Here is a 144,179-nt window from a genome sequence, read left to right on the forward strand (position 1 = left end):
TTGCTGAACCTGTCAGCTAGGATGTTGGCAATGTCTGTGGGTTCGGTGTATTTTTTGTCATTTTGGACTAATTCTGAGCATATCTGGGAATTAAAACCCAGGTTCCTAACATAACTAAAGAAAGCCTTGTGATTATCCTTAGTGTCCTGTGCAATTTTTTTCTCGAAGCTGGCCTTAGACAATTTTATGTGTGCCCATAGTTTTTTGCTAATACTGATCAGTGATGCCTTCCCTTTTTGGGATTTTGCTCTATCATTTAGTAGCTTCCTCCTTCTATTGTATAGTTTGTTTATGGCTGGGGTCCACCAGACAGGACGTCTGCCTTTGGAGGATTGGGTCTTGGTTTTATTTGAGATCGCATGATCCATGCATTCCTGAAGGTGTTCATAGAATGCGTTTATAAAGGATTCTGTGGTCTGGGCCCTATTTTCCACATACCCAGGGGCTTTGAAGGATTCCACCTCAGTTTTGAGGAGTGTGAAATTTGCTTTAGAGAAGTTTTTCACTGTGGTTTTCTGGGCAGGGGGTGGGGTCGGGATGTGAATATCCAGTGAGATTAGTTTATGGTCTGATCTTACCAGTGAGGGATACACATCTGGTCTGGAGCATAGAGTCCCCATGTTGGTGATGATCAGGTCCAGTATGTTTTCCCCTCTTGTGGGAGTGGTAACAAGTTGTTCCATAGCATTTGAGTTTATAAATTCTAGGAACCTTTGGGCTAGGGTGTTGGAGCTAGAGTAATGCTCCCAGTCTATGTTTGGGTAGTTGAAGTCGCCCAATATAATGGTGTTTGGAGAGACCTTCATATTTTCCAGTGTTCTCAGGAAGGCCGAGTGGGGTTCCTGGGTTTGGGAGGGTGGTGTGTAGCAGGCTATAAACTGGAAGGCAGTTTTACCCACTGTTAGTTGCACATGGATAGTCTCTGATGCTTCATGCTTTGCCACCAACCTGGAGGTGTGGGTATCTTTGATGAATATCGATACTCCCCCTCCTTTTGTGGTTCGGTCCAAGTTTTGGGGCAGAAAAGCATGGTATGAGGTATAACCTGGTAGTGCTGGGGTGCTCTCGAGCCCTGAACCAGGTTTCTGTTACTGCACAGATATCGATGTTCTCCATGCTAAGGAGAGTTTCGAAAAGTGCATCTTGAGGTTTAGACTTCTGGCGTTGAGTAGCATTACTCTTAGTTTCTTATCCCTTGTGATACCTATGGAGGTGGGTTTGTCTTTTGAGCCTTGCCTAAAAAAGGCACTATGGGGGTAGCAAGAGCCTTTGCCAATATCCAGCCCAGGGTGACAGGTGCAAGCCGTCCCTAGCGAAGCATTGTGGCTTGTCGAGCATATCATCCCAAGCTGACAGGCATTGGATCCCCTTTGAATGACACCAGTACTTAAGCCAATTGTTGAAATTGATCATCTTGTCTTCATATTGTGGCATCATTCTTGGTGAGGGTAAGATGCAACTCAAGGTCAGGGTCATACCGGCCTGGGCTACATGCTCAGAGAGCTCCTTTATGTCTCTTTTCATGTAGTCCAGGGAGGTACGTCTCAGGTCATTCACACCAGCATGGACAATGACTGAGTCATATTTGTACTTGCCTTGGAGTGACCTGAGTGCTTGTGTTATGTGGCGGATCCTAGCGCCACAGGCTGCTCACCGTGACCCTCTCCTTGTTCAGCCTGGTGAGTGGGACGTCAGTGTGCCTGACGATAGAGTCACCTATTACAAGTGTATCAGGTGTGTTGTTTAGTCTTAAGGGCTGTGACTGTTCGCACACTGGCTTTGTGAGATATGTGTTGCACGTGTTTTGTTTTGGGGTAGCGGCTGCTTGGGTGTCTGCTTTGGAGGTCTCTGCTGCTTCAGCAGATCTTTATTTAGAGCCTCCAAGTATGTTTTTGTGTGATTATGTGTTTGGTTTGCTGTCGTGGTAGGTCTATGTGAGACTGGAATTGTAGTGAGTGTGGTTTCCTCCTCCTGACTGGTTATGCCAGTACTGAGTTGAGAGAGCTTAGCCTCCAGTTTGGCTATATGGTTGCATCTCTCACATGTGTTGGAATTTCTTGGGAGGAGGAGAGGGTTGTCTGTGTACATGAGGCAGTTATAACATTGCCTCAAGATTCCCAGATTCACCAGCTGGACTGGAGAGGAGATTGACAACTGACCTTTGGACATGCTAGAATAATATTGGGAATTCCTTAATAATTGAAAACCAGGGCCAGTGGGGAGTGAGGGTGTAGTGCTTTTAATTTTTAGTGCTGACTTATATAATTGCTTTAGTGAGCAAGTGCCAGGTAACTTAAGTGCAATGTGTTACAGGTAACTTAAATGCAAAAATGACAAACAGTAACTTTCTTTCAAGTGAAACCATATAGCAGGTGTATCATTCACAGGACTGCCATGTGTGTTTGCTTGTGTGACCATATATGCCACATATGGTGGGGAATATATCCCAATTGTTACACGCCCCTGTACACTGTTGTAGAGATCTGTACATACTGCAGTGTGGAAAGCATGATGTAGGCAGGTGTGGTGTGTGTATCACACACATCAGCTATCCATATGTGTATGACATTTGTGGTCTCCACAGTGTGTGTGTGTGTGTATGTAGGTATGTATGGCTGTCTGGTGCATGGAGTGAGGGTGTATGCTACCATACAGAACACACAGGATCCCTAACCCCTCATGGTGATGCAGTCCACTACCCTGTTGATGCCATTGGTCTCAGCTGCACTGGCTACCTGTACATGTTCTTTCTCTGTGTTGCGTCATGTGGGTTCACAGTACTGTGACGGTGATGACCACATAGGCAAGGGTCCTCACCTCAACACTATGGGGTGTGCGTTATAGTGTTGTTGACCCAGTGAGTGTGAGCATGTTCCTGTAATGTGACAGGGTATTACTGCTACACAGTGAGGCCTCATGCTATCAAGTGGCCTCTAACATTATCATTGGCCAGACTGCTGTGTACAACCCCTGCACCATGTCAACATACCTGTGATGTGACCTGGTATGGATGTCATGTCTCTAGCCACTGTAGCCTATTAAACTGCCCACATGCTTCTGGATCAGTATATGTGTGGACATCCAGGTTATGTTAGACTTTCCAACAGTCAGGCTGAGGCTACGTATAGCATGCTAATATTGCCATATGTGCATGTGAGTACTCCACAGTTACACATGGGAGACTGCAAACAGTGCTACCTGTAGGCACATGCAAGTAGACCATAAGGAGGAAACCAGGGCATCATTACCAACATGCTGTTACTGTTGTTACCGAGACACATACTATGAACATTTAACAATACATGCTAAACCTGTACTACATGGTATGTCTGGTGCGTGTCAACAGTACACAACTAATGTAATATACACGTCTCTCACTATTCACACACAACTAATGTAATATACACATCTCTCACTATTCTTACACAACTAATGTAATATACACTTCTGACTATTCTGTTCACCCTGTGCATCAGACCATTTGAGCATGTCCCTGCACCAATGGTGTAGATGACAGGGATGCGGCACAGTCTTCATCATATGCACAGGGTGATAATGTTTGCCAGGGGCATAGGCTGCACCAATGGATGACATCTTCTGTGTGGGTAAGGGCCAGTGATATGATTGGACATGTCTGTTCAGTATGCATGTGGGTGTTGTGGTGCCCTACAGATGTCTTTGCTGTGTGCGTGTATGTGTGAACGCAGTTCTGCCTTTTGTGAGGCCTACATGGGGTATTATTGACAGCTCCAGATTGTACAGACCAGGTTGTACAGCTCACTGTGTCTGGCCATGGCCATGTGACCTGTGCCTGCCAGGGGTTGCATGGGCACTACCAGGCGGAGGTACAGCTTGGCTACTACCCGATGACACATGTCCACTGGAACCATGTCCCCACTGGGAACGTCCAGGGCCATGTCCACATGGCCTGCTGTGTCCTGGTGTGGACAGCGCAGCACCAGCTGCACTGCTACTGCTACCAGCACTATGGGAGCGGGCATGTGAGGTGGCACGCTCACGTTGACCTGCAGTAGGTGGTGAAGCTGGCCTACATCCACGTGGCCTATGCCTCACTCCTACCAGATGTTCCTGCACAGAAAGCTCATGCTCGCGGATTGCCATGCCACGGTCAAGGATTCCGACCATGTCACCCAATCGCCTGTCCAGAACATCAGCAATCTGCTGTTGAGCATTTGCCAATGCCTGGATGTTGTCATTTAGGGTATGGATAGCAGCCCTCTGCAGCCTCTTCCCTTCTCTGTTCTGCCGTTCAGCACGTGCCTGTGCCGCCATTACAGTCTGGAACATGCATCTGGTGATACCAGCTGCTGCGGTCTATCCTGCAGGTGCATGTCTGCCAGAGGTCCTCCTACGAGCAGCACCGGCCACATGCCTGTGTGGCATATCTGCAGTCATTACACTGACACCATGGTGTGTAGACACACCTTCTGTAGCCACCACACGATTTGACAGATGGCATGCAGCATGCCTGTGATACGGCAGAGGGCATGCAGCTCAGACATTAATAGTGTTAGTAAGCATACCTCCCTGGGGTGCACACTACAGCAAGCAGGTGTCATATCAGTAGCCATGCAGTTCACACAATCATGGTAGTATGCATGCATCCCCGTGATACACCATGTGGACCAGAACAGGATAACAGTACACATGGCTGACGTGACCTTGACATGTAATCTGCTGACGTGTGCATTAACATGCATACATGTCTGACACAATGGTGACCTGACACATGTACAGCATCATAATGGGCATCACATTGCGGTGTTGTCTGTATGCCCTACAGATAGAATGCATGTTTAGCAAATGTGCATGAGCATGGAAGGGTAGTGTGAGCTGTCTACATTGCTATACAGTGTGAAGTACAGACACTGTGCCATTGCATGGCATCATGAGGCATCTATATTGCTGTACAATGCATATTATGTACACATTGCATAGCCATAACTGCATGCATACCCATGACATAACTGTGGATTGTGACCCAAGATGCTGAGGTGTATACACACCAAACCATGCTGTGTCAAGTGACAGGTCAGTGGAGGACCTACAGATGACACCCCTGCACAACAACTACAGGGTCTTAGCTGCCTGGCAACTATGTCTACACATAGTGGACATGTCAATTCACCATTTTCCACATGACAGTGATGTACCACACACACGAGGTGCACAGCTAACGGTGATGTCCTACAGCAGCAAGGGAAATGTACAGTATCTGTGGCCTGATGTGGTGTCAATGTCTGTGGAAGCTGTACAGGTGACTACTGTCATGCTATGACACAGTCGTGATGTTCAACAGATCTTATATGGTAGACGTCAGTGACACCTCCACTAGCTGTACACAGGCTTTTAGGATGTCCAGTGTACCACATCAACTGTATAATCAGTCAACTAAGGCTATAATTGGACCATGTGTGGACAATGTGCAACAGGGTGTGTACACATCACATCTACTGTGTGGCTACGTGTCTCTGGCCATCCCCCATGGCCATGTGTGCACATGTGTTGACCAAATGTGTGTGATGGCCATCTCACATGTCTGTGTTGTCCCATATGACATACACCCATAGATGTCAGATATGTCACCATCCACAGGGCTATGCAGACAACGGGTTGTATGTTTGGTATGTGGGGAATGGGTCATGGGATAGTGTGACAATATTGCAGCCAGAACACTACGTGTCTGGGACATGTCAGATGGCACATCACAATGTGTGCACCCAATGCAGGGGCATATAACACAATGGTGACACCTGTGGGCTGCCCATATCACAACTCACTGTGTGGTACTGTTTGCATACCACACATATTGTTCCAATGCATACTACATATGCCTCCATTGTAGAACACCTCCACTGTTGTATGCACAGCTGACCACACATGTAGCAATGACAACTACTGTGGTTTCAAGTCAGTATATCATTTTGTTTGTATATATTGCACATGGGTGGCCTGTGTGAATGATGGGTGATGTGACCTGTATATCGTGACTGGAATAAACATCAAGTGTGCAACTGTTAACTGGCCACATGGCAAATAGATCTATGCTTTAACATGCCTGATACTGATGACAGTCTCACCTGCAATGGACTCATGTCTGTGCGGCATGCCAGAGGTACCTGTATAGGGGTGACACAGCAGTATGAACATTATCCCTGACTGTCTGACAGCCACAGGGTGCACTGTGCATGTTAACACATTCGCCTGTATAATAGCATATAGTATGCACATGTGTGCATACACAGGGTAGCATACTGTAGTATGCAGCATGTGTGTCCACATACCTTGCATATGTTATTACTTTACATAATGTACAGTGACACATGCAACTAAATGGGATATAATAGCCATATGTGCAGTACTGACTTACCAGGCAAGTCCAGGCTCATTGGTTGGGAGACACCCACCTCCACGATGGCAGCTAGTGTGTGTGTGGATGCTGTTCTGAGGGTGTCCCCAGACTGGCCAGTAGCTCCTCAGTGTGTGTGAGTGGGGGCTGGGTTGGTGGCCCACCATCTGTTCCACCTTGTTCCCTGGTGATTGCAGTGGCACGCTGTTTTGCATGTCGTATCAAGTCCGTGCAGTGTCTGCGCACCTGCTGGTAGGTGCGGTTATGGCCACCCAAATCATTCACCCTCCTGCGTAGATCCTGCCACAGGTCATCCCGCTGCTGGGCATGCTGTGGCACATGGCTGAACAACACCTCGTAGTTCTCATGGAGGTACGGGATGAGGACATCATCCTCCTGGTGGCTGTACGCTGGAAGGCGTGTATGAGGCATTATCTGTAAGACATAATGATGGTGACAGGTCACAGTTTCAGAGATGTACAGAGATACTGCTGCACATACATTTCTATGACATCTAGTACATCTGCACAGTAATCTTTGCAAATCATCATGACACTGACACGACTGACGTGTTTGTGTCACACACATGTAACACCCGTTATGCATTGGATATCATCACCATATATGTGTGTCACCTCATTACAGTGTTCATGCTCCATGTGAATGCTGTCTTGATGTGGGCATGTCTATTTGCCTGCACTGGTGTTCTTACCTATCTGCACATGCCTGGATGTGTCCACGGTACTGCTGTTGACCTTGATGCTGTGTATATGTCACATATCAACACAGACACAGCCTTAATGGACTTGAGCAGTGACAATGCACACATACGCATGGACACCTGCACATGTATGTGTTTTGCCATATACATCTACACAGCAGTGTACAGCTGTTCAACATCCTGCCATGGATCGCCTGTGTTGCACATGTGATAGACATGGGACAATGGCTAGTCGGACGTCATTCGCAGGGATGGTTATCAACCATAGCATGTACGGGCAAGGTTTCCCATCTGTAACAGAAAGCCAGTATGCCACCGTGAGGTGCATCAGTGCCGCATTACTGATCCGGACAGTTGATATTACATCTACCATGCGGCCATCACACCATGTATGACTGGGATGACATGTGCAGCTTTGATGGACAGGGTTGCATGGTTTGGCAGGAGTATGTCACATGTATGGCACAGGGGTCTGTCCAGCATGTGGCAATCCTAGTATTAAGACGGTGGCTGTCCATGACGTATGTCTTACAGATCAGGATATGGACATGTAGCATGTCCATCATCATGGTGTAGCAAATGTCTTTATGCAAGGTAGACAGCATGCTGCGTAGTGGAGGTGAGGATTGTGAAGGCTGGTATCGCCCATCCACGCATGGCCATTACCCCTTAAAGGTGATATGTGATCCAATATTGGTCACCTCAGTGCTGTTTATGCCTGTCCAATGATCTCCATGCTCATGGATGGCACCTTGTCATGACATGGGTCCCTCGTATGACTACCCAAGGGGCCTGGAGACGTCACCAAGGCAGGGAGGTGTACTGCACAGCACCATCCCTTACACAGTGTCCATAATGTTGACCACAGCCTAGGTGGTAGTTAATGGGTACAGGGATGTTCACCTAACAGTGACAATGCTGATATCATCCATCAGAATGTGCACATATGTCACACACCTCACCCACACAGCCCATTCTGTATGTTGTTCACAACACTGACACAGCTATTCCTCATAGGTCATGGCCATTCTCATCCTTACATACACAGATGCCTAACATTTGTCTGTGTGGTATGGGCTACAATGAGGGTGGAGTACAACACATTAACCCTGTTCTACTGTAGCTGGCACTGGTGTGATATGCATATGTCACTCTGGCACCTTTTGTAGTTGTGAGTCTGTCAATGGGCCACTGGTAGAACACTCCTGTGACATGCAAAGGTATTTGTAATCAAACATCCGTACAGTCTTGTACATCTGTACTGCTAACATCTACAGTGATAATGGTTCATGGACATGCACACCATACTCAGCAGGGTTATAGTGCGGTGCCACCTATTATGACTGTCGTCACCACTTGTGGGTTGATATTATCCAACACCCTATCTGTATTGTATGGTCATGCTAGGCACTTGTTCAGAACTTGAGCATGTCATGAGCTACTGATTAATATAGCACCCATTCCACACCATTTCCCACAGGTACACTGGCTGTCCTAAAATTTCCAGCTTGCTTATGGTACAACAGCTGTTGTACACACGTAACGCACATATCCTGTGAGACATGGTTGTATATACAGGCATGTCCGACTGTCACGTACCAGTGCTATTGCCTGTCTATATGATGGATATGTCATACATGTGGCAATAGAGCAATTGTCTCATGTACACATTCAATGCTCACCTTCCAACATACGACACTACAGCCTGTGGGGGATGCACTTATGCAGCCCTGCTGGGGGTAATGCTGTCACCAACCCTGGCTGCACCTGACGATCATGTGGGGATGTGTCACATTCGTGACACACCCCACTCATCACATAGTCTCACATGATCTCCACCACAGGCCACACATACGAGGACAACTTGTGCAGTACCTCTCCATACTCTGTGTAGGCACCAGAGGCAGCCCCCATCACGGAACACAACATCACCAACTTATAGCCCACAGACTCATGTGTGCCCATCACATACAGCCAATAGGGTGTTATAACATACACAACACACCAGTCATAGGTGAGTCTGTAGGCGGTCACACTGCAGCTCCACACAGCAGGCTACACAAGGTGATAGTCGCTTACATCTTGCTGTCGGGTAACTGGTTCTGCAACATAACCTATGCACCCATGCCACACCTCACCAGGTATGATGTGATTGCCATTCTCCATGTTAGTGTGACTGCCCTGAGATGCCACTTCACAGACTACGTGTGCAGGGACATGCAATAGCTCACCAGTGTTGTAGCCCTGAAGGTGTGGGCCTAGCCCTGGGGAGCATTATGCATTCATCCGGACCCGATACCACTGTACAATGACTGACTGTGTCACTTCAACAGTTGCCTATGCTTCTGCTGTCATTCCACAGGCATCTGGTATCTGTCCGCTTTGACTGACCTGGTCAAACACAATGCTTTGGCACAGATGACCTGCACCTGTCAGCCCTGGGAATACAAATCACATGTAAGGCTCTTGCTGCTTCTATACTGCCTGTCTTGCACAGTTTCCAATAACAGTCACCGGCAGAACAGGAACTGGCAAGCAGGACATGGGGTCATGTGACACATTGCTTGCATCTTCCTCTGTGAAGCACGCAGGCAAGGCACACCTTATAATGCACCACTCCAATATCTCTGCAGTGACTGGGACCTGCCTCTAGGCTCTGCAGAGCACACCTGCAATGACAGGTTATAGACAGACCATACCTTTCAGGCACATACCTGGACCGGCACACCCACAGTTGAGGTGTTCCCATATCCCACTATGTTGTACACACATCCTGGCTAGTTACTTAGCACAATGCATCAGAGGTGCTCCACGTGCAACTAACTGTGTCCGGAACCACTATACACATTGTAACAAGCTACAGATTCAACAACATACCCCACGGTTACCAGACCTCATTTGTTGGTGTACTGGACAGTACGGCTTAAACAGCTACTACTGATGTGTGACTGACACTACCCCACACTTAACTGGGATAGCCACTCATGTACCGACACATCCATGAGTCATAACCTCCACTCGGCTGGATCAACCCATACACACCACCTCCAAGACCAACATTAACCTTGACATGAACACTACCAACATGTGACTGGTGTTCCACACCTGGGGATATCCCCTCATTGGTGGATTCCAAACATATGCTAATCAACCTTGTTAGCCACATCCCGGCACCACACCCTTCACGGCATGCACAGTACATGAGTACTACAACACCTACTACAGACGTCTTATGACAGCGGTTGTTAACGTCATGACACCCGTGCAGATGGACACTGCACTTACAAATGCTGAAACATACCCCAGTGCACTTCATTAGCACATACACGACTGCATGGATCATGCTATTCCACACAGAGCCATGATGGTACACACCAAATAACAGATGCCACTCTGGTGGTCACGTTCCATGGACATAATGTACAACAACAGGTGGAGGCTGTTGCACAGTGGTGTACAATCCCATGGGTGGGGTAGCTCACTGGTCAGCCTCGGTAGGGCCACGGGATCCCTCATCACATACTCCAAGACTAGCTACGTAAACATTACTGCGACACTTTCCGGGGTGTACCACAAGGCATTATGGTATTATGTCAGTAGTCGTTGGCAAGACCCACATCTGCTCTCACATACAACAGTCATGCAGGAACATTACAGACCCAGGTGATGTTGGCAACATGCTGGCGGATGGATTAAATGCTAACATTACACCCTCTTACTCACTACAGGGCCACAATCCATGCAGGAACATTGCGGTGTCCCTGCGGTCACACCTACACAGTACTAACCTGCACTCTACATGTCCTGGGACACTGGCCCCATGTCACCTTCCAAAGTCCCAGGCTGTGATGTCCACAAACCTCTGAAAGACATGTCTCCCCACTAGGCCACCATATTCAGTAATAGCCTTGTATCAGACATTGTGGCCCCTGAATGGCACACAGCAACATTTATCACACTTCACACAGGTGGCACCACAATGCACAAGTGGGACTATAGTCCTACACACCTGACTGGACTGTTCTGCATGGCTATGGGGCACATCATCAAGGATGTTATTCACAGAGACATTGTTGAGCTCCGGCCCTTTGATGCCACCCGGGTTGGACTTGTTAGGGCCAGAGCATGGCCCCTACACCTGATGGACTCCTTTCATACAGTTACCAGGGTAGTTGATGATGGTATGGGAGTCCACACATCCTACATTGTCCTCTCATTGCCTTTCAGCACCGTTCTCCATTCTGGTATTGACAACATACACATCCACCTGCACATCGTACCCTATGTCTCAGGATATTATGCAACGTGGCTCATGGACAGGACACACACAATGAGGGTAGCATACTATAGTACCTACTGCATTTCAGTTACATTTGCCATACCACAGTCCTCAGTCATTGGGCCCCTCATGTTCAGTATATGCTTCCCTGAGGTACAGGCTAGCACAGAGGGACTTTCCCTGCCTAGCTTTACAAACCCCTGCATACAAAGCACCATGATTGATCCACCAGCTGATACTGACTCCATCCATACGGGTGTCACTGTGACAGATACCTGATATGAATATCATGGCCTCAAGCTGCATGACACAAGGTGCATGAACATCACCTTTGCATTACACCATTCACCCACTGACTATCACATAGGTGGTAGTCCCCAACATACATGTCACATTGTACATGTTTGTAGTACACACGTATGTCGCACCCACTCCTGTGGTTACCGTATTGCCACTGTGGCGTGGATATCCTTCTACGTGGCCACACTTATCTGTACTGGGTGTGTAGCTGGTACATAGGCACCCATTGTACCTCTGAACTCAAGACTTCTACACACATTCAAGGGTACACCACCCCATTTAGGGTGTACCTTACACAACAGCTACAGCTTTACATACCACACCATTAACACGCCATGACATTTATTGAGCTCCGACAGTTAAAGTATGTGGCTGAACTACGGACACCACATCTGTACACATTTGCATACTACATACTCAGGGGTGACCTCTGCTGAACAGACAGGGCCCATGTCCACAACAATATTAATGGATATACTCCACATACACGACATAAGCAAAAGCCACTGTGAGCAACATGCTCATGGATATGTGCACACATGCAACAATGAGTTGGATGTGCTTGAGGGTTACATTCCCAAACCGGTCACTCACCATGCTTTGGAACATGAGTCCTATGTACATCATGCAGGGACACTCAGTAGCACTGTTCATGTGATACCTCCCTTGGTGGTTGGGAGACACATGTATGCCAGGGATCACTGCAGTGGCTGTACTGTGCAGAGGTGCAGGTAACACATGGCACTGATGTTCACAGGACACTACCCTAGAGAGGTGCCACTGGTGTGAACACTGTAGGTGTGCTTACACATAGACTTGCCAGACTGCATAGTACCCCACTATGAACCTGTGAAGCTATTACATGTTCTGTGTGCATGGTTACTTGGTAGCCCTTCCATTTAGATTAGCTATCATGCTATTGCAATGTCCCGTGCCTACAAGCCATATGTATCCTGTTATTGTACATGCCAATAGACGATACCTTTGGTATGCATGATATGCCTGATAAGCTGTGTAGAATATCTGACATATCTACCTACAATACTATACATTACACATATTTCACATAGTATCCCATAATGCACAGCATACTTGCACAGCGGGAGCACCTTAGACATGTCATTGTCGTTATATGCCCATACACATGCCTACTGTGACAGTATATCAACTTATACTATCCCCTGCTTTGGCACGTACTTGTTGGACATACCCTACCACTGACGGCGGGTTGTATGGAAATGTTCTGTTTAAAGCCCTCATGTAGCATCCCTTGTGGTGTCTGTGATGTGTACCTTGTGGCCCACTGCTGGACGCACAGTTTCTACATGCGTTAGTATGCTCAGCAAGACATCACTACATAAATACCTTTTCCCACTTTATGCATTGCGGATACTTTTAATTAATGTAAACCAGACTATACATACAGTAAATAATTAATAAAAAACATGCTATACATAAACTTACATACCGAGTGTTCTATATACCTTGTTATCGTTACAGACTTCCGTCTCTATCTCTCTCACACTGCTTAAACAGGTATTTTGTATGAGCATACGGTTTGAATGTCTAGCAAGTCATCCTTATATACGTCAATACCTGTAACATGTGGTTTCCTCCCGCCAATTTGGTGTTCCTGAGTGACTAATTACTTGCATATCAGCAGTGCAGCTACTCCATTCGCCAATTATGTGCCAACAGTGGGGTATAATTTAATTCTCCACTTGGGCGTTGCCCATTTGCCCTACCTTTGGGGAGACAGCCTGTATTGTGTTTTGTTATGTGTAATTGCAACTGCTATGCATAGAGACAATTATACTTTGGATTCTTGTCCACCATGGATTGTGTGTGACAGCTAGAGTATGTGGTTCAACATATGGGTGTTCCTGTCATCCCAACATCTGATAATGGACTATTGCAAACAAAACCTGTAACATCGCCGTTTGTTCCATTATATAATGGCTGCAATTTTGCATGGCGCCTTTAATTGTATCTCTCACAAGGTATGTTGACGGTTCTGCAGATGTAATTGACTAACTGGATGTTTGTGCTGTTATTGCAGTCTGTATTGCTATAGTTTCTAGTGTGGGGGATGTCAGTGGGTGTACGTAGCATATACAGGTTTGTGGGGCTTGCATTTCTACATATTCCATATATATGTGTGTGGGCTCCATCCCTAATTAAAGAGCTATCAGTTAGTAAACTTATGTTACGGGATTGTACATTGGGCCATTGTTAATTGGTTTCTATATAGTATGCAGGTGAGGTTGATACTTCCATACCTCCAGAATTGCAGCGATATGTAAAGGGATATGTCTAACTGACAGCTATCCCGTGTATTTCTGTCCCAGATATTTGCAGTCATTGCGGTTGTGTTGGTAACAGAACCTCTTTGCCATGGGTTGCCACCTTTTCATATGGCCATTGTTGGACACTTGCAGGACGCACAGCGGTGTTTACAGTCCAACTCATAGCCACGGTCAGTACACAGGTTAGCACATACTTTTATCCTCAATACATACCTATTGTGGGACTTTGGCTACTTATCATATTGCATGTAACATTTACGTTTCTTACATACAGGCATAACTATTTAATGCAACTATTACATTATATATGGGACATATTAATGTCCTACAATCCCGGACATTTGCCCTTTGTAATGTTTTATGTCAGGACACACCTGCCCAGGGAGGGGCTGTCCCTCCTAATGTGGGACAGGTGGTAACCGTATGCCTACGGCTAGCTATACCCACACCTACCATAATGATCTACCTCCGAGTTGGCACTAACAGACACATGATGCGGACACACACACACATTACAGTCACAAGGAGACGCACACGGCACTCTCAACACACACATACACAGACTACGGCGCTCACAAACACAGTTGAACACAGTACCTACGTGGACGGCAACACCAGCAGTGGTAACTAAATGTCCCTTCATATCATCATACTATTACTCGTGGTTGTACTGTTCCGGTACTGTGTTCTTTCGGTCTTTCAGCCTCGTGGTTACGCATGTCGGTATGTTACACATTCCATAGTTGGCGGTATCCTATTTATTTGTACCTCCGAGGCATTCTGAATGTCATTGACCTATTATATACGTTTGCAGATATCGCTGACTCCATATATATATCAACATATATCACTCTATCGCCCTTTCTATCTGTATTATATATATGTATATATGTGTACATATATATATATATATATATATATATATATATATATATATATATATATATATATATCTGATGGGGAAAGTGACAGGCAAGCTACACCTTTCATTGTGTATTTGTTGGTGTATACTGTTTCCTGGACTCCGCACGTTTGTGTCTGTACCTGTCACATTACACACCTGCCGTAGGTTAGGGTTACCAGCTGTCCCACTCTGCGAGGGACAGTCCCTCTTTGAGCAGTTGTGTCCTGCAAAATATTTGTGAACATGGCAAATGTCCTGGTATTTTAGAACATACTTATTTCCTATAGTTTATGTAATAGTTGCATAAAACAGTTATTCTGTATCTGAACCACCTATATGTTCTAGAAACAGAATAAGTAAGTAAACATTACAGGAATGAGCTTTTATCTAGGCAAATCAGTGAAGTTCTGCATTTCGTACTGGCCGGGTGTATGTGTCAGCCTGCAGACATCTGACGTATGTCCCACATTGGTCATTTGAAGAGGTGGCAACCCTACCATAGGTACATTTTGCCTAGCAATAGTGTTAGGTGATGCTATACATGATTGCGTGTTCTACACCTGGCAGTGGTCGTTTTACCCTTCAGAGCAAGTGCTATTAGTACAGGGGTGAATAATGCTGGCTTCACCTGTTCTGGACATCATTGATCATGATCTGCGCGATATTCGGTGTAGCTTATCCCTGTTTCGCGCATATCCATATAGTCATATTTAAACATCGCTTACCAGCAGTGGGCAATGCATATTCCCAGTAACGTGTGCTAAACATGATCTGCTGACCTGCATCTGACATGCATTACTCGTGCCTTCGGGATTACATTACATCCCTTGCAGGATGTGGGACCAGGAACATGCATGACGGTCACTGCATTTAACATATGGCCATCTGGGATTTGTACACGTGTTATGTCATTTTGTACGTGGAGTATACTATGGCTGTTACTCCATACTGCACTCACATGGGTAACTCAGTTAGTTTACATATTGATGAGTCCAGTTAATGGTATGTCCATGTGATGTTTACTGGATGTGCTCTGGCATTGTGTATGTATATCTCAGTGAGCCACACACGATACTGTGCTACACCTTCAAATGACCGTGGGTGGAGCATGCTGGGGTGACGAATACCTGTCATGGGTACACCCCATGCCTTGACACAGCATCCATGATTATATTATGTGGAGCCTCTCATTAACGCAGCAGGGACTCTATGCTGAGTGTGTGCAGAACAGTGCTTACACACATGTACTCCCACGATTGCCTCTGCTCCTCTATACAACAGTTGGTTACTCGATGTTGTGGCGACAGCGGACACTGTTTGCCCCATTTGGTGTATGGCCTCTGACAGTCGGCCGTGAACCTACCGTTGTACCTGGGAACCTATACACACAGCACCACCATATGGTGATAGGCACATGTACTGTTCAGGTGTTGACATTCCTTATTCCTATAGCTGTTGTGTGTACAATGTTTGAGGGCTGCCTATGTGGGATTCACACAGTGGGCCACCTATACATTACAATTTACAGGTGGTCGTGCTTATGTGCTATCCATTTTACTGTGTGTGCAGGTGGAGAGGTGTGTCAGTCCGTAGGGGCCTACACTGTCAGAGTATGTGCTATACATTCCCTCTTTGCCAAGGCGTAGGCATATTGGGCATGCCTCCATCTGCCTACTGGGGCTGGCACAGTGTGTTCATGGTCTGAATCCCTCTGTGCCTGTGATGGCCTTGGCAATTGTGGTGGGCTATGAGGGCCTTCACCATTTTGTCCCTGCTGCAGCTGTTTCCGCAGGATCATATTATGTAGCATGGCACATACTATGACAATGTGGGCACACGTGCCTGGAGAGTACTGCAAGGCTCCACCAGATGTGTCCAAGCACTGGAACCTTGCGTATCTTGCATAATGTGTGCTATTGCTGGTCTACTGTCGGTTTGCTTTGCTCTGCTATGACAGATCTCCTATCTTTGCAATCCAATGCCTCCCCTCCTTTCTTTGCATTCCAATGCCTCCCCAATCCTGTTTTGCAGGTTTCTGCGAGCAGACTTGACAGCTGCCGTCGATTGGCCGCCATGAGTTGATTGGTGTTGATTGCTCATTAGTACACCAATTACCCTACTTCGGCATTTCCTTCTTTTCTTCCCCTGACCTTCCTGTTTGTGCTATTGTTCGTGCTGCATGCATCCGCTTACTGGGTTTCGGGCACGTTTTCATCCCCGTACTCATGTGCTTTTGGGCACCATGTGTGCTCTCAACTAAACGATTCTATACCTTCCTCCCCACCCCTGTCCTGCAGCTTTGCTTAGCAACGGCCAGGCCAGTTTGCATTGCTCCAATGTGCTTGCTGCTATGGTGGCACACCCCTCTGCTGATGTCATGTATCTCCTCTGAGCCACTCCTCAGTATTATAGCACTGTGCTGTATGGTTCAACCTTCATCTGGTGGGACATTTGCGATTCAGTATTATCTGCCTCATTTGCATGGCATTGACTACTAATTCATAGTTACCGCGCCAAACACTGTTGCAGGCCCTTAGTAACCCTTGCACCTTGGTTGTGGTGTTCCATGCCTACCATTGTGTATTATGGTGTAAACCTGATTTGTATTACATTGCGATTTTATGACATTTTTATATATTTTCTTTATGTTCCAGTTTGCGCACACATGCCCTGCTGTTGTACTGTGCGTTACTGTGGACATGACATTAAATGTTGTTTTTTATGTGTTGTGCATCTTTTCTTATGCCATTGGCTGTGTATTTAGCCATTGGCATATGTTAACTTTGTAATACATGAGTCTGGTCCGCTTCCAAAGCTCCGATGTTCTGTTTGGGAAAATGTAAACCATGTTTTTTGGTTTACAATTCCGTGGGCTTACGCTACACCTGCACCACTTCATGAATCACTATCTGCCTTCATTTGCATGGTGCGACACTGCGCATGGGGTGATTAGCATACCTATGCCGAGGGCTGCGCAGTTCTGGCATATGCCGGTAGTGCACGTGGTATTAGATCGTACCTGAATCGCTCGACGGCCATATTTGGCATTATTCCGCCTACGCTACCGCCTGCGCCTGGCACAAGCTTCATGAATCCCGGGGTATGTCTATCTCATGGGAAGACACTAAAATTGGTCTTCTATGATCTGTGCTCTACCCCAGTTAACAAATTCAAACAAATAAACAGATCAATAAATAAATAAACTACTTTAAGTATACTGAGGAGAAGGCATAAACAGTACTCTCAATAAGAAATGACTACAATGCAAAATGTTAAACTGACATAGTAGAAGGTCTATAAGCCCTTGCATTTGGTAACTATGAATACAAGACCATATGTTAGCCCCTCCCCCAACATATTTACAGTTCAAATAGGATGTTCAGTGACAAAATGCACTTAAGACTGTTAACTATCTTTAGGATTTTCAGTGTAGTAAAATCCCGAATTTAGCATTACCACTTTGGCTACTTTAAACCACTGCATTTGATTATTTTAATGCATGTAAACATCCCCTTGTTCATATTTGACTACTGTGCTTATCGGACTATGAAGAGTATAATGTTGAATGCTGCATGCCAAAAATCTTTGAATGTACTAAAACAGTCCTCCTCTGCGATCCAGACATTAACCCTAATGCAAACCTACTAGTGCTATAAAATCTAAAGGAATCTTTTCTTTTCATTGTTTTCACTGCTGAAATGCCCACTGCAGTCTGCAGAAAAGTAGAAAAAAGGAGAATAATATAGTCAGCACTTTTGGGTGGCATGCATAATAAATGTGCAATCACGAATACCTGATTCCTATATTTTGTAATTAAAATTCAAGTTTGGGTAATATTGCAAATTGTTTCTCCATGATATGACAATCTCAGCTGGTGGGGGCAATGTGGCCTTGGTATATGAACAAGAGGCAAAGCCGCCATCCTGAAGATTGGTTTAAAGCAACATTTCTTGTTGTGAATGTTATTTTTATTTGAAATATCATAGCTGTTTGCGTCAATCAACTAATTGTCATTTTTTTTGTTATAACCCTTGTTTGGTTGGGTCTGGTTTTGTGAACCATCAATGAGGAAATCAGAGGATAGTGGGCCATTTTGGGAGGGTGTCTCTGTGTTTGTATTTTTGTACATTCCCCTGGCTTTCATCAGAACTGGCTGTAATTTGTGACATGCATATTTTTTGTGTCATGGAGGTACACAGCATTCAGATCAGGTGATAACTGAATTGGAGATTTTCTTTTTTGTATTCATGGGAAGAAGCCATACAGAAGAACAGGGATGGTAACAATTACGGCACTTTGATGGTTGCATCTGACACATTCATAAGTGCATTGCAAAGGAAGCATGGTTTAAAGGTGCATACTAGACACCTGCTGCCGTTAATTATATACTGAAGTTCACCATCCTCTTTATCATCATCACCACCACCATAATCATCATCTCCCTTTTTTCCATTTTTCCACGGGGTCAGGATATTATGAAAACTGTCACCATCTCTGTCTCTCTCTAGTCAGTGCCACTCTCCTACCTTCTTCAGCACTCATGCCTGACTTTCGCAGGTCTTCTCTCACACAATCCATCCACGTCTTTGCTGGATGCCCTCATTTCCTCTTGCCTTCTTCCTCTCTGTCCCAAATCTTCTTCCTCAAATTGTCTTCTGCTTTTTGCACATGTGCCTGAACCAGCATAAGCTGCGCTCTTTGACCTTTTCTGCAATTAGATCCACTTTGGCTTCTACTCTTATATTCCCATTTCTTCATCTGTCAAACAGTGTATATCCTACCACTCATCTCATCACTTCATCTTTATCACCTCTAGCTTATGATTTGTTTGGGATAAAAACATTTCTGGTGGAAGGGAAGTGCAATTTGAGATTTTAAAAGAGCTGCACTTTTTGTAAGATATATATTTTCAGAATGGCAGTTATTTGTTGTTTATTGAGTGTCAGCTGTAGGATACAGTACTATTTTTTATTTGCGCTATTAAATCAGATGTTGGTAAATAAAACATGAATTTTCTAAACCAACTGAGCAATTTTATAATGCAGAAAAGATAAGGTCAAAAAATACTTTTATAATTACTTAGGTAAAAGAGGCTCGGAAGAGCTCTAGTATGATATTTCAGGAATCTAAAGCATGACTACTTTCATTGAATTTTAATTACTCACATGAAAATGCTGTTACTGCATTCTTTAAAGTAAATGGAACTCCATCTCTTTAAATTATAAAAAACCCCAAGAAGAAGCATAGTTTTCTCTTAGAAAATGGTGCATGAACACAAGCAAATAGTAAAATTCTACCATTTTTCCTAGTGTATCTTTGAAGATGACAGTGTTAAACAAATTCATCAGACCTTTTCATACACACACACACACACACACACACACACAAACACACACACACACACACACACACACACACACACACACACACACACACACACACACACACACACAAATAAAATGTAGTTATGTTTCATATGCTGCTGCCTAGGGCTCAAGACAGTTATTAATGTGTAATTTAAAACACCTATGGTGTTTTTGAATGCAAATTTGACAAGACATAGTAATAACTCATATTTGCATAATCATATGCACTAGAATGTTTTTTTTGTCTGCTGCTTACTCTCAAAATGGTAGTGCAATAAAATTTTTAAGGTAGAGCTAGTATAAATGTAAAAAGTTGTAGCATTTTTTTAATATATTTTTGTAATAGTTCGCATTGAATTCATGCAATCTTGTAAACATCAATGAAACATGAATGAAGTGTAGCTAACCCCCAGGCTCTGAAAACAAAACCGTTCCCTTTAATTCATCTTCTCCTCCAAGTATCCCCTAGCGGCCCCATGATACCTGCCTTTGTTAAACAAGGGCTAATGGGTCTTTCTATTCACAGTCTTAAAACAGCATGTAGCCAAAACATCCTTTGTTTTATTTTTGATCCTTTTTTTTTTCTTTTTTTGCAGGTGTTCTCTAGTTCTGACATTGAACATCTTGCTTGTTTCCTAGTGGATAATGAATCACAATTAGAGGAAGTGAGATACACCAAATAAGCACCCAGTAGCATAAATCATAGGGGCTTAATTTTAAAGATAGGACAGCAGTAATGAATTCAGCATGTGTAGCTAACAGTGGTTATAGCTGCCACAAAATGTATGTGGCCCAGGAATACTGGTTGCACCACAGTGCTCACTTCCTTCTTCTGATAACTATACACTACCATTCTTAATAGTTATCCACTAACATAGCGAGGTACTGTTTCTTTTGTAGGATCACATGCCTGTTTCCCACACATTTGTATCTGTTGAATTATCTGACATCAATAAAAGGCAATTGCTTGTATTCCACAATCATTTGCATGATGATCCAGTATTGTTCATCCCATGAGCTCATAAGGCTGATTATAATTCAGAATGATTTTGGTATATTTGTCTTCACTGAATTCTTTTTATATTTTATTGTACAAAGGAAGATCTCCTGGGTTGCCAAGTTCTTAATAATTCCTAATTCACAGCATAAAATGTTAGTGTATAACCTTCCTCCATGAACTGCTGGGATTCTACAGCTTCTTCTAATCCTTACAGATGGGATTTTCAATATTTGTACTTGTATATAAATATATATATATATGTGTGTGTGTGTGTGTGTGTGTGTGTGTGTGTGTGTGTGTGTGTGTGTGTGTGTGTGTGTGTGTGTAAGGTGAATTGTTGCTACATAGAAGTGTAAGAATGCTTGACCCTGTTAATCCCTATTGAACAAAGTTTGAGTTGGAAAGTTTTATAACACAGTAAGTGCTGTATCTGTAACTCTGTGCTTTCACACCTTAATATTTAACAATTACATGGATCAAAGTGTAGTTTGAAGGATTGGTTTACTCTATGTTTACACATTGCAGTGGCTCAGATAGGAAATTGTGCTTCTAAATGTGCACATGTGCAGCAGCACTAAACATGCTGTACTTCCAGCAGAAGTATGTTATCAATGGAGGTAATTTGCATGTAACTGCTAACTGCATGCATCTGTGATCACTTGAAAGTTGCTAATCTCCAGCTGTATGTTGTGCTATGCATCATCATCATCATCATCAGTCCCTTTTCCCATTTTTTTTTCTGCATGAGGTCGGATATTGTGTTAACTGTCACCAATGCTCTTGATTCAGTGCCACACTTCTGCCTTCTTCAACACTCATGCCTGACTGTCACAGATCTTCTTTCACACAATCTATCCACCTCGTTGCTGGATGTCCTTGCTTCTTCTTACTTTCTTCCTGTCTGTCCCAAATCCTCCTCACAAGACTGTCTTCTGCTTTTCTGCACATGTGTCCAAACCACCGTAATCTGTTCTCTTTGATCTTTTCTGCAATTGGAGCTACTTTTGCTTCTGCTCTTATGTCCTCATTTCTTTGTCTGTCACACAGTGTGGATCTTACCACCCTTCTCAGGCACTTCATTTCTATCACCTCTAGCTTATTCAACTGTTCTACCTTTACTGCCCAGTTTTCTTTGCCATACAATGGTACTGGTCGCACCACTGTCTTGTATACCTTACATTTCAGCTTATTTGGCATTCGTTTGTCATAGACTACATCTGTCACTCTATGCCAGTTGGCTGCAGCCCCTCTGATTCTAGCTTTGACCTCTTCATTTAGACTTCCCTTCTCCTCATCCACCTCTCTCAGGTACTTGAAGCAGTTTAACTGTTCCACTATCTTCCCTTCTATCTCTGTTCTCAGCTCCTTCTGATTTCCTCAATTTGCTGCCATTACCATCATCTTATATGTGCTTAGTTTCATCCTATGTACCCTCCATTTTGCATTCCATTCTCCTATCCTTTACTAAAGTTCTAACTCAGAGTCTGCCTGTAATGCCACATCATCTGCATACAGTGACTTTGTTGATCTGCCCCCTCCGACCTGTTTGCTAATGTAGTCCATCACCAGTATGAACAGCAGTGGGCTCAGAGCTGAACCCTGTTGTACACTCAATCCCACTGGGAACCCCTCTGTGAGGATGAACATTGTCTTTACTTGAGTCATTGGGTCCTTGTACATAGCCTGCACTAATTCTAGTAGTATTTCCAGGACATCAAACCACCACAGTACTGCCCAGATCAGCTTTCATGGTACCTTGTCATAGGCTTTCTCCAAGTCTAGGAATGCCCAGTAGGACTCTCTTCTCATCTTTAGCTTATTCTCAAGTAGCTATCTCACTCCAAACATTGGGTTAATTGTGCTGCATCCTAATCTGAATCTGAACTATTCATCTCCCATCTTACATTCTACTACTCTGCGTATCCATTTATCAATCACCCTCTCCAGAACTTTTGTGCAATGTGATAGGAGTTTGATGCCTCTGTACTGCCCACATATATGGATGTCCCCTTTGTTCTTCTACACTGACATGAGTATGATTATTCTCCAGTCATCTGAGATACACCTTTCTCTCGCTATTAGTACCCTCAGGAGCCATTTTTCCCCTATCTCACCTAGCATGTTTATCATATCTGCTGTGACCTCATCTGAGCGTACTGCTTTCCCTGACTTAATTTTCCTTAGTGCTGTTCTTACATCTTCTAGGGTGGGCTCCTCTTCTTCTCTCATTGTAGGCTGTTTCTAGGAAGTACAGCTTCTGTGGAGTTTTCTTCATTCAGAAATTGCTCAAAATACTCCTTCCATCTGCCTTTGATGTCCTGTGGACTGGTGAGCAGGTTGTTGCTGGCATCCCTTATGAAGGGTATCTGACTATTGTTCTGTCTTTGCCTTGCAACCTGATATACTTGCACTGTCACTTACTGAGTCACTTTCCAGAAGCTGGTAGAGTTTCTCACATGCCCTGTTCATTGCTATTGCAACATCTTTCTTAGCTTCTTTGTTAGCCAACCAGTAGTACTTCCTAATAGCCTGGTCAGTCTTTGCTATCTCCCACTTCTTCCTGCATTCCTTCTTTCTTTTGATGATTTACTGAAGTTCTGCATTCCACCACCTTATGTACCTTATTTCTATACCTGGCTCGGCCACATATCTTTTCTGTAGTTCTAACACATGCTGTTTTTAAGCACTGCCATTCTTGTTCAACTCCACCTATTTCCTCCTCTTCTTGGGGTGCTAGAGCCCTGAGTAATTTCTTGAACTGTTGTACTTTCTCCCCAGTCAAGTTCCAGGTCTTCAGCCTGGTCTCTGTTACCCTTAGAGATTTTTCTGAATATGCTTGATTGTGGAAACTAGGGGTTTATGCTGTGGACTAACTGTTTCACTGGGGATGACTTTGCAATCATGGATTCTACCCCAATGACGTTTCCTTACTACGAGAAAGTCTACCTGAGTTCCATGTTGGCTACTCTTGTATGTGAGCTTGTGACTGTCACATTTTCAGAACCATATGTTGGCTACTATCAAGCCCTTTGCCATAAAGAAGTCTAGAATGGATTCTCCTTCTTTATTCCTGTTGCCTTAACCATGTGGACCCAGCAAGTCCTCATATCCTGGTTTGACTGTCCCAATATGTGCATTCAAGTCACCCATTATCAACACCAATTCATGTCATCCTGCTTTATCTAGTAGGTCCTGCAACTGCTGTCTGAATGCACTCTTTTCCTCACTATCATAACCCTGCTATGGGGCATAGGCTGAGATTATGAATACTGCCCTATCATTACACTGGAGTCTGATTGCCATGAGTCTGTCATTAATTCTGCTGATATCCCTCACTGCCTTCTGAAGCCTCTCTCACCACAATTCTTACTCCTTTTCTAGCCTGTCCCCCTCCTGAGTAGTAGAGTCTGGATCCCAAGCCAAGTGGCTTTGTTGCACTGCTCTTCCATCTCATCTCTTGGATACAGAGGATGTCCAGCCTCCCCCATATTGTCATCCACTTCCAAGCTGTGTCCTGTCAGTGAACCTACATTAAGCGTAACAGTTCTCAGTTCATGTTTGGCAGATTGGTGGGTTTTATGTCTAGCTTTTGCTCAACAGAGCTAATGCACAGGGGCACATATACCCCTCCCACCATTAGCAAGGGTCCCTGGCATAGGTCAGAGTAGGCTGGGTCCTCAACCCACTTATCACCGGTAACTACCCATGACCATTTTGGTGACATTAGTCAAAATGATCAAATCACCTGCAGCCATATTTTGCACTGTCAAGTGGCTAGCCCTGACACTGTGTGCAGTCTGTGATCCGTGTTTTCCTATCTTGAAGATACTGCGCACTACAGTAGATGACCAAAGTGGTTTGTCTGTACAACTCTTCCCCCTATAGGGCACCATGTAGAGTCTGCGCTGCTGCCCACAGCTCCATTCATTGGTGAGTTTGAGATGGAAACACTCAGCATGTTTTTCGGACATGGAAGAAACCCCACAGAGATACAGGGAAAACATGCAAACTCCAAACAGGCACTGCTTGGATGTCAGGATCAAACCTTGTACCTTGTGCATTGGAGGCAAAGACCTTAACCATATGCCAGTTGGTCTGTTGTGCTATGTGGCCTTACTGCTAAGTACAATAACTTGACATTTAACTTAGGTATTCAGCTTGGTAACTTTTTTGTTGCTGCTGTTTTAATATTTGATAATAGTTTTTCACTTAACAGACTTAGTCTGGATTGCATTTATGAGATCTTAATCAATCTGAGGTAGGTATCTGGTTAGGCTCAAGAAGTGATATCTGCCTCTGCTTCTACAATACAGCTTTTACTGTGGGGTCTTAATGATTCAGAACCTCTGTTTTGGACCATGGAGAGAACAAATGATGATCTTGTGGTTGAAGCAAATAATAACAGTCAGTCATTCTTCCTGAGGGTGTACTGTCTGAACCACCTGTTTGAGGATAATAATTATGATAATAACCTTTCTGTTAATGACTGGCCAGGGTACCCATTGTACTATGGGGATGCTGCATTCATGAACCATTCTGGTGTAGATCTATGGTAATTACTGCTTCTAGAGTGCTAACTAAGGTGATATATCTGTCTTGAGAATTGGTTGTGGTCATTCAGCCATCTTGGATGCTGGTTCCGATAATTTAGCAATCTTTGAGATAACCTGTTGCCATATAGTCATCTTGGGTAGTGACTTTCAGAGTCTTCTTTAGTAGTAGTATCCCTCCAACTCCCGAGTGCTATGCCCAGCCCTAGTTCTCCTCTCTCTAGCAACATGGCTTATCAGTTTGCTCTAACCCTATCTATCAGATTTCATTAGATCTTGTAAGACAGTATAGAAACTGCCTTATGCTTACTGCCTGTTCATTACTTCTATCAGTAGATACTGAAACCTGTGAGAAATGTAAACATTTCAGAAACACTGGGGTAAACCTTTAGCATATGCTTACTGATATGGTAAGCACCATACCTAAATAACACCACATTAATCATCACACACTATTAAGCCCATAATTTATATTTATGCTGTGAAGAAAAATTTTAAAAAGCCTCCCAGCACATGCACTAAAATATATCAGCCTTCAGTGCTGAAGGCAACAGCAACTCTTCTCCATTCACACATACAGCAACTCCACACCTATCACCTAGGGTTCTCCCTATAACCAGGCCTAGGTGACTCAATAGTTAGGCATACAGACTCAAAACTCACTAGACTGGAAAAGAACAGGGTGACTGTAAGCTGTTTGTCCAATGCCAGGATCCATGATTGCACAAAGGCCCTAAGATTCCTTAAACCAAACAAGTATGACTGTAACCTTGTGGTGGCCCATGTGGGATTGAATGACCTGAGGTGCTCCACCCAGATAGACAAGCAGAGAAATGTTATAGAATTTACTATGCATGTATTAGAGGCAGGAAAGACACTGCTCTTGAGTAGCATATTACCGTCATCAAAAATGATGCTTAGATATGATACTTGGCTTTAACATCTGGCTAAATAGCTGGTGTTATTTGAAGTGTATCTAGTATGTGTCAGCCTAGGATGAAGTCAGATAAGAATTCCAGTTTCACCAGGACAGGCTTACATCTGGCTAAAGCATTTACTAAGGCCGCAGTGACTTTTTAGGCAGAGTCTCCATACTGGTCATTTCTACATACAAACTCAAATCCAAATTATGACAACATTGTGATAGCACTATTCAATGCTAGGAGTCTCAATAGAAAGATGCCGGTATGACAGGCCCTCCTGCAACTCAAAAATATTCATATATGTGTAGTTAATGAGACATGGTTTCAACACAATGGCAACACTCCCACTATACTAAGGTTTCACACCAGCCATGCCTTTCATGCCCTTGCTAAGTTAGGGTCATAGGTAATTTGATATCATGTTGTTTCTGATGAATACAGACACTTCCCTACTAAATGAATCGTGATCAATAGCAATACTTCTGGAAATGAGAATCCAAAACAATCTCACATAAAAATACAAATAAAAATACAAATACCAATATGACATTTTTATCAATTCTTTCAGTACTATATGATGAGTATTAAGAATATAAACTAAAAAAGTATAAAAGCTTCTAATTGTAATTTAGATGCACATTTTATGAACACAATTTAAAGAAATGTGTTAATTTAGCCATGGGATCTTTGTTATATTCAAATGAAGTTGGCATATGGTTTCTCTATATTCGTGTCTGTTTTGCTATAAATCTCCCTGTCATTAAGTGTCACTTTTTCTAAAATGAAAACAACAATTTTCCAAAATCCATATGATGAGGAGTGTTTAAATAATACATTGTCCAAGTCTTTTCTTTTAATGTAATTTTTATGATTGCAAATCCTATTTTATAACTGTCTCTTTTCCAGTACAAAATGCATTATGTGAGACACAGATTCACTTTATAATCTCGAAATACTGAAATATGGAATTTCAGTATCTCAAGACTATAAAGCCAAAAAAATCAAAATATCGAAACCCCAAAAGTGCAAAATTCAAAACCACCACTTTTAAACACACCCTACACCATTCAAACAAACAAACACACATGCACCTTCCTCCCCACACTACAACAAACAAACAAAATAACACACATACAAACACCTACCCTACATATAAGCAGGGGGCAAGCCCCCCTGTATCCCCCACACCCCCACTACTTATATATACCAACTCTGAGGTTGCACTAAAAATGACAGACACATGAAACCCACCACTACACAGTCTACATTTCCCTCACACAAACACACATCACATACATACAAACACCACCATTCTCAGCACTTACACACTCACACTCTAACATACATACCTTAACCTACATCTACAACTTCCCAACATACTAACATACAATAAAATCCCTACCCAAAACTCTGAAAATATAAACACTTACCTGAATCTCCAGCTATCCAGTAACACAGCGCACCACCATAACTGCTGATTTGACATTTCCAGGTTTCGGTTATGTGGTCTTTCGCAGAACTGGGCTTTTGCTATTATAGTCTTGAGATACTGAAATTCGATATTTCAGTATTTCATGATTATAACATGAACCCGTGAGACACATATATGTAGTCAAAGTGATCAACACATGGTATATCTTTAAGACAGTTCTTTACTGCAATATGTGGATCATTATTAGATAAATGTATACTGCTAGCAATGTCTACATTTAAACATACCAATTTCTTTCAAACACATGCCCAAGAATTCGTTAATGCTCCTACAATAAGCCATATGACCCTTCTAGTGCAATATGTCCATTTGCTGTTTAGAAACACATTAGTCACAGTGAGGTAATACCTCATTATCAGCTAATTTGCATGTTTCCTGAACTGCAGTGCCTATGGAGATTTGTAGATCATGGGTAGTAATATGCTGCTCATGTAGACAGTGAAAATCCACCCTTCAGTTTTTCTCCCACACACACACATACACAGACACGAATACACACACACACACACACACACACACACACACACACACACAGACAAACCACAGTCCCTGTACCTATCCCTACCCTCCCATGGATCCTTCCATCCCTGTAATACTTTAGCACTATTACAGCACATATGTATTAGGCCTTGTGGTGTAGTGTATCCCCCCACCCCAGATCTGTTGTACAATATTGGTGCAATTATAGCATTTTAAAGAGTCATCCCTCTGGTCTAGTGCTCACCCCACCCCATCACTCTCATGAAGTCTGCTCCATTATGGCACTTCCTTTATCCCTGGTGTCCAGTGGTTCTTCCCAACCCCTGATACCTGCACTACCAGTGGTGTCATTACAGCACTTTAGAGTGTGGCTGGTTCTCCTCCTTCTCCTGTATAGTGTTCTGTGCCTTAGGGCACTTTATGGAGAATTTTCTAGTGTCTAGTGTATCCTGTCCACTCTCCCAGTTCCCATAGTGATTTTGGTGACATCACAGCACTTAAAGCATTCTGTGGTGTCCAGTGGTTTCCACCACCCCCAATCCCCTTTGTAACATTGGTGCCATCTTGCAAGTATAATAAGTTCTGGTGGTCTAGTGTATCCCTCACTCCACCTCCCCCCAGTCCCAGTAGTAACATTGGTAATCCCCATTCCGCAATCTGTTGTTAGTGTCATTATGACACTTTAAAAGTCAGCCCAAATGCCCAGTGGTCCCCCCATGACATTCATGTCTAGAGGTTGAACATGACCTTTTTCTCTGGTTTTGCTATTGCTACATGGTAGGGATGACTGTGCTGATATGCACAGCTGGGTGCTTTCTTAAATTGTTCAGCCACGTAGACGCCTTCCTGGAGATAATTTCAGTAAGAGAAAGAGAGAGAGAAAGAGAGCACATGGCCAATTAGTATATGCCTGTTCCTGGAATACCTCATTAATATTCGGCATGGCTGTAGGGCCAGCCCCTCACAGTGCTGCACACCTTCCTGTTGGAGGAACATGTAAGGGTGTTTTCTGAATAGTAAACCAGTAACATAGTGTGTACACCTCTGTGTGCACATCAAAGTATCTTCATGAATTCAGCCCATGGTCTACTTTTTATTAAACTATTTTTAGTTTCATATCCAGTTGATTAATCAACTATGGCCTAAATACTAACTCCCAGTTCATTTCTATAATTAATTTACTATTTGATCGAGCTAAAGAAAAATAAACAGTTTAAGCCCTAAACTTGACAGCATTATTAGTAGTAATTATATTAACCAGTGAAATTTTTTTATCTTAATACAGGTTTAAATTTTGTCTCTTTACCCTCCAGGATTTATTTACTTACATCTTTTAGTAACCCTGACTGATTGTCTCTATCCCTTGACCTTTTTTTCTATTCCACCATTAAATACAGTGTCAGCTAAAACCAATCTCAATAATCTAACCATTTGTCCCTTAATTAAACTCCTTTGATGGCATGGTGGATGACAACTGTTTTAGTGCAGGTATGCATTCAAAAACATAGGTCTTCTGTAAATTATCACTTGAAAATGTTTCTTAATTTCTGGATATCTGCATATTCTTAATCAAAGTAATGCCCAAATAGTCAGTAGTAACCACTGAAGTGTTGTAAGAAAAAATCCAGAAATCAGTGGATTATACTTCTTCTTTTGGCTTTTCCCGGTTAGGGGTTGCCACAGTGGAACTACGGTCTGCTAATGATTGGCAGTAGATTTTTTACAGGTGCTGAGGTGCCAGCTCAATGCCCAACTTTCAAGGAAGGCACGCCCATTCTACGCATGTCTTTCGAATGCCACTCGACCACGGGGAGGACATGCAGACTCCACACAGAAGGTGCTCCAGCCAAGAATCGAACCGGAGAACCTCTTGCTGTGAGGCAACAATGCTACCGCTGCACTACCGTGGCTTAAAGCAGTGGATTATACTAAAAACATGAAAAAAAGTTTAATTTTGTAAGTATATCCAACTGTAATATCAATATGAAAAAACGTAGAATCATTAGTATTTGCTGTCCAAAAGATTTTATATATCTGTTAGAAAAGTGGTAGAAAAATACATGTGATTCTACTCCTAAAAATTTTGTCTTAGAAAATGGATGATTTTCTTTAGCTACAAGTCTAAAATATACTTTAAACATAACTCCATAAAAAGTTCTAGGTATAATAATTAGAGGATATTAACCTCTTTGGGTGATTTAGTTAGTTTAGTTGCTACATTGCACAAGGTCCAGCATATTTTAATGTTGGATTACATAGATTTTTTTATTCCTCTGACTATTTTACTATTTTACTTGCAGTTCAGAGGATTATAGTATATGTCAGTATTCAGTCGTGTCAGGTGTTACATGTGGATAAAAATCACCAGGCTGTTTCATGGCAGAATATATATATATATATATATATATATATATATATATATATATATATATATATATATATATATATATATATATATACATATATGAACATATTTATGCAATTTCATGTAAGGTTACTTTGAATGCTTTACTTTGACGCAATATTGGATGTGAAAGTTATAAAAGTTATGTTTTCCTAGTGATTGACCACCAACCTTGAAAGGTATGTCAAAGGTGATAGAGATAATGATCTAGACTTTAAGGAATTATGGTGGTGTGTGTTTTTGAATGCTACCATGCATCAAGGGTTAAATGAATCTGCTAAGTTTAAATGTGTAATAAAAGATAATCTCTTAAGTCATTGATTATTTAAATATAAGTTTTAAAGATTATTGTTTTTAATTAAGTTGGCCATGTTTTTTTTGTCATATGATGAACAAATTGCATGAATTAATAGTAGTTCATCTTTTAGCCTTTACCATTCTGAAGAAGTCCTTGTCCAAGGAGGTGTATGTCAAAAGTGCTTAATGTTTTGAGTTGCTTTAATAAATCCATGTGCTGTATTTTAACAACCATTTTTGAGCTTTTTTTCCATTATTTTTGCATTCTGCCCATACTTTTGTCATTATTATTTTGGTACCTTTAAAGCAAAATAAACTGCAATAAAACAAGAGCAAAAATAAGTAACTATTTCTGCATGCAAACTGTACAAGAAATAGAAAATAGTCACACAGCAACTTTTGATTGGTTGGATATCAAACCATTCATTAGACATGAAGGCTGACCATTTTGAGAATGTATGGGTTGCATGTTTTTTTTTTTTTGTGAGGAAAAAAATGTTTTCTTTATGGTTTTAACTGATTGTGACCTTCTTTCTCCACTGGTGTGTTTTGTTGCTGAATATGAATTTCATGTGAAGAAAATCAGTATGTTTAAATAGTTCACTGTTCTGTTCCAGAAAAGATTGGACTGCTCTCTGTAGGTGAAAGTGGGACGTCTACTCCGAGATGGGGTATTTTAATTACCTTGGGATCTTGTTTACAACTGAGATCAGAGGAAATGGGCTGTATGACTTGTGTATATATGCAGTTGTGGCAGTACTGCTGGAACTGTAGTAGCGGGTCATGAACTTCGGTGCTGATTCAGAGGATGTGGTCACTGTCCACTGCAGAGTGAGAAGCTTGGCAATCCATGAAAATTTTAGAGTAGAACTACTGCTACTGCTACTTTTGGGATGAGTTAGTCACTTGAGCTGGCCGGGTCACCTAGCAGAAGCTCAATTAATATTTCTGTTCCACAGGGGGTTAGTTCCCTAGTTCATTTCTCTACTGGGATGAGTTCTGTAGAGAGTCTGTATGTCTTGCCCACATCCTCAAAGGTTTCACTGAGTGTTCTGTTTTTCTCCCATATTCTCAAACATGCTGTATAGAAATTGGTGAATGCCATAAATGTGCATAGGTGTATACCACATGTATTTACTGAGTGGTTTTGCCCCATTATGCGTTGGCACCCAATCAAGATTAATTTCACAGCCTTACACTCCTTGAGTGCTGAGAACAGTTCCAGATCTCTTGCAATACTGAAAGAGATTAGGAGATTATCAGAGAATACATGGGTGAATGAATCAGATATTTTTCAGTACAGCTAGATCCATAGGCTCGATTGTCAAGCTTAGAAACTACTGACCTTCAAGAAGTTTAACTCCTATAACTCCATTTAATATTTACTTATTGCTGCAACTACTGACACAAATTTGTTTTCAGATTAACTCCTTATGTTATTGTGTTGCCACCCTATTCACAATGGATGTATTTTATTTTCAGATGATTTTTAGTCCTCTGTTTTGTATTACCTTTCAGTCTATGCTGAAGTTGCAATCACTATACTTTAAATATGGTTTGCACTCAGAGAGTGTCTGCTATAATCTCTTTGTAAGCTTTTCTTTCACTAAATATGTTTTTGGAGCTTCTCTCTTCAGGCTTGCCCTGAAAAGCTAGACCTTCTGGTAACCAAATGCAAATAAGTAAGTTAGTAAATAAATAAGTAAATAAATAAATGTTAATATTTTCTGCTTCCCATTGATAGTTAAATAGATAAAGACAGACACATATTTTTGAAAGAAGTTAATAACTAACTTCTGAGTGGAGTGTAAGAGGAAGAATTTCCATAATTTTGGAAAATGCTGTTTAATGTGTCTGTCACTTTTTTCTGTTACTCTTCTTTACTTATAGTACTTTGCTTTTAGATCTGGTGTTCCTTCACTCACACTACATTCTTGCTATAGAAAACCAAATAAAACCTGATCTGGCAAACATTTACAACTTTTATGCTATTATTTTATTGAAGAATTATCAAAGAAGAATCAATTAGCCTTCTGGTAATTTGATTAACAAGCATATGAATTAGAAACTATGTTGTACATACTTACACTGTGGGAGATCAGAATACGACTGATGGGAACTAACTTCAGTGATCACAACTGACTACAACATGCCTGTATAATTTATTGCAATAGCACAGTTAGAAAATGGATTTATTTGCAGCCTACCTTCACACCTTCCAAATTTATACATACCAACTCCACAATCACATACATTGGACAAAAGAGAAATTCCCTAAAATGGTGTATTGTGGTCTTGAGCTGTCACTATTGTCACTCCAATAAGAGCAAGTGATTTCTTAGGACCTATGCAGAGAAGAACTACAAGGCAGACATTCTGCATGGTTTAGTACATGGTTTTAAGATTATACTTTTCTGTTTACTCTGCAATCTTTATATTTTTGTGAATAACTAAGCATCACTTGTTCCTTTTTAAATGAATTATTCGTATAAGCTGCATGAATAAAATACATTCTATGAAACCCCAAGGAGCAATGTAGCAATCCACTTCCCCACGTATCACATTACAGTATAAAGGGTGGACTGACAAGAATGCTTGTCTCACATTGTTGGTTAAGAGTACCTAGTAAACCATAGTTCTCAGAGAGCATAATCCTGGGAGGACAATCTTTAGTTTCACATTGACAAGTAAAATATATCATGACTCCTGAAAAAAAATGGGATGGTGGCATTTAGGAAACTGCATGTTTTTGGAGGGTTCCTATCACGTAGTCGAACTTTTACAAGTTTGAACCTCATATGGTCGAGACCATAAGTTCAAATTTGTAAAAGTTCGAGCGTTTCAATGGAAATCGCCATAAGTGGAGATTTCCATTTTGTTCAATGGGGTGCGATCTCAGAGTTGGTATATTTAAGTAGCGGAGGGTGTGGGAGGTGCAGGAGGACTTGCCCCCCTGCTTAAAGCAGTTTATTCTGTTTTCCGTTGTTTTTTTTTATCCATAGTCAAAGTTTTGTAACTTCAAACATAATGGTTTGAACATTACGTGTTCGAAGTTATGAGACTTCGATTATGTGATATAGACCTGTTTTTGGAACCAAGTGCTGGTAACAGATGGGTGGATAACAGCTCAAGGCCTGAAAGCTGGTTAGGTAGAAGTGAAACACTAAACATTCAAGTAGATTAATGTGATATTTGTGAATACATCAGTAAAGAAATTATTTTTTAATAAAAGCAAAAAGGAAAAGCATATTCAAAACTAAATAAAATAATTGATTTTCATTACTTTTGCAAGCCAGGTAGACTTTAATGTACTTGTGCATATAATGATAAATAGTACCAGTTAATATGGGAATTAAAGAAACAATGAAATTGTACCCACACTGAAAAAGCTGCAAATGGATTTAGGTAAAAAAATACATTGACTTTCACAGATCAAATCAATAAAAAGGAACTAACCAAACTAAAAGAGGTCTATTCGGAATTCAACTATTATAATCTTACTTAACACATATATTATTTCTTCCTTAGTAGAGTATCTGCACGTCAGTATGCACCTTAGAAGTATTACTCCACTGTTAACCTCTTCAAATCACTTTAAAAAAGCTACACCAGTCCAGTTTATGTAATTCAACTGCATGTCTGTGTTATAATTGCAACAGTAAATAACAATGTTCTGCGAAAATGCACAAATTTAATGAAATAGATAAAGATTTGTATAATGCTGTGGTAAATCATGCTTGTCAGCAGGCCTACCTGCAAATGATCAGAACTGATAAAGTTTGGTAGAAAACTACTTTGACTTTCCATGTAATCCTGTTAATCTGTAGAGGAACCAGAACTGTTCCCACTCTCCCCCACACAGACACTGGTTAAGCAATCTTAAGTTTTAAATCCAGCAAGCCAAATAATTTTATGAATTGTAGTTAGTGTGTAAAATACAATAATGGGGGAAAAGGCACACTATAAAATGAACAAGTCAAGGAAACTGACTGCAGAATAATAATCCACTATAAATCAACAGAGTTCAGTTAAGACAAGGAATGCAGTGTTTTGATCTCAGTATGCAGGCAGCAAATACGTAAGTATGCATATTAATTGATATTTTCTTCTGTTGAGTTAAAATCACATTTCTCTCATTTGGAATTATTGAATTGTTGCGAGTTTACTTTTATAAATAGTAATGCTCTGGATTTAAAACAGCTGAAAAAATATGTACGCTCTGTAGTAACATTTTAACCACCATGTGCAGGCTGGAACCAGCTTGGAAAGGAAAAAAAAGGATTAACATTTCATTCACAGTGGAGGAAGGGTGCTAGCAGAAATGTAATGCTTGGCAAAACATATTCAGTCAAGCGTGGTGAGCTCATAGCGAAATATCCAGAATATGTTATTACCGAAGCTGCAACCTGCATGAAATGAAACACCACGAAAAAAAGTAAAATTTCTTAACTTAAACAGCTGATGAAAGAAGTAAAAGGCAATGCTATTTGCTCTATTGAAAAGAGACAGACTGAAAAAATAGGGTGGGGTTATATTGTACCAGGATATGACTGTTAACACTAATTTATATAACAGATTATCTGGGCATTTATTTTATTTTTTATTTATTTATCCATTGTTGTTCGGTTAGTCCCACTTAGCTAGTAGTTCCTTTTCGGGGGAGACCTGAAATGATATTTAGACTACTAGGGGTAACTTGGCTTGGGCATCAAGGGCATCAGGGAACTTCCCTTACTCTTTTGATAGGTGCTGTGGGAACCTTTAAATCCACATGAGCTACCACCAACTCAAGCAGATGGGATCTAGCGTCAATGTCTCATCCAAAGGACAGATAACAAGCAAGTTCAAGTACTACACAGACAGGGTGCTGCAGTTCACAATTTCACATTAGCAGATGGAAAGAAAGACAGACAAATGCACTGACAAACAGACATAAAGTAAGTAAGTTAAATGGTCTCCAGTCAAAATCTACTCCTGGTGACACTCCATAGGGTTCATGTGTCATGTTACAGAAGCAAATTGCCAAGCCTTTCTTTCACACAGATACTACTGATGCCCAGTTGTGCCCCAACCAGGTTTCAAACCCAAATCTTCCACTTAGTAATTCTGCACCTTAACCTCTGTGCTATAAGGCTATGTTAAATAGGCATATAAAGACATTGGAATTGATAGATATATTAGCATCCACATAACACTATTAAATGGTTTTACAAGTAGGTTTCCTTTAAACAGGCTATCATATTCTAAAAGAAATGTTCAGTTAATGTGCATGTTCTCTTCTGTTAGACTGCAGCAATAACAAAAGGATCAAAATCACTATAATGTTATTGAAATATTCTCATATAAATCCTGTATGCAGCTATTAACATCTTTGCCTAAGAATGCACAAAGTGTGAAAACTTGTCCTGAAGTTCACTTTTATGTGCTACTAGACAAGTTCAATTTCATAGTAAAATCAAGAAGAGTTAAGAGAACAGACCTTAGAAGAGAAAATTAACTTACAGAAATGCTCGGTCTTGGAAGATCAAAAGCATAGGAATTGTGGAAGCCAGGATGTAACTACAAAGAATTTAAAGTCAGATGCTCACAGTATTGACAATCAGGAAGAAGTGCATAACAGAAGGCGGTGCACTAATGAATGCTAAGCAGAAAAGGACCTAAGGATACTCTTCTCAAGGGCTGAAAGTGTCTGGGAAGTGTTACAGAGTAGTAAAAATGGCAGTGAGATGCTGTGATGTGCAAACAAAGCCATCACCAGCAGACACAAGAAGGGGAAATTATTCACTAATTCTCCACTATGCTAATCCTTAACAAGGAACATTTTGTCTGCAGGACTCATCTATTCCAGAAAATGCAATAACAGGACATGGTCAGAGTGCTCTGTATATGCTACATCACTCAGAGGTATATATTTGTTGTAGAAAATGTGCAGTTAAACTGTTGATTGTGCTGTACAAGTAGCCTTTGCCAATCGCCTTTAAAAATGTGCCTTACTATGTGTCTTCTGATGGGTTATGTTGACACAATTTCTAAGGCAGTACCAGTAGGACTCTGTTGTGTATGAGTTTGTAAGATTATGACTACAATGGTAGAAGAGGAAATGGAAGCCTTGTACATTGGTGAGACCATGTCTAACACACTGCATCCAGGTCATGAGGCCTCGACTCTGGAAGACTTTAGTTGAAGCACAAAATGTCTAAGTGTGGATAGTTAAATTATTGTAGGGTATGCAACAAAATCTCTCTGACCAAATGCTCTGTGATTTTGGTGCATGCATTCATTCTATAGGAAAAAATAGAGATGTTTAAGGAATTTAATAAAGCAATACAATACAATACAGGTTTATTTTAACTGTGAAAGTAGCATTAATTCCTGAAAAAATGCATTCAGCATTTTTTTACTGTTAGGACCCTAACCAAACTGTCCACATATCTTTAAAGATTTCTTGATGACAAACTTACTGCAGATAGCCTGAAGTGGTTCAACCCCTTTTTAAACGCAACCTGGATAACTGGATGGGAAATAGAAAATACATCCATGGGATTCCACCCATGTCTCTACTGGACAGAGGCATTGGGTGCTGACTTGTCTATACATGGGCTAAACTCTTGGCTAGGCTTTTAAGGGCCTCAGGGCCAATAGCCTAGCAACTTCCTATGATCCTATGATCCTATGAACTGTCTTCCCTCATCAAGGACCCAGTAGGCAACACTGCTGCATTTGCAGAAAGTTTTGATTTTTACCTCAATTCCTGCATCAAGATATCAGTACTAGTCTGACACAAATGCAATGCCAGGTTTGGGAACATGTCCCGATGGCTGAACGCTGGTATAAACAAGCTATATTAACAAAAGAAAAAAAAGTAATCATCCTTAAGAATGAACTGAATCCCCCCCCCCCAAAAAAAAAATCATACTCAAGAGAATAAGCAAAGAACTTAGAAATAAAATAAAATCTACTAAGGCCAAGCACAATGCAAAGCATTACAATGAGTTGATACATAATGCTAATATCCACTCTGCTCCTGAGGACATATGTAACATGTACTAACAGATAAAATTGTCAGATATCCCCTCTCTATACCCTATTTTCCCCCAGCATGACTCCATCCGCTGGATTCTGCAAGCCTTGCACGGCGTGGAAGATGTGTAGGAGATCCAGCAGACAATATGTCTGCTGTACGATCCAGGAATAACCTGTAGGGGTGTGCATGAGCGCTAATGCACTAGTCCTGCACGGTCTCAGCTGTATGCAAATTACCCCATTTGCAGGAGAAATCCATGCAAATGAGGTGAATTTGCGATCCAGGAAGCTGAAAACCGGCCATTCAGGACTAGTGTAATCTGCAGAAATGTACTCCGCCAGTAAAGGAGTACATTTCTGCAAACTACAAAACAGAGCCATGACAGCTCCAAATAAAGGGAGGATATCATGTAGAAAGCATGCCAATGGCCAACTATAAGGCCATTGGCATGGAAGACACTTGAAAAAAAATCAACTTTTATTTTTTTTTAGCCAATCTCAGCTGTTTAAGTGGAGGGCAGCGGCGTGCAAACAGGATTGGGGGGGATAAGAAAATAAACCTACAATAAGCATTCTAACTAATATCACTATTCTGCCATTATATCCAATGCAGGCGGAAGACATCATGGCCAGTGAATAGTGGTTGCTAAGGGGGGAGGCTCAGTGTGGGACATGTAACTATGTATTAGCAGGCAATCCTATGCAAATGAGGGGAATGATAGTGAATCCCAAATTATCCCTGCATGCTAGTCAGCTCACAACAGTGTAAGAGCAGGAATAGCTTGGTGCAAACCTAGGAGTTAGCTGAGATCACAGGGGGTGTGTCAGGCATACTGTAAGTGGATTGGAGCCCTGTGGCTCAGGTTTGCACCTAGCTTAACACAGCTAGGCAAGGGGGTGTGTCTGAGGCTGCCTAGCACTCTATACATTGCCTAAGCAGGTGTGCGTGCTGTGCACTGGGTTTTAAAGAAAAAAAAAAGCAAAGCAGGAAATAGCAGCTCTGTGCACATTTGAGCACTGTGTTTGTGTGGCGCACCCCTGCACTTAAACAGGAAGGCAATGGGAAGGGAAAACAGCAGTAGGAAGGTAATCTAGGAGAACTAGCATAGCTGGCAGGTAAAATGTATCAGAATCAGCCAATTAGATAGGCAGCAGACCAGCCCAGCCCAGAACACTACTATAAACTATGCAGACACCTTCCCCTCTGGTTATTCCCATACTCTACACCACCGGTGTATACAAGTGGGGAACTTTTAGCAAACAAAACAACAAAATGATAGGGGCTGCAGCAGGCATCATACAACATGTGAAAGAAGCTGAGGGTGGTGAGGATGTGAATGCTGTCGACCAACCCACAGTGAGGAGATGGATAAGGGTGTACAGACCCAGGGTAACCTACCAGGGGCTACATGAGCTGGAGATAGCTGAGTGCTATAGGGTGGACAGGGAACTCCTACAGTAAATTGTTAAGCTGTACCAGCCATGCCTGACACACTGAACTAACAGAAAGGAACCCATCCCAGTGGATACCAAGGTATGTGTAGGCCTATGAATACTAGCCACAGGTACCTCCCAAAGCTCAACTGTGAATATCATGGGGATCTCACAGTCATCAGCATCCAGAGTATTCCACCAGTTCCTGGATGCCATGTCAGCACATGCCAGTGAGCACGTATATTTCCTCAACACCCGTGAGGTGTTGGCCAGCAATATGCATCTCTTCTACCAAATAGCAGAATACCCTGTGGTAGTGGGTGCTATTGACTGCACGCACATACACATCAAAGCACCACCCGGTGATCAGGGTAGGGTCTACAGCAACCGCAAGAGCTTCCCCTCCATCAACTGCCAGGTCATGTGCGATGCCCAGGGCATTATAATGAATGCATGTGCTGGCTGCCCTGGAAGCTATCATGATTCCCACATCTAGCATCTGATGCAGCTGTACCAGAGATTTGCCAATGGGGACATCCCTTACGGCCACCTAGTGGTGGATGCTGGTTATGCACTGGAGCCTTGGCTGATGACACCCATTAGAAATGCACACACACCCGAACAAGAATGCCATAATGAGGCACACACACAGACCAGACTTATAATAGAGCATGTGTTTGGGATGCTCACGTCATAGTTCTGGTGCCTGGACACATCCAGTGGAGCCTTGCAGTACTCACCAGCTATATGTACTCAAATTGTTATGGTATGTGCCATGCTACACAATATGATCCTGTGGAAACAGCTGCAGCAGGAACAGTACAGGGCAGGGCCACACAGCCCACATCCAGTGCCAAGTCCTGCACAGGTACAGAGTGATTTGGAGGAGGAACAACCTGAGCCTGTCCCAGTAGGCAAATGGAGGCATGCCCAGTATGCCCTGGCCTTGGCAAAGAGGCAACTCATAGCACATACACTGACACAGTAGGGACCCAGGGAATGACACCTCTCTCTGACTCACACATACAGTAAAAGGGATGCCAAACATGACACTACCTGTGCTCAGCCATGTATAGGGAGTGTACTATGTGCATCTGACATAGGCACCCCTCCAGCACCATCCTCAATACTGGCACACCCACAAGGTAAGTCAATCAACCCACCAATTGCTGAATGGAGTAGACTGTGGCATTACCTGTATCTAAGGTATGGATATGAGCATGAAAGGGAATTGGGTGGCTGAATTGTATGCCAGCTGATAGTAGACACCCACAGTGGCACCATGAGATCTGTAAAAGATACTGGAGTCACCATAGTAGCCAGTATTACACAGGGCGACAAAACCCACTACATGAAATGTGCTAGGCGACATGTGTGTCCATATGACTCACACTTGCCATTCCGAGAGGTTCACATACCCAACAACAGTCTCAGCCAGTGGGACAGGTGTAGACAAACACAAACAGAGGCTGTGATATGGCCTCTGAATGATACCTATGGGTACAGAAGTTCAGGCAGTGGGATGTTAGTTCTGAAGGGTAGGAAGTTAGACACTAATATGTAGCTCAATCAAAGCTAAGACTTGTAGTACACTGATATGCCTCTAGTCAGCATGATAGGTTAGAATAAAAAATTAAATGGAGTACCTGACATACCAGTACAGTCATAGCAAATGTGTACAAGTGCCAGGTGTGCCCCCCCCATCCTATGTACAAATGTAGAAACAGTCAGGTGTGCCTCCCCCAATCCTGTGTAGAAATGTAGAAACAGTCAGGTGTGCGTCCCCCCCAATACTGTGTAGACAAGTAGAAACAGTCAGGTGTGCCTCTTCCCCCAATCCAGCGTACAAATGTAGTAACAGTCAGGTGTGCCCCCCAATCCTGTGCAGAAATGTAGAAACAGTCAGGTTTATCCCCCCACAATCCTATGTAAAAATGTAGTAACAGTCAGGTGTGCCCCCCCACTCTTATGTAGACATGTAGAAACAGTCAGGTGTGCCCCTTCCAACAATCCAGCGTACAAATGTAGTAACAGTCAGGTGTGTTCTCTCCCAACCACTGTGTAGTAATGTAGAAACAGACAGGTGTGCCCCCTCCCCCAATCCTGCGTGGACATGTAGTAACAGTCAGGTGTGCCCCCCTCCCCAAATCCTGTGTAGGAATGTACACACAGTCAGGTGTGCTCCCCCCAACCCAACCTAGACATGTAGTAAAAATCAGGTGTGCCCCCCCAAACCTATTTAGAAATGTAGTAACATGTATATGTAGGTATAATACCAGTGGAGCACATATGCCCAGAGGTTGCCAAGGTAGCAGGATAGGTTGTAGCATTTGCACAATATGCAGGTCTGTGTGTGTTAGGTTGGTGTGTGTTTTATATTGGTGAGAGTGGTCAGCATGAATGCATGTTGAGGTAAAACCTGGTGGCCATTGCCCACTACTGCTGATGACAGGGACAAGCCCTCACAACTGCAGTGCCAAAGACATTTCCTACCAGTATAACACATGCTAGCAGTAGGCCATTGTAAATCTATGGTGGTAATATGTGTCACCATCTGAAACACTGACATGGCATGGTGGTTGGGCTAGATATACAAGCAGAACACAGGGGAAAGTACCTCAGACATACAGTATATATTGTGTCACTGTGAAATGGAGACACCCTTGGAATTGTACATACAGGTATGCATCACATTAACTGGTCCTGTAGTAGGGGATACCGGTGATGTCTGCCCGAACACTTGCAGATCACAAAGGAGGTAGGACTGATGTATTGGGAAACAGCTGATGTACCTGCACATGCCAGCATAACTGGAGTGCCCCATGCATATCTGTGTGTCAGATGCAAGTAGTGTCCATAGCACACATGCACCCAGCTAACGCAAACACCACCCACAGGTACCTCTCTGGTCATATCCCTGGTGTGGGGAATGGGTACAATATGACCCCACCTGTATATGGCAAAAGCAGAAGAATGCAGCATGCAGTGCAGGTGTCCCATGCAGGTTTGTCCCTAGCTGTAGGTATCACCCTGCCAGCATCCACACCACCTGATCAATACTGATAGAAGGTATTGGCATGAACACCTATCACACCTACCCTGTCACCCCAGGGGAATATACTGTATGGTGGTCTGAGACTGTAGGACTGACAGAATGCAATGGCCTGCCACATCTGGCCCGAAGCAACACCTAATGGCCCACAAGCCCCTGCCAAAGGCCTGTGTCTCACACGTACTGCCAATGCATGTTACATCATGGACACCCAAATAACAACATAACACACTCCACATAAGCCATATGCAAGGCCATGTGGACAAACCACAGTAACATATCCACCATGTCCCACTGCATGAACTGTGGACCAACACTAACACACACCTGTGATGGGCTGATACCCTTAGGGAAATTATAAGAGAATGTATGTATAATGTATGGAAGAGGTTAGAATAACAGGGGGGGGTGGAAGCATGGGCAGCATGAAATGTGCAGGGTCCAACACCAAGTTGTGTGCACACACCACCCCTGGCTGCAAACACATAAATGGGTGGCTACACACCTGCCTGTACACCATAATATGGGTAATGTCCTGACCCATGGCCCCTGCCTCTGGGTAACCTGTGCAAATCTGTACCACTGTAAGGCATTGCCACAGCAAGATAAAGCCATACTGTCATGTTGATGGATGTACAAGTATGAGATCCTCTGCCAGCACTGTACCAAGGTGCTGGACCAGATACACAGACCCAGCAGCAAGTGTCTGCAGCTCCCCCTCCAGAAAGGCATAACTTACCATGAATACGTAGGTGTTTGCCCACAATACCAGACACAGCTGCAGTCACCCTTGTCCCTCAAGACATCACTTTGAGCAAGAATGTCCACCTGACAGTACACAAAGACAGAAAACATCACAGTGTATAACAGTACACATGTCTGAATATCCCTGCTAACAGCAGTACCATGCAGCTGAAACAGCACAGACACAATCACCTACAGTACACACAATCCCCTGCACAGTTACTCCCCATATTACCAAATGATCAGTGGATACCAAGTAGAAACAGTTTGCTACCTGTAGGCATAAACACAAACGTCTGCACTGGAGTACAAACTACCTAGAATTGATCCACACATTCAGTACAGAAGGGCATACTGGGATGCTCACACACTTAGAGAAGTGAAGGCAATGTCAGACAACATGCTGAAAGGTCATACTGGGCATGCTCACACATTTAAACAAATGAAGCCCATGTCTGCAAACATCAGTGGACCATATATATCTGGCATTTGCAGATGTTAGTGCATGCACTTCTCAGTATGTACCAGGCATGCCTTGCACACACAGTGAATAGGAATGCAGACACATATCTAAGGACAACACACTATAATAAGCCAAAAGTAGATGTACATAGATGTGTGGAAGAGAGTGTCTGTGACAAGGAGCCATCCATTATGAGGCCTCTCCCACCCAGCACACAGCCAAATAACTATAACCACATAAGGTGTAAATGTCACTCATTGTAGACATTAGCCACCTGTATCCATCAACATTATAGACTATGTGGTGCAAGTGCTAGCTGTACAACATGACTGTACAAGGAAGTAGTCATCTAGCAGCTGTATACATGTATCTGTGGAATATAACCCTGTTTGTGCCCGCTTGTGGTGTGTCAACCTCTAGATGAATGGGTAATGGCCCATGCGCACACCCTGCCCTCCTCATAGTCCTACTATGACAAGCCTGCTGAGGTCATCCACTTTGAAATACACCTTTGGGAAAGGTGTAGCCCAGTAATCTCTGTGGCATGTCCCATAACTGTGTACTGCTGTAGTGTGATAAACTAGTTAGGTAGGAATTCTAATCCCAGACATGGCAAGTGTGTGCCTGTGTAGAAAGCAATGCTTTTTAGGCTAGTCACATTCACTACAATTCAAAAGCCATACTTTAGCAAGGCTGCTGATGTCATTCACTGTGAAATACATCTTTGGGAAAGGTGTAGCCCAGTAATCTCTGTGACGCATCCCATAACTGTGCACTGCTTTAGTGAGATAAACTAGTTAGGTAAGAGTTCTAATCCCAGACATGGCAACTGTGTGTGTGTCTCTGTCTTTGTAAAGAGCAGTGCTTTTTAGACTAGTCACACTCACTGCAATTCAAATGTCCTACTTTGGCAAGGCTGCTGATGTAATTCACTGTGAAATATATCTTTCAGAAAGGTGTTGCCCAGTAATCTCTGTGGTGCATCCCATAACTGCATACTGCTGTGGTGTGATAAACTAATTAGATAGGAGTTCAAATTCCAGACATAGCAACTGTGTGTGTGTGCATCTCTGTCTGTGTAGAGAGCAACTCTTTTTAGGCTAGTCACACTCATTCAGATGTCCTACTTTGGCAAGGCTGCTGATGTCATTCACTGTGAAATACACATTTTGGAAAGCTGTATTACAGAAATCTATGTGGTGTGTCCTATAACTGCATACTGGTGTAGTGTGATAAACTACCTAGGTAGGTAGGAGTTTTAATCCCAGACATGGCAAGTGTGTGTGCGTGTCTCTGTCTGTGTAGAGAGCAATGCTTTTAAGGCTAGTCACACTCACTATAATTCAAATGCCCTACTTTGGCAAGGCCACTAATGGCATTCACTGTGAAATACACCTTTGGGGAAAAAGTACTCCAGTAATCCCTGTGATGCGTCCTATAACACCTTCATGCTGTAGTGTGATATTGAACTTTAGTAGGGGTTCTATTCCCACACATGGCAGTTGTGGAGGTTTTCGTGTGTGTTTCTATGTCTGTGTAGGGAGCAATACATTCTAGGCTAGTCAAACTCACTACAATTCAAATGTCCAGCTTTGGCAATTCTTCTGATGTCATTCCACTGTGAAATACACCTTTGGGGAAAGAGTACTCCAGTAATCCCTGTGGCATGTCCTATAACAGCTTAATGCTGTAGTGTTATATAGAACTCTGGTCTTGGTTCTATTCCCACACATGGCAGTTGTGGATGTTTTTGTGTGTGTTTCTATGTCTGCATAGGGAGCAATGCATTCTAGGCTAGTCACACTCACTACAATTCAAATGCCCTACTTTGGCAATCCTGCTGATATCATTCAATGTAAAATACACCTTTGGGGAAGGAGTACTCAAGTAATCTTTGTTGTGCTTCCTATAACTGCGTAATGCTGTAGTATAATAAACTAGTTAGGTAGGAGTTCTAATCGCAGACATGACAAGTGTGTGTGTGTGTGTGTGTGTGTGTGTGTGTGTGTGTGTGTGTGTGTGTGTGTGTGTGTGCACGTGCTTGTCTGTATTTGTCATTTGTATCCTGTGTGGAGGTGGTGGTGAGTGTCTAACAACTGAACTCAACGTGGAGTGGGTTTTGCAAATTCCTTATATGGTGGCCCTAGTATATATCACAATGTCCACTGTACAGGGATAACAGATGTGAAATAGCTGAAAGGCTGGGGTGCAAATCCATACTCATACATGTGACATCAAGGCCAGATGAACAAAGCTAGCAACTCTTGTATTACCCAGAGAACACTCTCAACCCATGTCTCATACACACACAAACGCACTTGCCTAGGCAACAGTCGCTATGTTGGTAGTACCCTGCATATTTCCCACTGATAGTAACCATGGTGTGGTTTCAGTGGACCACAGAGGGCATGGCACCCTGTCCAACAGTCCAATAGGCACATACATGCTGACAGTACACCTTCCCTATTTTCCCCAGTGGACACCCCTGCAACACCTGTGGTGCCATCAAATGTGACCCACAAATGACATTCCACGCCTGAAAAACATGACCTTTATGGACAGATGCCACTGACACCAGGAAATACTGGTATCATGCTATCAATTTAGGTGCAGGGTCAACCTGCTGTCCATTAACAGTTCCCACCACATGAGGCCAGGACTGGTACATCTGATGATAATCTGTGTACACAACATGGGCCAGACACACCAGGTACAGTTCCACATGTCACTGTACATGCATGTTGGAAGTGTGCACATCCCAGACACCGTCCATTTTATGGACTAAGGAACACATACATGGCAAGCAATGCACAGCATTGGCCACATGCAATAGTTACCCAGGTGACTGGATAGTGAATACAATACCCACCTGTGTGGGCAAATCCAGACACTACACCCCTGAGCCACACTGAAGACCATTGTTATGTGGCCTGATGCCAAGGTATACCCATCACCTAGCCTTGTATAGCCATCTGGCACAGTCGACCACTACACACCCATGAAGCAATGCACCCATGCATGTCAGTACTGACACCCTGTGTCTGTGTGTGTGTGTTGTATGATGCCTATGACCACATTTACACTCACTACAACCCCATTGGCATACTGAGGCATGATGTCTGATGACAGACACCTCTGCATACCCTTTGCCCATATAATCTCCGTATGACCCATGTGGTGCATGTGATACCTGCACAGTACTGTGTTGTGGAAATCTCACTAGTCATGAGTTGTATTACTGGCTCTGCTAAGTGTGTAAATGTGTGTGCATCCCTGTGAAAGTGTGGCTGTGATGATGCTGACACCTGTTCAAGGGGACAGGCACGTGCATTACACCTACCATATAGCTACCATATCACTGTTGCAGAAGTCACTCACCATCACAGAGGGTTTCTCAATATGTAACCTATGTGGTGCATCCAATAACTGTGTAGATATGTGGTAGCACTACACAGTTGTCAGGGGTTTGATACCCTGTACTGGTATGTGTGTGACACAAACATTTTTAAGTTTTACTCTACCACCCCTCCCTGACTTATCTTTGCCTCTGTCTGCCTCTCTCACTCCCTCTCTGGTTGATGTGGAGACTTACACCTGCTTTGCTTAGGCAGCAGCATGTGTATTTTAAGTGATGCTCATGATCAGCTGATGGCCTCTGCATGAATTGCAGCCCTCCTCTAGCTGATTGCATGTTGAACAGCTGTGATAACATTCCCATAGCCAATTGCATGGAAACACATTCGGATATCTTGGAACATCATGCTGGTGTTGGGCCTTTTCATTCACTGTGAGCAGGAACTTGATCTGTTTTTTGGCAAACAGCATCACAGATGGATTGGGGATTTACCTCTAACAACATACACTGTGGAAACAGGCCAACACACAGGAGGGGGATATGTCTGACCTGACTACAGACTGTAAGTGCTGCTATAATGCATTTGGAGTAATGTTGGTTTAACAGGGTGTGTGTGGATATGGCTGTCCTACATGTTTTAATACCTGTCATGTTAGTGCTATGTTTATGAGGAAACCCCCATCTGTAGGATCATCTGCAGACTGGGCAGTGTGTGGTGCCTTTTGTTTCATGCGTTACCCACAGAACACCTATCTGTGAACTGCAGAAGGTAGTGTGAGGATTGCAGTCTGTAGATGGTGACAGCCATGAGAGTTACTGAATTCATATCCTTCATAGGACATATGTTACAACAAATCCTGTTACAATAGTAAATGAATGAGGTTATCACAGCAACATGTCAATACTGGCCCTGTGTTTGTGCCTCCAGCCACAACTCTGTCAACCTTTGTACATATATCATGCAGTAAGAGGTGCATATGTGCTGTACACAATATTTAGTGACATCATATCCGATAACAAGCCAGTGAGATATCAGAATGCTACACATGTTATGTATAGTAGGGGTTATATGTGATGACATAACCTGGACATTCTATGGTTGTGTGTACAGTACTGAGGTCTGTGTACTTATGGTGATTGTCAACAGTGTGTGTATTGTTAATATGTACCTTGGACTGTGTACAGACTGTGGTAGATGTCATTGTTCTTGGTCCTGTTCTGTCTGATGTTCCATGCTGCTCCACTGTATGTTACCCTATTGGCTTATATGTTTGTAGGGCCAAACACACACATGTCCCATACCACAGACACACATCGGACCACACTGTGTAGTGGCCCAGTATATGTAGGATTAGTGTGTGAGTGGCACATATGAGGATGGTGTTGAACAGATAGTCCATCTACTGTAATATTATGCTAGCTTACCATATGTGGCTGTGGCTGTGTTCACATTGGTTGTGGTTATGAACTTTCACACAGGTGTCTGTTACTCTGTGCTGTGACATGCCTGTAGAGCCTACTATATATGCAGGTACATGTGTATCACCCCATAGGAAATATAGGCCAGTGTTGAGCCAGTCTTTCTGTAGCCTGCACAGTGCTTTGTTACACTCCAAGCAGCTTAGTGTAGTTACCCAGTGAGATGTCATAGGTTCATAGGTTCATAGGTTAGTACTAAGCTAACTGCCCTTGCGAGCCATTTTTAAGCCTAGCCAATTATCCCTTGTGAGACTCAAACCTTGCACCTTGTGTTTGTAAGGCAAACACATTAACCATTAGGCCACCCTCCCAACCCATTAGGCCCTATATATCTTGCCAGATGTACTGCTGCTGGGCCACCATAACAGCCATGTACGTCAGACAAAGCAGTGGGATGTGTGCAGATGTATGTCAATAACTAGTGGGTAGTATGTGGCTATGGCACCTCTGTACCAGCAGTTATTATGTGTCAGGACAGACCGGGGTGTGTGAATGCATAACTTATGGGGGTAAATGTATACCAGTAGTTATGTGTTACACCCATCTACATGACTGTTAACATCCACATTGTCAGTCTTGGTCCACATGTCTTGCACTAAGGGGTTCTGTGTATACCTCTGGACTGTCCAGAGTATGTCAGACTATCCACATATATTGGCCATATCTCTGCTGTAGTCCACAGGAGAATTACTGTGCTAGCAGTGGTACTGTACTATGATGCCCTTAGGATGTCTGTCAGTAGCCAATGGCACACATGTTAAAAGCAGATGTGACATCCCACACACACCATGTCTGTGAAGACAATTCCTATTACAGTAGCAATAGTCTACAAATATACCTGCAATACATACCTGACATCCCCTTGCACTACGAAGTTGGGACTATAGGGGCTGAGGTAGCGCTTGACTCCATGTCCAGGACATATGGTGAACATATGTGTATATATATATATATTTATATATATATCTAAATAGATATATACACATAAACATATCAACATACATAGACGGATATGTATATGTACATAGATATACATATAAACACTCAGATATATACATATACAGAGCAATATATGTCTACACATATACAGATAGAGATACATATGCACATGTATGTATGGATATCTACATATATACTGACAGTAGTAGGTATATCAGAATAAATATGTATGCATATATAGTTATAGATATCTACATATATACCAACATAACTAGGCATATCTGTACACATAGGATGTGCATGCATATATAGCTATATATACATATATGTATATATACATATATGTATATCTATATCTACATATATCTATATCTACATATACATATATGTGTGTGTGTGTGTGTGTGTGTGTGTGTATATATATATATATATATATATATATATATATATATATATATATATATATGTATGTGTGTGTGTGTGTGTGTGTGTGTGTGTGTGTGCACATACAAAGAGATGTACACATGGTCATATATATGTTGCACTATACAGATGTGTATACAGACATATGTATGGGTATACATGTGTATGTACATGTAGACATATATAGACCTATTATATGTGTATAACCATATTCCTGTCATGTGTAAACCTCACAGTTGTATAAACCTCCCAGATGTCTCTCACCGTATGTATCTGCTATGTGTACATTATGATAAAATAACATATGTGATGCAACAATTCTATTATTAAAAAGGACTACACAATTTAGGAAGTAAAGGCAATTGTTCAATACTACTCAATATGTGTATTGACATCTATATTGGTAAAACAATAGCTGGCTTCACAGTGGCCATGGTGTATTGTGACTTTGGTGTACAGGGTCCTGAGTTCAATACCTGCAAGGGTTGTTCATTTTGTTGCTGGGCAGAGCAAGAGCTGTTGGATACAGAGTGGTTAAGGCAGTTTTGAGCAGCTTTAGCCCAGGTTACCAGGTCACACCACCCAGTCTGATAACATAGCAGTGTACTGACAGATGTAATATGTGTATGTAATGCCATGTACAATACATGTGCCTATGTGATGTCATTACAGTAGCAAGGAGTGTGCGTATCATGTGTGGGACACAGACATATATGAGGCCTGTACAGCACAGTTATCTGTGTGAATGTGTTACACACAGGGGTATTGGGCCAGGGTACGTGCTGTCACACTGGCATGTAGTGTATCATGGCAGTACTACTGCTGACAGTGCTTACCCAGGCAAGAGCAGAGTGCTAAATTTAGTACTGACAACAGGTACACCTGCAGGCATTGCTGGACACTGAGGCCTCCCTGTTGCATCCCTGGTGTATGAGCTGTGTAACAGTATATACCCCTTACTGGGTAATGATCTGACATGTGGAATGTAACTGTAGACTACTGTCTGTACAGCACATGTTAGTGAGGGTTTTTGACATGTAGGTATGGCATACATATTGTTGTCAAACATCCGTCAACACACTCATCCTACTGCATAGCTACTTGCCAAGCTGATGACTGTCAGTCCCTGTACAGATGTGCAGATGGCAGGTATCCAGCTGGGATATGTACAGGCAACCTAAGCTTGATTGACACTGACATGTCTGCCCAGCTGTCTAAGAATGGCACATATAGGAGATGTCAACCTTTACGCACCACATGCCATGGGTACCTCCACTACACTACCACAGTCAACAGAACATACTTGGGTAGAGGTCTCCATCACATATACTAACCATGTGTTGTAATGCATGTTGCATACATGTCAACTTGATCACCTCAGTGGCCATGTGCAGGAGGCACCTGGAGGATTGGCTGATGCATGTCATTCTCACTCTGAGGGTCACCACAGTAGTGCCTGTCAATAGATTGCCTGCTTCCACCTGGCAGGTGGCAGGATACCACTGTACACACAACCCCTACACCACCCATTTCTACTTGGACAATAGCTAGGTACACAGCTATGACCACCTGCAGTGATGCACCCCTGAGCTGACACATGTGTACATGTGCATGACTAAGTATAGCAGTGTCTGTGTGTTAGCACATCTGTACTTGGGAATTCCATGAGGGCCTTCACAACCAATGCAACACCCAATTCCATAGTCAGTTGTGGGTGCTGCTGTATGGGACATTACATGTACCCTGTTAAGCTCCTTCCCATACCAGCCACACGGACCTTGCAGTAACAGTACAACTGTGTTTTACAAATGGCTTGATAGGCATGTGATACCCATTGTGTTCTGGCATGTGTGTGTAGTTGTGCATGTCCATATATCTGTAGGGTACAGCATTCCAAGGCCACATACTCCTATTACAATACCCATTGCCACACAGTAGTACAGATAATGTTATTGCTGCCCATAGGTGAGGCATGACAATGCAACACCCTACTACATGTGTGGCATGTGCATTAGATGCATATCCCTGTAGTACCACTGTTGAGGTATACTATGGGTTGTATTGCAGTCATGGCCAATGTGTGATGGTGAGTATGGCAGAGTGTCATCATGGGTTTCAGGGAGTACAATATCCACTGGGGGATGTGAGAACTGTGTACACTGTCATTACACCAAGGTACATCCAGTATATGTCCCATGTACAACATTATGGTTACTCCTGTCACTATTAACCATACAAGTAACTGATACCACAATCCAGGCCAGTTATGCATGTGCTGTGTGCAGCCTACTTGTAACACATTGGACACATGATCAAGTTAGTTAGCAGCAATAGGCTCTGGTATCTCAGATGTGTGTCTGCCTGTTATGTGTCTGTTAATGTGTATATGAACGTATACCACACTACATACTGTCCATATACACCCATTACATCCCCATTAGCATACTGTACATGTCTGGGGGATGTTCTACATGTAACATGTAACCTGGGACACACATCATCCTAAATGCTGTGTGTGGTGTGCAATGTAAGCCACACACTTCAGTATCACTACATAGCTAGGTAGGGGTCTAGTCTCAGTGTTGCCAAGTAACAGTGTGTGTGTATTTGGATGAGTCTACATCAGGTTGCAGGGTATACACACCTCAGCAGGTCACCTGTCCATGTGGCACAGGCAATAACCATTTTAGTAACCTGTGACATGTGTTCAACTGTATCCCAGATATGTCACAGCCATGGTCACCATAGTGCCATACCCCGTTGTTTAATATGACTGCAGACCATCCTTGTGCTAACACATGGACACCTACAACACAAATGGATAACATTATAGAGACCACAACCAACCAGTGTTACTAACAGCTATAATGCATCATAGCTGGATGGCTACATTGCCTGCCATATATGCATTGATGATATGGATGAGAGGGATGTGGCATAGGTATCATCATATGCACAGAGTGTGATGTTGGTTTACCAGAGGCCAAGGGTGGACCATACATTTGACATCATGTGTGTGTTGGTGAGGGGTGTACTGTGGTGAGCTGGATATGGTGTTGTGGTGTGTGTAGGTATGGGTTTGGCCTAGGTGTGTCTGTATAGTGTGTGGGTATGCATGAACAGTTATGCCATGTGGCTTCCCTACACAGGTGTTTATGGACAGCTGCAGACCATACCTGGCAGGATGTGCAGTTCACTGCCACCGGCCACAGACACGTGGATTGTGCCTTCCAGGGGTCCCATGTGCATGTCCAGGTACAGCCCTCGATGTGTTACTCTCACCTGCTGATGACAAATGTCTGCTGGTACCAGACCCCTCCTGAGACTGGCCAAGACCACATGCATGTGGCCTGCTGTGGTGTGGTGTGGACAGCACCCCCTCCATACTGTCAGGGCTGGTACTGCCACTATGGGAGCCCATTGGTGTCCTAGCATGTCCACATTGACTGCCAGCTGTTGGTGTTGCTGGCCTACATCCATGCAGCCATTGCCGCACTCCCACCACACGTTCAAGCATGGACAGACCAAGGTCGATGAGGGTCATCATCTCACCTGACCATCTATCCAAGAACTCAGTTAATGCAGGGATGGTACCTGCCAGTTCACAGGCATTATCACTTGCAGATGTGAGAGCAGCCCTCTGCAGCCTCAGTGCAGTGGTGTAATGTTCTTTACGTGCCTGCTCCTCCATGACAGCCTGAAACATGCACCTGCTGGTACCAGCTATGTTGCCTCTGCCAGGAGCATGATGTCCAGTGAACCTACCATGAGCACCCTGGGACATTTACCTATGTGGTGCCCTGCCAGAAATCAGCTATGCCTACTGCAAACAGAAACATTAGGCATTGTTACCACACTTCCCTGTGCACAGCCACCAAATGCCAACTGTCCCTCTGCTATGGCTACTGGTGATGGGGTATGTATAGGCACTGAAAATGTGTGTGGGGGTGGGGTGGTTAAAAGGGGATGTCAAATGATAGTGCTGTTTTGGCCCCTGACAACCCCAACTGTGCCTCAACAGTAATATCATCATCTTCGGTGCCAGTATGGACACCAACATCAGATTGCATGCAGAGGGACCCTTGTCCACCTCACCACCTGTGAGGGAAAACAATAAATGCACTTTAAAACCAGTACAGCATTGCCTAGCAGTATACACACACACACACACACACACACACACACACACACACACACACACACACACACACACACACACACACACACACACACCACTGTAATACCTACCTCTCCATGACTTTACAGACAGTCCCACATATATTTCCATGTGTTCCCCAAACTGCATCACACTTGGTAACATACACACATTGATGCCACTCATTAACATATAATGCATAGACAAGTGAGCACAACACAAGACCTGTTACTACAGTACCTGCCTGACCTGTGTGTAGTGGTGTTAAATGGCCTCACTGCTGTCATTCAGTGTTCACCCTGCATATGTCCAGACATAATGAGCATGGCCTCTATATGTGTGGGCTACTATGTTCACTCCATAATATCATGCACTGGTGTGTTGTGTGTATGTATTGCTCAGTACATGCCAGATATGCTGCAAAATCAGCCTATCATGTGACAACTGTAATTTATGGATACACTCCCAGGTGTTGACTAGTACTTCCCCAATGCATCTGTAGTGCTGCATATGTGGGTTTTAGGTCACATCTCTGCTGAATGTGATATTAAGGTTATACCTGGTGTCTACCTTCCTCTCAATGCCTGTTCCATGCTACTGACCTTATTGTACTGTCAACTGTCCTGTTATTACATACATGACAAGTATTCCTGGTGTGTAATGTGGCAGTCCATGTCCATGTACTGTACAGTCCCAAAGGGAGGTACTGCTGTATGAACACCCCCACAATCACACATGTGCATACATGGCCACCCGCACAAACACACACACACACACACACACACACACACACACACACACACACACATGCACACACACATCCTACATACATCAACCTGCCTCCACTTCACCAGAGTGACCCTACAGACAAACTAACTAACCACCAGGATGCACACATACACACATACAGGTGAGGTTGCACAAAGATAGTACACACAGTCCTCCTATTACCCATCTATCAATATGCAGAACATATGCTACAAACAGCATGCAGTGCAACTGTAGTCAATCCATGCTAGTAACAGTATACATGTGTGTGATGCATGTTCTGTGTCACTAGGTGATGCCCTTTTCCCTGGATACCACTGCACCCATGTACACAGTATTGTTGTGCACCTGTTCTGTACCCTGCCATGTACTGTGCACCACACCTCACAGGTGTACAACCCATTGCGGAATGTGTAGTACTTTGTCAGTTATGTCAGCTTTAATGCTCACAGCTCCTGTGTTTTTTAGCAACACATACCTGGGATGATATGTGGACAGATGTCATTTGTGAATGTCTGATGTCTGATTTACAGCTCTGAACATCAGTGGACCATGTTACCATCAGAGCATACCATGGTTATGGGGGGTCTACACGCCCTTCTTGATATGACGCACCCATCCATGATCTGCATTGGGACCACATCACTGCAAAACTTAACAGTACATGAGCCCAATATGTAACATATGTCCTGTACTTTCACATGCAGTGTCTATGGAATGTGTTAGGTGTGCGATGCTGACAGCGATGCATACAGTCTGTGTGGGCATATGTGTGCTATGCCGGTTTGTCGCACCTCTTGTTGTGTGTACTACAGCAGTCACTACTCCTGGTGGGGGTATACCAGCGTGGGCCATCTGCAATTGCCAATGTATGCTCTGCCCTACACATGTCCCCCTAATCTGCATGATTGCAAGGTCTACTCATGTGCAGATCCCTTGGTGTTCACACACTGCCGTCAATATTGCCATGGGGATAGGGTTATATCTGCAACAGGTACTGAACCTGACTATGTGCAGATACAGCCATTCTTAGCATCCTTAGGATCCCTGCTGCAGTGCACTGGTGTGTCACCCTGACACCCCTCCCCTCCTTCGGCCTTTTTGCAGATGCATGACAAGTAAGCCCTACACATGTGTGTCAATTTGCAGTGTCCCATGCACTGAACACCACATGTTACAGCCTATTCCCATCTGATAATGTGGACTACTGTAATGCCTTATGCCATAATGTATCTTTGCAGCACTTGCCATTGTCTTACAGGTATATACACTGGTGTTGCACTGTAGGCCATGTCTCCCAAAATTATGTTACTCCCTGTGGACACATTCCACAATGACAGGATGTTAGTTATCATGCAGATGTCTGACATACCCTTCCAATACCCCATCATGGTCACCCCTGTGATACTGTGCATTTCACAGCAACAATACGTGCACATGTACAGCATGCATTCTGGGTAGGTGTGTTAGATGCGTGCATGAAATTTAACATCCCCATTACATGCCTTGTGTGTTGGCAAGCATCTACATAAACCATACTCACCAGCTACAGGCTGCTGTCTTGGTGGTATCCCGGAGGGACCTACATAAGAGGGTGAGAGATGCAATGTCAGTGGCCACACCTGTGGCAGTGCTACAGGATAGATGCAGTATTTCAATACATCAAAGGTACATTTCCACAATACTACCACATATGGACATCTGTTTATCACTACTATGCAGCAACACAATATATCTATGACATGTCAGATATGCATGATCTACCTGTATCAATGTGGATGTATACGCAACAGTGGTCTACTGCTGTGCCCTCTGGACTTACCTACACACTCCTCGGCCGGTTTGTGGGTGGTACACACCTCCACAAAGGTGTCCGGCGGTTGGTGGCTGGCCAGATGGGCAGTTGCCATGAGGCTGGCCAGGAACTCCTCCACACATGTCAGGGGGGGATGGATGGCATGATCTCCCCTGTGGTGAAATGATCCCCCCGGACAGCAGCAGCATGCAAATGGGCATTGCGAAGCAGGTCAGAACAATGATGCCGGACCTGCTCATAACTGCGGTTGTGCAGTCCGACATCATTGACCCTGTGGACTAGGTCATTCCACAGGGCAGTCCACTTCTGCTGCTCATGGGTGGCCTGGACAAACAGGACAGGGTAGTGCTGGATTAAATAGGTGAGCAGTACTTCATTTTTGGCAGCTGAATAAGATGGTAGCCATGCATGTGATATCTTGGCTGAAAGACATAAAGATGAAAACAGGTCTGAGCAACTCATACAGCACAGTTAACACAGTTCTTAAAACACATCTCTGTCACCCCCCACCATATCAGCAACAACAAACTGTATACACAACTCATTAGGTATGGCTACAGCTTACCTACCAGTGGGACAGATATTGTATTGTACCACACTTTGTGCTATGTGTTTGTAACCATGTTCCCTGGGTGGACACTATCATTGCTGGCCTGTTACAGACTATTCACCTGCATGCCATTGTCAGGGCCATTGTGGTTCCATATATGCCTGTGGTATGGCTGCTTTGTGATTGCTGCACATCTAAAATTCTGTGTTATTGGGGATATCTATGCATGCTGTTGGACATGTTCCGGGATTGTGTAGACTATTACTACCAACATATGTTCTATAAAAGTGACACAATAGCATGTATGTACAATTGCCCAGAAGAACCACCTCTCCAAACCCATCTACTCATGTTACCCAGCCATATCACATATGTTTCCCACCCTGGGGCCTCCTCATGTACTGGTCCAGCAATACCGTCAGGTGGAACCAACCCAGGGGATGTTGTCCCCCCGTCTAGGAGCACACGCAGACATGTTCCTGTTCCCAGAGGTCAGGTCCAGCATCTGTTCCATAATGGGCTCCACAGACACATGTGGGATGTGCTACATCACTCTGAGGCACCCAGTACACATTCACAGGGCCGACATGCTCCTCCTGCTCAGTCTCCAGGCCAGGCACCTTCAGAACGTGGACTGCTGTTGTGAGTAGCAGTGGGTGGGAGGCTTGTTCCCACTGTGTCCATATTGGGGCCCATGTGACATCCACATCACAGACCACAAACACACGTCCAGGGTGTTTACCCACCACATGTGTCACATACCACCCCTGTAGATTGTCCTCTATATCTACCAATGCTGACCACCTCCAGAGCTATACCTGCCATACTTCCCCATATTCCCATTCCATACTTCACAGACAAGGGCAATGTGGTCCCAACAAGGGTTTCACATTTGACATACCCATCTATGTTGCACACGCTGCCAGCTGTAGATATATGTGTGTATTGCTATGTGAGCTGTTTTCTCACATATAGCATGCAGCACTGTGGTAGTAATATAGGGGACATGCATTTACATACATATATTTTTGTGTGTGTGTTTGTATATATGTAGACATGTGCATATAGGTATATATCTATATATGTGCCGATATATGTGATGTTGTATATATGTGCTCATATATATGTCTAAACATGGGTATCTGTATATTTGTGGACATACATGTAGATATACATATATATATATATATATATATATATATATATATATATATATATATATATATATATATATATATATATATATAATTTTATATATTATATATGTGTACATATGCATACCTATATGTAGGGTACATTAAGACATCAGGTCCACAATCTCGAAACACCTTCCTGTGCAGCTGCACTGTTCTGCCTTGCTACAACACAGACAGGTGCCACATATGGACAAAGCCTCACATTAGGGGAGTATATGTAGGAATAGATTGCAGGTAACCCTATTACACACCTATGGCATTCCTGCATGCTACATTACAGATTAACCAGAGAATCCTGCAAGGGGTGGGCTGTGGATCCCATGTGTCCATCATAATGGCATTACTTCCACCACCAGCTATTGGCCACATAATATACATACTTCCATTACACAACACACACTATGATGGCTTACATCTTGTCAGTCAGTGCTGATCTGCACAGGTGACAGTTATGGCCCACTACCCTCAGGGACAGATTCTATTGTCCATAGCAATTGTTCAGTTGAACATCATTACAACAATACCTGATGGCACATAAATCATTCCACATCATCTATCCCATTATTATGGGCCAAGTACTACATTCAATTGCATGCATATTTACTTCACACACCTGTTGTGGGAATGATGTCTGTTCTGGATAGTTTGCTGGATGTAATTATTTTCTTTGTTTTGTTTTTTCCTTTGCTTTGGTTCTGCCATTGGCGCTCTCTCTCTCTCTCTCTCTCTCTCTCTCGCTCTCTCTCTCTCTCTCTCTCTCTCTCTCTCTCTCTCTCTCTCTCTCTCTCTCTCTCTCTCTCTCTCCAGTAAATGGATTGAGCTGCTTTGAATCCATTGCAGCATGGATTTTGTAGGTGATGCACATGATCAGGTGATGGCCTCTGCACCAATCAGTGTCCTCCACTTGCTACCTGCATGCAACATGCTGTGTAGTACTTCCAATTACCACTCTCATGGCAACCACCTCTGCACCAATCAGTGTCCTCCACTTGCTACCTGCATGCAACATGCTGTGTAGTACTTCCAATTACCACTCTCATGGCAACCACCTACTATAAACCCCTACATCATTTGGGCATGATCCCTTTACCTTTCCTGTGTGATGCACATACTTCCTGTACGTGGGCATCAGTGATACATGCAGCAGGTAGCAATACCTCTTACAGGAGAACCTGCACACTCAGGCAAGCTACATATTTTTAGGAGGTTCCAGAACTACAGACATAGTGTAAGTAGAGTTGTTGTATGCATTGTATGCAGTGGTATTACAGGTTTGTGTGAACATACTAGTCTAACTTGGAATGCAGTCTGTCTGCATAGCTCTCAACTGTGAGACTATCCTCTTGATGGCCAGAGGTGTGCCTACTATGTTTTGTCTGTCCACCACACAGGTCTTGTGACAGATATATCACTGGCAGTGTGTGTGTGTTGAGTGCTATCAGTACATAGCTACATCCATTTCTGTTTCTAACTTCATATCCCTGAATAAGGGTTTGTTGCAGACTATCCTGTAACACCAGTGACTTGCTTAGTGTATGACAACAGTTTTACACATATGGGCCTGTGTTCCAGCCTCTGTCCTCCACCTACATACCAGGCTTTGCACATATGACATGCTGTCAGGGGTTGTTCTGTAGTGGGCTGTGAGTATGTCATGCTGCCATTCCTGACATCAGTCCACTGCTGTTGTGTCCCTCACACATACAGTGGGGTTGGGGCTATATATGTTTGGGCTTCACCTACACAATACATGTGTGCCCTTATGCACTCCAAAGGCCAGTGTATGTAACAGTGGTATATGGCCCTGTATTATTGAGTCTAGGGGGATGCACCATAACTAACCTAGGCTGTTACAACATGTGGGGGTATCAGGGGTAAGCTGCCTTAAGGTATCTGGATGTACATTACCATACAATCCACCTTTGGTAAATGCAGGCCTACTGCTTCCTGCCATACAGACTGTTCTGTTTGTCAGCGTGATTGTGATGATGTCAGTTATGCCTTATTATGTACCAGTTACATCCCATTGTGTCAGCTAAGGTCTTTACCCCCGAGGGATTGTGCACAGAATGTAGATAGAGGCTGCTGACCTATACATCTGCATCACTTGCTGTTGATTGCTTGGCATCCTGTGGCCCAGTCTGTCTTTAGTATTGTACTACTTGAAGGCCTCGACCTGGACAGCAACATATGTAAACCTTTCCAGACTACTGTATTAGTATAACTGTTTCACAGTTGCATTACTCTGTTTATATGGATGTCAGTGTCTAAACAGCTATATAACATGGCATATAGAACTGTAATAATACACAAATAAAGCTTTCCCATGTATGCAAACCTGTGTGTGGTGTCTATTTATTTATTTATTTATTTATTTACATTTGTTGACCGGGAGTGTCTGAATGAACGTAGTTCCATTTTCAGCGGAGGCCCGGGGAGAAAAGCTCTACAGTTAAAATAAACAGACAGTAGTTACATTGGATTACATAGCGATTAACAATTTAACATAGCAATTATTTACAACATATTTACAGATGAAGAACATAGTACATCAGTAGACAACTAGAATCTTTATTTGTGAAGTACATAACAGACATTAACAAATGCTACGATAAGACGTTCCTGCTGTATAATAAATACTAAGCTTATGAGCATCTGAGCTTGCTATAATCAAGGTAGTTAGTGGAGTGGAAAGAAAGGTAGCGGTTGGATGGGGTGGGTGATATTAGAGTGGGAGTTACAAGGGCAACATATATCTTTTGACCTCTCTGTGGGTTTATGTTGCAGGCAACAATTGTCATTTGTATGAGGGGCTCATACAGTGTCCAGTTGGTAAGATGGTAACTGTAGTCATAGTGGCTGTTCCATATTGTGTGCACCTTCTACACATGTATCTTCCTATACATATCTCTGTGTGCATATATATGTATATCTGTATCTGCATATATGTTTATATCTGTATCTGCATATATGTGTCTGTGTATATGTATCCTAGGGATGTTGATTGAGTCCACATTGTACATTCCCTATGGGAGCCAGACTGTACTGCATGATATGTTACTGATACCAGACTGACATCATACAGGTGGGTTGGAGTACTGTTAACATCTTGTGCCCATGTTGTGTCAAATCCTGGTAATGGGATCTGCAGCAGTTGGCAGTGTATTACAGGGCAGATGTGTTTGGCTGTGAGGGAAATACCTATTCATACAAGACGTATGTTGTTTGGGGCCTCTCAACCTCATTAATGGTGCATGTGGACATATATGTTTTTGTTATGTTCCCATTTTTATCTACAGATGTATGTCCTTATATACCTATGTATATATATATATATATATATATATATATATATATATATATATATATATATATATATATATATATATCTGCTTACATTATATATATATATATACACATTGCTGTGTATATATATATATATATATATATATATATATATATATATACATATATAGATATGTTATATCTATTTAGATATTACTATATATACACACACACACATACATCTACATGTTGAAATACATTCCCTGTACTGTTGAATGCCTGGGCTGGATGATATGTTTGTGAAAACATCAGGGGTATGTATATCTGACGTGGCTTAGTGGTAAATTACTTTGGCTACAGTATGCAGGGTCCTTGGTTTGAACCTTGCAGATGCTGTTTATTTTGTTGCTGGGCAGAACAAGAGCCATTGGATACAGAGTGATTAAGGCACTTTTGAGCAATTGTAAGCGGGTTTGCACAGAGGTAAGCACTGCTAACTTCCAGTTTTACAGTTTCTTATACTCAGTTAGCTTTTCAATTGCTTAACCTGTGTAGACATTGCTTACCCCCATGCAAACAGGCTTAAGCCTGCTTACTGCTGCTTGAAATTGCTTGCTCCCTCTTAACCCTGTGCTAATTTCTTTGAAAGAAAAAAATGGTTGATAGAAAAGTGGTGAAAAAGGGCTACAAAGAGGGAAAGACAGTAGGGAAAATAGCTAGGAATGTGCAGGAAGGGTATAGGGAAGGTCCATAGCTGCCCATTTATTCTACAGCAACAGCTGTGCATATATACTGACCTGACTTTAGAGGTAGATTTGGACACTCAAACCCCTGAGTGAGGGGTGAGGACAACAATAATATGTTGTGATGCCAATTAGACCATATTAGATGTGCCCAGTGGACACGTGTGCAAAATAGACAGCTATGTATGGGGCGAGATTTTTTTTTTGGGAACAGATTGCCCTTTTTTTTCAGGTGAGAGTGGGATGTTGGGGAGGGATAGTAGGTATATCAGGGGAGGTAAGTTGGGTAGATTAACAGACAAGACAAACAAGATGCATACAGGGGTGTTATATGACACATGTGGGGTAGACACCTTGAAGGGGAGGGGTGTTGGGACATCAGAAGCCCATGAACCCCCTAGTGGAAACAGTGGGACTGAGATCCCCACCCATGGGCAGTCACCACTGCACTTTGGGGCTGAGTTGCAGAGCCAGACTGACCCTCTAGTGCAACACATGGCCCTGAAGCTGGTGTAGCAGATCTCTGACCTCCCTGCGGAGCTCATTATGCACCACGACCCATACCTGGTGACGGGTGACAGGTTCCTGTCCATGCCCGCTTGCGGGGAGGGACGAGCCCCATCCCCTGAGGCAGTTCCACCCGAAGGTGGTGCAGGATGAACAGACAAGGAGGTCCCGGGTTGGGCTCCCAGACCCACACCAGGTGCCCAGTACCACGTCCAGCTGAGATGTGAGAGGTTGGTCTGCTGGGACTGGCCTTACCAAACGTGCTATAGTGTTTAAATTTTATCATCATATGTGGGTTAGTAATAGTCAACATATTCCAGGGTTAGGTATAACAGCATTTATAGATATTCCCATTAACCCAGACACCAGATACGGAACAGTTGCATAGCAAACGGAGCACATGCATATATGGGACCACAGGGGTAATAACAAAAGCATGCAGGTACATTGATGGCACCATGCCACCAATGTTGGAATATTTCAATATAGCATATGCATGGAAACAGATTTAAATATTTATCAACCAATAGGACATAATCAGAACAGCGAAGTCATTACATACCAGTTGATGTGGGTATGTAGTTTATTGTTGGAGATATCATGGGGGGGAGATGTCAATTAACAACTAGTATATTCCTGTAGTCCATATTACTTTCCTAGTCAGTGCTGTTATCTGTACCTTACAAGTATTACTACAGTACCCTATAGACTTAGTTTGGACAGTGATATGGCTGTCATCATCGTTATTCATTAACTGGTTTTACCTGCAGTGTACACCTCTTACCTGGCATACCTGTGGAGGAAATGTTTGTTAATACTAACTGTTTCTACACATACTCACAGATTCCAGGTTGATGTGCACATAGCTGTCCATCTCTTTCTGCACAGACTCTGGCCATGTCTTGACCACATGCAGGTGAACCAGGACATATCTAGACTATTGCCCTCTTCAACCTTTAGTGACTTACCACACTCCTATACAGGCTTTCCTACACAGTTATATTATGTAACACATTGTGGGTGACAGTAATCAGTGATACCTTATTATTCAGAGCAACTGCAACACTCACAATTCCATACAATAACAGAGTAAACAGTACCAGTACAGTGTATCAAGCTTTTTTTTTTTTATCGGTACATTGTTCGTATCTGAAATACCTGCGGGAGCAATGTTTGTTAGCACTACCTGACTGTTGCCACACAAAGTACCAGATTACATATTAGTATTATGCACATACATCTCATTCTGTTATTGTACACACTCTGGTCACAGCCTGACAACATGGGGGTGTAGATAGGACATACTTGGCTTATTACCTGATAACAGTTTTGGGAGTTGCTAGAGTAACATGTTTGTTCTCATAGATGTGTGGTAATTACTTGTATTACCTGTTTGCTGCCTAGACATTTGGGATCATCCCACAGACTTCCCAGGGGGACAGGGTTACAGGCAGCAGATATGGGCTCGTATACTGGACATTTTGGTCTTATCTGTACAGTTGTGGGGTATGATTCTATATGCAGCCTACTTCCACTCCCAGGATTCAGACCATGGCTGTGTCTGCTACAACTTAAACACTGTCCATCAGAGTTGTGTGTGCTATATAGATATTGCTGTATATCTCCTATCTGCTTTCTGTCTTATAATTCTCATGTGGTTTTGCATTCTGACCTTGTATTACAACACTTTTATACAGGATTTTCTAGACAGTTACATTTTGTAGGACAGTGTGGGCGACAGTGATGAGTAATACCTTATTATTCGGAGCAACTACATCAGTCGCAATGCCATACAATTCCAAAGTAAACAGTACCAGTACAGGGTATCATTCTTGTATTTCTGGGCAGAGTGGTGGTATCTGACAGACCCGTGGGAGAAATGTTTGTTAGCACTACCTGAATGTTGCGACATACAGTACCAGATTCCATATTACTATTACGCACATTCATCTTACTCTGTTACTGTACACACTCTGGCCACAGCTTGACAACATGGTGGTGTAAATGGGACATACTTGGCTTCTTACTCTCATAAGGTTTTGGGGAGTTGCTAGTGTGCCAGCTTTGTTCTCATAGATGCGTGTCAATCAGTTGTATTTCCCGTTTGCTGCCTATATGTCTGGGATCATCCCACTGATTTCCCAAGGGCACAAGTTGACAGGCAGCAGATATGGGCCACTTTATTGGACATATCTGTACAGTTGTGGGGTATGATTCTGTATGCAGACTACTACCACTGCCAGGATTTGAACCATGGCTGTGTGTGCTAAAATATAGCAGTTCACTTCTCAGTTGCATGTGTTATTCAGATTTTGTTGTCTGCCTTTTCACTGTTTTCTATGTGTGTCTCAGATGTACTAATTGGCCTCTGGGGATTACACCAGTGATACACAGGCATTCCTACACATTCTATTTATGGTGCAGAGTGTGGGTAACAGTGCTTAATACAACAGCATTATTATGTGATTGCAAATCTACATTACCATATGATACCAGAGTATACACATGCAGTCCAACAGTTAGAATTTTATTGCCAGGCTATTATGCTTTTATTTACATACAAACTATATGAGACTCTTCCTGACATATTCTCCAGTGTATGCAGTACTTGCCTTAAACAATATAGGTTTTATACAGGCAATTAATTTACTAATACTTTTAGATTTATTTCCTATGAGAGTACATGCAAGAGTATTACTGACTGTTTCTAGCATTGTAACCTCTCCAGGTGACTTCTGTAGGCCTCCTGGTTTGTGGCCCACTCACTTGCAGCTGTGGAGGACATAAGAGGAATATTTAACCATACCTATCCATGATATACATGAGCTGGCAATTATTACACACATAGTGTAGTGATACTTACACACAGCTTGGACAGCCCTTGCCATTCTAGCCTCTTGGATCCATTGCTCCAAGAGGCCCCCCTTACACCACTTCAGGTCAGCATAGTGATGCCTGACCTGCTCACCAGTTTGGGGTATACCAGTGGCACTGGTGAGGTCATGGGCGAGATGGTCCTAGGCTTCTGTCTTGTATTGGGAACCCTGGTACTGGACCTGCAGCAGTCTCTGCTCCTGGCCTTTGACAAGGAGTCCTGCCATGACTCTGGACACCTGGATGCACCAGCGCTGCACCTGGAAGTGCACACCTTCTCCCCTTTCTGCCATTGTGCCTGCAAGGGGAAGCTACAACCAGTTATGAGATGTATTCTCACCTGTTGGGTTTAAGTAGGGCCAATTTCCTGCACTTTCTTCATGACTGGCCAGTTTTGAAAAGGTTAGGCTATGGGAAAACCTACTTACATAAAGTTGGCATTGTTTAAAGGGGTATAACACTGGGCACATTGAGTTAGCTGGCCTACACATTGCTTAAACCTCCTAAGCTGGCCTGTGCAGTGCTTAGCATTGTTTACATTAGACTTTGCATTATATTTTCTTTTTTGCATTGATTTCTTATTCATTACATCTTATATATATGCCTGGTATCCATGATTCATGTGTACGTACACTATATGGTGTCCTTGTGTTTTATTGGAGACTTCAATACTCTATTACAATTATACCTCCCATCTGGGCTTACTGCTGTACTCCAGTTCACATATTCATGTTATGCAGTGGGTTATAGAACATATGACTGTATACTGATTCCTTTCACAGGTTCAGGTTGATTTCACTGTAGTGAGGACTTGTTTGCTGATACCTCATTTATCTTTACTGCTGTGATGGCTTGGTGGTTAACTACTATGACTATAGTGTATATGGTCCTGGGTTCAAGACCTGCAAAGCTGTTTATTTTGTTGCTGGGCAGAACAAGGGCATTGGATACCGAATGATTAAGGCACTTTTGAGCAGTTGTAAGCAGGTTTGCGCAGGTTTGCTCAAGGGTAAGCAATGCTAACCTCTGGTTAAATATGCTTACAGAAAGTTAGCTTCAAAATTGCTTAACCTGTGTGTGCATTGCTTACTCCCACACAAACTGGCTTAAGATTGCTTACTAGTGCTTAAATATGCTTACTACTGCTTATTGGTGCTTACACTTGCTTACTAGTGCTTACTCCCATTTACAATTGCACTGATTTAGACAGTAATATCTAATGGTTCTTGGGAAAGTGGGGAGTTTGGAAGCTGTATGGAGTTGTCATTCATTGCACATTTTACCTTCCATTTGTATCCATGATTCCTGTGTACAGTTGCTTTATGGGGCACATGTGCTTATCTGTAGACTTTGCAACATTATGACACTGACACCTCACATGTGCATTTAATGCAGTACTCCAGTTCATAAATATATGTTATTTAGTGGGTTATGCAACTAAAATTTTGGTCATAATGTGATTTGCCATGGAAAATGGAATGTGCTTAGTGGGACTCGAACCGGGACTCCCTGCTCATAAGGTGAATGCTCTGCCCACTACACTATTGCTATACTGTTTCATTTGCATATATCTTCCTTGTTATCCTCTTCAGACATTTAAGCTGCATTAACCATAGCTAAGCGATGGGCACACCCGCACACCTACGGTTAGCTTTAATCGGATTCTTAATAAATAAAAAAAGGTTAGTTTTTTGATTTGTATTTACTATTGCTGTTGTACACGTAGGGGGAATGTTGCTGGGGATATGCAGACACCTATGGTGGGCTCGCTCATTCCTTTGGCCTTTCTGCAGTTCTTCATTGTGAGGGCGTGTATATTCTGAGATCTCTGCTCTCAGACACACCCCCTGCACTCTTACACTCTCCGTGTAAGATTAGGAGCTCAGGTAGAGCGCCTTCATTAATATGCATGGCGTGCTGCCATCCTGCTCCTAAATTGCTGCTTCCCTGCAGGACTAAGCTAGTCCTGCACAGAAGAATAGTAAATCCGGGGGCATGTCTGCACCCTCTGAGCAAGTCATAAAGATCACCTCTGAGCAAGTATTAAAGACAATCACTTAGCAAGTCTTAAAGGCAATCTTTGAGGCCAACAATACTAGCTCTGTGAGTCCTGACAATGTGTTGGTGCTTCCTTATCAGTATAAAGCAGTGCTTTACCAACCTCCTGATGAATCTGTTAAACCTAAGTTTCTTAACTGATTTTGTGCTAGAGATGTGGAAAGCAGCTGTGGTTGACCCATCCACAAGGGTAGCCCTAGAACTGGTCATTGCAGGCTATACCAGTCTTAACTGTAAGGTAATGGAAAGCATCATTATAGAACTCATAAACAAAGATGCTAATAGCCCATTGTCCCTCAGTCTAAACTAGTATGAATTAAAAAAAAAAAGCCATGCCTGCTAAACCTAGCATACTTTTTTGAAATAGTCACTGAAATCAGTATACACAGCTTACTTTGACCTTGCTATGTTGGACCTCAGGATCATCCACACACTGACATTAGAGACAACATAATCAAACTAAGTGGAAATGTATATGACATCTATAGAAAACTAACTTACAGACAGAACCCAATCAATTAGGATTGGGGCACATTCTCCACTAAAAGGCAGGTTATCATTGGGATTTCTCCTGGTTGGTACCAGGGCCATTCCTATTTTATATTTACTTCTCTGATGTCAACGCTGATGTCAAGGGTCTTTGACTGACCATCTTTGCAGATGACTGCAAATTGGGAGCTATCACAACTCTTCAGATAACTCTCAGCTCCAGCTAGAGGGATTAACATATGCAAACCAGTCATACTAGGATCATGGTCTAATGCTAAGTGTTAAAAAGTGTAGTATGTCCTTTTGAAAAGATGAGCACTCATGCATCTCCTATAGACATCATATCCTTCTCAGCTTCATTGTGTTTAGTAGGGACCTGGATACTTTTGTAGACAATGAACTTTCCTTTGATCACCATATATCGACTTATCACAGCTGATCACCAAAGGTATAGATTCTAGTTTCAATGATGCTGTCATCCTCTTCTACCCCTCCTTTATTATACCCATAATGGAATATAATGCTCCCTTTAGCATGGACCTGTACAGACACATAATCCAACTTAAAGAAAAACACAATTTCCTCACTAAAATATCAAGGACCTGAGTTCTGTGATCAGTACATACCGCCTTAGAGCTCTGTCACTCTTTTTTATTTCATAAGTAATCAACCGACTCAGTCCTGCAAGATCTCCTGAATATCCACAAAAGCTGTCACATTACAAACACCTGTACAAGAGACCAAATCTTTCACTACAGCATAAACAGAACCTGTTGGTATTAAAGATACCTGTCCCAAAGAAATCTTCACCTGTGACACAGACTTCCCCTTCATATTAAGCAAAGTATCTCCTCAACTCTCTTTAAACACAATCTAGATGAATGGATGAGAAATAATATGTTTACACCAGATCTGCTCCCACAACAACTTATAGAAAGTGGAAGCAAATAGTGTGAATTTCAAATTCTAGATATTACTGATCCACCTGATCAACTACTTAGTAATAACCAATGAGTCTGTAAGAATTGTGGTGATACAGGAAAAAGATGAGGCAAAATACAAAGAAAACAAGCTAAGGGATAAAATAAAAAGAGGAAATAAAGAAGGAAATGTGGAGATGAATGAGGAGTAAAGAATTTAACAGAAAATTTTATCTTAAGGATTAGTGAAAGAGAAGGAAGGAGGAAGCTATGGGGATGATGACAAATTAAGAAAAAATAATTTAGCAATCTATGTGGAAATTTATAAAGTGAGAGATAGGGAAGAAAAGGAATATGTTCTTCTAAGACTTACCTATACAAAAAATTATAGGGCTGTAGTATGTGAAATTGAAAGAAAAGTTTTTTTTTAATATAATTATATGCTGTTTGGATATGCAAACACAACTTTGAAAATGAACATTTTTGAAAAAAAAAATACAGTGGAATGTGTTACTAGCCATTAAGCATGATATTGATAATAATAGAAATCATTTCAATTATATGACGGGCGAGTGGTGTTTATTAATAAGGAAGACTTTCAAACAGCCAGAAGAAGGATAAAAGATAAAAGATCAAAGTATAAAGATAGGAATGTGAGATACAAACTGAAGAAAAGGAAAGAAAGAGGGTGGCAAAATTAAAAGGCGGTCAGAACCTATTGTTTAGAATATTAAGAACAGAAAAAGCAAAAACTAGATTGGAAGAATTTCTATGGATTGAATGGGTATTTAGCAGCACACAAATAGATCTATTATGTGGGGAAAATTAGTTAGAGAGCTGAGAAGTAACTTACATGTGTTTGATAATGTAAGGATATATAATGCAAATTGAAAAGAAAGAACTTAAACAAAGTTGCCAAATGCAACTAAAAAGGTTGAAGACAGGGTGAAGCATTAAATATATTATTGTGGAATATTGCAGGACTGAGGAATAAGTTCACGGATAACGAACTGAAGAAACCAATTTGACGTGACTTTCTTTTCTGTAGATATGGATATCATAACCAGAGATAATAGCAATACACAATTGTGAATTGTATGACAACTCTGCAGAAAAGGGAATAAGTATGGTTTGTGAGGCTGATCAACCATGATAGATGTGACTAGTCTGAGTTCAGATACTACTGGCGAAATTCAGTGGGGAGCATCCCCATCCCATGGCTTTGTAGACATGAACAACACTGATTACAAACACTTTGAGAAGGTGAAGCAGTATCTGATTGATTGAGTGTGGGTGTGTGTGTGTGGAGGGGGTGAGGGTGGTCACTGCAGAGACCCAAGTGCTCAAATTTCATGAGTGCATTTTTGTCAAACATAAAATTATAAGATTACAATTGTTGTTAGATCCTGAAAGCAGTAACAGTAAAAAGAAGGACTGAAATGCTATTAGCTGATATTTTTGAATAAATGTTACCTACTATCATAAAGAATTGCATGTGTCAGACAGACCAGCATAATATTGAGAGTTTTCTTATGCTTTTGGAAAGGGTAATGTGCTGTGAAAAGTGACACAGAAGTGAGTCACCTAAAGCAACAGACAATGCATTGCTCAAATCAAAATGGATATTTACTAATATCCTGTACTTTAAATGAGAGAGGAGAGAACACATTCTTATTATTAGTCCTAACACTAATAATATGCCTGATTCAATTGGTAAAGCTATTAAAAAAATGTGTAAATGAAATCAAACCAATGGAATGTGACAAATCTACTGCTAGGATGGTTGAAGCAAATTTATGCTACTGTGTTGCTACTAAACTAATTAAGAGTCCTGTATTAGTGGAGGATAAGACAGTTACCTGGGCTGTTAGACACAGGTGACATGATAATTTTCATCCAAGGACTATACCTCTACAAATAAAAACCCTTTACATCAACAGCTGCACAGGTTATACACATACATAGCGATAAAAATATATATTTTTTGTTCACGTAGAAATCCAGATGGAATCTGTGAAAACACTTCCTAGGGCACAGTGCCCTGTCTTACATATGATGTAATAATTGGGAAAGACTTTGCCTGTTTTAAAGAACTGTGGCAGTAGTGAGAAGGTGGGAGTATACATAACACACCATGTTTCCAGGCTGTGGGAATAGAACCACAGGAGCTCCATGTTGGTGGTGTACCTCTTACACCACCACCATGATATAAAAATGGCACCTACCGACAGCTGAGCCCTTTAGTAAACAAGAAGATGGTAATGGCCCATAAGTAATTTTAAAAAGCCCAAAGGGAGCAAGAAGAAGGGTGAGTGTACAGGGAGAGGATGACCCTTTAACTGCTTTAGATGTTAAGGAATGGTAACAGGAAGAGAGTGGCATCAGAATGGAACCAGAAGCAGATATAGTACATAGGGAGACATGGAAATACCTGGCAAGCTCACCCTAGGAAAAGAGCAGCTGAGAACCAAAAGGTAGAAAGACACCAGAGAAAGAGGAAACGTATCCAGAAGCAATGCCCACTGAAAGGCCAGGTCACAAAAAATGTAAAGAATACAAGAAAAGCACTGATTCACAGAATCTAGCTACCACAGTTACAAAGTTAGAAGCATCATCTGATGATTACACTTGTGCATACTACTTTCTTAGGAGACGAAGTGGATCTTCACACCCTAGTGTGATCCTGACACCCTAGTATCAGCAGGAAAAGAGACAGAAATATACTTCCCAGGACGGCAATAGAGAAGAATGTCATGAGTTAACTGATCTTCAAGTGAGCCAAATAAACTTTAAGAAAGCTTGATGGGAGGGCAATAATCTGAGCAGAGATCAGATCAACAGAACATATCCAGAGTAGGTGGAGGAGAACCTACTACAGCTTTTCCTTCATCCTAGATATATACAACACTACACTGAAGTACACAAGAGTCAGTGCAAAATACATTGATGCCAACACTTCATGTAAAATTAAACTGAACAAAAACAATATCAAACGTAGCAATGGGAAAAGGAAAAATAGTTTCCTTTTCCGATCACCTAACCCTAACTCTAAGAATCATTTTAGACCAGGTTAGTCTGATAGCGGTACTCTTATCTTATAGGTTAATGTGTAGGGTTATGGTCAGCATGCATGAGTAATGTGGACAGGAGTGCCCACTTATTTAACTAAAAGGTTATGCTAGTGGCCCAACCATTTTTTGTGGGACAAGAAGAAGAGAAGATTTGCTTGTCCTCAAAAAACTGAAGTTTTATACAGGGAATAAGTCTAAAGTTTAAAGCATTGTGCACATTGTCTTGTCTGTTAAACTATTCAGTTATAAGCTGAACCAAGTTGATAAACAGTTGCTTAGTAAATTTGCATCTAGAAAGAAGTTTTCAGCTATGAAGCTCGGAACTCTTATTTTACAGAAGTTAGTATTACTAATTGTTAAATCATTTTAAGGTGTTTGGACTATATAACAAAAACAAATTATGATATACATACCAATATAAAACCGAGCTAATTTTATCTTTTTGTCATACAGAGCCCTGATGCAGTTGTTGCTAGAATAAATAGTGTATGTCATATCAAAAGCAGGACATTTGTCTGGTAAAAAGTATAATATAAAAAGTTACAATAATGCAACTGGTGGAGTACAAGAAAGGAGGGCAACATGGATGATTGTACACACAGAAACTGAGAACAGGAAAAGGAGAAATGATATGGACTTGCTTTATCACTGGGGCTACAGGTGAGGGGGGCTAAGGCAGAAAGGCAGGCGGTAGGAGGACATGAATCTCAGCTACATTGGAGGAGTCTTAAAATACTTAAGGTAGTTCTGTGTGAATAAGAGGCAGAAACAGTGACAAACAGTGGAGTGGGGAGATTCAAAGATGTCTGCAGTACAGAAAGCAAAGTGTTAGTCATAAGAGTGGAAGACTGCAACAAATATTTGTACATATGTGTAATCAAATTCTATCTTTCAGGTATTTGGGCACCGAAAGAAGTCTTAAGGAAGAAAGAAGGAAAGGAAGAAAGGAAATAATTTCCAAAGGTGAAATCTAGTTAGAAATGTTTACACAGTTCTTTACACTTCCAAGGTTCTATGATAGATCATTGAGATCATTGTATAAATGTAACTTTTCATTTTCTGAGATAAATATTGCTGGATTCAATAAAGTCTACATGGTGCGCTAAAACCATGTGTGTTTCACACCATGATGCACACATAGTAGCATGCTGTTTTGCATTCAGTAAGTGGCTCTACATACCATGTAGAGCCACACAAACCAAGTAAACATTGTGGAATGCTAATTTACAACATAAGCAGCTGAATTGTATGCTAATCAACCAATCCAAAGTGAAAGAGTTATTCAACAAGCTATAAAGCAATCCTGTAGTTCAATGTAGGTTTTTCCTGCAAATTCCAAAACCTTTTGGAATACAGTCACAGAGACTAGGGAACACAGAAACAATGTTAGGGCTGCTGTTGCTCTCGTTCATGTGTATGCGCAACTGACCCAAGTCTATGCTGCTGCTGCTGCGGATAGACCTCAGCCAAGAAGGAGGAGGGTGTTTAGACCGCATATAACATTTCATGGTCTGCATGATGTGGAAATTGTAGAGCAATACAGGGTGGATAGAAGCACACTACATTAACTCTGCAACCTCTGCCATCATCAACTGACAGCAAGAACAAACTAAGGGGAACCAATACCTGTGTAGACTAAGGTATATGTAGTACTTAGAATATTAGCAATAGGAACCTTCCAGAGACTAACAGGGGGATATGCTGGAATTGTCACATGTATTAGCACCCTGGATCATACATCAATTCCTGAATGCTATGCTACAGCATGCCGGTGACTACATACAATTTCCCCATAAACCTGATAGCAGAGCCACAACTATGCAGGAGTTTACCCTGTAGCATACTACCCTGAAGTCTTGGATGTCATAGATTGTACACATATAGAAATTACGGCATCACCTGGGGAGCATGGAAGGGAGCAGATAAAGAGAATGCGCTTCCACTCCATTAACTGCCAGGTCATGTGTAATGCTAAGGGAATCATCCTGAATGTGTGTGTTAGTAACCCAGGCAGTTATCTCGATTTCCATATTTGGCACAACTCTCAACTCTATCAGAGGTTTTCTAGGGAGGATATCCCACAGGGTTATTTACTGGGGGATGCGCATTATGCACTGGAACCATGGCTGATGATGCCCATCAGAAATGCACACACACCAACCGAAGAATGCTATAATGAATGGGGCACATGCTCAGACAAGAAATAACAAAGTGTGTTTGAGCAGCTAAAGTCTTGGTTCTGACGCCTAGATACAGCAGGCAGAGCTGTGCAGTACAATCCCTATACTTGTGCTTAAATTTTCCCCATCTGTGCCATCCTTCACAGTATTATTCTGAGAAAACAACTTCAGCAGGAACACCAAGAGGAAGGGGCACACATCCCACCACCATTGGCAAGATTGCCACAGCCGCATGCAGGTGGGGAGTCAGGGAGGGAACCACCAGCCTCTGTGGGTATAGGCAGTCATAGGAGTGCACAATATGCCCTCGCCCTGGCCAAGAGGAAATGGTTAGCACACATGCTCACCCACTAAAGGGGTAAAATCTTCATCCTATGTACATGCATACAGTAGCATTGATGCCAAGCAACAGTTACAACCTTTACTTACCCATGTAATAGCTGTGAACTACTACCATTCCACATACTCAGCCCCAAAGTATACACTTGTTACTGCTGGACTATCCAGGTAAGTGCTGAACCTGGAATAGGAAAATAAATGTCTAAGAACACAAATAAATGGCATATTATTGCATAATGTTACTTGCTAATGTAACTAAGTAGAAGGCATGTGATTTAAGGTTGTTGTGTTTGTACTATACCATACCAATACATAAACCAATGTTTGGTCCAAAACAAGGAATACTAATGGAGTACTCTATTGTTTACAATGGAAATACCAGAATAACTATACAATTGCAAGAGCAAAACTCTTGAAACCCAACTTTTGCTGTGACAACACACAAATTGTACTTGGCTCCCCCACCCCTAAACCTCATGAATATGACAATTTGTACAATCCAAGGAATACTACATAATTCACTTGTTATATAAATGCTTTCAACACAATTCTCACAAAATACATACACATTTATAACACAAAAATCAATTGTATATGATTACTGGTCACCTTTCACTGTGCTCAGCACTCTCCTTGTGGTATCTATTGTCCATCTGAGAAGCATAACACCCCTGTGACATTGACAAAATAATACTTTACATTTCCATGAAATAAGACAGAAGACTGTAAGATAACCAATTTTAACAGTAACACTTGTGATTAGAGTTAATAAGGCTGTCTAGCTCTAAAACTCAATGCCTGCCAAAAATGCCTATGCCAAGATTGAACTATAAGAAGAGCATACAGATAAAAGTTTCATTTTCTAATGCATATATATAAAAGTTTTCTATGTAACATGTTAACAAATCTAGCATGTACTTGAAAATATAATAATATATCTTAGCAACATCAAAAGCCTTCTGTGCAGATGAATCAAAAGGAATATTAATCCTCTGTGTTCTCCAAATACACAAGTCCCCTCACCTTCAGGTCCCCTAGCTGCGCAGTTATCTCTTGTGGTGTAAATTCAGGCATCTGAGCAAGGTGGAGATGCAAATGAGGTGTGAACTCATTAGCATTGCTGAATTACAAATGTTTGACTTTGTCTAGCAGATGCGAACATAGTGCAGGCACTGCCTCAGTGTTGCTAATGGCTTGCAACTGTGAATAATTACTGGTAGGAAGAAGGAAGACATGACAGCAAGTCAGACTACTTTACCTGCAATGGGTGTGTTACCCAGGATACACTTATAGAGGTAATTGTCGTAAGCTTATAAATGGCAGTGAATAGCACACATTTTTTGTTTTTTGTTTGCTAATAACCATGCTCTCCTTGCTTTAATGACAACTGTATTTTACTGTCTTGTAATATTTTCATACATTTTAAGACAATGATACAAAATGTCCTATAGACTGCATGTGTGAGAGTACAACACAGTTAAGGGAAGAATGAAAACAATACAAAGAGAAGACAGATCTGCACTGGTGCAAACAATACTCATAAATGGTTGTGTGATCATTCATTGCACTAAATATGTAAAGAACACATGTACAAACAATTAAGAGTATGCAAGTGTTATATGCCTTTATAATACTGTGGTGGAAATGGGATTTGCTTGCATGCACACTGATTTGCATTCCTGCTTCAAAGCTGTTTCTTTGGCAAAAAGAGGTAAGATACCCTTACTGTGTTTTGTAGGTTCATTAGTTTGACAGTTCAAATCTACAGTTGTTAAGGGCTGCAGTAGAGGTCAACCTGGGTTCTACAAAAAAAGTTAATTTCTTTTGTTCACTGCTCTTTACTTAAAATATATAAATTCAAAATAGAAAATACATACAAATACACATATATATATGTATAGCAGGTGCATAATATATAATATATATGATATCATGTGTATGCATGGTAACTATATATTGCTCATCAAATGAATGAACCAGGGTTCATTTCTATTTCTAATTAATTAATAAATTTAATTAATGCTTTAAATAAAAAAAAAAATTAAAGAGCATTCTAAAGATAATTATAAATAAACATAGCTATATAGCAGTGGAGATCATATGAAATATAAGTGTGACTGAGTGTATACTGACATTTATGTTTCTGTACATAAAGTGCCTTTTCTGTCCTGGGATGGACTTCATACTTCAATGATAGTCATATACGCATACATTTATAAACCAAGACATTTATAAACCAAGACCATATCAGGTCACACAACTCTATTTATTACTCACTCTGTAAATAATGATATATATTGGCTTCAAGCACTTCTTCATGGCAATGATAAAAATGCCTTTGTGGAAGAATAAGTTGCTTCTATTGTACACGGTTTTGAATCACACATTGTGCAAAATACTTTTATCAGTGTGTAAAGCTACACAAAAAGTGTGTCAGGTCATAAAATGTATACCCCCAGTACATGTCTGCAAAATTAAATTAAGTAACAGGTACAGCAGCACCCAAAACTAAAACTGCTAAAACATTACTTCCTTCCTAACTGTTCAACTCTGTTTGGCTCTGTTGTTTGTTGTTGTTCACTTAACATTGTGTAAAGTGTATCATTGGTCATTGTTCATTGGTTTGATTCGCATAACAGAATTGTAAATGCACTTTGCTGAAAAACACTCTAACTATTGTTGTTTAACCTGTATGAACATGACAGGAACTTTGAAAGGAACAGGATGGGGGGGGGCTAAATGAAGGTGTAGTAGAGACAGAATATTGAGTTGGACTCCATGAGACAGGGGGTTTGGTTTGGGTACTGGTTGAGCAAAAATCAGTCTCAATAAATTCTCATGGCAGAGAATACTCAATCTCAATAAAACAGGCAGCTTGGAGGCAATGTAAGCAATGTAGAGCATCACTACAATGACCTGAAAAGGCACAAGCAATGAAGCAGGCACAATGAAACAGAATTAAGGCTGACAAGTGACAGCAATGACAATATACAGAACAAGTATATACAAATATATTAATACTTTGAAATAGCAAGACTGGTATACATGAGCTAACTGGTATACATGGAGTTTTCTTTTCTCCTTTGTCTTTTACAGGAAGGATGAGATTGCAGTGAACAGGGATACTGAAAGGTAGCACAACTGCATTGTTACATCATCTAAACCTTCATACTGACAATAGACATTCAGATTGTCTTACACATGTATTAATGTGGACAGCAACTCTTCACAAATATGAACACTGTACATACACAGTTGCATCCATGCTGCTCACAAAAAATCTGTGTACCTTATGTGGCAATATGTGTGTAATGTACACAACCATACCGAGAAACAGCTGCATATCTCTCAGTTCTGCTACATGCATTTCGGACAGATTTTTCCATATAAGTTCAGAAGCTGTCTTTTTAAGTATACCAACACATTGGAAACACAACAGGAAATACAAAAAAATGCACTTTGCATACCACTTTCATAATAGGATATGTTACTCACTTCATATAATGATGATGGTATCATATATAAAGGCCACTATAATAAGGCAAAAACATGCTTCAGGGGTGTTGCAGTCATTAATTACTGCATTTTTTTAGATGGGAACAAAATACTTACAGGTGTGTTAAATTACCACAGCAGCCACATTATGTGCATGTCTCTATGTATAAGTGTGTGTGCGTAGTCAGAGGAATATCAGTCTGTATCCTACTATCATCAATCCAGTCATATGCAAAACTAATATCTTGACGTTACATGCCTACCTAGCCATTTCATTGAGGATGTCATCCACTATAAATTGTCTAGCAGCAGTATTAAAGTCAGATGTGTGCCATGGCACTTGTGTTAAGTGCAGAATTCTCTAGCTGGTGTATCTAGTTAAGTATGGGTTCTGATATCACTGCAGTCAACTGATGTTTTTGTGTATGTGTAGTCAGGTGAGTGTAAGTGTATATCCTACTGTCAGCAATCCAATCCTAAGGAGTACAGATATTTTGACATTTGTACATGTCTACACATAAGTTTCATACAGGCCTCCCAAAATCTTCTCTCAAACATTCATTGATGATGTCTTCTACTATAAATTGTCCAGCAACAGTGTAAAGGTCAGACTTTTACTGTGGTGCTTGCATTATATACTGAGTTTTCTAGCTGTTGTAATTAATTAGGTAGGAGTTCTAATCTCACAGTAGTCAACTGGTAAGTGTGTGTAGTTAGAACAGCATGAGTATGTATCCTACTGTCAGCAATCAAGTTCTATGGAGAGTAAATGTTTTTATAGTTGTACATGCCTAGACATCACTTTCATACAAGCCTCACAACATCTTCTCACAAACATACACTGCTGATGTCATCAGCTATAAAGTGCTGTCTGACACTATAAAAGCTAGACTTGTGCTGTGGCGCTTGTGTTAAGTACTGAGTTCTCTAGCTGTTAAAACTAATTAGGAAAGGGTTGTAATCTCATTGTAGTTAACTGGTGTGTATGTGTCTAGTCAGAACAGAATGAGTCTGTATCCTATCAGCAATCCAGTTTCATGGAGAACAAATATTTTGGCAGTCATACATGCCTACACATCAGTTTCATACAGGCCTCACAACCTCTCACAAACATACACTGCTGATGTCATCAGCTATAGAGTCTTATCTGACACTATAAAGGCCAGACTGTTGCTGTGGCATATCTGTTAAGTACTGCTGTACTCTATAATTAAGTAGGGGCACCATTCTCATTGTGGTCAACTGGTATGTGTGTTTATGCTTAAGTTCCATTGGTTCACATTCAAAACACCATTTTAGAACAGCATGTGAGACACTCCTACTGCCATCGTCTTCTCAACAGACACTGCTGATGTCATCAATTATAAAGTGTTGTATGAAAGGCAGACTTGTGCTGTGACTCTTACATTAAATAGTGTGTTCTTTAAATAGTTTGGTAGGAGTTCTAGTCTCATTGTAGTCAACTGGTTTGTGTGTGCATTCAACAATCAATATGGTGACAATTTTTGAACAGCATGTGATTCCACAACTATGTCAGACACTCCTCAGAACATCTTCTTATAACATACACTCATGATGTCATCCTGTATAACATGCACTCTGACAGCATTCCAGAAAAAAATGTGCTGTGGCAATAGCATTAAGTACTGTCCTCTCAAACTTCTTTACCTAGATATGGAGGGATAATAATCTGATGGCAGGCAACTTCAGTGTGTATATATCCAAATGTTCTGTGAACAAAAACCACTGAGAGGCAAATGGCTGAACTCCACACTTTTAATATGAAAAAATAAAAATATATAAAACAAACAATACATGTGAAGTGCTTTTCGACTTCACATCCATATCATATGCTTCTCAAAACATGTTCTATTCATTATACAATAATGCTATCATATTCCATAATCTGCAACATGACAGTGTTAAAGTCAGATATATGTGGTGGTGCTAGTGTTACATTGCATGGCATTCATCTTCTATACCTACACAGGTGTAATGTTGAAATCAGACCTAGTCTACTGATGTGTGTGTGGCTGGTGGTACATTATGGTCATTGTATGATCTTTTGAATCACTTCTCATTTCACTACCACTTATGAGAAACTTTAACATTGTCCCATGCATCAAACATCATCTTTTTTTCCTCTGGCCACATGATATCCTTCCTGCAGAGGAGTGGAGGATGCTCCCATGTCAAATATGCATGCACACAACATGAAACAGAGCCATCCTTGAGCCTCTGCAAGCTATCTCCAGACCATTGAATGTATGATTGCTAATTCTGTCATGGTGTGATGCACATATCCCATATGAACAGTGGCAGTATGTAATGCTATCCAACAAATACACACATATGCACATAGTTGTAATATCTTCCATCATATAGATATAGGGACTTTGTTTTAAATGGTATAATAATGATTAGGATCTTATGTGATGTTGGTCATTAGCTTAATAATGTTCTGTGACTCTATGAACATTTGACATGTCAATGTTGCTGTTATTAACATGTGCTATGTCAAGTTGTGGATGTACAGTATGCCTAGAAAAGGGTATTACAATCTGTGATGGGAGCTAATGTATTCATTGTCACTGCTACCATTTTATTACACAGTCCTTCTATAACAGCTGCAGTCGTATGCCTCCTGAGAACTGTTGACATGGTATGATAAACTTTTATGTAAATTGCTGGCTTATTAAGATGTGTTTTTGTAGTGGAGTAGATCAACATTCTACACAATTCTCATTCAAACATCACAGTGACACTGGCAGTATAGGACAGGTGTGTATGTGTCTACCTACCATCATGAAATGTTCTGTGACAGACATCAATATAAATTCACACTGATTACATGGGAACATAAGTCTTGTTTCATTCACATGTAGTAATGCTGTGATGTAAACAAAATATCACTTTTTGATTCAACTGCAACCCTGTGGAATTAATTGTATGTGCAGTTATATTGCTATTCCTAAGGATTATTCAGGTGGTCAGCAGCACCACTGTGTAACTATCAGCATTTGTGTCAGGAAATGTTCTGCATGACCATACAAACAACTGACTATAATGTGTCTTTAATGGCATCAGGCAGCTCAAACACAGCTTTGCCATGAAACACATATGGGTGCAAATAGTACCAGTGTGTGGCATGAGATGTATGATCAAGGTTGTATTTGAAGGTGTTTTCACAAATCATTTATTTCAATAATTGTGAAATTTTAAGGGGAATACACAATTAAACAAAGAGCTGCTTGTGGATACCACTAGCCATACTCAGATGGAGAAAATATACAATCTGCTAGCTGACAGTTTGTCTCACACTTCAGCCCTTTATCGCCACAAGCCATCAGCCAAAGTATACATGCAAACATTTATTCAGTTTACCTTCAAGAGAGCAGCTCATCTGTGTGCTCTCTATGGATAATCACACAGAGTCAATGGGTCCTGACAACATCCCAAGTTGCCTATAGCATGACTTAAAACCTAATGTAGCAGACACAGTTGGATCCCTACTTCAACACAGGCTCCAGACAGCCAATGTTCTTGTAGAAGGGTGTACAGCAACAGCCATCTGTCTGAACGTGGGGGCCATCACCTGATACATGAAGGTATAGACCCATACTCCTGATTCTCCTCATCCATGAGGCAGACCAGCAAGCCATCATGGACCTTATAAAAAAGAATGCAAGTAATTTCACAACTGTGTAACAAACCCATGTTTGATTTGTTAAGGCTACATCATGTCTACTACATCTGTCTGATGTTTTCAAGAAGGTCACCAAGGGCATGCATGAGGAAAAGACTACCATTCTGCATAACTTGACCTGGATAAGGCATTTGACACAAATCCACACTCAGGTATTACAGGGAAACTGTCTTAAGTGGACACAAACACCTACATCACCAAGTGGGTAGACAAATGGATCACATGCATGGCACATATTGTTGAAGTGTGTGAAGTCACCTCTACCTAGAGTCCACTGACCAGGTCTGTACCTCAAGATACTGTACTAGGCCCTTTTCTGTTCATTATTTAAGTCTCAAAAGTCAAGACTAACTTAGACATCTGTTGTTGAACCAGCTTTGTGGAGGACTGCAAATTGCGGACAATCATTGAATCCAAGCTTTTTATTTCTAAAATGCAAACAGTATTACACACAAAGGATCATTGCTAGAGCCATGGAGACAGAAACACATTCATACCAGGATGCCTATTCGCCTCCAAAATAATTTGCCAATAGATTTATCTATATTCAGTCCTGGTCTGCCATGCCCCCCCCCCCAAGGTCTTTTAAAATTTCTTCCAAGACAAAGAAAGTGCCAACTGTGATATGTTTATAAAGTACATTAGATTCATATTTCCTAGAAACATCCTAGAAATGCTAATACATTCTCATCTTATACCTTGCACTCAGTCTTCCCCACGTAGAATGCCTTGCAGTACTTACATTGTGCAAGGTAAATTACCCCAACACTGTCACAATTAGAAAAAGTTTTTGCTTGTATACATTTGTCCCTAGCCTTCATATAAACTGGCTATGTGCTGGAGATATGTGGGCATTGGGCATAAGCTTCACATTTGAAGGTGCAAACTTTTTCCTGACTACACACACACACACACACACACACACACACACACACACACACACACACACACACACACACACACACACACACACACACACACAGAGCACACACACACAGAGCACACAAACTCACACAGCTTAAGATTATGGAAAAACCCACTCAGTCCAGATATACACATACTGTAAAACAAAATCCCTAGTCTCATATCACTACATTATACTATAAATGTACTAATGCATGCAGATTACAGTTCATATAAAGGAAGCATCTACATGGAAACCTCATATTAAATGCATATTCAGAAACTATTTAAACCACATAAAACTTTAAATAATTTGTTGACCCCAATATTTATAGCAATATATCATCACAATTTATTTATTAATTTGCTTTTGTTGTTGTCATTTACAGTTGTTAAGCAAAAAGGTCCAAAAGAGTGGAGCCCGTTTTTCTTGGACCCCAGAGGATGAAAGCTAAATTAACAGTGGAACAAACTAAAAAAGTGTGGCAGAGCAAAGTGTCAGCTTTTAAAGTTGCTTGTTCCAGAGTAGAACACTTCACTTTTGCCTGCTGTCTTTGTGACAGCACTGTGTTATGCAGCTTTCAAAGCTATAAAACAGTTCACAGACTTACACTTTTTTCATGTAAAGGTAGTATATGCAGCAGATAAAACTTCACACACAACACAGAAATATGATTAGGTCTTTCTGATCATATATCTTATTAAGTATTGTCAACATGGATGTTAAGATTCACCAATTTTGCTTCACTCTACTCTCAAGATGAATTCCCTGACATTCACGTCTCAAACACTAAGTATGTTGGTTATAATCAGACACCTAATCACAATTCTTATCATTATAATAGCATTTTCATAACTGGCCTACTACAAACTGCACTGCAGCTTTCAAGCAATAACATCATTACTAGCCGCACTCATGACAATAACCTCACCTAACCATCCTTCTGGTATAAAAGGATAACAAGAAAAAATGTGTATAACCTGACAACCAAGGTAGCAGTTAACAATGAATATCACAAAACCAAACTACATATAACTTAAAGATGATCTCATTATAACAGCTGTACTAACTCTGGAATCTTTCTTTCACAATAAATCTAATTCCTAGTGACCCTGCTATTCAAAGTACTGCAGTCATCTCATAAATGTAAACATATATTTTAACTGCAGACACTAAAATACTGAAACAAGCCATAATGACTAATTCCCCAAAGCAGTATCACCCTCAGAACTTCACCTGGCACTGACTGTGTGCAACATGCCACTTATTAAATACTAACTAATCAAATTATATAATTGTTACAGTGGGAAATAGGCTTCTAATCTGTGACAATGCCTTCTTTCTGTTAGTCTCTAAAGTCTGGTCTGCAATGTCATATAATTTAGAAGAACATGATACTATAAAGTTGTTTACTATAGAAGTACAAAGGAAAAACAGTGGTACAAGAATGTCAACAACAAAAATATCAACAAAGAGTACAGGAAATAAGGTATCTTTCTGAATTGCAAGGTACTGTTTCTACCTTTTTTAAATTAGTTAATTTGTTAAAAGTAGTTTTGACAAAAGGGCATATAAGGCTTTTAAGTACAAGTTTGTTGTTTGTACCTTTGCTAGAGCAAATGAGAATCAGCCAACTACACAGGCAGCAGACCAGCCCAGCCCAAAACACTACTATAAAGTATGCAAATACCTTCCTCTCTCATTTTCCCCATACTCTACACCACCATTGTATACAAGCGGGGAAATTTTAACAAAAAAACCTACAAAATGAGAGGGGCTGTAGCAGGCAACATAGAACAACATGTGCAAGAGGCTGAGGGTAGTGAGGATGTGAATGCTGCCGATCAACCCACAGTGTGGTGATGGAGAAGAATGTACAGACCCAGGGTAACCTACCAGGGACTACATGAGCTGGATATAGTGGAGCACTATAGGGTAGACAGAGACCTCTTACAGCAAATTGTTGAGCTGTGCTGGCCACAACTGACACACTAAAATGACCGAGGGGAACCCATCCCAGTGGATACCAAGGTACGTGTAGGCCTAGGAATACTAGCCACAGGTACCTCCCAAAGCTCAACTGGGGATATCATGGGGATCTCACAGGCATCAGCATCCAAAGTATTCCACCAGTTCCTGGATGCCATGTCACCACATGCCAGTGAGCACGTATATGTCCCCAACACCCGTGAGGTGTTGGCCAGCAATATGCATCTTTTCCACCAAATAGCAGAATACACTGAGGTAGTTGGTGCTATAGACTGCACTCACATATGCATCAAAGCACCACCCAGTGATCAGGGTAGGGCCTACATCAACCGCAGGGGCATCCCCTCCATCAACTGCCAGGTCGCCTGTGATGCCCAGGGCATTATAACGAATGTGTGTGCTGGCTGCCCTGGAAGCTATGACACTTCCCACATATGGCATCTGATGCAGCTGTACGAGAGATTTGCCAAAGGGGACACCCCCTATGGTCACCTAGTGGGGGATGCTGTTTACACACTGGAGCCATGGCTGATGACACCCATCAGAAATGCACACACACCTGAACAAGAACGCCATAATGAGGCACACACACAGACCAGACTTATAATAGAGCATGTGTTTGGAATGCTCAGGTCATGGTTCTTCTGTCTGGACACATCTGGTGGAGCCTTACAGGACTCACCAGCTACATGTACCCAAATTGTTATGGTATGTGCCATGCTACACAATATGATCCTGCAGAAACAGCTGCAGCAGAAACAGCATGGAGCAGGGCCACACAGTCCCCCACCAATGCCAAGGCCTGCACAGGCACAGAGTGACTCAGAGGAGGAACAACCTGAGCCTGCCAGAGTAGGCAGATGGAGGCATGCCCAGTATGCTGAGGCTGTGGCAAAGAGACAAAGCATAGCACAAACACTGACACAGTAGGGACCCAGGGAATGATATCTCTCTCTGACTCGTACATACAGTAAAAGGGATGCCAAACATGACATTACCTGTGCTCAACCATGTATAGGGAGTGTAGTATCTGCATCCGACATAGGCAGCCCTCCAGCACCATCCACAATTCTAGCACACTCTCAAGGTAAGTCAATCAACCTACCAATTGACAAATGGAATAGAATGCGTTGTTACCTGTATCTATGGTATGGATGTGAGGATGCAAGGGAATTGGGTGGCTGAATGTTATGGCAGCAGAAAGTAGACACCCATAGTGGCACCATGACATCTGTAACACATACTGGAGTCACAATAGTAGCCAGTACTACACAGGGTGACAGAAGACACTGTAGGAAATGTGCTGGGTGACATGTTTGTCCATATGACCCACACATGTCAGTCAGGGCGGTTCACATACCCAACAGTCTCAGCCAGTAGGACAGGTGTAGATAAACCCAAACAGAGCCCATGCTATGGTCTTTGAATGATGGCTATGGTTAACCTCCCCCCCAGGCTTACACAGACAGACTACAGTAGGTCAGGCAGTGGGATGCTAGTTCTGAAGGGTAATAAGTCAGACACTAATATGTAGGGCAACCAAAGCTAAGATCTTTAGTACACTGGTATGTCTCTAGTCAGCATTATAGGTAAGAATACAGAATGAAATGGAGTACCTGGCATACCAGTACAGTCATAGCAAATGTGTACAGGTGTCACATGTGCCGCCCCATCCTACATAGTAATATAATAACAGTCAAGTGTGCCCCCCCAATCCTGTGTAGAAATGTAGAAATAGACAGGTGTACCCCCCATCCTACATAGAAATGTAGTAACAGTCAGGTGTGCCCCCCCATCCTATGCAGAAATGTAGTAACAGTCAATGCCAAATGCTCGACGGATACCCTGCAGAAATAGCATGCTACCTGTAGGTGTACAACACAAAGGTCAGCACTGCAGTACAAAAAACATGGACTCGATCCACACATTAAATACAGATAGGCATACTGGGCATGCTAACACACTTAGTAAAATGAAGGCAATGTCAGTTAACAGTATACTGAAAGGTCATACTGGGCATGCTCACACACAAACACATGAAGGCCATGTCTGCAAACACCAGTGGACCAGACATATCTGGCAGTTGCAGTTGTTAGTGCAGACACTCGTCAGTATGCACCACTCATGCCTTACATACACAGTGGATAGGAATACAGACATATATGTAAGGACAGCACACTATAATAAGCCAAAGGTAGACATTCATAGATGTGTGAAAGAGGGTGACTGTGACAAGGAGCCATCCAGGCCTGTCCCACCCAGCACACAGCCAAAGGGCCCCAACCCCATGAGGTTCAGATGTCACTCACTGCAAATACTAGCCACCAGTATCTGTCAGCATTACAGACTATGTGGTGCACATGCTAGCTGTGCAACATGACTGTACAAGGAAGTAGTCATCTAGCAGCTGTATACACGTACCTGTGAAATATGACTCTGTGTATGCCCGCATGTGGCATGTCAACCTCTAGATGAATGAGTTATGGCCCATGCACACACACTGCCCTCCCCATAGCCCTACTATGAAAAGCCTGCTGAGGTCATCCACTCTGAAATACAACTTTGGGAGAGCTGTAGCCCAGTAATCTCTGTGGCATGTCCCATAACTGCGTACTACTGTAGTGTGATAAACTAGTTAGCAAGGAATTCAAATCCCAGACATGGCAAATGTGTATGTGTCTGTGTAGAGAGCAATGTTTTTTAGGGTAGTCACACTCCTTACAGTTGAAATGCTCTACTTTGGTAAGGCTGATGATGTCATCCACCTAGAAATACATCTCTGGAAAGATTGTATTCTAGTAATCTCTGTAGCGCATGCCATAACTGTATACTGCTGTAGTGTGATAAAGTAGTTAGGTAGGAGTACTAATCCCAGACTTGGCAACTGTGTATGTCTCTATAGAGAGCAATGCTTTTTAGGGTAGTCATATTCCCTACAATTGAAATACTCAACTTTCGTAAGGCTGCTGATGTCATCCACCTAGAAATACATCTCTGGGAAGACTGCATCTCAGTAAACTCCGTAGTGCATGCCAAAACTGCGTATTGCTGTAGAGTGACAAAATACTTAAGTAGGAGTTCTAATCCCCGACTTGGTAACTGTGTGTGTCTGTGTAGAGAGCAATGCTTTTTAGGGTAGTCACACTACATACAATTTGAATGCTCTCCTTTAGTAAGGCTGATGATGTCATCCACCTAGAAATGCACCTCTGGGAAGGATGTAGCCCAGTAATCCCTGTAGTGCATGCCATAACTGTATACTGCTGTAGTGTGATATTGAACTTTGGTAGGGTTCTATTCCCACCCATGGCAGTGCTGGATGTTATGTGTGTGTTTCAATGTCTGTGTAGCGAGCAATGCATTGTTGGATAGTCACACTCAGTATATTTCAAATGCCCTACTTTGGCAATCCTGATGATGTCATTCACTGTCAAATACACCTTTGGGGACCAGTCCTCCAGTAATCCCTGTGGTGCATCCTATAACAGCTTCATGCTGTAGTGTGATATAGACCTCTGTTAGGGGTTCTATACCCAACCATGTCAGTTATGGATGTTTTGTGTGTGTTTCAATGTCTGTGTAGGGAGCAATGCATTTTAGCCTAGCCACACTCACTAGAATTCGAATGCCCTACTTTGGCAATCCTGCTGATGTCATCCAATGTGAAGTACACCTTTGGGGAAAGAGTACTCCAGTAATCTCCATGCCATGTACTCTAACTGCATACTGCTGTAGTGTAATCAATTAGTTAGGTAGGAGTTCTAATCCCAGACATGACATGTGTGTGTGTGTGTGTGTGTGTGTGTGTGTGTGTGTGTGTGTGTGTGTGTGTGTGTGTGTGTGTGTGTGTGTGTGTGTGTGTGTGTGTGTGTGTGTCTGTGTTTGTAACTCATATCCTGTGTGGAGGTGGCTGTGAGTGTGCAACAACTGGGCCCAATGGGGAGTGGGTTTTGCAAATTTCTTATATGGTGGCCCTAGTATATATCACAATGTCCACTGTACAGGGTAAACAGATGTGAAATAGCCAAGAATCTGGGGTGCAGATCCATACCCATACATGCGACATCAAGGCCAGGCAAAAAAGTTAGCAACCCTAGTATTAGCCAGAGAACACTCTCAACCCATGTCTCATACATACACACACACACACACACACACACACACACACACACACACACACACACACACACACACACACACACACAAACTTGCCTAGGCAACAGCCGCTATGTTGGTAGTACACTGCATATTGCCCACTGATAGTAACTATGGAGTGATTGCAGTGGCCTACAGAGTGCATGGCACCCTGTCCATCTGTCCAATAGGCACATTCATGCAGACAGTGCACCTTCCCCCATGTTTCCCACTGGACACCTGCAACACCTGTGGTGCCATCAAATGTGACCCACAAAGGACATACCATGCTTGAAAACATGCTTTGTATCGACAGATGCCACTAACACCAGGGAATGCCGTTAGCATGCTATCAATGTAGGTGCAAGGTAAACCTGCTGTCTGTTACCAGGTCCCACCACATGAGGCCAAGACTGGCACATCTGATGATAATCTGTGTACACAGCATGGGCCAGACACCCCAGGTACAGTTCCGCATGTCACTGTACATGCATGTGGGAGATGTGCACATCACAGACACCTTTCATGTCATGGACTAAGGAACACATACATGGCAAGCAATGCACAGCATTGGCCACACGCAACAGTCACCCAGGTGACTGGATGGTGAATACAATACCCACATGTCTGGGCAAATCCAGAAACTACACCTCTGAGCCACAATGCAGACCATCATCATGTGGTCTGATGCCAAGGTGTATCCATCACCTAGCCTTGTATAGCCATCTGGCACAGTTGACCACTACACACACATGACTCAATGCGCCCACGCATGTCAGTACTGACACCGTGTGTTTGTGTGTGTGTGTGTGTGTGTGAGTGTTGTATAATGCGTATGTTCACATTCACACTAACTACAACTCCCACTGGCATACTGAAGCATGCTGTCTGATGTCAGGCACCTCCCCATACCCTTTGCCCATATAACTTCTGTATGACCCCTGTGGTGCATGTGATACCTGCACAGTAATGTGTAGTGGCAATCCTACTAGTGATGGGTAGTATTCCTGGCCCTGCTAATTGTGTCAATGTGTGTGTGTCCCTGTCAGAATGTGGCTGTGTTGACGCTGGCACCTGTTCATGCGGACAGGCACATGTACTACACCTACTGTATAGCTACCATATCCCTGTTGCAGATGTCACTCACCATCCCATATGTTCTGACAGCTCCACAACATATAACCTATGTGGTGCGTCCAATAACTGCATAGAAATATGATAGCACTACATAGTCATCAGGGGTTTGATACCTGTGTTGGTAAGTGTGTGACACAAACATGCTTAAGTTTTACTCCCCCACTCTTCCTGACTTGTCTTTGCCTCTGTCTGCCTCTCTCACTCCCTCTCTGGTCAATGTGGAGACTTACACCTGCTTTGTTTAGGCAGTGGTATGTGTATTTTAAGTGATGCTCATGAACAGCTGATGGCCTCTGCATGAATTGCGGCCCTACCCTAGCTGATTGCATGTGGAACAGCTGTGGTAACATTCCCATAGCCAATTGCATGGAAACACACTCCAATATCTAGGAACATCATGTTGGTGTTGGGCCTTTTCATTCACTGTGAGCAGGAGCTCGATCTGTTGTTTGACAAACAGCATCTCAGATAGATTGGGGATTTACCTTTAACAACATACACTGTGGAAACAGGGCAACACACAGGAGGGGGACATGCCTGACCTGATTGCAAACTGTAAGTGCTGCTATACTGCATTTGGAGTAATGTTGGTTTAACAGTGTGTGTGTGTGTGTGGATATGGCTGTCCTACATGTTTTAATACCTGCCATGTCAGTTCTATGTTTATGAGGAATCCCCATCTGTAGGGTCATCTGCACACTGGGCAGTGTGTGGTGCCTTTGGTTTCTGGTGTTACCCACAGAGCATCTATCTCTGAACTGCAGAAGGTAGTGTGAGGATTGCAGTCTGTAGATGGTGAAAGCCATGACAGTTACTGAATTAATATCCCTCATAGGACATATGTTGCAACAAACCCTGTTACAACAGTAAATGTATGAGGTTATCACAGCAACATGTCAATATTGGCCCTGTGTATGTACTTTCAACCACAACTCTGTCAACCTTTGTACATATGTCATGCATTAAGAGGTGCATATGGGCTGTACACCATAATCAGTGTCATCATATCTGATAACAAACCAGTGAGATATCAGACTGCTACACATGTTATGTACAGTAGGGGTTATATTTGATGACATAACCTGTACATTCTGTGGTTGTTTGTACAGTACTGAGGTCGGTGTACTTATGGTGAATGTCGACAGTGTGTGTATAGTTAATATGTACTTTGGTCTGTGTATAGACTGTGGTAGATGTCATTGTTCTAGGTTCCATCCTATCTGATGTTACATTCTGCTCCACTGTATGTTACCATATTGGCTTACATGTTTGTAGGGCCATACACACACATGTCCCATACCACAGACAGGCATCAGACCACACTGTGTAGTGGCCCAGTATATGTAGGGTTAGTGTGTGAGTGGCACATATGAGGATGGTGTTGAACAGATAGTCCATATACTGTAATATTATGCTAGCTTACCATATGTGGCTGTGGCTGTGTTCACATTGGTTGTGGTTATGCACTTTCACACATGTGTATCTTACCCTGTGCTATGACATGCCTGTAGAGCCTGCTATATATTCAGGTACATGTGCATTCCCTCATAGGAGATGTAGGCCAGTGTTGAGCCAGTCTGCCTGAGGCCTGCAAAGTGCTTTGTTACATGCCTAGCAGCTTATTGTACTTACCCAGTGAGATGTCATGTCCAGATACTTGCCAGATGTACTGCTGCCAGGCCTCCCTTAACAGTCATGTATGTCAGACAGAGCAGTGGGATGCTGTACAGGTGTATGTCAATATCTAGTGGGTAGTATGTGGCCATGGCACCCCTGTACCAACAGTTATTATGTGTCAGGACAGACAGGGGTGTGTGAATGTATAACCTATGGGGGCAAATGTATACCAGTCATTATGTGTTATACCCATCTATATGGCTGTTAACATCCATATTGTCAGGCTTGGTCCAGATGTTTTACACTAAGGGGTTTCTGTGTATACCTCTGGATTGTACAGAGTGTGTCAGAATGTCCACATATATTGGCCAATATCTCTGCTGTAGTTCACAGTAGCATTACGTGCTAGCAGTGGTACTGTACTATGATGTCCTTAGAATGTCTGTCAGTAGCCAATGGCGCCATGTGAAAAGCAGATGTGACCTCCCACACACACCATGTCTGTAAAGACAATCCCTATTACAGTAGCAATAGTCTACTAATATATCTGCTATACATACCTGACATCCCCTTGCTCTATGGAGATGGGACTATAGGGGCTGAGGTAGGGCTACACTCCATGTTCAGGACATATGGTGAAAATATATGTACATATAATTATCCATATATATATATATATATATATATATATATATATATATATATATATAAAATTACACATATACATAGCGACATATATAGATGGGTATGTATATGTACATAGATATACATTTACACACCCAGATATATACATATACAGAGCAATATATGTCTACACATATACAGATAGTGATGCATATGCACATATACATATGGATATCTACAGATATATTGACAGTAGTAGGTATATCAGAATAGATATGTATGCACTTATAGTTATAGATATCTACATATATACCATCATAACTAGGCATATCTGTACGCATATGATGTGCATACATATACAGCTATATACACATATATCTATATATACATATAAGTATACCTATATACACACATATGCATATATACATACATATATATATATATATATATATATATATATATATATATATGTAGATTATATATAGATTATGTGTATATATATATATATATATATATATATATATATATATATATATATATATATATGTGTGTGTATATATACATATGTACATGCAAACAGATGTACCCATGGCCATACATATGTAGTACTATACAGATGTGTATACAGACATATGCATGAGTATACATGTGTATGCACATGTATACATATATAGACCTATTATATGCATACAACCATATTCCTGTCATGAGTAAACATTACGGTTGTGTATACCCTCCCACATGTATCTCACTGTATGTATCTGCTATGTGCATATTATGATAAAACAACATATGTGATGCAACAGTCATATTAATAAGGACTACACAAGTTAGGAACTACAGGCAAATGTTCAATACTACTCAATATGTGTATTGACAGCTATATTGGTAGACAACAGCAATCTTCACAGTGGTCATTGCATAGAGGTTATGTGCTGTGATTTCAGTGGAAAAGGCCCTGGGTTCAAGACCTGTAAGGGCTGTTTATTTTGTTACTGGGCAGGACAAGGGCTGTCGGATACAGAGTGGTTAAGGCAGTTTTGAGCAGCTTTAAGTGGGTTTGTGTGAAGCTAAGCAGTGCTAAGCTATGGGTAAATGTACAAGCAATTACACAGTGTAGGCAGTGCTTACCAGTGCGCAAATCAACTTAGCTGTTATATTGCAGCAATGTTGATACTTTACCTTTCCCTTTCCCGTGTGATGGACATCCTTCCCGTGTGTGGGCATCACTGTTACAGACAGCAGGTAGCAATACCTTTTTCTGGAGAACTGGCACACTCAGGCCAGCTACATATTTGTAGGAGGTTCCAGAACTACAGACAGAGTGTGAGTAGAGTTGTGTTATGCTTTGTATAGTACTGGTGTTACAAGGTGTGTGTGTACATACTAGTTTAACTTGGAATGCAATCTGTCTGCATAGCTCTCAACTGTGGGCCTATCCTCTTGGTGGCCAGAGGTGTGCCTATCACATTTTGTCTGTCCACCACGCAGGTCCTGTGTCAGATATTTCACTGGCAGTGTGTGTGTGTGTGTGTTGAGTGCTATCAGTACATGGCTACATACATTTATGTTTCTGTCCTCAATTCCCTGACTAAGGGTATGTTGCAGACTATCCTGTAACACCAGCGACTTGCTTAGTGTATGGTAACAGTTTTCCACATATGGGCCTGTGTTCCAGCCTCTGTCCTCCAACTACATACCAAGCTTTGCACATATGACATGCTGGCAGGGGTTGTTCTAAAGTGTGCTGTGAGTATATCACACTGTCATTGCTGCCATCAGTCCACTGCTTTTGTATTCCCCACACATACGGTGGAGCTGGAGCCATATATGTGTGGGCTTCACCTACATAATACATGTGTGCCTTATGCAATCCAGAGGCCAGTGTATGTAACAGTGGTATATGGCCCTGTATTATTGAGTCTAGGGGGATGTACCATAAATAACCTAGGCTGTTACAAAATGTGGGGGTATCAGGGGTGAGCTGCCTTAAGGTATCTGGATGTACAGTACCATACATTTCACCTATATTTACATTACCTACATAAATTAGGTTAATGAAGGCCTACTGCCTCCTGCTATACAGACTGTTCTGTTTGTTAGTGTGCTTGTGATGGTATTAGTTATGGCTTGTTATGTAACAGTTACATCCCATTTGGTCAACTGAAGTCTTTACCATTTAGTGATTTTGTACAGGGTGTAGACAGAGTCTTCTGAACTATACACCTACATTACTTACTGTTGATTGTTTGGTATCTTGTGGCCCAGTCTGTCTTTACTATTGTACAATTTGAAGGGCTTGGCCTGGACAGCAACAGTTGTGAACCTTTCCAGACTACTGTATTAGTATAACTGTTTCACAGTTGCATTACTCTGTTTATATGGATGTCAGTGTCTGAACAGCTATATGACATGGCATATAGAACTGTAATAGTACACAAATAAAGGTTTTCCATGTCTGCAAACCTGTGTGTGGTGTTTTTCCTATGATCTATCTGTGGGTGTATGTTGCAGGCAATGATTGTCATTTGTATGGGTGGCCCATACAGTGTCCAGTTGTGAAGGTGCTAACTGAAGGCATAGTGGCTGTTCCATATTGTGTGCACCTTCTACATATGTATCTTACTGTACATATCTCTGCATGTGTAGTCACATATATTTCTATATATATGTATATATAGATATATATGTATATATATATATATATATATATATATATATATATATATATATATATATATATATATATATATATATATATATATATATATATATATATATATATATATATATATATATATCTGTATATCTATATCTGTATCTGCATATATGTGTCTGTGTCTATGTATCCTGGGTATGTTGATAGCTCCCACATTTTGCATTTCCTATGGGAGCCAGGCTGTACTGCATGATACGTTACCAATACCAGCCTGACATCATACAGGTGGGATGTAGTACTGTTAACATCTTGTGCCCATGTCGTGTCAGGTTCTGGTTATTGGATCTGCAACACTTGGTAGTGTATTGCAGGGTGGACGTGTTTGGCTGTGGGGGTATAACTATTCGTACAAGACGTATAATTTTTGGAGCCTCTCAACCCCATTAACAGTGCATGTGGACATATATGTTTTAGTTAATCTACCATTGCTATCTACAGATGTATGGCCATATATAACTATAAATATATATATATATATATATATATATATATATATATATATATATATATATATATATCTGCTTACATATAGATAATTATGTCCGTATATACCAACATAGATATATATCTGCATACATATATGTAACTTGCTGTGTATATGTGGACATATAGGTGTAGACATATATATGCGTCGATGTAGGCATTTACATGTATATATGTTCATATAGTGAGATCTGCATTGCTTACTGTATTTATTTCCTTGTTTCACTTGAAAGAAAGTTACTGTTTGCCATTTTTGCATTTAAGTTACCTGTAACACATTGCATTTAAGTTATCTGGCACTTGCTCACTAAAGCAATTATATAAGTCAGCACTAAAAAATTGAAAGCACTACATGCTCACAAACTCCCCTTGAGTACCTTGTTCCCCATTGGCCCTTTTTTTTTCAATTATAAAGGAATTCCCAATACTATTCTAGCATGTCCAAAGGTCAGTTATCAATCTCCTCTCTGGTCCAGCTGGTGAATCTGGGAATCTTGAACTGCCTCATGTACACAGACAACCCTCTCCTCCTCCCAACAAATTCCATCACATGTGAGAGATGCAACCATATAGCCAAACTGGAGGCTAAGCTCTCTCAACTCAGTACTGGCAAAACCTGTCAGGAGGAGAAGGAAACCACATTCACTACAATTCCAGTCTCACATAGACCTACCACGACACCAAAGTAAACACATAAACACACAAAAACATACTCAGAGGCTCTAAATAAAAATCTGCCTAAGCAGCAGAGACCTCCAAAGCAGCCACCGAAGCAACCACTACTCCAAAACAAAACATGTGCAACACATAGCTCACAAAGCCAGTGTGCTGAACAGTCACAGCCCTTAAGGCTAAACAACATACCTGATACACTTGTAATAGGTGACTCTATCGTCAGGCACACTGACGTCCCGCTCACCAGGCTGAACAAGGAGAAGGTCATGGTGAGCTGCCTGTCGGGTGCTAGGATCCGCCACATAACACAAGCACTCAGGTCACTCCAAGGCAAGTACAAATATGACTCAGTCATTGTCCATGCTGGTGTGAATGACCTGAGACGTGCCTCCCTGGACTACATGAAAAGAGACATAGAGGAGCTCTCTGAGCATGTGGCCCAGGCCGGTATGACCCTGACCTTGAGTAGCATCTTACCCTCACCAAGAATGATGCCACAATATGAAGACAAGATGATCAATTTCAACAATTGGCCTAAGTATTGGTGTCATTCAAAGGGGATCCAATGCCTGTCAGCCTGGGATGACATGCTCGACAAGCCATGATGCTTCGCTAGGGACAGCTTGCACCTGTCACCCCTGGTCTTTCAGATATTGGCAAAGGCTCTTGCTACCCCCATAGTGCCTTTTTTAGGCAAGGCTCAAAAGATGAACCCACCTACATAGGTATCACAAGGGATAAGAAACTAAGAGTAATGCTACTCAACGCCAGAAGTCTAAACCTCAAGATGCATGCACTCAAAACTCTCCTTAGCATGGAGAACATCGATATCTGTGCAGTAATAGAAACCTGGTTCAAGGCTTCCAAGAGTACCACAGCACTACCAGGTTATACCTCATACCATGCTTTTCAGCCCCAAAACTTGGACCGAACCAGAAAAGGAGGGGGAGTATCAATATTCGTCAAAGATACCCACACCTCCAGGTTGGTGGCACAGCACGAAGCATCAGAGACTATCCGTGTGCAACTAACAGTGAGTAACTGCCTTCCAGTTTATAGCCTGCTACAGACTACCCTCCCAAACCTAGGAACCCCACTCGGCCTTCCTGAGAACACTGGAAAATATGAAGGTCTCTCCAAACACCATTATATTGGGTGACTTCAACTACGCAAACATAGACTAGGAGCATTACTCTAGCTCCAACACCCTAGCTCAAAGGTTCCTAGAATTTATAAACTCAAATGCTATGGAACAACTTGTTACCACTCCCACAAGAGGGGAAAACATACTGGACCTGATCATCACCAACATGGGGACTCTATGCTCCAGACCAGAAGTGTATCCCTCACTGGTAAGATCAGACCATAAACTAATCTCACTGGATATTCACATCCCGACCCCACCCCCTGTCCAGAAAGTCACAGTGAAAAACTTCTCTAAAGCAAATTTCACACTCCTCAAAACCGAGGTGGAATCCTTCAAAGCCCCCGGGCCTGTGGAAAATATGGCCCAGACCACAGAATCCTTTATAAAAGCATTCTATGAACACCTTCAGGAATGCATGGAACATGCAATCCCAAATAAAACCAAGACCCAATCCTCCAAAGGCAGGCATCCTGTCTGGTGGACTCCAGCCATAAACAAACTATACAATAGAAGGAGGAAGCTACTACATGATAGAGCAAAATCGCAAAAAGGGAAGGCATCTCTGATCAGTGTTAGCAAAAAACTACGGGCACTCATAAAATCGTCTAAGGCCTGCTTCGAGAGAAAAATTACATAGGACACTAAGGATAATCACAAGGCTTTCTTTAGTTATGTTAGGAACCTGGGTGGGAATTCCCAGATATGCTCAGAATTAGTCCAAAATGACAAAAAATACACTGAACCCACAGACATTGCCAACATCCTAGCTGACAGGTTCAGCAAACCCCACCAAAGGGCAAATATCTATCCCAGCAGAGTGCTGCCCCCCTAACATCTCAGTTGCTCAGGTAAGGGCCACCATCTGCAAAGCAAAAAACACTGCATCAATGGGACCAGACGGTGTCCCGGGCTGCGTCCTACATGAACTCCAAGAAGAGCTAAACCCAAACATAAAACTACTGTTCAATCTCAGCCTTACCAAAGGATATGTACCCAAAGAGTGGAGTACAGCAACAGTGGTCCCTCTCCACAAAGGTGGTGCCTCAACGGATCCTGGAAGCTATCACCCCATAAGCCTGACTAGCTTAGTCTGCAAAGCTATGGAAAGGATCATCATGGATCTCATAAAAAAAGATATTGGGGACCTAGAGCCAGTGGATCCTACCCAGTTCGGCTTTGTTAAGGGCATATCCTGCCTCTTAAACCTGGTCAATTTCATTGAAACAGTCACCAAGGCCATTGACGAGGGGAAGGTGGTCCACACAGCCTACCTGGACCTCGCAAAAGCCTTCGATACAATACCCCACTCGGGCATTATAGATAAGCTCACCAGCATAAATATAAACCCCTAAGTCACTAGATGGGTTGCAAACTGGCTCAAGGACAGAACCCACATGGTTAGAATTGCTGGAGCCATGTCAGACTCCAAACCAGTTACAAGTGGCGTCCCACAAGGCTCAGTCCTGGGACCTCTCCTGTTCGGTATATATTTCTCGGAGGTACAGGCCAACACGGAAGGACTGTGGCTGACCAAGTTCCCAGATGACTGAAAACTGGACGCTATAATCGACTCTCCAGCTGACACAAGCATCCTCCAAAAGGGCCTCATAGAAACAGACAACTGGTGCAAGAGCCATGGCCTCTAGCTAAATGCCAAAAAGTGTATAGTCATCCCTTTGGCAAAACAAAGTGCCCACAAATTACCACATAGGTGGTAATCCATTAAATCTGGGAAGAAGTAATTAGGGACCTGGGGACCCAAGTTGATAGCAATCTCTCATTTGACAACCACATGGCCAAAGTGGTTAGAAAAACATTTTATATAGCCCACCTAATCATGAAGGGATTCACATCTAGATCAGGGGAGGTCATTGTGCCTCTTTACAAATCTCTCATAAGGCCCATAATTGAGTACAATGCCCTTTTTGGGATGTACCTTACCAGACACCTGCAGCAACTGGAAAGACCCCAAAAGTACCTCACCAAGAGGATCAAAGGGCTCAAACAGATGCCATATGCTGCCCAGTTAAAGAAACTCCAGCTCTACTCAGTGGCATACTGCCTGCTCAGAGGCGATCTGACGTATAAAGCCATGTCCAACCTGGAATTAATGGACATGCTGCACCTCAGAAAATCCAAATCCCATCGAGCTACGTGCTCGAGAGACTTGAACCTCAGCACTGAAATAAATAGGACATGCTGGAGGGACAGATTCATAACCCAGAGGCTCCCTTCACTCTGGAATAAAATCCCAGTCCAGGTTAGGCAGAGTCCCTCATTGACTCTCTTCAAGAGGAATCTTGATGAGTGAATGGGGGATCGTAGGTTTACCCCGGGTATCACTTCTGTGTCACTGTTAGACAGAGGCACAGTATACTAACCTCGAAAAAGGGCATAGCAAAATTAATTTAAAATGGATGGTGAAAGCCAAACACACTCTGGCTAGGCTTATAAATGCCCTAGAGCAGATAGCCTAGTATGAACCTATGAACCTATGAATCTATATATTTATATATATGTATATATTTCTAAATGTATATACATATATATATATATATATATATATATATATATATATATATATATATATATATATATATATATATATATATATATATATAGATAGATATATAGATATAGATAGACATATATAGATATGTTGTATCTGTTTAGATATTAATATAATTACACACACATACATCTAAATGTCAGAATACATTCTCTGTACTGTTGCATGACTGGGCTGGATGATATGTTTCTGAGAACATTAGGATTATATATATCTGGCATGTCTTAGTGGTAAATCACTTTGGCTATGGTGTGCATGATCCTGGGTTCAAGACTTGCAGAGGCTGTTTATTTCATTGCTGGGTAGAACACAGGCTGTTGGATACAGAGTGATTAAGGCACTTTAAAGCAGTTGTAAATGGGTTTGCGCAGAGGTAAGCACTGGCTACAGTGTCTTATACTCAGCTTCTAAATTGCTTAACCTGTGTAGGCATTGCTTACTCCTGTGCAAACAGGCTTAAACCCGCTTACCCCTGTGCTAATTTCTCCAAAAGAAAAGAAGGGGCACAAAGAGGGAAAAACAGTAGGGAAAATAGCCAGGGATGTTTAGGGAAGGTCCATAGCTGCCCATTTCTTCTACAGCAACAGCTGTGCATATACACTGAATTTGGAGGTAGATTTGCACACTCAAACTCATGCGAGAGGTATGAGGACAACAGTAATAAGTTGTGTTGCCAATTAGATCAGATTACATGTGTCCAGTGGACATGTGTGCAAAATGGACAGCTCTGTATGGGGCGAGATTTTTTTGTGGGAACAGACAGCCCTTTTTTTAGGAGAGAGTGGGATGTTGGGGAGGGGTAATGGATATATTTGGGGAGGTAGGTTGGGTAGGTTAACAGACAAGACAAACAAGATGCATACAGGAGTGGTATATGGCACATGTGGGGGGTAAATGCCTTGATGGGGGGTTGGTGGGGTATTGGAAGACCACAAGCCCCCTAGTGGTAACACCACTGCACCTTCACAGATCCAAAGTTGGCTGTGCTGTGGGATGAGTTGCAGAGCCAGGCTGACTCTCTAATCATGACACAAGGCCCTCGAGCAGGCATAGAACATCACCAAACTGCTCGTTGATCGCTCTATGCACCAAGACCCCGACCTGGCGATGGGTGACAGGTGCCTGTCCACGCCCACTCCCGGTGGGGGATGAGCCCCACCCCCTGAAGGTGGTGCAGGACCAATGGATAGGGAGGTCCCAGGTTGGGCCCCAGCCATGCTGGTGCCCTGTGCCAAGGCCGGCTGAGGTGGGACAGGTGGGTCCGCTGGGACCGGCCTTCCCAAGCATGGTATAGTGTTTAGATTTCATCATTTGTGTGTTAGTAATAGTCAACACATTCTAGGGTTAGGTATAACAGCATGCATAGACATTCCTATTATCCCAGACACCAAATACGGAACAGTTGTGTAGCAAACAGAACACATGCATATATGCGACCACAGTGGTAATAAGAACAGCATGCAGGTACATTGATGGCACCATGCCACCAATGTTGGAATAATTCAGTATAGCACATGCATGGGAACCATGAAAATATTTATCAAACAACTGGACATTATCAGAGTCATTACATATGAGTTGGTGTGGGAATGTTGATTATTATTGGAGATATGGTGGGGGGGGTGCCAATTAACAACTAGTATATTCCTGTAGTCGACATTACTTTCCTAGTCAGTGCTGTTATCTGTACCTTAAAAGTCTTACTACACTACTCTATACCCTTAGTTTGGACAGTGATATGGCTGTCGTCATCATTACACATGAACCAGATTTACCTGCAGTATACACCTATTACCTGGTATACCTGTGGAGGGAATGTTTGTTAACACTAACTGTTTCTACACATACTCCCGGAGTCCAGGTTGTTGTTTTGCACATAGCTATCCAACTCTTTCTGCACAGACTCTGGCCATGTGTTGACCATATGCTGGTGTGCTGGGACATATCTAGAATATTGCCCTCTTCTACCTTTAGTGACTTGACACACACATATACATGCTTTCCTACACAGTTATATTATGCAGGTGACAGTGGCCAATGATACTTTATTATTCAGAGAAACTACAACACTCACAATTCCCTACAATACCAGAGTGAACAATACCAGTTCATAAGTACTGTTGTAATGGTCTGTATTTCTCAGCACAGTGTTCATATCCAATGTACCTGTGGGACAATGTTTGTTAGCACTACCTGACTGTTGCCACACAAAGTTCCAGATTACACATTAGTATTATGCACATACATCTCACTCTGTTATTGTACTCACTCTGGTCACAGCTTGACAACATGGGAGTGTAGATAGGACATACTTGAAATATTACTCTCCTAACAGTTTGTGGAGGGGGGGGTTGCTACAGTGACAGCTGTGTTCTCATGATGTTTGACAATCACTTGTATTCTCTGTTTGCTGGCTAAACATCTGAGATCATCTCACAGACTTACCAGGGGGACAGGGGGACAGGCAGCAGATATGGGCACATATACTGGACATTCTGGCCTCATCTGTACAGTTGTGGGGTATGAATCTGTATGTAGTCTAATTTCACTTCCAGGAGTCAGACCATGGCTGTGTCTGCTACAACTTAAACACTGTCCATCACAGTTGTGTCTGCTATATAGATATTGCTGTATATATCCAATCTTCTTTCTGTCTTATTAACCCCCTGTGCTTTTGCATTCTGACCTTGTATTACAACACTCATATACAGATTTCCTAGGCCATTATATGTTGTAGTACAGTGTGGGCAACAGTGATGTGTAATATCTCATTATTCAGAGAAACTGCATATCATTCTTGTATTTCTGGCCACAGTGTTGATATCTGACAGACTTGTTGGAGGAATGTTTATTAGCACTACCTGGATGTTCCCACACACAGTACCAGATCTCACATTACTATTATGTGCATACATCTCACTCTGTTACTGTACACACTTTGACCACAGCTTGACAAGTTGAGGTGTAAATGGGACATACGTGGCTTGTTAGTCACATAAGGTATTGAGGAGTTGCTTGTGCGCCAGCTTTGTTCTCATAGCTGTGTGTCAATTAGTTGTATTTCCTGTTTGCTGCATATACGTCTGGGATCATCCTACTGATTTCCTGGGGGACAGGTTGATTAGCAACAGATACGCGCTACTTTAATTGGCATTTGGGACATATCTGCACAGTTCTGGGATATGATTCTGTATGCAGACTACTACCACTGGCAGGATTCAAACCATGGCTGTGTGTGCTAAAAACACAACAGTTCACATCTCAGTTGTATGTGCTATTCAGTTTTTGTTGTTTGAATTTTCCCTGTTTACTGTCTATGTGTCTCTCAGTTGTACTAAATGGCCTCTGGGGATTACACCTGTCATATACAGGCATTCCTCCACATTCAATATATGGTGCATGGTGTGGGTAACAGTGCTTAATACTACAGTACTATTACATGATTGCATATCTACATTACCGTATAATACCAGGATACACACATGCAGTCCAGCAGTTAAACCTGTTTTGTCAGGCTTTTACACTTTTATTGACTTACAAACAATATGAGACTCTTCCTGCCATTTTCTCTAGTGTATGCAGTACTTGCCTTGAACAATACAGGTTTTATACAAGCAATTATTTACTACTACTTTTATTTTTATTTCCTATGACAGTAAATGCATGAGTATTACTGACCTGCCTCACATCACAACCTCACCAGGCAACTGATGTGGGCCTTCTGGTTCACATCCCACTCCATTGCAGCTGTGGGGGACATAAGAGGAATATTTAGCCATACCTATCCATGATATACCTGAGCTGGCAATTATTGCACACATACTGGGGTGATACTTACACATGGATGGAACATCCCCTAATGCTCTAGCCTCTTGAAGCCACTTCTCCAAGAGGTCCACCTTATGCCGCTTTAGGTCAGCATAGTGGTGCCTGACCTGCTCACCAGTTTGGTGTATGCCAGTGGGACTGGTGAGGTCATGGGCGAGATGGTTCCAGGGCTCCACTTTATATTGGGAGCCCTGGTACTGGCCCTGCAGCAGTCTCTGAGCATGGTCTTTTACTAAGAGTCCTGCCATGACCTTGGACTCCTGGATGCACCAGCACTGTGCCCGGAAGCACACACCTTCTCCCCTTACTGCCATAGTGCCTGCAAGGGAAAGCTGCAACCAGTTAATGAGATGTTTTCCCGCCTCTTGGGTTTAAGTAGGGTCGATTTCCCACACTTTTTCATGATTGGCTGGTTTAGAAAAGGCTAAGCTATGGGCAAACCTGCTTACCTAGGGTTGGCATTGTTTAAAGGGGTATATGTCAAAGGAAAAAGAACTTCAAAAAGATCAACACATGGCAGGTTCAGGTTAAGGGACTTTAATCTTGCAGCAAGGAGACAAAAATGTGCTAATACAGAGTTTGTCTAACTAGAATCAGGAACTGAAGCCATTCTTATACATTTCTTACAAGGCATTGCCTACCAAGCTGATGTAACAAATCATAAGTTCTTACAATATTATTTCATAGCAGCTGTTTGTTCATGATTTTCTGCTGACACTAAAAAAACTGCCTAAGAAAAACAACGTGGCCTTGGAGAACACCGGTTAGATACAACTTCTCACTATATGATGTTACCATTCAAGGTACTATGGCTAATTTGAGCACAAAGCAAGCACAGATTATAGTTCATTTCTTCAAGCAGTCTTTGTTCAACTGTATCTATCTTTTCTGCAGCTGTGCATGTTCTCATAACACAAACAGAGCTGATTGTTCAAGTTTAATAATATTATAGAAAACAGTATTGTTCTATTCATTATTTTCCTGACCTAGCAGATAATCACCTGCTTCTCAGTAAATTTCCAAAAGGCATAAACATGAATTTTGCTGTGCTAGCAAATACTAGGTCAGAGAGCATCTTGCAGTTTCAGAAAGCATCTTGTAGTTTCATACAAAACTAAGCTGTACATAAAATAGAATGAAATGTGTTAACCCTTTTAGCTTCTAATAAGCACTAAACATATACATTAATACATATTTTTCTGACATTTCCCCCCTGTTAATACTTTTTATTCTATTTTCAAAAGCATAAACAGTTTACTTCTTCTCCATTCAGAATTTGCAGTTAAGAGAGTCATTCAGTTTAAACTTATGAAAGTGTTTCATTTTTCAACAGTTCTTCAAATTCACTACTTTGGTACAAAGTCTCAGAAACTGACATGTCTATAAAATCTTTAATTAATATTTTCATGCAGGGAATACCACAACAAACACACACTCATAATAGGAGTAATCCCACACAAATGGCAATCAGGATGTTCATTAGGATGGTACCTCACCCCCCAAACAAATTCTGGAAAAAATCCGTCAGTGGGTTTGGGCCTGGTTTGGTCATGAGCGACACTTGCTGAATCACCTCAAGATGGTCGTTTATCTCATGCTGGTTGTCAGGAATATACAAACAGCACTCCTCTTTTATTAAAGTGCATGTACCACCTTTTTGCCCTATGGTGAAGTCGTGAACCATGCGGTTTTGAAGCACCACAGTTCTCATAGCGTTCAGTTCATCAGTTACTAATTCGAGAGCAGAAAAATTTGCATTGCTCATTACTTCGAGAAGATTGGACAGTTTTCTCAGCTCCCAAATCGATTTTACTGTGCCATATGCAGGGGCTATACCTGCCCACGATATGATAGTATCACTCAAGTCCATATGTGTTAGTTTATCTTTGTTTTTCACACAGTTATGGTTTCTCCAGCCTGCTTCGATTCATCCCACTGGATTCTTAGGTCTCTTGATTGGATTTCCAGGTTTCTTGGTGACCTCTCTGACATTTCAAATTCTTCCCTGAGGCAACACTGCAGTGTGTCATATGGCCGGAACTAGGTAACCCAAAAAACAACTGCCGGACCAGTTCTCAGGTAATCATTTGTATGCCTTTTTCCCACACACAAAATAACAATTCTCTACTTTAGTATTAATATATACTTGCCCTGCATGAAACATCTTCTTATCAATGATAGATAGTTGTTTAAAAAGAACAGGATTATGTTGTACTTCATCAACCGTTTTGTGCATTGATTCAAAATATGAGTCATAGTTTGTATCACAAATATAACCTGCATTATTAGCTTTGGTATAACACTTGTAAGGAACAGTCACATTACAATTGCTCCAACCCACCTGAACAGTATAATTTTTGTAAAAACATACAATTCCCTTTTGTGTAACAGGCAGGTACAATGCTATTTTATCTTGTGATTTCACAGTCGTAGTATCAAAAATCAAATTTTCCTAGGTCTCATTGATCCCTAGGAAGACAGCAGTCATTAATAATCCCCGTATGCTGTTGGTATAGCTGTGCAAATCCAGCAATTCGAAACATAAAAAGTTTCAGCATACACATATTTAATTGCTTGGTAAGTGTTAATGTTCAGATGCCAGTCTATGAGTAAGGCATCACATTTTTTTAGTTCAGCTCGTGTGGCTGGAAAAAAAAAAGGCCACAGCAAAAAGATTATTGTTATCAGTATGGTTAACAGAATAATCATGCAATACTTCTGAGGTTGTTCTGTATTCCTGTTTTCTCTATATCTGGTCATTTTGTTCTTGTTGTGTAACAGTAACAAGTTTTTTGTCCAGTTCAAAGTTTTTGACCAGTTTACAGTGTGTCAGATGAATCCAGGACACTCGCTCTGCGATCTTGACTGCAGTGGGTGTTGACAATAGCACTTGGTATGGCCCTTCCCACTTCAGTGATGTCCAATTCTTCTTTTTGATGACTTTCACTCAGACCCACGTGCCTGGGACTACCGCTGCTTCCGATGGTCTGGTTTGTTCTTTATCTGAAACAGAATTTAACTGCAAAAGTTGTTTATTACTTAAAAGTCGTCTCATATACTCTGCGAGTGAACTGTCAGCCTCCTGGTCTGTAGGCATGAGAGGTTTCCATTGAGGTATATAGCATGCCCTCCCAAATAATTTTTCAAAAGGAGTTAACCCCTTTGCATTTGGAACAGTTCTCATGCTCAACAATGCCAGAGGCAGGCAGTACACCCAATTATTTTGTATCTCACTAATTAACTTCCTAAGTTTACTTTTCAAAACCCCATTATGCCTCTCTACTAGTCCTGCAGATTGCGGATGATATGCACAATGGTTCTTCAAGGAAATTCCGAAATATCGGCTCAACTGTTGTATAGTTTGATTTACAAGGTGTGTGCCATTGTCACTGTAGATCTTTTCTGGTATGCCAAATCTAGGAATAATTTCTCTAACAAGGACTTTTGCAACAGTAGCTGCATCTGGATTTTTAGTTGGAAAAGCTTCCACCCATTTGGAAAACATATCTATAATGACAAGACAATACTTCTTATTTTCGCATTTGTTCAGTTCTATGAAATCCATACAGATGGTATGGAACAGGTACGGTGGTGCAGGGAAACTCCCTTGTTTAGGCTTTAACGCCCCTTGTGCATGATGCTTATTACAAACATAACATGCTGCACAAAAATGTTTTGTGTAGTTTATAAATCCATATGCTGTGAACACTCGATTCACTAACTGTACCATCCCTCCTGTTGAGACATGGCACTGCCCATGGCTCAACAAAGCTGCATACCTAAACAAATTAGATGGCAAAATCGGTTTTACTTTTTTGGAGATGTACAGCCCTTTCTCAAGAATTGCTCCTCGTTTTATCCATTTCTGTTTTTCTACTTTCATAGTAAGTGTCTGCATTGTTTTTAACATTTCTAAATCTAAAATCTCAGAAGGTTGTAATGCCTTACTCAAAAGAAATATTTCTGAAGCTGAAGCTGCTTGCTTTGCAGCTGTATCAGCTCTCGCATTACCTTTTGAAATCCTGTCCTGTTGCTTGGTATGAGCTACGCATTTACAAATAGGTACTTTTTGAGGTAACTGAATAGATTCTAACAAATCTAAAATAAACTGCACATGATTAATCAGTTTATCAGTAGATGTTATCATTCCTCTATTCTTCCACTGTTGCGCAAAAACATGTACAGTAGAAAAAGCGTACTGGCTGTCAGTAAAAATGTTGACACATTTACCCTTTGCCAAGGTACATGCCCTTGTCAAGGAAATCAATTCTGCTGCTTGTGCAGATAAGTTGTGTGGTAAAGATTTTGCTTCTAAAATCTCAGTACCAGAAACTACTGCATATCCCACTAAGTTCTGACCTGTAGGACCCCTTCTGCATGAGCCATCCACGTAATATGTCACCTCAGCATCATCCAAAGGAACATCCATTAGATCTTTTCTAGGTAGTGTATTTTGCTCAATCTACTGCAGGCAGCTGTGTGGTGTGATATCCGCAGGGGATGGGAGCAAGGTAGATGGATTCAAAGTTGTACATCGTTCAATTGTCATATGAGGTTGGCTCAACAGTATAGTCATACAGGAAAGATGTCTAGCAGGAGAAATATATGCTACTTTTTCTTGCAGTAAAATAATTGTGAGTGCATGAGGCACTCTCAATGTGAGAGGGTGGAACAACACTACTGAGGCTGAAGCCTCTACTGCCATTGCAGCTGCGACTACAGCTTGTACACAGTGGGGCAGGGATCGCACCACTGGGTCCAGCTGTGATGAATAGTAAGCTATGGGGCATTGCTTGTCCCCATGTTGCTGTGTTAATACTGATGTCATATAACCTTGCTTACAATCTACAGTTTGGAAAAAGCATTTATGATAGTTTGGTAATCCTAAAACTAATGAGGATGCTATCAATTGTTTTAGTTTGCAAAAAGCTGATTCTGCTTCTGGTGTCCATTGTAATAAATCTTGTGCTGCCATAGGCTTCTTGTATATCAAGTCGGTCAGTGGAGCAGATTCCAAGGCATAGTTTGGAATCCAACTCCGACAGAAATTAGTTGTACCCAGGAAGGACATCATTTCCTTCTTGGTAGTTGGTTTGGGTGCTTATAAAATTGCTATTTTCCTCTCTTCATCTAATATTCTGCCTTCTTTGGATATCACATACCCCAGGTATTTAACCTGCTTTTTCCAAAGCTGCAATTTGTTTTTGTTTACTTTATGTCCTTGAGTGGCTAGAAATTGTAGCAATGCTATGGTATTTTCTCTGCATTCTTGCTGGGTGGGGGCTGTCAGCAGGATGTCATCTACATAAAGTAAAATCTGACTGCCTCTCGGTGGGCTAAATCCCGCCAAGTTGCTTGCCATCTCTTGTGAGAATATTGTTGGACTTTCACAATATCCCTGTGGTAGTCACGTATATGTATACCTTTTCCCATGAAATGTGAATGCAAACCAATGTTGGCTGTCAGGTTGTATCGGTATTGAAAAGAATGCATTGCTAATATCTACCACAGAAAAATACTTCTGTTGAGGCTTCAAATCATTCAATAGGGTGTGTGGATCTGGCACCATAGGTGCTCTAGGTATTACTGCGTCATTTACAGCTTGTAAATCTTGGACCATACGCCATTCTCCATTTGCTTTCCTGACAGGAAATAAGGGTGTATTACATGGTGAATTGGGAGATTCTATCAGTACTCATTCCTTAAGTAAAGCTGCTATTATAGGTTTGATTCCTACTTCTGCATCTTTCCTTAAGGGACGCTGTCTCTTTTGTGGTCTGAATGCTGATTTTGGCGTAATAATAACTGGTCCTGCTGTACAAATAAGTCCTACATCTTATTTGCCTGTTGACCAGAGAGTTTCTGGTATGCCTCGTAAGGCATTTTCTTCCTCTTCTAGTAAGAGTGCTACTCAGGTGTCCTTGCTAGACTGCAAGTGTACAGCTGGGTGAGTCTGTGTTATCCAATTTAAGTTCTGCTTCTGTACTCCCTAGTCTGACAGTTCTAACTTCGTCTGTTTTCCCACTTTGTGACTTTTTCACCTAGGTCTGCCCATTTCACATTCTTGTCCTTAGTCAAACTAACATGTGGTAATCAATTCAATTTATAGAGTGCAAAGAATTCCTGGGGCAATGAACAGCTAACTACACTGTTCCCTTCTGTGTCCCAGTACAGATTACGTAATACTAATCTGTTTGCATGGTTTCTAAACAGTTCTTGCTCATATTTTTTATCAGATCCTGGTGTGTTACAATAATATAGAGTACAGTGCAACAAATGCTGTTTATCAGTGTCAAGAGAGGGGGACTTACTGATGGCTATGTTCATCAGTTCTTTGGTTACTGCCCCTGGACCAGTCGTGACCAAGTCCTGGCTGTACCAATAAAATGTTTCGCCCTCCGGTCGCACTACAAAAGTATCCATTTGTCGCTGTGCTTCCATACACTGCATAGTCGGAACTACTGCTATGCCAAATATCTGCATAAGGTCTCTGCCCAAAAGGTTTACTGGGCATTTTGCAGAAACAACAATTTTGCTTTTCTGGGTCATCCCTGAAACAGGGTCAGTTATTGCTATGTTATGGGAGAGTGGCTCCCGATACAGTTGTCCATTAGCTGCTTTCACTAATATGTAATCAGGTGACTCTGATTTCTCTGGTAGTTTGGAGGGGTGTATCAGGGTCTATGAGGCCCCCGAGTCACACAGGAATGTGACTTCCCTCCCCTCTACCAGGAGTGTAACTTCCGGTTTTGTATCTACTAAGTAGAGCTCTAGGCTCAATAATGCTAAGTCTAAAATTTCACTTTCTTCATTGTCCGCGATTTCTTGCACTTCCTCTATTTCTTCTGTCACATTCTCTACTCCCTCTATCACACTTGCATTTGTCTTTTCTTGGTTATTCCCTTCCAGTGATTCTTGACTATCATATAGTCAGTCCTCACCCTCCTTATCTTCCATGGCTACCTTCTTGTTTTGCTTGCAATCCCTTGCTAAATGTCCCTTTTTTTCCGCACTTAAAACATTCACTCCTTTTCTTTCTCTCTTCAAACTCCTCTGATCGCTTATCAGATTGTTAGTTTCCTTGGGCATTTTTCTTGCCCTTTTTCCCGGACTGTACTACATAAACTGCTGCTCCATCTTCTACAGAAAATACTTGGGCTTTCTTTTTCTTTTTACTGTTAAAATGCCTTTCGGCATGTCTAGCATATTCAAGTAGTGACTGTAATCTACTTGTACGATGGTCTACCATGTGCTTTGTAATAAAGCTGCTTATAGGTAAAATACTGCCTTTTAAAAATGCATTCTTTAGCTGCTGCTCATATGAGGAATCATGTGTTTGGTCTTCAGGTACCTGCATTCCACAATGGTTATTAAAACACTCTAATAATCTAGCATAATATCTGTCAGCAGTTTCACCTTCTTGTTGGATGCATTGATTAATGCAAGTCCAGTCTGCCCTAGGCTTCCATTTCTCAGAGATTCGGTCTGTTAGACCTTTTAATCTGTTATCCAGTTCTGCGTTGCTATGTGGGAGTGGCTTATGTTCTGCGTCAAGGGGATTCCAGTTTCCACTGATCATGTGCCAAGCTGGACCTACGATTTGCCTGACTACTTTTTCTACTTCTACTCCGTTTAAATGATAACTCAACCTCATGCCCTGCAAGTCTTCTAAGAATTTTCTAAAATTAACTTTTGGATGGGGAATTCCCTCTGTGGCTTTCCGGATATAAACCAGGAGAGTTGGGTCCTGCCCTTCCTATCCTGCCTGAGGATTTGGTACTTCTATGAGCGGACATATCTCTTCTTCACTCATAGCTCGTGAATTTTTGTTCATTTGATACAACTCAATATCCCCTCTTAAGTTACGTGTTCGAGACCTAGTCTCAACGGGATCTCTGACAAACGGTCTTGGTTTCGCAGAGACAGCCGGGTATAGCGGAGGTGGACCAGCTTGTCCATTAGCTTCATATTCTCGTAAGGGAGGCAGAGGGGGCGAGGGGCTGATGCTATTACCAAATTATTGTCCTCTCTATCTAGAAACATTGCTTTTGAATTATTACTCTTTTGTTCCCTACGGTTTGCTTCCTCAATCCACCTGTGTGCCTGAGGAATGCCTAATTGACGTTGCTTTTTTGCATGACATTTTGCGTCAGTTTTAAGCTGTTTGAGAAGTTTAATAAGTGAGGATTTTTCAAGTTTGCCATCAAATTCATGTTTATTAACCCATTTTGTATAGTACCTAACATTGTCGGCACGCTATAATTGCATATATTTTCCATCTTCAGTTAACGGCGTATCTTGGGAACTTTTTGTGCACTTATTTCCCATATTGTTCTGACTGCTAAAATGTTACGTAACCCTTCTTATTTTTACGTGGTACCACAATTTCTCTTTTCCACAGTTTATCTAGAATAACTGCCTTACCTATTCTGTTTTCCTGATCTATGACAAGACTGCAATCTTCCTGTCCCTGACTTGTACAAGACAAATCATCTGACAGATGATACAAATCATGTCCCTGATCTAAAACAGAAAAAGGTAAATCTCACCTTACCTGAGCCTCAGTGATTGATCGTCTGGTTCGAGGAAATACCGTTAACTCGTCCCCCAGTCACAGATCAGAACAGTGGCTGGCCTCTTTTGAACGACAATTCAGTTGGAGGTCTTTTAGAGCAGAAGAACCGATGTGGTCTCTTCCCCGTACGGTTTCATGCCACCTGGCCCACCTGACCTGAGGCGAAGTGAGAGTTTCCGGTCCAAAGGACCAATCTGTCAAAGGAAAAACAACTTCAAAAAGATCAACACACAGCAGGTTCAGGTTAAGGCACTTTAATCTTGCAGCAAGGAGAGAAAAACGTGCTAATACAGAGTTTGTCTAACTAGAATCAGGAAGTGAAGCCATTCTTATACATTTTTTACAAGGCATTGCCTACCAAGCTGACATTACAAATCATAAGTTCTTACAATATCATTTCATAGCAGCTGCTTGTTCATGATTTTCTGCTGACACTGAAAAAACTTCCTAAGAAAAACAACGTGGCCTTGGAGACCACCAGTTAGATACAACTTCTCACTATATGATGTTACCATTCAAGGTACTATGGCTAATTTGAGCATAAAGCAAGCACAGATTATAGTTCATTTCTTCAAGCAGTCTTTGTTCAACTGTATCTATCTTTTCTGCAGCTGTGCATGTTCTCATAACATGAACAGAGCTGATTGTTCAAGTTTAATAACATTATAGAAAACAGTATTGTTCTATTCATTATTTTCCTGACCTAGCAGATAATCACCTGCTTCTCAGTAAATTTCCAAAAGGCATAAACATGAATTTTGCTGTGCTAGCAAATACTAGGTCAGAGAGCATCTTGTAGTTTCAGAAAGCATCTTGTAGTTTCATACAAAACTAAGCTGTACATAACATAGAATGAAATGTGTTAACCCTTTTAGCTTCTAATAAGCACTAAACATATACATTAATACATATTTTTCTGACAGTATACCACTGGGCACAATGAGTTAGCTGGTCTACACAGTGCTCACATCTTCTAAGCTAGCCTGTGCAATGCTTAGTGTTGCTTACATTAGACTTTGCATTATAATGCCTTTTTGGCATTGAGTTATTAATCATTACACCTTATATGTATGCCTGGTATCCATGATTAATGTGTACGCACACTCTGCGGGGTCCCTGTGTTTTATTGGGGACTTCAACACTCTATTACAATTACACCTGACTTCTGGGCTTACTGCTGTACTCCAGTTCACATATTTATGTTATGTAGTGGGTTATGGAACATATGACTGTATACTGATTCCTTTCTCAGCTTCCATTTGGTTATACTATGGTGAGGACTTGTTTGCTGCTACCTCATGCTTTTGCACTTCTGTGATGGCTTGGTGGTTCACTACTGTGACTATAGTGTATAGGGTACTGGGTTCGAGACCTCCATGGCTGTTTATTTTGTTGATGGGCAGAACAAGGGCCATTGGATACAGAGTGATTAAGGCACTTTTGAGCAGTTGTAAGCGGGTTTGCATGATGGTAAGCACTGCTAACCTGCCGTTACATCTGCTTACAGAGAGTTAGCTTCATAATTGCTTAGCCAGTGTAGGCATTGTTTACCACCACGTAAATGGGCTTAAGCCTGCTTACTAGTGCTTAAATATGCCTACTACTGTTTATTTGTACTTAAACCTGCTTACTAGTGTCTTATTCATTATGACACTGACACCTCACATTTGCATTTACTGCAGTACTCCAGTTCATAAATATATGTTATTTAGTGGCTTATGCAACATAAATATTACTCATAACGTCCTTTGCCATGGAAAAATGGAATGTGCTGCATTGGGACTTGAATCAGAACTGCCTGCTCATAAGGTGAGCGCTCTACCCTCTACACTATTGCTATGCTGTAGCATTTGCATATATCTTCCTTTTATCTTCTTCAGCCATTTAAGCTGCATTAACCGTAGCTAATTGATGGGCACACCCACGCACCTACAGTTAGCTTTAATCTGATTTTTAAATAAAAATAAAAGGGTTTCTTCATTTTATTTATATATGCTGTTGCTGTTGTACACAAGGGGGACTGTTGGTTGGGATATGCGAACACCTATGAGCAGTCTCGCTCATTTCTTACCCCTTTCTGCTGTTTTGCATTGCGGGGGCATGTATATTCTGAGAGCTCTGCTCTCAGACGCCCCCTGCACTCTTACATGCTCTGTGTAAGATTAGGAGCTCAGGCAGCGTGCCTCATTAATATGCATGGCGCGCTGCCATCCTGCTCCTAAATGGTAGCTTCTGTGTAGAACTAAGCTAGTCCTGCATGGAAGATTAGTAAATCTGGGGGATTGTATACAGTGATGCCAAATGTTGAAGGTATTGAAATTGTTAATAAGGAAATATTTTCTTCAAGTACTTTCTCTAATAAGCAAGTGAGGTTGTTAATTGAAATATTAGTGGAAATATTAGGTGTTATCTTGTTTTATATATATATATATATATATATATATATATATATATATATATATAAATGGATCTAGGACTGTTGAACGAAACTTCAACAGTCCGAATCCAACTTCACCGAACACACTTTAACGAAAGTGCTTTTACTGAAAAAGCACTTTCGCTAAAGTGCGTTAAAAAAGAAAAAGAAAAAAGCAATAAAAAAGCATTTATGCAGGGGAGAAAGCCCCCCTGCACCCCCCCATGTGGGGGGCTGTGCCCCTACCCCCCTACTTTAATATTCTCACTCCGAGATCGCACTACAGTGGGAAAAAGGAAAAATTCCCTTATCTGCACTGTAATGCGATCTCTGCAACAGTCACTCCTCCACAACTCCCTCTACCTGCAGGCATACTTCTGCAAAAGTGCTTCTTCGGTGAAAGCACTTTCACGGAAGTATGCCCGGCCATTTAGGATTCAGTGAAATGGCCATTTGTGCATCAGTCCTATACAGATATATAATCTATATATATATTAGATCACCGAACGCTTAAAAAAGTGAACGGTGATTAATCGACCCTATGTAAGCAAAAGCTTACAATTTTGAACTGTTAGAACAGCGATTCTTTTCCTAGGGGGAAAAAAAATCACTGTTCCAACAAAAAAAAAAAAACACTTTAAACATTACATTAATTGGGGGGCTTCAGCCCCCACACCCCCTACTTAAATGTACCAACTCCAAGACCACACTACAATGCCGAAAATGGCAAAGTAATGAAGCGGCCAAGCAAATTCTTTCCCAGGGAAAGAATTAGCTTAAAAGCTGCTTCAGTATTTTGCATTTCAGGCTTTTGAGTTCGACCAAGACGCATTCGAAAGAATGCATCTTGGGTCTTCTAATAGGGAACCTATATTTATATATATATATATATATATATATATATATATATATATTTTTTTTTTTTAACTTTTAATAATAAACTGTTTAAATAAACTAATGCAATTGGAATGGGAACTGCTATGGCCCAGAGCTATGCAAATGTACTTATTATGGGCTGGGAAAAAGAATATGTTTGTAATTCTGTTTTACATAAGCAGGTATGTATAAGCATTTTATTGATGATGTTTTTATTTTGTGGAAAGGTGACAGAACAGGATTTGTGAATTTTGTGATGTATTTAAATAGTGTCATCAATTTAAAATTTACTTTCAATGTTGAGATGGAGATGATTACTTTTTTTAGATTTAACAGTATTTATAATAAGTGCAATAATAAGTTAAAACTTAGAATATATAAACAAAGTCCAAAGTAATGCTTACTTGCATTTTTGACATCATGCATCATTAGATGCAAGGCTATCTAATGATGCATGAAGAGCCAATTTATTAGAGCTAGTAGATTAATGGAAGATTTGCAGTTATTTAAAAAAAAGAGTATAATGGAGTGAGATAAATATTTTATGATAGGGGGTACCCCAAAGTATTACTGAGCAATTTATTGGAGGGAGTAGTGAAAAAAGGAGCACAGAATATAAACCAATAAGTGATAATGTAAATAGTGTTAATAAGGAAGAGTTAAAGAAAGATTTTTCAATGGCCTATTTTCTAACAAATTCTAGAGATGAAAGAGGTATTAAGGATCTTACTAGAAGTAACTGGATATTTCTCATGAATTTTCCAGAACTGAATAATATAATAGGGAAAAATCTGATCTTTGTCACAAGGAAAGGTAAAAATGTAAAAGATGATCTTCGGAAGAGATTATTATATAGCAGTAATAATATAGTTTCTTCAAGAGGGATTTTACATGTTACGCTTGGAAGTTTTGCAAGTATATTAAAGAATGAATGAGAATTTTTTAGAAAGCAAGAATTTTGAGATAAAATTGGTTATGAAGGTTTCCTGTAAGTCAAGATATGTAGTCTACATTGTTCTTTTAGCAAATTGTCAAGCTTTTTATATAGGAAAGATAACAACAGAATTTCATGGGAGAATATATGGACAGTGCATGCCATCAAAAGATTAGATGTAAGTAATGATTTGGCAAAGCATGTATTTCAAGCTCACAGGAAGAAGTGAATAAAATTGATTTTATTTTTTCAGTTATAGATCAAGTATAGAATTTTGATATAAGATTTGAAGCTGAGGATGATCTAGATTGGATGGAATACTACTGGCAGGTTAGGCTGAATGCCTGCAGTTTTCCAGGATTAAATGATAGGGAGAATTTTAAAGTGATTTTGAGATGGAAGGGGTTATAGCACTGAGTTGCTGAACATGTGACCATGGGAAGGTGTATTTATGGTAAATTAAATATTATTTGTAATGGATTTGTCTGATGAAGTCCTATGTTAGAATGAAAGCGCTTATCATTTTTAAAGTACTTTCACTGACTTTTATTGGTCATGTTTGGTTGTTATGAGTTATTAGTTATTACTATAGAATTCTGTTAGCATGTAATACATAAATGCATATAGTATCCCCTATAAATATGACATAGAATCTGAAACAATGGACACTATGTTGTTGATAACCCATAAATATCATATATTAAATATTGCATATATTTTTATATCACCCAAATACTTGTTTAGCTATCCCACATAAATATATATACTAACAAATAAAACTCCAAATAAAAAATATAATTTCTTGTTGTTCCAGTCACTATTTAGTTATATTACAAAAGTTATTTCTTTTGTTTTTATTTATATATTGTTGGCAGCTATGGAGAAGACCAACAGCTGCCAGCTGTACATGTCCACAGTCATGGATACTGGTAGGCAGTCCTGACCTCTCAACCTAATCTGGTATTTTCCTCATTGTCTGAGAAGAGAGTGGGCTATTTCAGTGCAGTGTCATAGTTGTAGCCATATGGATTTTTTGTTTGTTTTTTACACTACCTATTTCCTGCCTTGAGACTAGACATGTAATGATGAAAGCCCATTGAGACCAAGAACATTTGTTGATGCATACTCATTTGTAAGCTTAGGGTATATACCCCCAAGTATCAACACTAGAGCTATCAACCTATGTTTAAGACCCATCCCATCCTTCTGGAATATGTGAGTGATAAAATATCTCTTCATTTCATATATCTGCCAGCTAACTGCTTCTGTGCAGAGCTTGCAAAGCTGAACCTCTGTCACCTGGGTGGAATTTATGACTAGGGTTCTCTACAAAATTACAACATGAAGGCAACTAGTTGTAATGTCTTTAACTCAGAAAACAGGAAAGACATTATGCTTTTTTAGACTATATTAACATTGATATATCATCCAACTTGGAAGCTGCAAATGCTATAAAAAACTTATATAGCAATATGAATAAAATAGCATATGTAACCACACTTGCTGCATCTAGAAATAACTATTCTAGCATTTGCACTATGCTTATATACTGACTTTGCATAACTACTTGTCTGTGTTAAAAACTCTACAGGTATGCAGTGTTTATCTCTTGTAACATACAATAATGGTGTGTATATAGACAGATGGAGCCCTGGCTGCAGCCTAGAAAACCTAAGTTCAGTTACTGGTTCATATACTGGAGGTAAGCCAACACCTTTGAGCAGCTTATTTCAGCTCTTCCATTCCTGCAGAAGGGGTTCAAGTTGTTTAAAGCTGGAGCATCCTACTGTGGAGGGAGGCCAGAACATAAATCTCTGACTGGAGATGAGCTACTGAATGGTAACAGGGAGGGCTGGAGTGACTGGCATCATAGGAGATGATGCCTGTGATATTGTCCTCACTCCACCTAGTAAGGATTCCCATCCCTTGCATATTCTGAAATTTTTCGTCTCCTCCAGCCATAAATATATGGCTAATAAATATGATGACTAATGCCTGGCTCTCATCTCTTTAAAAAGGGACAATGTCAGTCTTAAGCTTAAAGTGACCATAAGATTGCTTTATCCTGGAGAGTGAGGATCTATCTGTAGGGATACAGCAATACTAAGCCACACATCTGCCTGAATAAATAAACATAAATTCACTATCTCTCCGTCTCACCACAGATGGAACTTCCACCTGAAGGATCACAGCATTGAATGGACCCCACCTTGATAATAAAAGCTGCAAAATATGAATAAATAGGTTAGTAGAGGAAAGGATGGGTTTCAATGGAAGAGCAGGTGGCTAAAAAATAATAACGATGTTGTATGAGTTTATTTCTTACTGAAATTCCCTTTCAGTTCTCCATTACAAATGCACTGGCAAAGCCATACTCATGAAACATGACTAAACTTGTAGGGCATACTGAAGTAAACTGAATAACTGTTATTTTGTTGTATGACTAATCCTTGACAAAAAGGGACCTCTGGATCAGCCCACCTACCTAGTCAATAAATGTTAAATAAATAAACAAGAAAATTATCCACTAGCCTGCACTTAATTTGGAATCTGCTCTAAAAGGATAAGGAATTTTTGATAACTGGAAGGAGTCAGCAGTACTCTAGCTTGCAAATACATAAATTACTCATCACCATCCCACATTTAAATGCACCTGAAGAAACACTAATGTGAAAACATTTTTAAGGACTTGATTTTACAAGCGCCTTTTCACTGCATTTGCATTTCAGGTGATTCATGATGTAATGTTTATCAATAAGAGCTAGCCCTGGCCTGTAGCTTTGAACACTGACCATAATGTACTGCATGAATAATTTGTGACATATTTATGATTAGAGTAAATAGCAGTAAAATATGCAGTGAACACAAATCATTAAAATAAAATATTTTACACTTTTTATTCAAATGTAATTTAAAATAGCATTCATAATTTCATTTCTAGAAAAAAATATGAATAATTGCAGTTGCAGAAAGAAATTCCTGCCAATTGTAAATTATGCTTCATTTTGTTTCTTTCTCTAATGACGGTATAAGTGAGAATATTTAAGATGCATCTTTTCATCTATGACCCAGTGTAAAGGTAATAGGAGATAACGGGTAGACAAAATCTGTTTAATCAACACATAAGTATTCGAAAATACTGTTTATAAAGAATATATGACATGCAGTACACAAACCGGTTATAAATAGATGCAAGTTCATTGCTGCTGACAAGGAAAGGTATAGACATTATTTTACAATGCAACAGGTTTATATCTATTGTGTTGATGTAATTAAACATAACAAAAACACATTACTTTGTTGAAAAAGTACATAAAAGTCACCTCTAAACCTCTGATTGTATGTCAGAAATCTATGAAAAAAATGATAGTAATGTAAGTGGTATAAAGAGACATAGATCGATAGGAGAAAAAAAAAGTCTTAAAGTGAGTTGAGATTATAATTAGTATCTCATATACTTGCATTGAGCGGATTCGGAGATGTAAACCAGCAAGACTAATCTGAAGGAATTAAGAATGTAACCTGAACCAATGGCATCCTGAACTTATGGCTGAGTGGTTATCTGTCAAAGTTTCATGAAAAGGCTTCAGAGAACAAGCAGTCACCCCTGCATAAAATGTGCTTTAGCTTGGAGGAGGCAGAGCATCTATATGTGAGACAGTAGGGCCGAGGCCTGATGTGGAGTTATTGGCCAAAGGTGGACATAGTTAAGGTTAAAATACTGATGTGACCAAAAGACAACAATGACATTATGTGCAGGTCAGATCCCTTTCCCTTGCAAATTCCAAAAATACTTGCCACACCACCAACTTATAAAGTAACTAGCTTTATTCAGTTCAAAACAATGGTGGAACCAATGTATATTTCAGGACTTAATGGATGCAAGACAAAGACAGTCTGACAGAGGACACCAATCCACTCACTCACTCACTCGATTATTCACTCACTCAGTGGGTTGTGGAGGAAATTACAGCAAACTCCAAAAAACAACAGGGACACAGGGAGTATTTGCAGGCTATACATAGTAGGTACTCTGGCTGAGAACCAAACTGGAGAACCAAGCACTTTTACAGGATTAGCACCTTGCAATCAGTAAAGAACTTTGTCTGGGACTGGACTACCATTTCCATTCTCACTTTTAATTTTTAAAACTAAGTCCTTAGTAACAGAAACCTATGGTCACCCAGTACCATCCCAACATTACTCTTTGTTTGTTTGGGCTGGAAAGCACTATGCATCACAGTACCAACATTGTTTCCAGTCAAGAAGACTATGTGTTTTTATTTTGCCTCATGACAGCTAAGAAAATTTCAAGAAGTCTAACTTCATTTGAAAGAAAAGGCATACCAAATTCTCTGTCTTATAATCACATGCTTTGTTACAATAACAGCTTCTTCCCCACCCGAGAGGTCAGTCACCAGCAAACAACAACAGCAAATCCAAAACAAATGTAACATCATCACAATTTGATGATTAGTGCCAGTACACAAATAAATAAGTAAAGTGCAAAGCAAGGCAAATATTAATGCTTTATGGTTACTTATTTATTTTTGCAGTCTGCAAAAAAAAAATGAAAGCACTTTTCATACGGTGATATTTTGTATTACACATTCCTTCCACTTAAAAAAAATATCCCAATAAGCCCACTAAGTGCACAGTTCCTTTTCAGGGACAACGTAGGCGTGTTGTTTAGCTAAGTGACATGCTCAGTCATTCACTAGGCCAACTAAGGCTGTGAAAAATCAAGCACAGGACTGTTGTAGTCTCTAGGTCTAGCAGAGCAAAGTGCTAAATCTATCTGCCAAGCTGCCAGACAATAATGTTTTCACTTACTCTTATAAAACTCCAGTGCCTGGCACTTGCACTCTCATACTAAAGGCATGGATTATGTTTTCTAGTTCTAATGATTATATTACAATAGCAGATGTAAACCAAAAAAGCTGATGACAGCCAAAAGTTCATCTTTACCTCCAAATGAAATTAATAGATAATGTATCAAGTCACAGAAATCAAGAGTTCTTCTTCACCTACAAGCATCCTAGCTTCTATAAGAAATTAGTACAGAACTGAGGAATATGACTAAAATAATTTTTTAAATTATTTTAAAAGTTAATTAACTGCAAAGTCAGCCTGCCACCAGTTTTGTCTAAAGATTTATTTTCTTCCTTCTTGAAGATCAGTAAGAAATACACATGACCTCTTTTAGATCTGATATTTGTATCAATCACAAAATCAAATAAAAAACAGTTAATATACAAGTCAGAAAGAAGAAATGATTCCTGATATAAGGAATTGCACACACCAATATAGGAGTACAATCACAAAAAAATAAAAATACTCTATCTAGCAGGCCAACTGCTAAAAAAACAAAGTTCCCTTTTGATCTTATGTGAAACTATCTCATATAGTGTAAAAACAGCAACACATTATTGCCTGAAAAAGAAGCAGTACATAAAAACTGAAAAAAGTAGAAAAAGACAGGCATAAAGTTGTGTCATTGTTTGTGTAGAGAGGTGGAGTAATTAAAGCACACAAACACAACCAACTTTCATGCTCGGAGTAGATGTTATATTGAGACTTATTCATGCCAGCTGAATTTTGATTAGGTGGGTAAAGCCCAAGTGAAAAAAAAATACATATATTAGTAAATCATAGCCTATTATGGATTAATTGTTTGATTAAAGGTAGTAAAATTTATGGGCAGAATTCAAAAAGGTTACCAGAGGGGTTAAGCCTGTTTTATTCCATGCAGTAACTATTTCAGATTCAGAGACAGCTATACAGCAGTGCTATACCATGAAGAGGTGCAGCCCCATGGTGGGCTGCCTCTATGCCCTACCACAAATACTAATGTGGCATTCCAAGGAAGTGGAATATACTAATTAGTCATGTATGCCTTTTCTTGGAAATGCCTCAGGGGTGTGTGTGTGTGTGTGTGTGTGTGTGTGTGTGTGTGTGTGTGTGTGTGTGTGTGTGTGTGTGTGTGTGTGTGTGTGTGTGTGTGTGTGTTTGTGTAAATTTGTCTGTGTGGAGGGGACAGATGTCATATCTACACACACTAGAAGACTAACGAGCAAATACTGCAGTAATGTTAGGATGCCCTAAAGGCACTTAAATAGCTAACATTACAAGTTTTGCAACATGAAACACATGAGATGAGAAACACTAGACACTAGGGATCCTCTTTATCATGCCCTAATGGCACTTAAACATATAACATTACAAGTTTTTAAGGATGAAGGATATGGATCATGGAAAACACTAGACATGAGGTATATTTTTTAATATTATGACCTAAAGGCACTTATGAAGATTTAAACTCTGTACCCTTAATAGTCAAAAATATATATAATACAGCAGTGTTTCACTCCTCTGCAGTATCACTGGACAGCAAAGGTCCCCTTACATATTACCATAAGACTTAAATGAAAAAAAAGTAAAATTAAGGGGAGGAGTTTTAAACCATGTACCTTCAGCACACAGCCCATCCCCAGATTCACTATCCTTCCATGCAGGACTAGCTTGGTCCTGCACAGAAGCAGCCATTTAGGAGCAGGATAGCAGTGTGCCATGCATATTAATGAAGGCACACTGCCTGAGCTCCTAAACAGACATGGAGCGTGTACAAGTGCAGGGGGCGTGTCTGAGAGCAGAGCTCTCAGAATATATATGCCCCTGCAATGAAGAACAGCACAGTATGAAAAAGAATGAGCGAGACCACTCATAAGTGTTCGCACACCCCTAGCAACATCCCCCCACGTTTGCAAGAGCAATAGTTAAAACATTAAACATAAAGATTTTGTTTTATGAAACAGATTACATTTAACTGTAGGTGCGCGGGTTTACCCATCGCTTAGCTACGGTTAATGCAGCTTAAATAGTACAAGAGGATAAAAAACAAGATATATGCAAATTAAATAGTACAGCAATAGTGTAGTGGGCAGAGTATTTGCCTTATGAGCAGTCATTCCTGGTTTGAGTCTCACTCAAGTACAATTCATTTTCCATGTCAAATCACTGTATGATAACTTTATTTTGTTGCATAACCTACGATAACATATATTTATAACATTTCTATATTTATAACATATATTTGTGAATTGGTGTACTGCACAAAATGCAGATGCGGGGTGTCATTGTCATAATGTTGCAAAATCCACAGATAATCACAAGTGCCTCATACAGTATATGTACACAGGAATCAGGGATGTAAATGGAAGGTAAAATGTGTAATGAATGATAACTCCATACAGTTTCCAAATCCATCACCTTTCCAAGAACCATTAGGCATTACTGTCTAAATTAGTGCTGTGGTAAGCGGGAGTAAGCACTAGTAAGCAAGTGTAAGAACTATTAAGCAGTAGTAGGTGGGAGTAAGCATATTTAAGCAGTAGTAAGCGAGTTTAAGCTCATTTGGGTGGGGGTAAGAATGCGCAAACAGGTTAAGCAATTAAAGCTAACTCTCTGTAAGCATACTTAACCAAAGGTTAGCATAGCTTACCCTTGCGCAAACCCACACAAACCCACTTAGAATTGCTTAAAAGTGACTTAGTCACTCTGTATGCAACAGCCGCTGTTCTGGCCAGAAACAAAATATACAGCCTTTGCAGGTCTTGAATGCAGGAACCTGTATACTACAGTCACAGTATTTAACCACTAACCCATCACAGCAGTACATACAATTGAGATATCACCAAACAGATCCTCACCATAGGAAGTACAAACTGAACATGTGAAAAGAATCTATATACAGTTTTATATTGTATAGCCTACTACAGGACATAAATATGTGAACTGGAGTACTGCATTAAGCCCAGATGTGAGGTGTCATTGTAATAAAGTGTTGAAATCCCCTAATAAACACAAGGACCCCATACAGTGTACGTACACATGAATCGTGGATACCAAACACATATATAACATGTAATGAATAATAAATCAATGCCACAATGCAAATATAATGCAACTTAAATATTAAGCAATGCTAAGCATTGCACAGCCCATCTTAGTAGGTGTAAGCAATGTGTAGGCCAGCTAACTCAGTCTGCCCATTGGTATACCCCTTTAAGCAATGCCAACCATAGGTAATCAGGTTTGCCCATAGCTTAGCCTTTTCAAAACTGTCCAATCATGGCAAAGTGCAGGAAACCAGCCCTATTTAAACCCAACAGATGGGACTATATCTCATAATTGATTGTAGCTTCCCGTTGTATGCACTATGTCTGGAATGGGAGAGGGTGTGCACTTTCGGGTGCAGCACTGGGGCATCTAGGAGTCCAGAGTCATGGCAGGACTCCTTGTGAAAGACCATGACATGATACTACTGCAGGGCCAGTACCAAGGTTCCCAATACAAAGCAGAAGCTTGGGACCATCTTGCCTGTGACATCACCAGTGCCACTGGCATACCCCAAACTGGTGAGCAGGTCAGGCATCATGATGCTGACCTGAAGCAGCAAAAGTGGGATCTCTTGGATCAGTGGATGTAAGAGGCTAGGAGGACAGGGAAGGTCCCAGCCATGTGTAAGTATCAGTCCACTATCTGTTTAATAATTGCCAGCTCATGTATATTATGGATAGGTATGGCTAAATATTCCTCTTATGTCTTTCACAGTAGCATCTGAGTGGGCTATGAACTAGGAGGCCCATGTATGTCGATTGGAGTGGTTGCAACGCGAGGCAGGTTAGTAATACTCTTGCATATACTGTCATAGGAAATAAATCTAAAAGTAGTAGTAAGTTAATTGCCTGTATAAAACCTGTATTGTATAAGGCATGTACTACATACACCAGAGAATATGGCAGGAAGAGTCTCATATAGATTGTATGCAAATAAAAGCATAATAACCTGACAATAAAGGTCAAACTGCTGGACTGCATGTGTTTACTCTGGTATCATATGGTAATGTAGATTTGCAATTACTTAATAGTACTGTTGTATTAAGTAATGTTACCCACACTGTGCTACATAAATAAAATGTGTAGGAATGTCTGTATATGACTGGTGTAATCTCAAGAGGTCATATAGTACAACTGAGAGAGAGAGAGAGACAGAAAACAGTGAAAAGACAGACAGCAAAATCCAAATAGCACACTCAACTGAGACATGAACTGTTGTATTTTTAGCATACATAGCCATGGTTTGAATCCTGGGAGTGGTAGGCTGCATACAGAATCATACACCACAACTGTATAGATATGTCCAGAATAGCCAGTAAATTTGCCCATTGCCTGTCACCCAGCCCCCCTGGAAAATCAGTGGGATGATCCCAGATGTTTAGGCAGCAAACAAGTAATACAACTGATTGTCAGACATCTATAAGAACAACCCTGTCACTCAAGCAACTCCCCAAAATGTTATGAGAGAAATAATCTGAGTATGTCCCATCTACACCCCCATGTTGTCAAGCTGTAACCAGAGTGTGTACATTAACAGAGTGAGATGTATGTGCATAATACTAATGTGGAATCTGGCAATTAGTATGGCAACATTCAGGTAGTGCTAACAAACATTGCTCCCACAGATCCGTCAGATACAAACACTGTGCCTAGAAATAAAAGACTGATACCCTGTACTGGTACTGTTTACTCTGGTATTGCATGGCATTGCAGTTGCTCTGAATAATAAGGTATTACTCATCTCTGTCACCCTCACTGTGCTACATAATATAACTGTCTAGGAAATCTTGTATAAGAGTGTTTTAATACAAGGTCAGAATGTAAAACCACAGGAGAATTATAGACAGAAATCAGATAAGAGATACACAGCAATATCTATATTGCGCACACAACTGTGACGAACAGTGTTTTATTTTAGCAGACACAGTCATGGTCTGAATCTTTCGAGTGTTAGTAGGCTGCATACATACCCCACAACTGTACAGATATGTACGGAATGTCCAGTAAATCAGCCCATATCTGCCGGCTATCACCCTGTCCCCCTGACATATCAGTGTGCTAATCTCTAACATGTAGGCAGCATTTCATGTCATATAACTGACTGTCAGGCCTGTACATATTTGGAAAATGTCAATGAAAACAAACCTGCCATTGTACATTTCACTAAAGGTTTAAGAGGGCAATAGTAGAAATATGTCCTGGTTCACCTGCATGTAGTCAAGACATTCCCAGAGTCTGTGCAAAAAGAGATGGACAGGTATGTGCATAACATCAACCTGGAATCTGGGAGTATGTGTAGAAACAGTTAGGGTTAACAAACAGTTCCTCCACAGGTATACCAGGTAAGAGGTGTATACTGCAGGTAAAACCAGTTCATGTATATAGTTGTCAACAGCCATACCACTGTCCAAAGTAAGACAATAGGGTAGTGTACTAATACTTGTAAGGTACAGATAACAGCACTGACTAGGAAAGTAATGCGAACTACAGGAATATACTAGTTGTTAATTGACATCTCCCTCCCCACCATATCTGCAACAATAAACTAAATAACCCAACTCAATTGGTATGTGCTGACTTAACTCTAATGTTGGGACATATGTCCTATTGTTCGATACTTACTTAAATCTGTTTCTGTGCATGTGCTATGTTGAAGTACTCCCAACATTGGTGGCATGCTGCCATCAATGTACTTGAATGCTGTTGTAATTACCACTGTGGTCTCAGAGCTGTTGGACATGCTACACCTCAAGAAATCCCAATCCCTCTGAGCTACATGCTCTAGGAACCTAAACCTTGTCACCACAATAAACAGAACATGCTGGAGGAATAGATTCCTGTCCCAGAGACTTCCTATACTCTGGAACAAGTTACCCATCTATGTCAAGCAAAGTTCCTCATTAGCACTCTTCAAGAAAAATCTTGATGAGTGGATGGGAAATAGGAAATAAACCCCGGGGATCACTTCTGTGGCTCTGCTCGACGGGGGCACAGGAAAATAACTTTCTTGCATGGCATAAACCAGGGAACCTTGTTGGCTAGGCTTACTTAGGCCCTTGAGCCGATAGCCTAGTACCTACCTATGAACCTCTGAAACTATATATGCATGTGTTCTGTTTGCTATGCAACTGTTCCATATCTGGTGTTTGGGTTAATGGGAATATCTATGCATGCTGTTATACCTAATCCTGGAATGTGTTGACTATTACTAACCACAGATGTTGATAAAACTTAAACACCAAAGCACGTATGAGAATGCAGGTCCCAGCAGACCCACCTGTCCCACCTAAGCTGGCCATGGGACTGGGCACCAGCATGTCTGGGGCCCAACCCAGGACCTCCTCGTCCATTGGTCCTGCACCACCTTCAAGTGGAACCACCTCAGGGGATAGGGATCCCCCCCCTGGGAGCAGGCATGGACAGGAACCTGTCACCTGTTGCCAGGTCCGGGTTGTGGTGCATAGTGAGCTCTGCAGGGAGGTCAGAGATCTGCTACGCCAGCTTGAGGGCCATGTGTCATGATTAGAGGGTCGGCCTGGCTCTCCGACTCAACCCCCAGCACAGCCACCTTCAGGTCTGTGAAGGTGCAGTGGTGACTGTCCATGGGTGGGGACCTCAGTCCACTGTTTCCACTAGGGGGCTCATCGGCTTTCGATTTCCCAACACCTCTCCCATCAAGGTGTTTACCCCCCACGTGTCATATACTGCCCCTGTATGCATCTTGTTTGCCTTGTCTGTTAACCCATCCAACCTACCTCCCCAAATATACCTACTATCCCTCTCCAACATCCCACTCTCACTTGAAAAAAAAGGGCAATCTGTTCCCAAAAAAAAAATCTCACCCCATACATAGCTGTCCATTTTGCACACTTGTCCACTGGACATGTAATCTGGTCTAATCGGCTTAACAACATATTATTTTTGTCCTCACCCTTCTCTCAGGGGTATGAGTGTCCAAATTTATTTCCAAATTCAATGTATAAACACAGCTGTTGCTTTAGAAGAAATGGCAGCTATGGACCTTCCCTACACCCTTCCTGTACATCACTAGCTATTTTCCATACTGTCTTTCCATCTTTGTGCCCCTTTTTCACCACTTTCCTATCAACCATTTTTCATTTCTTTTAAAGAAATTAGCACAGGGGTAAGCGGGAGTAAGCAATTTTAAGCAGCACTAAGCAGATTTAAGCTTGTTTGCTCGGGGGTAAACAATGCCTACACAGATTCAGTAATTTAGAAGCTGAGTATAAGAAATTGTAATTGTACATTAGCAGTGCTTACCTCTGCGCAAACCTGCGCAAACCCACTTACAACTGCTTAAAAGTGCCTTAATCACTCTGTATCCAACGGCCCTTGTTCTACACAGCAACAAAATAACAGCCTCTGCAAGGCTCAAACCCAGAATGCTGCACACCATAGCCAAAGTGAATTACCACAAAGCCATATAAGATTTATATAAATCTGATGTTTTCACAAACATATCATCCAGCAAAGTCATTCAACAGTACAGGAAATGTATTTATACACGTAGATGTATGTGTGTGTCTATATATTTATATATATTTATATCTAAATATATATATATATATATATATATATATATATATATATATATATATATATATATATATAACAGATATGTAAGGATCCAAGAACAGCAGATGTTTCTTGTAAAACTTTCCTTTTAATATAAGACAACTAAAAACAAGGACATAAGTGCTTTCGTAGCGGTGTTACTTCATAAGATGTATAACATAGTATAAAACACATCAAACATTTATATAGTAACTTACTAAGTCACATGACTAAGCTCAATCACTACTAAAAGGCATATGCATTTTAAAAACAAATTTGATAATATAAAGTATGATATAAAATAGCTCATATGAAAAGTCTTATGCAAAAATCTTCCATATAAAAAAGTTTATGTCTCTCCTTAGTTAATGTAACTACAAAAACAATATGTTTATAAATATATATATATATATATATATATATATATATATATAGAGAGAGAGAGAGAGAGAGAGAGAGAAGCTGCAAAAAAAAATTTAGTTTATTTTCTGTTGAGGCTTCTAGCCTTCAACTTAGGTTTAATAGGAACTCTATCATTCAGGCCATGACCATAATCTCCCCTTAATCTTATAATCCACTTTGACTCAGTTTGTTCAGTTAGATTATTTACATCTCCTTTTCTAATATTTTCAAAAATACGTGCTATAACCATGAATTTAAAATAGTGTGTTTCATTTGTACTTAAAATGTGTTTAGATAAGGCACTTAAAATACAGCCTTTTTGGCATGGTAATAATGTTCTCTAATCCTTTTCCTGAGAGTTCTATCTGTTTTCGCTATGTAAAATTTAAAACATACTGGACAATAAGCTAAATACACAATGTGAGTTGTATCACAAGTAGCATAAGTGTTAAATTTATATTTTCTGTGTTGATCTGGATGATTAAATTCACCAGTGCTGTCAATATATTGACATAATTTACAATGACCGCAAGGTGAAGTACATTGTTTGGTAAATGTTTTCTTATTGTTTGTCTTTGGAATACAAAGATGCTGTTTTATGGTTGTCATATTTTTAACAATAAATCTAGGTTTTTCATCTTTTATACTTTCCATAATTCCATCAGTAGTTAAAATTTGCCAGTGTTTTTCTATAATATTAATCTATTCTCTAATATCCTTTGAATATTGCATACACATTTTAATGCCACTATTTACTTTTTTATGTGTATTAATTACATTACCTGCATTATGCCTCTTGCCATAGTAAGGTTTAGCTTTACTGCGTCTTAATTCTTTAATATTTTTAATACTGTTATTAATTTCTTTTTTATCATAGCCTCTGGCAGTAAATGCTGTTTTTAAGTACTCTGTTTGTTGAACAAAATCTTCATTTTCAACATTTAGTCTTGATGCCCTATACATTTTATTGACTACACTTTTAAAGACATGTGCAGGGTGCATACTTTCTTTGTGTAGAAATCAGTTGCAATAATGTGGTTTTCTATATAATTTCATGGTCACATTGCCCTTCATATCTATCAAGATGCTTACATCTAAAAAATCTATAGATTCTTTAGAATGGATGTGTGAAAATCTTAAATAAGAGGTAGTATCATTAATATATTGTAGAAACATTTCATATGATTCAATAGTGCCTTTCCAAAGCAAACAAAATGTCATCTACAAAATGTCTGTAAAAGAATACTTTTGAACTGAAGGGCCCTTTAAACATGTTCTAATTCCCAAATAACTAAAACTGCATTGGCATAGCTATTGGCACAGGGTGTGCACATAGCTATGCCATGTTTCTGCCAATAAATACATTCATTGAATACAAATATATTATTCTGTAAAACACATTCTGCTAAATGAATCAATAATTCCATCTCTTTGTCTGAACAATCACTATACATCTGCAAAAAATACTTCAGTTTTAATAATCCATCATCATTGGGAATCACAGTAAACAATGATGTTATATCTAATATAACTAGCAGTAATTCCTCAGTGATTTGTATAGTTTCAGTACATAAAAATAAATCATTTAAAAAATGTTAGGTGCCGCTCAGAACATGTTCAATTTCATTTAGAATAGGTCTAAGCTTTTTCTCTATAAATATAGATGCTGGCTCTGTGCACCAGTTTCTACCTGCTACTATTGGACGTAAAGGGGATTAATTAAATCTTTATGTGTTTTGGGTAAACCTTGAATGATAGGTAACAAGGGACTTGACACAGTTAAGAAGTCCAGCAATTTACTATCAGCTGTGTATGTAATAAATTCCTTAGTCTTTTATGAACATTGTTGATCATATTGTCAGCTTTTTCATTCGAAATCTTTGAATAAAATAAGTAGTTAGATAACAGTTCTAGCATATCTGTATTATACCTAACAGTATCAAATAACACTGTTGGACCACTTTTATCAGCTGGTCTGACTATAATATTTTCATTTTCCTGTAATTTCTTTAATGCTAGGTATTCTTGTTTGGTTAAATTATATTTCATTCTGTGCCTATTCAGTTTTAAAAGCATGTTTTAATGTTGGTGACTCTGGGACAAATGGAAGGTTTAGTTTTAAATCTTTCCACCCATGTGATATCTGAAGCTGAAATGTCACTGTTAACAAAAAGTTTATCGTTCATTCCAAAACAAAAGGTAGATTTCACTGAAATGATTTTAGATTTCAAGTTATTTATTAGAAACATGCTTTTAAAACTGAATTTCAAAGACAAGTAATTTATTAGTAGTAGTAGTAGTAATAAATGTGAATTTAGGAAACCCAGTATTTATATACCCAATGCCAATTGTTTAGTAACTGCATTTGAGAAATTATGTTTGGAAGATTTTTATAAATTACAAAAGCAACACCAAGATAATTCTTGCAATAGGCACAGAATGAAATATAATTTAACCAAACAAGAATACCTAGCATTAAAGAAATTACAGGAAAATGAAAATATTATAGACAGACCAGCTGATAAAAGTGGCCCAACAGTGTTATTTGATACTGTTAGGTATAATCAGACATGCTAGAACTGTTATCTAATGACTTATTTTATTCAAAGATTTTGAATGAAAAAGCTAACAATATGATCAACAATGTTCATAAAAGATGAAATAATTTATTACATACACAGTTGATAGATAGTAAAATGTTAGACTTCTTAACTGTGTCAAGTCCCTTGTTACCCGTCATTCAAGGCTTACCCAAAACACATAAAGATTTAATTAATCCCCTTTACGTCCTATAGTAGCAGGTAGAAACTGGTGCACAGAGCCAGCATCTATATTTATTGAGAAAAAGCTTAGACCTAGTCTAAATGAAATTGAACATGTTCTGAGAGGCACCCAACATTTTTTTAAATTATTTCTTTTTATGTACTGAAACTATGCAAATCACTGAGGAACTACTGCTAGTTATATTAGATATAACATCTTTGTTTACTGTGATTCCCAATGATGATGAATTACTAAAACTAAAGTATTTTTTGTAGATGTATAGTGATTGTTCAGACAAAGAGATGGAATTATTGATTCATTTAGCAGAATGTGTTTTACAGAATAATATATTTGTATTCAATGAATGTATTTATTGGCAGAAACATGACGTAGCTATGGGCACACCCTGTGCCAATAGCTACGCCAGTGCAGTTTAGTTATATGGGAACTAGAACATGTGTTTAAAGGGCCCATCAGTTCAAAAGTAGTCTTTTACAGACGTTTTGTAGATGACATTTTTTTGCTTTGGAAAGGCACTATTGAATCTTATGAAATGTTTTTACAATATATTAATGATACCACCTCTTATTTAAGATTTTCACACATCCATTCTAAACAATCTATAGATTTTTGTATATGTAAGCGTCTTGATAAATATGAAGGGCAATGTGACCACAAAATTATATAGAAAACCGCATTATTGCAACCAATTTCTACACAAAGAAAGTATGCACCCTGCACATGTCTTTAAAAGTGTAGTCAATAGTCAAATGGATAGGGCAGCAAGACTAAATGTTGAAAATGAAGATTTTGTTCAACAGAGTACTTAAAAAGAGCATTCACTGCCAGAAGCTATGATAAAAATGAAATTAATAACAGTATTAAAATATTAAAGAATTAAGAAGCAGTAATGCTAAACCTTACTATGGCAAGAGGGATAATACAGGTAATGTAATGAATACACATAAAAATGTAAATAGTGGCATTAAAATGTGTATGCAATATTCAAATGATATTAGAGAATACATTAATATTATAGAAAAACACTGGCAAATTTTAACTACTGATGGAATTATGGAAAGTATAATAGATGAAAAACCTAGATTTATTTTTAAAAATATGACATCCATAAAACAACATCTTTGTATTCCAAAGACAAACAAAAAAAAAAACATTCACCAAACAATGTACTTCACCTTGTGGTCATTGTAAATTCTGTCAATATATTGACAGCACTGGTGAATTTAATCATCCAGATTAACATAGAAAATACAAATTTAACACTTATGCTACTTGTGATACAACTCACATTGTGTATTTAGCTTATTGTCCAGTATGTTTTAAATTTTACATAGCGAAAACAGATAGAACTCTCAGGAAAAGGATTAGAGAACATTATTACCATGCCAAAAAAGGCTGTATTTTAAGTGCCTTATCTAAACACATTTTAAGTACAAATCAAACACACTATTTTAAATTCATGGTTATAGCACGTATTTTTGAAAATATTAGAAAAGGAGATGTAAATAATCTAACTGAACAAACTGAGTCAAAGTAGATTATAAGATTAAGGGGAGATTATGGTCATGGCCTGAATAATAGAGTTCCTATTAAAGCTAAGTTGAAGGCTAGAAGCCTCAACAGAAAATAAGAGAAAAACATTTTTGCAGCTTCTCTTTATATATATATATATATATATATATATATATATATATATATATATATATATATATATAGATATATAAACATATTGTTTTTGTTGTTATATTAACTAAGGAGAGACATCAACTTTTTTTATGGAAGATTTTTACATAAGACTTTTTATGTGAACTATTTTATATCATACCTTACATTATCAAATTTGTTTTTAAAATGCATATGCCTTTTAGTAGTGATTGAGCTTAGTCATGTGACTTAGTAAGTTACTATATAAATGTTTGATGTGTTTTATACTATGTTATACATCTTATGAAGTAGCACCGCTATGAAAGCACTTTTGTCCTTGTTTTTAGCTGTCTTATATTAAAAGGAAAGTTTTACAAGAAACATCTGCTGTCCTTGGATCCTTACATATCTGTTGTGTAGATTACAATTTACTTCTTCGATTCAGGTACTGGTTGGGATTTGTGGTTTGTGTCTTCAATAATACATATATATATATATATATATATATACATATGCATACATCTATAGATATATATGTCTATATATATATATATATATATATATATATATGTGTGTGTGTGTGTGTATATACAGCAATATATATATATATATATATATATATATATATATATATATATATATATATATATATATATATATATATATACAGATGTATATCTATAGATATAAAAGAGAACATAACAAATACATATATGACAACAGGTACCGTTAATGGGAGTGAGGGGGCCCAAGCAACATACGTCTTGTACATATTGATACCCCCCCCACAGTCAAACAGGTCTGCCCTGAAATACAATACCAACTGTTGCAAATCCCATAACCAGGACCTGACACAACATGGGCACAAGATGTTAACAGTAATCCATCTCACCTGTATAATGTCATGCTGGTATCAATAACATATCATGCAATACAGTCTGGCTACCATAGGGAATGTACAATGTGGAAGCAGTGAACTTTCCTAAGATACATATGTACAGACACATATATGCAGATACACACACACACACACACACACACACACACATATATATATATATATATATATATATATATATATATATATATATATATATATATGTAACTACACATACACACACAGAGATATGTATAGAAAGATACATATTTAGAGGGTGCACACCATATGAAACAGCCAGTATGCCTGCAGTTACCACCTTACCAACTGGACACTGTATTAGTTACCCATACAACATATACCCACAGAGAGGTCAAAGGATATAACATCACACACAGGTTTGCATACATGTGAAAGCTTTATTTGTGTACAATTACAGTTGTATATGCCATGTCATATAGCTGTTTAGACTCTGAAATACATTGTCCTGCATATGGTAGCTATTTGCTCAGTGTGTTTTTTATAATCTTTATAATATATATTTACCATCTCAAAAGTGCTTACTCCTCTCTGCACTCTTCTTTTCTAGACCTAACACCACTCTTAAGTATTCAACTGCGGTACCACCTTTAACATTCCTATAAGAAAAGTGCAGTCCGGGTCTGAACTGTCTGCAAACAGCTACAGTTAACTTTGAGTATGTGTCTAACTGTTTGAGCCAATCCTCATTTTCCTGGAGAGCACTGTGCTTTGGCTGTAAGCAGCCCCCCCACCACACACATCTTCCACTTTCTATTATTCCATTCTGTTAGCAAATAGTATCCATAACTGATCAATACTGTGTGTTTGTTTATTTAAACTATACCACAGTAGCCTACTGATACAAGGTTATCCTGGTTTTCCACCTGAGAAATTAAGACAAGACTTACAGTTTCAGAGCAGTCCTTGGTCAATTGTGAGTGTTCTTAACACATACTTGTCTTGCTTTGTGATTGTTTCCAGCCCCTCATACAAGAACCTAACAGGGTCTCTACCGCAGCTCCCGCCCTGCCCCTATTCCCTTCCGCCCCAGTGGTCCCACCTTTATTGCACTCAAACCCTCCCATCTTTCCAATAGTCAACCACAGCGCTAACCCAACACTACCTCCTCCATATTCCTCTACTATCACACCTCCTCAACTGACATGTACAAGCATACCTTTCCTTTGCTCACTGCATGCACTCTCCTTGCATATCTTACATCCTACCAAAGCTCCATCATTCCCCACTCAACCACTACCACTGTACTACTACTCACACCACCCACCATGTCTCACCCATACTCAGCTCCCCTCCCACCAGCTCAAGAACCATCCCTATGCACCCCCCACATATTCTACCAACTATATTACTCAAACATAAAGCATCCCTACAACTTAAAATAGTAACCCTCCCACCATACCTATTACCCACAGAGAACAATCATAAACTTTCCCTTATAAACAAACACATTCAAAAACTGAGAAAACTAATAATCTCATGCATATCAAAACTAGCCCTAAGTGGAGACATCCACCCCAACCCTGGCCCTACCATCTCCAACCCCAATCCTCATAATCAGACTAGAAACCACAACTTCTCCCATATTACAGCCAATAGAAAGCCAAGTGACTTCCTTCTACTAAGCCTAAATATTAGAAGTATATCCAACAAAGTCCATGAACTCCATGCCACCATAGACTTATACTCCCCAGATATAGTCGTCCTGACAGAAACCTGGCTAAAACCTCACATTACCAGTGAGCAAATACTCCCTACAGGTTACGGCATACTAAGAGTTGACTGACTAAACAAAAAAGGAGGTGGTGTAGCTATAATATTTAAACAACATCTAAACATCCAGATCTTAAAATCATCAGCTCCACAAATAGGCAATGAAGAAATAATATATACCAACCTCAAAATTAACTGAAACAAAACCATCAACATAATTGGATGCTACTTCCCACCTGGCCAAAACATCCCTCCACTAGAAAACCTCAGCTGGTCTACCCACCATCTCCCCAAGAAACTATCATCTTAGGTGATTTCAATATTGACTGGCAATCCTGTTCTGGCAACAATCCAACCCATCATGTACACCTTCATGGCTTCACCCAACTAGTCCAGTCGCCAACAAGGATAAATAAAAACTCCAGCAAGCACTCTACCCTGGATTGGATACTAGTCAGTAAGAACCCCCAGTCATATATAACAGGCTGCTTATCAGATAGCCTCAGTGATCACTCCCCAACATTCCTACTCAAAAAATACCTGTACCAAGCTAAACCTGCCATCTATCGTCAAATACGTAAAAAAATAAACTTTAACCCACTCACATTCATCTCATCCCTCAAAGAATGTAACTGGCATGCTCTAAAGTACCTCAGTCTAGATGATGCAGTTGAATCTTTTAATACTACCTTCCTGAACATCCTTAATTACCATGCCCCCATAAGATTTTCCATAACCAAAGCACAACCCTCCCCATGGCTACAGAAAACCACTAAGTCAGAAATGAAAAACAGGGATAAAGCCTGGGAGCACTGGCGCAAAACCAAAACCCCAGCTAGACAGAAATTCCTAGAACTACATAATAGAGTCAAAAGCTAATAAAACGGGACAAATTCCAATACTACCAGTCTGCCCTAGACTCCTCACAACACAGCCCCAAACAATTCTGGTCCTCCATAAACTCCATCCTCCACCCAGGTAAAGTCAGTACCCCTCCTCCTAACATCCCTCACTCCTCAGAAAATATTGCTACCTCATTCAACACACACTTCACGAAACCATACTCTCACTAGCTAAACAACATAACACCCCTCCCCTCCAACCCACACCTTCAACTAGTAATCTCCCCACTGCCTTCTCTTTTTCTCCTGTACCTACCTCCAACATAAAAAAACTCTTAACTAAACTTAAACCCACCAAATTAGCAGCAGACAGCCTCCCAAGTGAATACCTACAAATCGCAGCTGATGCTCTGGCCTACCCAGTATCCATCTTGATTTACCGATCTCTGTCAGAAAGTTACGTTCCCACATTGTGGAAAGTTTCACATATAATTCCCCTCCACAAAGGCGGACCCACTGCAGAACTAACCAATTACCGCCCCATAGCTATTCTCTCTCCACTCTCCAAAATACTAGAGAGATGCATACACACTCAGGTCTCACACTACCTCCTTACTAACAACCTCCTTTCCAGTACTCAGCATGGTTTCCGACCAAACCATAGCACCACCACTGCCTTACTCTCCTTTACTAACACTATCCTTCAGCATAAAAACAATGCTTATCTCTCCTCTGCTACTTTCCTAGACCTATCTAAAGCATTTGACATGGTCCCACACAAACAACTTATCTCTGTCCTCAATAACCTATCCTTCTCACAATCAGCCACCAACTGGTTTCAGAGTTACCTGTCTGACTGCCAACAATCCATTGTATGGCAGAATGACATATCTCCCCAACTACCTGTCTCCATAGGGGTTCCCCAAGGATCCATCCTTGGACCCCTACTTTTCTCTGTTTACACCAATAATCTAGCCTCTGCCACCAAACATGGCACACTCATTCAATACGCAGATGACTCTACCATCAACTGCTCAGCCCAGTCCCTACCCAAACTGCAAAAAGTCACACAGGAAGCCTTTTCCTCTGTTGAAACATGGTTATCCGATGCCCAATTAATACTCAACCCAAACAAAACTAAACTACTCATCTTCCAACCCACCAAACATACTCAAAACAACTCTCACTTTAACATCACAGCAAAAGACAACACCACTATATACCCAACTGAACACACCAAACTGCTAGGAGTGGAAATAGACAATAAACTAAAATTTGACCTTCACATATCCATGACCATAAAAAAAGTCCACATAAAACTAGGAGCATTATACAGAAATAAACAATTTCTCACCAAAGCAGCAAATATTTCAATAGCAAATTCCCACCTTATCTCCACCCTACTTTATGCCTCTCCAGTATATACCAACCTAAGGCAATGTGATCTAAACAAGCAAGAGACCTGCTACAACAAAATCGCAAAATTCGCCACAGGGGCATCTTACCGTAGTCACCACTGTCTCTCACTTGCAGAACTGGGATGGCTTGAACTCCCTCACCTCCTTCAGTGGTATCAACTCTCACTCACCCACAAACTAGTGAACCATCCACTAAATGTCCCATCCCTCCAGAATCTACTCCAACCCTATCGCACCACCAGACCACTAAGATCCAGCAACAAAAATCACTTGCAGATCACTAAAGCCAATAACTCTGCTGGTGAAGCACTATTCTCTTGCGCCATAGCCAAATTATGGAACTCACTCCCACCCACAATTACCTCCATACCATCATGCACCAACTTCGAAACTTTATTAAAAGCACCTAAAAACATGCTGGCTATGCCCTTGCAACTCCCACTCTAATATCATCCACCCCATCCAACTACTACCTTTCTTTCACCTCCACTAACTACCTTGATGATAGCAAGCTCAGATGCTCATAAGCCTAGTACTTATTATACAGCAGGAACTTCTCATTGTTACATTTGTTAATGCCTGTTATGTACTTCACAGATAAAGATTCTAGTTGTCTACTGATGTACTATGTTCTTCATCTGTAAATATGTTGTAAGTAATTCCTATGTTAAATTGTTAATCACTATGTAATCCAATGTAACTACTGTCTGTTTATTTTACTGTGGATCTTTTCTCCCCGGGCCTCCGCTGAAAATGGATCCACGTCCAGTCGGACACTCCCGGTCAACAAATTTAAATAAATAAATAAAATAAATAAATAATAAACAGACTACTGCAACTGTCAAATATTTAAATTAATACAGTATTCTGGAAAGCATTATATATGTTGCTGTCTAGCCCAAGGCCTTCCAGTAGTACAACAGTAAAGACAGACTGGGCCACAGGATAACAATCAATCAACAGTAAGTAATGCAGATGTATAGTCCAGCAGCCTCTATCTACACTCTGTACACAGTCCCTAGGGGGTAAAGACCTCAGTTGACACAATGGGATGTATCTGTTATATAACAAGGCATAACTGAGACCATCACAATCACACTGACAAACAGAACAGTCTATATTGCAGGAAGCAGTAGGCCTGCATTTACCCAAGGTGAATTGTATGGTAATGTACATCCAGATACCTTAAGGCAGCTTACCCCTTATACCCCTCACATGTTGTAATAGCCTAGGTTTGATATGGTGCATCCCCCCCCATAGACTGACATATAGGGCCATATACCACTGTTACATACACTGCCCTCTGGACTGCATAAGGCCACACATGTATTGTGCAGATGAAGCCCACACATATATGTGGAGGCCACAACAGCACTGGAATGATGGCAGGAATGGCATCATGACATACTCACAGGCCACTACATAACAACCACTGACAGCATGCCATATGGACAAAGCCTGGTATGTAGGTGGAGGACAGAGGCTGGAACACAGGTTCATATGTGAAACAGTGTTGTCATACACTAAGCAAGTCGCTTACATACCCTTAGTCAGGAATATGAAGTCAGAAACACAAATGGATGTAACCATGTACTGATAGCACTCAACACACATGCTGCCAGTGATATATCTGACACAAGACCTGTGTGGTGGACAGGCAAAACATAACATGCACACCTCTGACCATCAAGTGGATAGGCACACAGTTGAGAGCTATGCAGACAGACTGCAGTCCATGTTAAACTAGTATGTACAAACAAACCTTGTAACAGTGGTGCTATACAATGCATACAACAGTGCTCACACTCTGTTTGTAATTCTGGAACCTCATACAAATATGTAGCTGACCTGATTGTGCAAATTCTCTTGAGAGAGGTATTGCTACTTGCTGTCTGTAACACTGCTGCCCACACACAGGAAGGATGTCCACCATACAGGAAAAGTAAAGGGACTATGCCCACGTGATGTAGGGATTTATAGTAGTGGGTTGCCATGACAGTGGTAACTGGAAGTACTGCACGGCATGCTGCATGCAGGTAGCAAGTGGGGGACACTGATTGGTGCAGAGGCCATCACCTGATCATGTGCATCCCCCACAAAAATCATGCTACAATCTATTCCAAGCAGCTCAATCCATTTACTGGAGAGAGCGAGATGGAGAGAGAGAAAGAGAAAGAGAAAACAGAAAACAGATCCAGAACCACAACCACACCAAAAAAGAAAACAAAGGAAGCAGGCAAAGGCCTAAGGCCATAGTTAAGGAGATAAAAAAACTCCCACAAGGACACTATCCACAACAGACCTCATCCCCACAGCAGGTATGTGAAGTATATATGCATGTAATTGACTGTAGTACTTGGTCCATAATACTGGGGTAGATGATGTGGAATGATATACATGTGCCATCAGGTGTTGCTGTTGTAATGATCTTCAACTGAACAACTGCTATGGACATTACAGTCTGTCTCTGTGGGTAGTGGCCATACCCGTCAACTGTATAGAGCAGCACCGACTGACAAGATGTAAGCCAATATAGTGTGTGTTGTGTAATGGAAGGGATGTATATTACTGTGGCCAGTAGCTGGTGGTGGAAGTAATGCCATAATGATGGACATGTGGATTCCAGAGCCCACCAATTTCAGGACACTCAGGTTAACATGTATTGTAGCATTCTGAAATGCCATAGGTGTGTAATAGGGTTACCTGCAATCTGGCCCTATATATACTCACCTAATGTTAGGCTGTGTCCATATCTGGCACCTGTCTGTGTTGCAGCAGGGCAGAACAGTGCAGCTGTGCAGGCAGGAGTTTTGAGATTGCGGACCTGATGTCTGAATATATATATATATATATATATATATATATATATGTATATATATATATATATATATATATAGATATATATATATATATATATAGATATATATATTTATATATATATATGTATATATATATATATATATATATATATATATATATATATATATATACCCATATGTAGTCATATATATCAACACATATATACAACATAATATATAATATATATCTACACACACACACACACACACACACACATATATATATATATATATATATATATATATATATATATATATATACACGTCTGCATATATACAAACACACACGCATATATATGTATGTAAATACATGTCCCCAATATTACCACCACAGTGCTGCATGCTATGTGTGAGGGAACAGCACACATAGCAATACACACAGATATATACCGCTGCACGTGTGTGCAATATGGATGGATATGTCACATGTGAACCCCTTGTTGGGACCACTTTGCCCTTGTCTGTGACATAGGGGATGGGAATATGGGGAAGGATGGCAGGTATATTGGTGGAGGTGGTCCGGGTTGGCAGATATAGAGGACAGCCTACAGGGATGGTATATGACACATGTGGTGGGTAAGCACCCTGGATGGTGTGTGTGGTCTGCGATGTGGAAGCCCCATGGGCCCTCATATGGAAACAATGGGAACAAGTCTCCCACCTGTTGCTACTCACAACAGCAGTCCATGGCCCTGAGGGTGCCTGGCCTGGAGGCTGAACAGGAGGAGCATGTGGACCCTGTGAATATGTACTGGGTGCCTCAAGGTGATGTAGCACATCCCACAAGTGTCTGTGGAGTCCCCTGTGGAACAGACCCTGGACCTGACCTCGGGTGACAGGATCATGCCTGTGTGCTCCTCCCCCAGGGGGGGACAACATCCCCTGAGGTGGTTCCAACTGAAGGTAGTGCTGGACCAGTAGATGAGGAGGCCCCAGGGTGAGTCACACATGTGATGTGGCCTGATAACATGGCCAAGATGAGGTTGGAGAGGTGGTTTTTCTGGCACATATTCCCTAAACAAGCTATTGTGTCACTGTTATAGAACATATTTGGGTAGTATTAGTCTACACAATCCCGGAACATGTCCGACAGCATACATAGATATCCCCAATAACACAGAATGTCAGATGTGCAGCAATCACATAGCAAGCATACCACATGCATATATGGAACCATAGTGGCCCTGACAATGGCATGCAGGTGAATAATCCGTAACAGGCCAGCAATGATAGTGTCCACACAGGGAACATGGCTACAAACACATAGCACAAAGTGTGGTACAATACAATATATGTCTCACTGGTAGGTAAGCTGTAGCCATACCTATTGGGTTGTGTGAACAGTTTGTTGTCACTGATATGGTGAGGGAGTGACAGAAATGTGTATTAAGAACTATGGTAACCTTGCTGTATGAGTTGCTCAGTCCTGTTTTCATCTTATGTCTTTCAGACAAGATGTCCCATGGACGCCTACCTGCATATTCAGTGGCAGAAAATGACATTGTGCTGAACTAACTTATTCAGCACTACCCCATCCTATTTGGCAAGGCTGCCCTTGAGCAGCAGGAGCAGACTGCCCAGTGGAACAATCTAGTCCACAGGGTCAATGATGTCAGCCTGCATAACTGCAGTTATTAGCAGGTCCGGCATCATTGTTATGACCTGCTTCACAATGCCCTTCGGCATGCTGCTGCAATCTGGGGGATCACCTCACAACAGGGGGGGGTCATACCATCCATCCCCCTGACACATGTTGAGGAGCTCCTCGCCAGCCTCGTAGCAGTCTGCACACCCAATAACTGGCAGACACCATTGGGGAGATGGGTTCTACCCACATACTGTCTGAGAAGTGTGCAGGTAAGGCCACAGGGCACATCAGTAGACTACTGTTGCATATGCATCCACATCTGTACAGGTAGGTCATGCATATCTGGCATGTGATATATATCTATATATCTATATATATATATATATATATATATATATATATATATATATATATATATATATATATATATATATATATATATATATATAGTTTGTTG

Source organism: Protopterus annectens, chromosome 7.part0 (genome assembly GCF_019279795.1).
Source record: "Protopterus annectens isolate FY-2018-M chromosome 7.part0, PAN1.0, whole genome shotgun sequence".
Lineage (NCBI taxonomy): Eukaryota > Metazoa > Chordata > Ceratodontiformes > Protopteridae > Protopterus > Protopterus annectens.